This window comes from Meriones unguiculatus, chromosome 10 (genome assembly GCF_030254825.1).
Source record: "Meriones unguiculatus strain TT.TT164.6M chromosome 10, Bangor_MerUng_6.1, whole genome shotgun sequence".
Taxonomy (NCBI): domain Eukaryota; kingdom Metazoa; phylum Chordata; class Mammalia; order Rodentia; family Muridae; genus Meriones; species Meriones unguiculatus.
This window is the reverse complement of record NC_083358.1, coordinates 33062748-33165145: the sequence shown is the minus strand read 5'-3', so window position 1 is coordinate 33165145 and position 102398 is coordinate 33062748. Positions and strand designations below refer to the sequence as shown.

Genomic DNA, 102398 nt, shown 5'->3' with positions numbered 1-102398 from the left:
AGAGTGTAGATAGCATCTCAGTGTGTAGCCCAGGCTGGTCCCAAGCTTTCAACCCTCCTTCCTCAGCCTCCTGGATACTGGGATAGCAGTTGTGCACAGCCATCCCTGCACCACTGGCGAGTCTTAGTGAGCTATCCCATGGTCAAGGTGACCTTGTGCAAGAGTTTCCAGGGGCAGGTGTGCAGGCTAGATGACACTAGGAGACATTTCCCAGGAGGAAGTAGGCCCCGTGGGTTGGATTGTGTGGGTGGAAACGAAGAGATTGGGGCGGTGGAATGAGGAGGAGGTGAGGAAGAGTGACAGAGGAGCAGCCTCTGTCTGATGAGGTGTGGGGGCTGAAGGCCAGGAGTGAGTCAAGAGCAAAGCTTCAGCCTGAGGGGATGATGGTAGGGAGGTGAGAAGGATGCTGGTCCTGAGGCTGAGTGGATGCGGAAAGGATGATTCCCTGCCTTCCAGGAACGTATTCATTATTGGGGCAGGCTTCCCAGAGCTGGCAGACTGCAGGGCAAAGGGCTGAGGGAATTCACAGAGAGACAGGTGCGTGAGTGAGAAACAGGGGCCCAGTGGTCAGAGGCTTGGAGAAAGTGACATAAGTAGGGGCAGTGAGCTGCTTTTGGGTAAAAGCAAAGTCTACAACAGAAACCTGGGCATGCTCCTGCCACTTGCTGGCCCCATGCCCTGGGATAAGTTCATAAACTGCTCTGAAGAGTTCCGTTCTCTCATCCGAGAATACAAAGGATGCTATGGCTGTCCCGAGACAACCTGGAGCTGAGTGCCTACTGGCCCAGTGTGGGACACAGGGATGCTCCTGAGGAAGGAGCCCCAGGGAGCCCAGGGGAAGAGTCCCACCCAACATCCCAGAGGGATGGAGTATCAGGAAAGGAGTGGGCTCCCAGCAGTGACAGCAGGGTACAAGGAACACACTCACCTCAGCTGGCTCACCCACAGCGCCATGACAGTGTGGCCAGCATTGTGCCCAGCATTGTGCCCACTGCGCAGAGAGAAAGGTTGAGGGTCACTAAACTGACCTTGGCTATACCAACATGGACAGACGGAAGAGGGGCAGGACAGGAATTGCTGTGCCCGGGGCGTCTGCTGGGTGGCCGCACATCCTGGGTGGCATTGCCTTGCAGGATTCAGAGGCCCACATAGACGGACTCTCCCTCCGACCACACCGCCAAGGAGCAACCACCTCACAGAAGGGTGGAGAGGAAGTGCTAGTGGGAAGGGCGGACCACGCGAGGGCGAAGGCAGTGTGCCATCAGTGAACGAGGAAGTGAGAAGGCAGCGAGAAGGGTGTGGGTCAAGCAGGGTTTATGAAGCAGTCTCCAGGTGGAGAGGGCTCCTGGGGTCCCTACCGTGGGTGTCATGCCAGGATCCTCACAGGTAGTAACTGTTGCTATTATTATCAGTCATTTTTGGGGCCGGTGCTTATTTCCCCTCACCTGCTTCCGGCATGTTTCTCTGTCAGAAACTGAGTTGACGCTAAAGGTGCGGGTGAGAAAGGAGGCCCCTGTGGGTCGGAGGCAGGCTGCGTGACCCCAGCTACCACAGAAGCAATCCAAGAGTGTCAGCCATGACCACAACCCACAGGAAGCTGTGAACTAGATAAAGGGTCATGTCTGCACACTAACCCTGGCTATGTCCGGTCTCCTCACATGAAGGGCGTTTAGCTCAATTCTCTGCCTCGATCAAGACACAGGGACTCCAGAGAGGCCCGTGAGCAGCGGGACACACTGAAGCAGTAAGTTGGACTCCGTATGGTGGCGTACACCTAGAATCCCAATAGTTGGGAAGCTGAGGAAGGGGAACTGTGACTTCAAGGCCTCCTGGGCTGCATCTGTCTCAAAAGAATGACAACGACAACAAACAATAACAATAATAATTTGTTAAACTAGGCATGATGCAGCACCCTTCTAATCCCAGCACTCAGGAAGCTAAGGCTAGAGGTTTATGAGTTCAAGACAGCCTGCACCACACAGGAAAATAGATATTAAAGTAAAATGAACAAATAATCATTCTGAAATGAAGGAGCCGAGCATGAACACGCCTGTGGCTCAGAAACTGCTAAGTGGCCATGCATGTGTGCACGCATGTACCTATATGCCTTTCAATCCACCCGCACACCCACTCATCCGCACGGCCACCCATCCACTCATTGGCCATTCACCCATCCACCCACCCACACACCTCTTCCATTCCTTAGCGGATGCATTTTATTGAGCACCTGTTATGTTCTCTGGGTGTTATGGGGCCCTGGTTGGTTTGTTTGTTTGTTTGTTTGTTTGTTTGTTTGTGGATTCCACGGTCTTTTAGGTGTGACACAGCATACAGTGCAATGTGAAGGCAGGCATAATAGTGACCTCTGAACACACAATAGTTTGTCGGTGAAAGACCAGCTGTGATCAAGAAGACTAGAATGGCAGGAAGAGGGAGAGGTGGACACAGATGCTTTGAACGGGGGCGGGGGGGCAGCCCTGGGTGTTGGTAAAATGAAAGTCCAGCAGGGAGAGGTGGCAGCTGTAGGGAAGGCTGAGGCTGGGAAGTAGAGGGGAGGTGACTGTACTGAAGGTATTGGGGAGCAGGGACTAGCCTTCCTTCCATGATGTGGGAAAAAGTTGCTGGGTGTTAAAATTGAGGGCCCACTAGACAAAGCCCTGGGATGACATTTCTGAGCTACCCTTTCGCTCCTGCTGGATGACAAGTATCACAAACCATTGAAGGTGATGAAGCGCTTCCAGCCCAGCTACCTGCTCTGTGACCTAGGGCATCCTGCTTCTACCTCAAACCTTAGGATCCAAGTCTAGGAAGAGTCTAGGATAGAAACAGGGACATCTCATACCTTTCAGGATCAACGACCCAGAGTCCCACCGGTCCAGCTCCTTCTGGTCAAAGTAGAGAGGGGTTCCCATGCCTCTAGCAGCTAGGGTCTAGCTGGTTTTCCCCCAAGTACTCCCTTGAAGCAGGAGGTCAGAGGTGGGGGTAGGAGACTGAGCCAGAGTCTGGGCTAGGTCATGAGTCTGGCTGCCTTTAGTTGGAGGGGTCTGGCCCTGCCATGGCCAGAGATTCTAGAGCATTCCATTTGGAAGGTCCCCAGGGAATCCACTTCATTGCTGGGATAATGGACTAGGTAGGGTGTGTTTAATCCCTGGTGAGGAAAGCCCCTCACAAATGTCCCTTCAAGATGCTTCCCCATTAGCACTAGACTGTAGCCTGGCCCTATTTTCACCTCTTCCTCCTTGTCCCGCCTTCATCATCCAAGGAGTGTCAGGCTGGACAGTTCTGGCTTGGTGATTGGGTTGTTTCCCTCTGGGGTTCCGAGCTAGTCCCCCAGTGCATGTGCTCCCTTCTCTACCTCTGTCTATTCCATGTCCTGGGTATGAATGTCCCTTCCCGCTGCTCTGGGTAGGTAGGAATTCTACCTGCAGAGACCTGCAAATTGTCACCTCCTTTTACACAGCCTATCTCATCTGTAGCTCCCTCCCCACTTCCTAGGGGATCTCCCCAAAAGCAGAGGATGTGTGAGCTGCATGGACCTGAGGGCACACCTAGGCAACTGGCTCTGCTGCCCTGCCAGCCTCAAGTCAAGAGATAGCCCGTTCTGAGCCTCCTGTTCCTGCTTCCTGGCTGCTTCCCTAGAAGGACGGGGGATTTGGGTCTTTCTGGAGAAAAAAGATCTGAGTGTCCAGTCAAACAGAGCCCTTGAAACCCACACGGGGAGTTTCTGAATCAGTTCTCAGGCTGTCCCCGGCGACAGTTGTTCATTGCAGCACAATCACCCATTACTGTGCTCAAGCACGGAGCAGCATGTGCTGGCCTCTGCCACAAGAGGCTGGGCAGGAACCACTGGAAAGAGGGTCCCAGTGAGCAGGAGAAGGCGGGGGTGGGGCACAGTGAGGTTAAGAGACACCACGGAAGGAGCAGATCAGCAGACAGCTCCCTCCCACCTCTTCCTCAAGCACAGGGCTCCTGCCCGCAGGCTAGAGCCTCCTGCCTCCTGGTTCTCAGCCCATCCTTAACTGGGACACGGCTAGGCATAGACACTTGTCTCTGTGGCCATAGGGTCGTCCACCCTCCCCTGCCATCCTCTCTGAAGCACTGGAAGCCTGGCCCGGGGAGCAGGGGCCCAGCCTGACAAACTAAAGGCGGAGAGCCTACTCAGCTGTGGCTGTAGGAAGGGCAGAAAATCTGGCAGCTGTGGGACTCCAAGGAAAGCACAGAATTGGTAGGATGAGGCCCATCCAGGCAGACACCATCTTTGTGAGATCTACCATCTTAAGTAGGTTCCCGGGAACTGTCTGGACTTCCCTCTACAGGGGATGAAATTGAGGTCCAGACAGTGTTCGTAAGATGCCCTAGGTCACACAGTGAAGCAGTGGGGATCTTGCCCACAAGGAAGTTTTACCAAAGCAGGGGAAAGCCCAGGCTTCAGGACCTGCAGCAGCCAGCCTCCTGCAGGGGAGGAAGGATGCTTGGACTTTCTCCATCTCAAGAGTGTCCCAGGGGCTGATGGGCTTATCCACTGTTCTCAGGAGTCTGGTCTCAATAAAAAATGGCTGCCATTCTTACCATCACTCCCTCTCCCCATCCCACCCCTGCCAAAGACAGGGTTTCTCCACGTACTCCTCGCTGTCCTGGAACTCACTCTGTAGACCAGTCTGTCCTCCAACTCACAGAGATCTGACAGCCTCTGCCTCCCTAGCGCTGGGATCACAGGTATGTGCCACCATCACTGGGCCCTAACCATCACTTCTAGTGAAAATGTGGTGACAGTTCAAAGACAAACATAGGACCAGACCTGAGGGCATTGGATTGGGATGGGGGTGGATAGGGTGTTATTGCAAACTGCCTCTGGTCACTTGTGGGCAGTGAGAAGCCAGGTCCGGAACTCCAGTGTCAGAATGAGAGCCCAGGCACCTACAGGCCTCCACCCCCCTGACTGCCAGAACACTGCACACCCGGGGGGGTAGTTTGAGGATGGGGGCGGGGAGAGCTTTGACCAGGGAAGGCCTTTTAGTCTGGGAGACTGAGCATATTTTCAAATTTTCAGTGATGCTGTGATCTTGCGGCGGGGCAGAAAGCAAATGGAGAAATGGGAAGGGAAAGGGTCCCCTCATCCTGGGTCTATGTTTCTCACAGGCTAAGAGCCAAGAGTTCTAACACAAATCACTGGGTGGAGCTGGGATGTGGCTCAGTTGGTGGAGGGCCTGCTCGCACATACATGCAAAAATACCCCCACACATAAATGTAATAAATATATAAAATACATAAAAATTTAAAGAGTGAAACGAAACAAAACACCCAAACTGGGCATGCTGGCACATGCCTCATCCATGAGATGCCCTGGGTTACACAGCAAAGTAGTGACCTTGCCTTTTATTTTGTGATAATGTCTCACTAACATCCATGAACTCTGGTAGCTGAGGCTGGCCTCGAACTTGAGACCTCCCTGTCTTACCCTCCCCAGTAGCTGGGATGCCAGGCTTAACTAAGCCACTAGGCCTGTTCTTTTTTCTCAATAAACCCTGACTTTGGTTCCTAGTGACTAGTCCTGAGATTCTTTTCTGGGCACTGGTATGACAGTCTTGGGCTATGCTGAAAGTTCCACATAGGTTTTTGAGAAGTGTGCTTGGGGCCTGGAAATGCCAATCAGGCTTCCAGGGCAGCCTCTGCCATGCTGCAACTATGGAGGTGGGCATCCCTGCCTCTCACTCTATTTGTTCCACTCATAGTGGAGGTGAGGGGCCCCTTTGCTGGGAACTGGGCTTTCCAACCCACTAAAGCACATATGTAAATACACAGTGATTAAAGACCCCACTGGCCTTAGCCTCCCGGGGTCAGGGCCAGCCTGGGGACGGATGAGGACAATCTCTCAGCCTCATGTGAGCCTCTGGTTTCCTCAGGGTAGAGCTAGGTCTACAGAAAAGCCCTCTAGCCTGCTCAGCCTCATGCGGCTCTTCTGGACCACAGAGCCCTGACTGACACAGTCCCTGAGCTGTTTGGCCCTCCACTTTCCCTCCACAGGGCACCTGGTATGAAGGAAGTTCACCAGCACCAGGATAGGGCATGAAATGGGTTGAGCCTGAGGCCCTGGGTCCTGCTAATAGAGGAACCAAGAAATGTTTCCCCTTGAAAAGAGAAGTATGTCATTGTCATGGCCCCAGACACACAGACTCCCACCTATGTTCTGAGTGTCCTTTCTCTGGAAAGCCACAAACATTCCCAAGCAGGACTTCTCCTGAATTATCTCAAATTCTTTGAATTTCTCTGGTCTGGAAGGATTAAAGGAGGGGACAGGAGGCGTGGAATGGCCCTCCAAAGAGGTTAAATAGGTCACTTCAAAGCTGACCACCAAGACAAGCAGAGCACCCAGGAAGATCTTCACCTAGGCTTCTGGCACCATGATGTCACTTCAGATGCTGCTCCTTGCTGCCCTGCTTCTGGGGACTTCCCTGCAGCACGCCAGCGCTGGTAAGAGCTGGGCACAGACAGGGCAGGGCAGGGGTGGAGGAGCTGGGCACAGACAGGGCAGGGCAGGGGTGGAGCCCCTCAGCCACACACAGACCACAGCAGAAACACTAGCTGTGTGACTAGTGCCCTGTCTGTTCTTAGGGAGGTCACGAGGGCTGGCGGTAAGAGCTCTGGGGGAAGAATGATGGAGCTGGGATGGTGGGGGTGGTGTTGACGGTGTTGGACACCTGACCTGGACACCTGCCTGGTGACACCACGAGCAGCACATCTCATCCTGAGATGTTAGGACATAGTGGCCTGGACTGTGGGCTTCTGACGCAGGATGACCGGTTCTCAGAATTGCTGCCATTTGTTTCATTAATGGGCTTCACGTGTCCTCAGGGAACAGCATAAAGATGGAGAATTGGTTCCAAGAATGTATGAAAAGAGATTTTTATATTTAGTTTCGAAGGGGAGTTGAAATAAGGTCCCTAGATACAGACAGCTGCACATGCAGACACACACAGATGAACATGCAAACATGCAGGCACAAGGAGAGCACACACACACTCACACACACTCACAGACACCCTGCCTCCATGGTTACATACACACCAGGAACAAACAGAATTCAAAGAGAGGTACACGAAGCTATCACCCGTAGGTGCGCGCAGGCACACATGGGGGCGCTCCACGGGTCCTCGGGCATCTGTCCAGACCCTCAGGACACCTGCTTCCTATTGCTCTTCTAGCTCGAGCCACCAATGTAGGCCGAGAGTGCTGCCTGGAGTACTTCAAGGGGGCCATTCCCCTCCGGAGGCTGGTGGCATGGTACAGGACCTCAGCCGAGTGCCCCAGGGACGCCATCGTGTGAGTTTCTCCCCGCCCCCATCCCAAACCTATACCTGGGACCCAGAGTGGTAAGTGGGAGGGCCTTGGAGTACCCAGGCAGGCCGCCAGGAAAGAGGGAAGAACACAGCTTCTTCCCCTGGGCCAGCTCACAGATGACAGGGGTTCATCCTCGTCATTTATTTATTTATTGTCAAAGGGAGGCCCCAAGATGAATAGGACATTCCGGGTAGCAGAGCCAGTAGGCAGCAATGCAGTCCCCTCCCCCTCTGAGTCTGAGCTGAATAGAGGATAACACAGCCCAGGGCTCCTTGTGTCACTTCTGCTTGTCGGGCTGGAGCTGCCCTGAGGGACCAGGCATAAAGTCCTGCAGCCCGGCCCCAGGGAAACTAGGATGGAGTCAGGACCCCAGCAGGGAAGAGTCGCTAGTGACATGTGCGACTTCATCCACTTCTTGCCCAGGGACCTCAGCGTCCAGGTCAATGCAGGGGTGGCTGGCTGCGGAGCTCTGCAAGGCCTTGCTGTCCTCACACCCATTGCTTTCCCCTGTGTAGGTTTGTAACAGTCCAGGACAGGCTCATATGTTCAGACCCCAAAGACAAGCATGTGAAGAAGGCCATCAGGTACTTGAGGAACCTAAGGCAGTAGCCTGTCATCAACCTCTCAGCCTGGAGCATTTGAGGACTTCAGTATTGGTGCCCATGATCCCAACCTGTGTCTGGTGGAGGCCTGGAGAGCCCAAGAGAAGCTGCACAGTGGGAGTCCCTGTCCCCCCTTTTATGGACTCAAGCTACAGGTGCACGCACGCACACACAAACACAAACACTGATTAAAGCTCTTCTCCTTCAGTCTGGGTCAGTGTGTTCTGTCCCCACAGTGCAGAGCTCCTTCTGCTTTGGCCGATCACACTGGACAGCTGGTCCTGCTCTGCCCAGGTCCTGCTTGCCAGGGCTAACTGAGGCTGAGAGGGAGACATGGCCCCATACAAGTGACAGGTGGAACCTGGGAGACATGGGGGAAGGACAGGGCAGAGGTGGGCAAGGAGCACAGCAGGATCTTCACAAGTGCCCTTCCTCCCTCCGTACTTGGGGAAAGTGTCCGAAGGAGTCCCAAGGAGGGGCTGTCTTCTCTGCACCCCAAGTCTCCCAGTCACCCCAAGACCAGCCCCTATCATTGCCCCACATGAAGTCGAGGTCATCCTTCCTGCATCGGACTCCACCGCAAATATGTTCAGACCCTTCTGCATTTGTCCTTCTTCCTGTAGGCCCTGTCTCGCCTCCATTTCTGAGTCCCCTCACTGCAACCTGTCTGGCTCTGGGAAACTGTCAACCACCCCCTTCCCATGCTTCGGCTGCCTCTCCACAGGCAACTTAGCTAAGCTGGCTTTATGGAGACCCGGGTCCCTCTGGCTGTTCAGAAGAGCCGTCACCTAAGCCTCCCTGGCCTCCTTCTGCCCCCAGGCTCCAGCTGGTCCCTGAGCCACAATTCTTCCTCAGTCACCTCTGTACATGTGGAACAGTCCTCTGCTGCCAACCTCACGGGCCTTGGGCTCCTCCCAATAGGGGCTGCCTTGCCGCAGGCCTCTGGTGTTGCTGGTTCACCAAACCACGCCTGTGTGTGCTTGTAGACCTGGCTCTACCATTCCACTGGGGGCTCTCTGGGCACTCTGGGACCACCGTGAGCCACTGAAGGATCGGCACAAAATCTATGAGGCCCCTCTCTCCAAGCCTAGCTCAGAGCTGGAGCCACAGCTGAAGGCTGTGGGAGTTAGGGTCTTGGTATTGCAGGTCATCTTTGCCCACCCAGCATGCCTCTCTTTCCAGCTCAGGCTGCAGCACAGGCAAGGGTCTGCCTCTTCCCCGCACTCTGCCAGGCTGGAGGTAGTCTGAGCTGCAGTGTTGTTTTTCTGGGGAAGATTTTTATCCTGTTGCTGCCACCTTGTGGCCAGTTTTTGCCTTGCAGAACAAATGCCAAGTGTCCTGGTAGGGGTAGAAATAAGACCAACAGATTAACAAACAGAAGGCTGGTGGGCCTCAACTGGCACCTCTGTGAACCCAGGATTCCTTCTACCGAAGGAGGCTTCTCTTCCCTGAGGACCAGGGGCGTCACTCCAACAGCTGCTTAAGATTCTGAGTCCTGAGGCAGCTTTGGCTGAGTCTCTGTGAAGGAAAAAGCCTCCGATTGCAGGGCCTAGAGAAAGGATGAATAGTGGGGAGGGAGAGGGGAGCTCCTGTTAAAGGAGGAAAAGCAAGGGCTGGGGCCTGAAGGCCTGCACCCTGCATTCCGGAACCATGGCGCCCTCGGAGTGTGCTCAGCTGTCTTAGCTGTTGAAGTCTTCCAGAGATACCCTTTGGGTAAACTCAGAGAAGCAGAGACCTGTGAGAAGTGGGAGGTTTCCTGTGGGCCCTGGAGAGAGTAGAAGGGTTGTTTCAAGTCCATTGGGAGAGGAAAGTGTGGGGCCACAAGTGACAACAAATGGCAGGGTTCTGAGCCCGAGTGGTAGGGAGGAGGAGGGTGTAAGGTGAGTGTGCCAGCTCTTTCCTGGGGGTGCTTTGATGAACCGCGGCTTGAAGACTCATGCTTAATGAGAGAAGGATGGCATGGAAAGGTGGGTGGACAGCGAGGTGGGAAGCTAGGCAGAGCCTTTTGTCTTGAAGTGCCTCCCCGGCCCACTTCTGAAATAGTTTCTTTTAGGGGCTTGGTGCAAATACCATTACCAGGAGACCAACATGGTCTTCCTAGTTTTGTAGGAAACCTCCATCCCAACATACACAAGCCTAATCTTGGCCAAATGTCACCTGACACTTAGGGAGCTTAGATGTCTCCCAGTAAGTTTATAGTCTCTGATAACTTGGGTCAGCTAACTCAGTAAATACTTATATAATGGACATTTGCTAATATATCTTGTCAACAATGGCTGGACAAATTCCAAAAGGCACACCTATGGGGAAATAAATTTCCAGAGTATACCTAAAACACTGGGGCTTGAAGCATCCAAAATACACAAATTGAAATTGGGCAGTTCTCCAACTGCCCACAAGGGGCGCGCTAGCATTGATACTAGAGTTCCAAGACTGATGGGGCGCAGACTCTAGCCTCAGCTATTGAAGCTACGAAAGACCATTAACAGGGGTGTCTGTAGCTTGTCAGGTGATTCCCTGGGGGATCTTAAGTCAGGAAATTATGAAATACACTACCAGAGTTATCAGATGGCGGTGGGGGATTGCAAAAACTTGCAGGGCCACCAACACCAGAAGGAGCTTGGGTTGGACAAACTCTAAGACTACTGGGCAGGAAGTACCCAGGCTTCCATTTCCTTCACCCATAATTGTCTTTTTGACATTCACTTATCACAAGGCCACAAATGCCAACTGGTGTTTATCTATCTGTGATCCAACTTTTGTGACTTTTTAAAAATTATTATAAGCTGGGAGGTGGGGGTGCTCACCTTTAATCCCAGCATTTGGAAGGCAGAGGCAGGCGGATTTCTGTAAGTTTGAGGCAGCCTGGTCTACAGAGTGAGTTCTAGGACAGCCAGGGCTACACAGAGAAACCCTGTTTCTAAAAACAAATTATAAACTAGGCATGCTGGCTCCCAACACCTGTGAGGTAGAGGCAAGAGGACCAGGAGTTCAAGGTCAGCTTCTGTAACATAGTAAGTGTGAGGATAGCCTGGAGTGTATGAGAGCCTTTCTCCAAAACAAAACAGCCACTAGGCATTGCAGCATACCTCTAATTCCAGCTACTTGGTAGACAGAAGCAGGATTACTTGTACCCAAGAGCAGCCTGGAAACATTCTGAGAACCCCTGGGTCTTACTTTTTTACTGCTCTGATAAAAACACAATGACTAATGAAATGTGTAAGAGCTCACATCTTTTTGGTTTTTCAAGACAGGGTTTCTGTGTGTAGCCCTGGCCATCCTGGAACTTGCTCTGTAGATCAAGCTGGCTTTGAACTCAAAGATCCGCCTGCCTCTGCCTCTCAAGAGCTAGGATTCAAAGGCACCACCAGGCTCAAATTTTTCTGAAGACCTCCGTTGGGGTTCTTAACTTTTTTCCACCCAAAAAAACTTTCAGGACAAGTCAGTATGAAGCAGATTTGGTATCTGCTAAGAAGTGGCTTGGCGGTCAGCCCTTGGTGCTCTTCCTCGGGACCATAGTTTGATTCCCAACACCTACGTGGCCACTCACAGCTGTCTGTAACTCCAGTCCCAGGGGATAGGATGCCTTCTTCCGGCTTTCCAAAGGTGCCATCCATGCACATGGTACACAGACATATATGCAGATGAAACACCCATACAGATAAAATAAAATTTTAGAAGTATTGTAACATAGACTTAAGCATGGGCATTAAGGAGGAAAGGCACTTGGGGAATGGGCAGAAGGCATCTCAAGATGTGGTATGTGCACCTCCAGAGTGAGCAAGAGCCACGCAGACACTGCTCTGGAGACTTCTGAAGCCAAACCCTCAAGGGGTTTCTAGGGTTCTTCCCCTCCACTTCTCTCCCTCTCTTTCTAGATTGGCTCTTACTGTGTAGCCCTGGCTGGCCTAGAACTCAAGAGATCTACTTGCCTCTGCCTCTGGAGTGTTAAAGGCATGTGCCACCATGTTCATCGAGGAAAATTTTAAAATGAGACCATAGGGTGGTTTTTCCAGGGCAGTGGAAAGGACTACTGAGGAGATAGAGCCATAGACCCCAAGGATTAAAGAAATCCTTACTATCGTAGGTCACAAGGAAAGTAAGAAATGTTTTAACTACAAAACAACAACAACAACAAAAAAAAAACGAAACAAACCCCACAGTTGTGTTTGAGATTCTCAAAGAAGTTACTCCTTTGCCAGTTGTAAACCTGCTTGAGTTTAAAGGTCACACACACTCAGGCCTTCAGCACGACTCACAGCTACTTTAATGTCCTTATTTGCATTATCTCTATGTAGGCAGTTTTTGTGGTAAGTTTTGTAGCCCTGCTGAAATTCTGGACTCTCAGTTGGGCAAAGCCTTCAGCCAGACTCCGGCGAGGGGCTCCTTTTCCTTGCCACCTTCCCTCAGCCTGCTCTACCCCTCTCCTGCCTCCAGTCTGCCACAGCCTGCCTGGCTGTGGGCTCTCACACATTGGCTTCCCTTCCCTCACACTTCTCCACCAACAACCAACTTAGGTCTCCATGGATCTATTGAGGGTGGACTCAGTTAAGTCGCTGCTTTTCTGCCTCTCACGCAGAAACCCTGCTGTGGCCTTGAGGTCCCATTGCCATGATGTGGTCATTCCCCACCTGTATTGGTTGGTTGTTTTGTCAACTTGACACAAGCTGGAGTTATCTGAGAAAATGCCTACAGGGCGGCTTATAGGGCATTTTGACTAACGGCTGATGTGGGAAAGTCCAGCCTGATGTGTGCAGTGCTACCCTTGGGCAGAAGGTCCCAGGCTGCAGAAGGCTGAGCAAGCCATCAGTGTGAGGCTGTAAGCATTCTTCTATGGCCTGTTTCAGCTTCTGCCTTGGTTTCTCTCCATGGCAGACTATGGTTTGAGATAGGTAGGCCAAATAAATCCTCTTTCTTCCAGGCTGTTTTGTGCTTTTATCACAGCAACAGGAAGTTCCTTTTTTCAAAGCCCACACAGCGACTGCAGGGATAAAATACGCAGGCAAGTAAAGGAACCAGAACTTTGTCAAGAAGTGAGAGCTGCTGGCATGCTGAAGTTAGGAAGACTGCATGTCTGAGGGCAGCCCAGACTACACTAAGACTTCTATGGGCTCAGTCATGATGCATGTGCACACTTGCTTATCCGTCCACACTGAACCTCAGTGTGGTTTCTGGATGTCATGGTGTCTGCAGAACTCATTTATGCTGGATGGCGGGCTGCAGCCCATCAGGCAGGCCACTAGAAAGCAGCACAGCAAATGAAGCCAGAAGTCCGAGGGCCAAGAGGCAGCTTCCCTCCCTGGAGTAGAGAGCACCCTGCCCCCTCTCTACATATGTCACTGTGGCAAGACAGCAAAGAGAGGGTAAGGCTACAAGCACAAGAGACCTCTCCAGACTCAGTTACGTCACTCATTTTCAGTGTCCCGTTGGGGTTTGGGTGGTGGTGGGTTTTGAGGTAGGAGAATCTCCTATGCAGTCCAGGCTCACTCTGAACTCAGTCCTGCATCAGCCTCCTGCCTGCCAGGATTACACGGGTGAACACTTGGTCACGCCACTCCTTCAAGGTTAATGGTTGAGAATTGACAAGGTCTCCTCGACAATGCGTAGCACACTATGTGCAGGGTTCCAGGAAAAAAACCACTATTATTTTCATTACCTTAAAAAAAAAAAATCTGTAGGGGCTGGAGAAACAGCTCAGTGGTTAAGAGTACTGGCTGCTCTTACAGAGGACCTGGGTTCAATTCCCAGCACCCACATGGCAGCTCACAACTGTCTTCAGTTCTATGGGATCTGGTACCCTCACACAGACATATATGCAGTCTATACACATCAATACACATAAAAATAAGTAAATCTGAAAAAAATCGATAGATTGGCTTTTTGTTTGTTTAGAATCTCTCCATATATTCCTGGCTGGCCTAGAACTCCGAGATTCACCTGCCTCTGGCTTCCGAGTGCTGTTATTAAAGTCATTCACCACCATACCCAGCTTTTTTCCCTCTCCCTTTTTTGTATTTGACATTATTCTTTGAAGATTTTGTGTGTGTGTCAGTTTGTGTGTATGTCAAGAGGCCAGAAAGTGTCAGATTCCCTGGACTTGGATATACAGTTATGAGCCACTTGACTTGGGTGCTGGGAACTGAACTCAAGTCCTCAGGGAAAGCAGCAAGTTCTTAACTTCTGAGCCATTTCTCCAGACCTATATCTTAATTTCTGGATAATTCTTGAATTGCATTTCTAAGTAATTATTTTGGAATTTTGAGTTTTTCCTATTTTTCATTTCTTTCCATTTCATTTTGGGCTTTTATTGCTTACTTCTCCATAGCTCTTATTGGTTTCCTGAGCCTTTTTACATTTTTAGGTTGGAGAGATAGCTCAGCGTTAAGAGCACTAGCAGCTCTTCCAGAGACATGGTTTCCATTCCCAGCACCTACATGGCCACTAGCAACCATTTAAGTCTAGTTCCAGGAGATCTAGGCCCTCTTCTGGCCTCTAGGGATAGTGCATACACAAAGTATTACATAGATATTACATAGATGCTGGAAAAACACCCAAACACATAAACCTCAAAAAAATGTTTTTAATTGTAGGTAACTCCTAAGATGGTGTGAACATGTATGTTTGTGTGTATGTGTGTGTCACTACATGTGATGTTCCGATCTATGTAATTTGGGTATTTTTTACATATATATGTAAATATATATATATATATATATATATATATATATATATCTGCTATGCCATTCTGCATATGCAATATTCCTGAAGGTTCATGTCAGCAGGACTTTGTTCTGGCCTAGTGGCCTAGGGTATACAATTCCTTAGTTTCATAAACGAAGTATCCTAAATTACAAAATACATGTATGTATAAGGCACATAGATCAAAAAGACTGACACCTCCCACCCAGCTTAAAGAATCATCAGTGCCTGGGGCTGCAGCTCAGCAGCTATGTGTGCCAAGCATGTCTAAAGGAGGCCTGGGCTGAATTCCCACCTTGCCAGTGGATGTGGAGGCCCAGCCTCATGCCAGCTGTATACATCCCACAGATGTATTCATGTATTCACTCAGGAGGCTGAGGCACTAGGATGAGGTTAGCCTGAGCTACAAGGATAAATTCTAGGCCATCCTAGGCTACTGTATGAGACCTAGTCCCCAACCAACCAACCATTTTTCGATGCCCTCAAAATCTACTTCTCTATCTCATTTTCATCCCAGAACACACTCTGGTCCCAGGTATGTCACCAGTTTCCTGGAACTTCTTTGTCACATGTACTCAAGATATGTATGTTTGTGTGTCCTTTATTTTTCCTTTCACTCCATCTCTCTCCTGTGTACAGAGATACATATCCCTCTAGCAACTAGGTCTTCCATATCCACAGCTACAGCTCAGCCCTTCTGCTGTAAGCCCCATGATGTGGCCCCATAACTCACTCCTCCAATCTCTCAAATGGTTACCTGATTCTACCCTATGTTCTTGCTCTTTGAATATAGCTGCCTGGAACTTTTTAGAATTAGTTTCATCATGTAACCTAGCCTGATGCAGAACTTTTGCCCAGGCTAGCTTCAAACTTTCCATCTTCCAGCCTCAGTGTCCAGAGTGCTAGGATTATAGGTGTGTACTGCAATGCCTGGCTTGAGTGTTTGATTGTTTTCCACTGCTAGAGAATGATTTTCTCTAGCACAGAATGCACTTTAGAGTCATCTGGGAGAGCCTCACAAAGCACGGATGCCCTCGGTCCACTCCAGAAGCTTCTGATTTAACTGGTCTTTGTAAATAAAATCCAGGCACAGGTTGATTTTTATTTTTGCCCAGTGATTCTAATGTACAGCCAGTGTTGAACTGTTCAAACAACTCTTGCTGTGTTCCCACCTGCCCACACCTCCACCCTTATCTGGTAGTGTTTCTGCTTGGCCTTCCCAAACACTGGGTGAAGCAACACTGCCTCCTTCATCAAAGAACTATCAGCTTCAAGCAATGCTAGGCTTCCCTGAAGACTCCTCTCAACCAGGAGCATCTGCAATGCCCGAGAACCTCCATCTTCCCAGCCTGCCTCCCTCCCTCCCCTCACACTTCAGCTCTAAGCCCCCTTTTGCCCCTTACATGCCAGCTGCCACCAAAGCCAGGGAAAATGCGGCTTGTCTCTGCTGCCTATACCAACTGAGTGACTTCAGAACGAGGGGAGACTTGATGTCTCAATACAATTCTAAGCCAAAGTCCTTAGAGTGAAGACTCCAGGGTGCTGGAGGAATCATCAGTGGCTAAGAGAACATAGCTGCTTCTGCAGAACCTGGGTTTGATTCCCAGCACCCACATAGTGGCTCACAACTGTAACTACAACCCCAGGGGATCTGACACCCTCTTCTGGCCTCCATGGGCACTGCACAAACCTACTGTACAGACATACATGCAGACATACACATAAAATGGAAAAAAATTTTTTTTAAAGTCAGGTGACATGATGGCAGTATTTGGGAAGCTGTGAGCTCCAGGCTAGTTAGAACTACACAGTATGATTCAGGCTAGGGTACCCAGACTTTGTTTCAGACAGGGAAACACGAGGAAGAGGGGAGAGAGATGGAGGACAGACTGGCCTACATGTAACCCATTCTCAAAACAAAACAAGGGCCAGTGAGATGGCTCAGTGGGCAGGGTAATGGCTGCCAAGCCCAATTACTTGAGTTTGATCCCTGGGACCTACATGGTGAAAGAACCAGCCCTTGTAAGTTATCCTCTGACCCTAACATGAGCACCATGGCATACCTGCCTGTACACACATAAAACACACACACACACACAAAATCATTACATTTACAAAAAAAAAACCAAACCAAACCAAACCAAAAGGCTCCCCAATCCCACAGATGTATTCATGTAAACTTAGGATAAATTCAGTGACAGTCACACTGTTTTTTGATTCTATACTATATACTGTAACAGCTGAAACTTCCCTTTAGGCTGATGTCACAGAAGCAAGACGGCAGCCAGAGAACACCTGTGCCCCCACCACTCCAATTCCTCAACACCCAGCTGTAGCCAGACTGAGGTCTCCATGTGCTCTGGGCAAGGGTTCTCTCCACTATCCTAGGACCTGATGGCCTTCCCTCTGGCCCTTGTGGAAAGAGATAGAGAGACTGCCCCAGAGCCCTATTATTCATGCCAAGTGAATCATTGTCCTTTTTGCCAGTCATAGCTGGGAATCAACAAGACGTCTGGAGGATGTGTGGAATTTACTAAGCCAAGGAAGCTCTGGCTTAGGAGCTCCTAACCCAGAGGCCAAAATGTTTGTACCTCACCTTGGCAACTGCTGCAGAAGAAATCAACAATAGGTCCATAGCTGGGCCAGTTGGTCAGCGCTGAACCTAAACCCATCTGGGGCTGTTAGTTTTTGCTGCTGTGTGACAAATTACAGTCAGCCACCCACCCACTAATTACCTTGGCTTTTCAGTCAATTGCTCTGGCCTGAGAAAACCTTTTTTGGTTTTGGTACTGGGAACCAAAAACAAAGCCTTGTGCACAGGCTCTATCCACGGATCCCAGCCATTACCTCAGGCACAGACTGTGTTCATTTGAAACTCTTCCTCTTCCAAGCTATGACAGTGCTGGCTGAACCCAGCTCCTTGTAGTTGCAGGGCTGTAGCCCACTTTCTTGGTGCCATGCACTGGGGCATACTGTGTCCCTCTCAAAACCTTGCAATAACTTCTGCAAGGGTATCAAGACAAACCCTTTGTTTTCTAGTTCTTTTAAAGGATCAACAGAGTAAAGGATCACTCAGGATAGTCTCCCATGTGATTAACTTCAAGTCCTGCAGGGGCTGGGAGTCCATCTGCAAAAATCCTTTCATTTCATCACAGCTTCTTCACTCAGGCCCAGAAGAGAAACCTCAATGGCTTTCAGGTCTTGCTGTAATTGGAGGGGAGGGAATGAAAGGAATGGGTCACTGGGGTCAGTGGAAATTCTGCTTCTCACAGGAGCTTTTCATCACACCCATAACTAAACTTCAGCAGCACAGACCAGCAGAAGCAGAAGCAAGCTTCAAGGAGAGGTAACAGTGGATACTTTTATTTAAAACAGGAAAGATCAGGTGTGATGGATTACAGGTGTATGCACAGGCAGCAGGGAGACTGAACGGGTCTCCTGCTCTGACACCAGCCTGCACCGCACTCTCCTCAACCTGGACTCTCCTACAGATGGGGGCAGGTCCTAATCTATAAAGGCAGCTCTGGCCCCACTCCTGTGTGACATCAACTTCTTCAAAAACAAGTTTCATAGTTCAAGTTGAATGTGGAGAACTGACAGGTCCTCACCCCCGCAGTCCCTCCACTCCCCTGCCATAGACACAAATACAGACATATGAACACATGCATGCACACGCGCACACACACCCACAGAGACAATAAAAGAAACATAGAAACATGAAAGTTTAATACCTATTTAACAGAAATGACAACAGGACACAGATACACACTACAGCACAATGGAGCAAGGTGAGAAAGGCAGAGATGGATCACAGCAACTGGGGGAGTGACTTCTTTGGTGACCCTGAGGCCCTTTGACAGCTGACCCATGGCTCCAAGAATTGTAAACTGAGGAGAATCAGTTTACCATCACTGAGTGGAGCCTGGAGCTTATACAGCATGAGTATTCAAGGATGTCTAGACCCAAGGTAGAGAAGATCAGCACTGTAACACCAGGAGCAGAGTTCCTTAGGGTATACCCTCTTCTCCTAACACTGTTAAGAGGCAGATCCCCTCATACCTTGGTCTTCATAGCAGCACCACACCCCACTGCACAACAGCAGCTTCACTCTGCTACAAGCCTCTTCCTGCGAATGTTTTCAGAGTGATTGAACCCAGAGGTGGGAGGAGGCAGTGGCGGGAGCTGAGGGGCAGGAGTTGGCTGGAGAAGGAGGTGTGCATGCTTGGGCTTCCTCCTAGGCATCCTGGAGATTGCTAGTGCTCAGGAGCACCTGTTCTCCAGGTTTGAAGGCTGGCATCCCAAGGTAGGGGCAGTTGGCGCAGCGGAAGGCATCACCCAGGTAGCACTGTGGAGAGAACAACAATCACATAGACGGGCTAAAGCTCAAAGGAAAGGGCACCTCAGTATACCCACAGGTCTGTTTTATGAAAAGCCAGTCAGTAAGAGTTCCAGCCAGGAGAGGTGATACACTCCTGTCATCACCGTGCTTGGGAGGCTGTGGCAGGTTTACAGCCTGCCTGAGCTACATGGAGAGCCCTGTCAGCAGGAGACAGAGCCCATCAGAAAGGGGCTCAAGACAGCCTCTGTTACAGAACCACAGCAAGGTCAGTCAAATGGCTGAGTAAACTGCACTCCCACACCAAGACAGAAACCAACAGCTAAGAAAATAAAAGATGATAGCTACCCCTCATCTTGGGCATGAAAATGCTGATGCCCTCTCAGGACAACCTCTTCTCAGTACAGCTACATACATGGCCTCACAGTGGCCCACTGTAAGAATACTTGATGAGAAATTCCTTAAGTTCAGCTAGTCTGTGTCCAGTTTAGAGTACCAGGAGCTGGCTAGTGTTGACGGTGTGTGAGGTGAAGGCACGTACATTTCCACAGGCTGACTTGGGCTGAGCACTCTGTTCCTTTGACTTCTCTTTTTCCAGTTCTTCTGCAAGCCCGCAGGTGCTAGGGGGAAACCAATGGCTGATGAATGAGACTTGCCACCCCCCAGGAGCTTCCAATCCCTCACAGCATAACACACACTTAAGACCTCTCCATTCTTACCAAGTGTCAAGTTAAATGCTGTGGAAGAAGCAGGCTAGGGGTGAGGCTGCTGAGGAACACAGCAGAATGGAGAGGGACAGAGAGCCATGCTGCTGACTTCTGCAAGAAGCAGATGCAGTGCTGTCACATTTTCCAAATTCAAGCACAGAAGGAGCTGAAATGCAGCTCAGTGGGAGAGCACTGGCCTTGTATGTGTATCTCCAGCACCACAAACATACAAAAATAAAAATACAATAAAATAAAATCCAGAATAGAATCTGGATTTTTAACTTGAAATCCTCTCATTTGTAAATGTTGGGAAACTGAAATACCTAAAGACTGATGAGGACTTCACATGGTGGTACAGGCCTGAAACCCCAGCAAGCACTGGGAAGGCAGACAAAAAAGAACTCCAAGTATGGTGAGCCTAAACTATACTGTGACCCTATTTCAAAAAACAAAACAAATACAATTAAAAAAATAGCAATGCAAGGCTTCCACTTTAGAACGTAATGACAGAGGAACCTAAAATTTCACTTTCTCTCAAATCCACACCAATACTACAAAAACAACAGCAATACACTGTGGGAACAGAAAGAGAATCAGCTTAACAGATAAACTACCTGCCACCTCTTGACACCTGTGTGCCAAAGGCTGATAGCACACATAGGAAGATTTACTCTCAGCAACCCAACCCCAGCTGAAGACAGGGCTCCAGAATCTGGAACCTCCCCACCCCCAACATCTGCCTGAGTTCCCTTCAATATAAGGGAACAAATAAATCCAGCTAACTGCTCAGTTATATGACCAGCTTGTTTTTATTTTACAGTTTTTGAGACAGTCTTTTTATATAGTGCAAGCTGGTTTTGAACTTATAACCCTGCCTCACTCCTGCATGCTGGAACTCTCTATGTAGACCAGGCTAGCCTCCAACTCAGAGAGATCTGCCTGCTTCTGCTTCCAGAGTACTGGGATGCCCAGCCAGGATACTTCCATTTCTTAATATAGACTATAGTGTGTGGGTCTTTGCTATTCTTTAAGGTTTACCTCTTTAGTTTATTCTTCTATTTGCCTCACATCTCACAGGAAAACCATTTTCAAGAGAATAAGGCACAGAGAGATGACTTGACAACTGGAGAAGCATCCAAAAGAACACACCTGCTCACCCAGCACTTACCAGTTCTTACAGGCCTTCCTCTTTTTCCCTTCCCCACATGAAGGAGCCTTCAGGGAGGCTGGATCTGGCTTCTTCAAATCTTCTGGATCTAGCAGTTCATCTGAGTCAATGAGATCCTGGAGTGTGATCAAAAAATTAGCAACACAATCATGGTCCCTCTGAAGAAAAGCTGAGGTAATCACAGACTGTGAGTGCAAGCACATACAGTGTAAAGTACAAGCAACTTCACTGTGAACTAGGCCACGGGCCGAAGAGGCCAGTGGTCCATGGGAGACTGCACGAGGCCAAACTGGCTGGTACCATATAGAGAATATGTGTGTGTTCACAGGGAGTGTGGGAGCAGGTGCTATGAAGAGAAGTACTGCATTTATCCCATACATACTGCATTTATCCCATACATACTGCATTTATCCCATACATACTGCATTTATCCCATACATACTGCATTTATCCCATACATACTGCATTTATCCCATACATACTGCATTTATCCCATACATACTGCATTTATCCCATACATACTGCATTTATCCCATACATACTGCATTTATCCCATACATACTGCATTTATCCCATACATACTGCATTTATCCCATACATACTGCATTTATCCCATACATACTGCATTTATCCCATACATACTGCATTTATCCCATACATACTGCATTTATCCCATACATACTGCATTTATCCCATACATACTGCATTTATCCCATACATACTGCATTTATCCCATACATACTGCATTTATCCCATATATACTGTATTTATTCCCATAGTCGTGGGAATAAAATAAAATCACAGGAAGTAAAACACTGTCTATAAAATTCCAGAGGAAAAAAAAGCAAATAATTATACATATATATTTTTGTAAATGTGTAGACAGTCATGTCTATTAAGTTCAGAGAACATGAACAATATTTTGATGGCACAGTTTACTCATCACTCTCGCTGCAATAGTAAAGGTGTAAAAACAAAACAAATTCTTTCTGTTTTTTTCAAGACAAGGTTTTGTTGTGTAGCCCTAGCTATCTTGGAATTTGCTCTGTATGCTGCACTGATGTAGAGCTCAGATTCTGAGTTGCCTCCCAATAATTTTCTTAACGATAGGGCAGATCAAAGGTGCAAACACCAAGTTTAAGAATAGTGAGCATTCAATGACTTGCCTAGACAGAGGCCATAAAATAACTTCCACATTCTTTCCTAGTTTTTATGTCTACAAGAATCTTTACTATTTCACGTAAAGGAAAAACAAGAAAATCTACAGGAAAAAGAGATACTTTAAAAAGCACATGCTATTCTTGCAGAGGACACGGGTTTGGTTCCAAGAACCCACAACAGCAGCTAACAACTACCTGTAACTCAATTCCAGTTCCAGGGGATCCAGCACCCTCTTTTGGCCTGTGGGTGCCAGGCGTGCATATAGTGCACATGTATACAGACAGACAGACAGACAGACACTCATACATATGAAATTAAAACAAAAACAAAACAACCTTAAGGTCACTTTTTGCTATAGCTGCTCACACTTCATCCAAGACCTGGGGGGTAAGGGCAGTCAAGTGACTCTAGGGCCAACTCACCACGCTGTCATCCTCCATGTCATTGGCTGAGAGGGTCCAGAGCTTGGCAGCATCAGGATCCACAACAGGCTTCACTGAAGAAGAAAAAGAACTTTTTAAATAGTCAAAAGCAAACAAGCAAGAACCAGTACCTGTGAAGACTAGCAGAGAGCGACTGGACAGACTGAGTGGGGAGGGCAGGCTGGGCACTCAGCTCCGCTAGGAACTGAAGGCACAGCCTTCACGCAGTTATAGAAGTCTGCATTCATTACATACTTCTTTAAGGTAGGTCCTCCACCAGTGCTTCCAACATCTCACCTAACCACGCTAAGAACCTTGGGAGGAGAAGGCCACCCTAGTTTTATAGCTGTGGGTCTGTTTTATGAGGCTACAACCCTCTCTCCATGCTGCCTTTTCTCTTTACCTGAGCTCATATTCCTATAACATGGGTTGTAGCACTCCCCCTGCCAACTGTAGCTATCTAGAAAATCAAATGAGAGAAGTATCAACAACTTCCATAAATAGCTAAGATTTTGCCTTACTTAAGCCTATTACAGAAGAAAACAGACTCTAGTGCTGCTGGTGGCCAGGTAACAGTCAGTGATAGAACACTTTCCACCTAGGTGAGGACCAGAAAGAATCTATGAGCCTCAGGGCTGGGGCTTGAGAGGGGGAAATCCTCAGTGAGGCCTTTCGGGTAAGCACACCACCAGGACCACCACTGCCACAGCTGGATGCTCAGAACACCCACAAGATCAATTGCTCAGCTAAGCTGTCACAGAAGCATGAAATCAATGGTCCAAGTGGTTCCTGTGGCCAGGTTTGAGAACACAGGCCTGTGATTCCTGCCATTCAAGAGGGCAGAAGAGTGAGGAGCATGCACTGAGGTCAAAGTACTTCATAAAGATTAAGTCTAGACAGCCAAAGAGTGCAGTATGGGCATACCACAGACATCTGTTAAATTCAGCATTCCTCACAGCCTAGACACAACTGAGAAATGAGACAACAGTAATAGGCAGGATGAGGAATGAGCGAAATGTGCATGCACACAAACATGCACACAATTTTTGAGCAAAAGAAACACAGATTTTGTTTTTAAGCATTTAAACAGGATGAATCCTGTAGGGTGTTCCATCAAAATCAGACCAACAAAGTCCTGTGATTACAGCTCTGAGAAAAACATTGAAATAACAGCTACAGAGGATGGTAGTGAAGGAACAAACAGGAGCAAGGTACAAAGATGTATAAAAAAATGTCACAATGAAAACCATTTTTCTGTATGAATGTGTTGTGTATCAAACTGTTAATTTAAAAAGGCATATTAAAAATGGCTGCTGTAAGGGCTCATGACTGAGATGTAAAATGGATAAATAAATTTTTAAAAATGGCTGTTGTACATATAAAAATTAATTTTAAAAACTCTGAAATATATAAAACATGCACAAATCATGTTTTATGAGTTATAAAGATAGCAAGGAATCTTTACAAATAAGTCTGTGACTTTACAAGCATAAAGCTGTGGAGCCAGGCAGCAGTGGCATATGCTTTTAATCCCAGCACTCAGGAGGCAAAGGCAGGCAGATCTCTGAGTGAGTTGTAGGCCAGCCTGGTCTACAGAGTGAGTTCCAGGACAGCCAGGGATACACAAAGAACCCTGCCTCAAAATAAATAAATAAAAAAATAAAAAAATAGAGGGTCGAAAAGGAGAAGGAAGGGGAGAGAAGAGAAAGAAAGAAAGAAAAAGCCTGGAAACTGAACAAGAGTGCTGTCCACCATTGTCACCATTGTGAGGTCTCCGAGGATAAACCTACCCTCCTGAGAGACTTCATCAATCAAACAAGTGACTCAGGCCTCCAAATGAGGTGGTCTCAGTGCTCCCTAGCACAGAAGGGGCTGCTTTAGGAAATATCTGTTTGCTTCAGGTTTGGGTATTAATACGTCCAAGTTAAGAGCACAGAAAGCATCCTGCCCTTGGCAAATGACAGAAATGGAAGGACTGATCTAGAGTGTTTTGGTCAGGCCCACACACACAGAAGGAAGCCCCCTAGGGTTACCTGAAGATGACTTCTTGTTGGTGAGAAGCGTTAGCTGGCTAGAAGAGCCCACTTCAAAGTTTGGCTTCTTGCCAGTGACATGCAAGGAGAGCAGGCTGTCACTGTGGTAGCCCAGGTGCTCCTGGACAGACTGTACCTCCTCGGGGCTTAAGGATTCCCGCTGCAACTGCAATTGAAGATATCCCATGTATCAGTTCACTCTTCTCTATTCACTGTTTTGCCAAGCTAGCCATGTGGCCAGTTTGGGCAACATCCAACAGTGAGTCTCTGTCTCAAAAAAGAATTTAAGGCCCTGAATCACATAAAAAAATCAGAAACTAACAGTAACACCTATCACAGAACAACACCTCTTTCAAACGAAAGAAATACTAATGTTTTAAATTTTAATTTTTGGAGAATAGAGAACTATAAATGCCTCTGCTCAACTTGAACATCTCTACTTAACTGTCGTAAGTGCACATGCCCCATCCTTAGTCTTGACTCTACCAAAAGGTCTAAATGACAGTACTGCATCCAGGCCTGAGAGTTGTACAGACTGAGATGGACAGAAGCAGCAAAGCCCCACTATCCCTGCAGCACAGCCACCACTGTTAAACAGCTCTAGGAAGACAAGTCCGAGCTACCTAGAGTCTTCAGAAGGGATCTGCTCCCAAGGGCTCCTTTTTCAAGGTATCTAGAATCCATCTCTCAGGCAGCAAGTTTCAAGTTACTTCTTAGTTCTGTACAGTACCTATCACCTCACTTGCCCCTGCTATACTGACAAACACTGTAGGTTTGGTCATCCAAGGCTTACATACCTAACAAGGAAGGCTATCTACACACCTACCTCTTTTATTTCCACAAGGCCAGAAAGAGTCAGGGCTGAACACAGCTTAGAGGCCGTCTTCAATTTGTCATTGTTAACTGTTAAGGAAAACCCCTATTAATGGCTCCATATGTAGAAGTTGGGAAAAACTAGAAAAATTCTAACCTATTTGCATCATCAGGATCTCAAACAGGAAAAACTTACTTTGTTTAATGTACATATAATTTAGTAATAGCATTTTGACATGAAAAATCTTTTAATCATTCCAAGTATTCTTTCTTAGGCAAATACAAGTCATAATTCCATTATTATTTATCATTCTGCTTCTTGGAAACCCCTCCCAAAGAATGGTGGATGATGAATAAAGTTATAAACTGGTGCACACAGAAACTTAACCCAACGTTTAAATTTCCAGAAAGAAGCTGAAGAGACGGCTCAGTGGCTACAAGCACATACTGCCCTTGCAGAGGATGAACTCGGTTTCAGCACCCACACCGGCAGGCTCACAACTACTTTAACTCTAGCTCTGGCAGGGTGTGTAGGGGGGGAGTTGTTCCCAACTCCTGCACTCACTTTTATATACTCATGCATATAAACATGACACAGACACACACTCTTAAAAATAATAAAACCATAAAAACCAGTTTCCAGCAAGAAAGCTGGTGCCTGCCAAAGGCATCACAAGGTCACAGCTGCAGATACACAATACATCTTTATTCATCCCCAAATACTTTAATTTCTACTAATTTACTTTATTTGATGGAATATATTACACATCTTGATTGACTTTATAAAAAGATGCTAAAAATCCAGACTTAACAATTTTGACAGCTACACTACTGAGCCAAAAGGGTTTTAATTCTTGGAAATTGGTTTTAGCTTCTCACACATTACTCTTTACTCCCAGAATTGCACCATTACTTTAAAACTCTTTATTCTGGAATAACCACAGATTCACAAGAAGTTGCTGTGTGTTCTCCTTCTTGCTACAATGTCCTCTGTGTCAGAAACATAAGAAAGATGAAACTTTCAGATTCAGATTCAGTCATTTTAGGTGGTAATTTCTTTCTACTTATGACCAAAGATCACTTTTCGGCCCTGCTGCCTCAGAGTCTAACATCTTTCCCTGACAAGGCATTATACACAGATACTCATCTCCAAGCGTTGCTCAGGAGATGGCATGCACATGCAAGGCCGACGCTGTTAGATGTTCATCTTCTGAGTAGCGAGCGATATTCTCACCTACAGCTGTCTCCACTGGTTCTTTCAGAAAAAGACAACCGCCTGGCCGAAGTATGCGGGCCATCTCCGCCAGAACCTCAGCACTGTGCAGAGAGGTGCTCCCTGGGACTACACCCGACAGAATGACATCGAAGCTTGATTCCTTATGGGCAGCTGAAAAGAGTATTCGACAGTTGTCAAAGCTGGAGAGCAATCTCTCAGTTCTCCCACAGAGCTCCCACAGAGGACCCAGCCATCACCCAGGACAATGACCTTACACAGCAAACAGTAAGTCTACATAGCAAAAGGGTGCGGAGTCTCTATTCTGCTCTGTATCTTACTAATTCTTAACCTTCATAAGACCAGGGGAAGAACGGGAAAAGAAGCTTTTTACAACAAAAAACAGCCTCCAAAGAACAAGAGCTTGCAGAGATTACCAAATACATGCCCAGGTCAGCTATATTTCATCTGAAAAGCAAAAGAGACTACCCCACACAAAACTCAAGTGTCAGGAGCTAAAACAGCGCCAGCAAAACTCTTCTAGCCCTCTGAGAAGAAAAGGATACTTACACTGCAGCAGCTGGTTGATGTCTCCCATGAATACTTGGCCCTCGCTGCCAGTTAACCCTTGAAGTCTATCCACCAGTTTTTTCAGGGCCTCCTCAGGAGATGACTTGTCCCAGAACACTGCCACAAACTGGCCAGGGGAGATCCCAAACTCTGCCATTTCTGTAAGGCCGCTGGACCTAAATGCTACTGGCAAAAGAAATCAAGACAACAGTGCAATTTAATCCATGGATTATTACCAAGTATGATTAGAATCATAGCCTACTTCCAACAACCTCCCACTAAGGATATTACAAAAATTGGTGTAGACCCTAAGAGTCTGACTAATGAACCTAAAGCCTAAAGGCTTCACAATCCAACATTCCCTGACCGAACAAGTAGACAGACGGATAACAGATAGAGGATTAGAGTCAAGGAAGCAGGTTGGAGACAGAAAGATTATTTCATCTTTGAGATAATTCAGTTTGAGCAGACTATAAACAAATAGGGCATTCATCAGGCAGAAGTGAGTCAGCGAGGAAGGCTAAAACCTAATATAGCTAGCCTTTTTAAAAGATACTTAAAATTTGTACACCAAACACTTATTTTCATTACTTAAAAAATTTCAACTCCACAGAATCTGCAGTAACCAATAATGCCTTCAAAATTTAACAATGGCCAGACTCCTTACAGCACCTTATACATACACCAAATCAACTGACCCTCAAAAAAGCCTGATATTAGGTCATTCCCAATGTACTGGTAAAGAACTAGGCCAGCCAGCCCAGTATACAACCAATATTATGTGGTGTAAAACAGCTGGGATTAGAATCCAAACCTATGGTTTTTTGTTTTGTTTTGTTTTTGGAGACAGGGTTTCTCTATGTAGCCTTGGCTGTCCTGGAAATCGCTTTGTAGACTAGGCTGCCTGTCTCCCAAGTTCCGGGATTAAGTGTGTGTGACACCACTGCCTGGCTTTCAAAACTGTGTTTTAAGCATGAAAACTTCCCAACTGGGATCAACTTTCTCTTCCACTCAATATGCAGGCCTGTATACAAGATGCTCACTGTGAAGGTGGTCAAGGGATACCTCTGTTCAGCTCCTCCATCCTTAAACATTAATGCTACCAAGTTTCCAGCTTCAAGTAAGGGAAACAAAGAAGCGGTGGCAGGAGGCTCATACTGAACACTTCTGACTTCTGCAGAGATGTCCATCTCTGACACAGTGACACCACCAGGCTCCCAGGCTGAATTTAAGTCACATGCATTACACTTTGCTTCTATAAAAAGTCACTTCAGCAGCCAGCATGACGGATCAGCAGGTAAGGACACTTATTGCCAAGCTTGATGAGCTGAGTTTAATCTTCATGAATGCACATGGAGAGAACTGACTTCTACAGGTTTTCCTACGACCTCTACATGTGTAGGTATGGCACAGGTGGATACACACATACAAATAAAATGTAATTTTAAAAATTCATTTCATTTTTCAGTTACTTTTTTAGAAGAAGGGGTTAGGGTCTCATATAGCCCAGGCTGGCCTTGAACTTCTGATCCTCCTTCCTCTAATTCCCAAGTACTAGGATTACTATTTCTTTAGTGTCTAAAAACCATGACCTTTAACCAGTTACCCTTGATTACACAGTGCTTTGTCATTTCAGAACTAAGTTACTAATGGTTTTAATTTCTACAGCAAAATTGAACTCTGCAGTTGGCTAGATTGAAAATCTGGTTTCCAGTCCAAAGTGACTCTCTCCTTATTGCATTTTCTCTCAATCATACCTTTTTATTTAGTTTGTTGTTGTTGTTTTCATGTGAACAGCAGGTCTGGGCTACCCTGACTCAGCAGAAAGCCCAAGTAAAAGGATGACCCGTGGTCATCAGACAAACAGGATTTCTTGGTTGTTTAGTTTTGGATTTTAAATCCCTAAAAAGTAGAACACCAAGAATGAACACTTTTAAGCTTTTAATTGTCACATAATGTTGAGAAAGAATCCTTGTAAATCTTTAGGTTGGGTAACTTGGGATCAATCTCACATTTAAGACCTGCCGATGAAGGCAAGAGTACTTACTGCTGGGTAGTAAGTTATTAAAAAAGCAACCTGTAGATCTATCTACTATGGCAAGTCAGCTTTTCTGAGTCTCTTTTCCTGTCAATAAACAGGAATATTAAGTAACCTCATATTTTTAAGACTGATTAAGAAACTCTTAAGTAAGTTATGTAAAGCACTCAGCAGATGCCTGGACATAGGGCTCAATGAGATAATGTTCTGAAAAGACGGGGCCTCCACGTCTCTGCAGCCAGTTCTAACAGTCTTGGCTAAAGATGCTTGTAAGGAAGGTATGCAAAGCTTCTCTTTCATCTTTAGAACCTCACAGGAGAGCCTGGACTTTTTTCATCCCAGTACCAGTAGGACGGTGTCAATACATTACAGAATGTAAATAAAGCACTCTGCTTCCCATAAGAGGGACCTCATGAGTAGATCAACCTCAAACCTCCCCCTCCACCAAAACACACACCTATAAGCCTTCAATCAGCATTTCCTAAACAGACAATGTTCTTTTTAAGCTTTAGGAGCAGAGGTGTGACAATTCCCATTTGTTTTGTTGTTGTTACTGTGGCAATCTGTTTAAAACAAACAAACAAAAAAACTACCAAAAAAAAACAACAAAAAACCAGTGCCTAAACCTGTGGACTTAGGAGCTGTGACTCAGGGCTGTTTCACAACTATAAAGAGGTGAAGAAGTCAATATCACATAACTGACCTTGCTTGTTAGATGCTTCTGCAACTGACAACATCTACCAATGGCTTTTCAAAAATGTTACTAGCACACAGGCATTTGCCTTTAACACCAATACTCCCCCAAGACAAAGACAGGCAGATCCCTGGGAGTTTGAGGCCAGTCTGCTCTACAGATCAAGTTCCAAAGCTACATAGTGAGACCCCATTTCAAAGAAAAAAAAAAAAAAAAGTTACTAGCAGGCAGTAAGAGCACATGGAAGGTGGCTGAGGGGCTGGAGACGACAGTGGTTGCAGGTGTGGCTGATTAGGGATAGGGGTACAGTTCAGTGGCGTGTGCTTATCTAGCAAGTGCCAGTGGACTCATACCACAAAGCCAAACAAATACCAACAGCCAAGAATGGCGGAGCTTGCCTGTAACCCTAGCTCTCTTTTGAGATTGAAGAGGGTTCATGAGTTGTGAGGCTTGGGCTCCTCAGTGAAACTCTTCTCTCAAAAAACCATTAACAGGTTCCAGGGATGGCTCAGCGGGTAAAGCCCTTGTTTTGCAAGCACAAGGACTTGAGTGTGACCCCAGAACGCACACAGAAAACCTAGGTGTGGGGGCCATAAAGATGAGTCGGTGGGTAGGGGTGCTTGCTACACAAGCCTGACAACTGACTTTAACCTTCAGAACCCCAACTCCTCAAAGTTGTCAGCTGAGTTCCACTGTGCACATGCCGCCACCCCCCCTCCCCACAATAACACAAAATAGAATACATGTACTTTTTAAAAGCGCGTGTGGCTGGGTTTGTAATCCAGCACTGGGGAGATGGAGGAGGGCAGACTGGCCAGCCAGCCCGCCCAGCCTTAACTGGTGAGCTTCAGGCCAAAGAGAGGTCTTGTCACCAAGGAGGTGAAAACAGTTTGATGAAAAACAAAGTTTCTTCTGGCCTCCATATACGCGCATATGCACCAACACGAGTTCCCTCCATGACCATGAAAACAAAAACACTTCGTTTACTTCTTTCTAACAAACACCAAGTCTTCCCTGGTGGAGACACTAAGAAGCAAGCCTCTCCCAAACTGGCTTGTTAATGTTAGATCCCTGGACCACACCCTGGCACAGGGGCAACTCTCCAGGACAATGGCCTGGGTGGTTCGTTTTATGAACAAGCATCTTAGATAAGTCAGTCCTACGTGGGATAGAAGTACCAGGCTCAAACGGACAACCTGTGGCTCCAGGTTCTCCTCAGCTTTCGAGCTTTCCGCCAAGTGCCCTGAAGGAGACTCAAGGTCACCGCAGACGGCTAAGAGTAAACTGGCGATCCGGAGGCCAGCTCCGGGTTTCACGTGGAAAGAGGCGGCAGATGAGCCCCGGTGTCGGGCACGCCGCCGCACGCAGGGCCCCGGCCGCCGCGGCCCCTCACGCCGGCTTTCCCAGGCACGCCAAGGACGGCACAGGGAGCCGAAGCGAGAGGGCGGAAGACAAGGGCGGCCCCGAACAGGGCCGTTAAGCCCGGTCTGGTCCTCGAGCCGCACCGCACGCTCTCACCTTCCTCACAGCCGGAATACCCGCTCCGCAGACGCCGGCTTCTCGTCCCCGGTCTCTCGCGAGAAGAGGAGGCAACCAGTACAAGAAGGTAGACGCGGCCCTGGTGACGTCATGTCGCTGCCCAGCGCGTCGCCGCCGTCAGCGTGCGTGCCCACTTCCAAGATGGCGGCGGCGGCAGCAGTGTCTGGCGTCCTCGGCCGGGTGGGCTGGAGGCTCCTGCAGCTGCGGTGCCTGCCCGGTGAGGTGACAGCCGAGCCGAGGCGCGGGGGGAAAGCGGGGAAGGAGGCGCGGGACGGATCTGGGCTTGGCGTGGGGCGACAGAAGCCTTGGTGGGGAGTTAGCAAGGTGAAGGGCATCAGCGTGGAGCCGCTTGTGTCAGCTGGAAAAAGCCACTTAGTGGGTTTCCGTCTCCTAGACCAGAGCGGGGAGGGGCAAAAGCAGCGAGCAGGCCTATGACCCTGGTTCTCCAGAGGTAGTGGAGCTTCAGAGAGGGCTCGGTGTGCCCAAGGTCACAGAGCTCGCCTGTTGCAGGTGCGTTCTCAACTCCGTTGCCTTGGGCAGTGGGCCAGCCTTGCTGGAGGGACAGACAGAACCGCCACCGAGAGCGTCCGTTCTTTCCCCAGGGTCAGTCATTGCCACACCACGTCACTAAATTGGTGTCGTTCGTTATTGTTACCACGTGACCAGCATATTTATTTCCACATAAATAATAGACGTTTACTTTAAAAACTTTGTATACTGTCATTAAGTGGAAAAGCAAAAATCACTCTCCATAAATAGAATATTTCTACACTAATACATTAACTTAAATATGCAACTAAAATCTCTGTGATTTCACAGCCGTACTTTGGGGACCCGTCACTTCAAATTTTGTAGATATTTGCTCCATTTTCTCTGCATATACTAAAATGCTGATGTTAATATGCATGGTGTTCTGTGTTTCTTTCTACAATGTTGTTTCCAGTAATTTTGTCATTTTTTTTATCTAAAGTTTCAGACAAAATATGTTCAGTAAAAGTTATGCCCCATGTCCCAACAAATCCAATGTTGAGTATTTGCCCAGGAAACTGTCCACAAAAAGTTCACAAAAACTTTATAGTGGTTGGACTCTGAAAAGCCAAACATTCATCTTTTTCAGTACTATGCAAGCCCTCTATAACAGGTACCTCCAAAGCACCCCTCCTCTTTCTAAAAATTTTTGAGACAGACTCTCACTCTATATATCCCTGACTGACCTACTGACCTGGAATGTGCTATATATGACCCGACTGAGCTTGAACTCACAGATTTTTTTTTTTTTTGAGCTTGTGTAGTACTGTCTCAGCCTGAGTTATATAGGAAGCCTCTACCTCAAAATACTATGGGCTGATCTTTTAATTTTATGTGTGTGTGTGTGTTTAAAACAGTCCAAGTTTAACAAAGAGATTTTAATGTAGTCTTAAGCACAAGGGTTAAAAAGAGAGAGAGAGAGGCACTCACAAGAAAGTAAGGCAGACCCAGGTGCATGGCTTTTCAGGAGTGTCTTCTCAGAAACTAAAACATTCCCCAGTGTTGTAATAGACTCCTCAACGAGTTACCTACGGTGACCTTTTAAAAATATACTAATCGGGGAAGCTAGAGAGATGGCTGAGCAGTTAAGAGTACATGCTGTTCTTGTGGAAGACTCCAGTTGGATTTCCAGAACACATGTTGGGCTGTTCACAACTACTTGTAACTCCAGCTCCAGGGGATGCCTTCTTCATACCCACACACAGACTGACACCAATATACATAATTATGAACTAAGTCATGGACTGGACAGATGGCTCAGTGGTTAAGAGCACTGGCTCTTCCAGAGGACCCAGGTTCATTTTCTACCAGTCATATAGATACAGGGCCTTCACTTGTAGTACAAGCATACATATAGGCAGAACACCTATACACTAAATAAATAAATAATTAGAAACATAAACTAAGCAGGGCTTCAGAAATGACTGCTTATCAGTTAAATGCTCTTGCTGTTTTTGCAGGTGCCCTGGGTTCAGTTCCCAGCTTCCTCTTCTGACCTTTGGGAGTATCAAGCAGGCATGTAGTGCACATGAGTACATGAAGGCAAAACACTCAGACACATAAATAAATCTTGCCAGACAGTGGTGCTGCACACCATTAAAAAGCCTTTAATCCAAGCACTGTAGGAGTCAGAGGCAGGCAAATCTCTGAGTTCGAGGCCAGTCTGGTTTACAGAATGAGTTCCTGGACAGCCAAGGCTACACAGAGAAACCTTGTCATAAAAAACCAAATAAATAACTAATATATATAAAACCTTTAGATTATAAAGAAAAACAGATACAGGACAAGCAAAAACGAACCTAGGGTATAATTTTCAGAACAAGTATGGTCATTGACTGAAAGGGTTTCTGGGGTGGTAGTAGTGTCTGTCTACACAGGATTCATGTTACACAAGTGTATGTGCTTGCGTTGCTCACAGGATGATTTATTTAAGATTTGTATTTAAGACTTGTTTATTTCGTTGTATATAAAGAGTTCATAAAGGAACAATAAAAAGTGAACTCTAATGCCACATACACTAAAATGTTGGAGATGAGCAACACTGAGATCGCAATAAATAATCAGTAGATTAATGAAGAAGTGAAATATGTAGAAGCTAGAGTATTCACAATTCCTTCAGCCAGTCTACATATTTGCAAATTTTGATGAGAAAATGTTGGGAAGGAGGAAAGGAGTATGAAACACTACTGATCTTTCCTGAAGTAATGGGGCTGCAAAGGCTAGGGATATAGCTCAGAGGTTAGAGTGCTTGAGTGTGAGAACCAGAGTTAAAATGTAGGATGCTGTGGCACACACCTTTAATCCCAGCCACTCAGAGGCAGAGAAGCAGATTTCTGGGAGTTTGAGGCCAGCCTGATCTATATAGTGAATTCCAGGCCAGCCAGGACTACGTAGTGAGACCTTGATCAAAAAAAGAAGCCCAAAGATGGAGATTAAGGCTCTCTAGTGCAGGCTGGCCAGCAAGACTAACCATATGTTCTGGGTTTGATTGAGAGACCCCACCTGTGGAAGAACAGATGCTTTTAGGATGGTTCCCCAAATTCTCCACGTCCTTGTGCATGCTCACCCACCCACATACATGCAAACATACCTATGCACACCCATCCACACGAACGTGAAAAAGGAAAATAAATGCCATGTAAACACATTGTAGGCACTGTTTTTTATTATGCGTATAGGTATGGCATTCCACATTTGGGGGTTACTTTAACATTGTCATTGAACAAGTAGAGATCAATACTCTTAATTGGTGGGGTTTTAAAAAGCTGCATATTATGAGGCCAGCAATATGGTTCAGTGAGTAAAGGTGTTTGACACATAAACCTGGCTACCTGAGAACCGCCTCCACAAATGTGTCCTCTGAGCCATGATAGAAACACCAAGAGGACAGCCAGGTGTTTTCGTAACTGGATGATGTGTCTCAAGGTTTCTGTTTCACTCGAAGTGTCTATGGGGCACTCACCACCGGAATGAGGGGCTGCAGAGGCATCCCTGCTGTGTGCTTCCTCCTCACTCTCATCACTCTGGGTCTCAAAGGGTCATCATGGTGCGTGTCCCTGACAGCAGTCCTGTTTCTGTTTCAGTGGCCCGATGCCGATCGCCTCTGATGCCACATGCCTTCCACACTTCTGTGGCATTCAGGTTCTCAGAAGAGCAGAAGCAGCAGCCTCCCCACTCTTTTTCTCAGCAGCATTCTGAGACACAGGAGCCAGAGACGCCCGGCTCAGAGATTCCTCGTCCACCCCCCAGGTCAGTATTGGTGTCCAGATCTACCCATTGCTGGCTACTTCACATGCATCAGAATGTACCTTTTCCTTACTACCCTTCTTGCCTTCATACAGTTTTCTTCTTTTCCTTCTATTTCCTTCTCTTCTTTCCTCCCTCCCTTTTCCTCCTCTCCCATCTTTTCTTTCTGATAGGGTCTTGTTATTTATTGATTGTAGGGTTTTTTTTGGGGGGGTCTGGTTTTGAGACATGGTTTCTCTGTATAGCCCTGTATGTCCTAAATGCACTCTGTAGACCAAGCTGGCCTCAAACTCACAGAGATCCACCTGCCTGTGTCTCCCCAAGTACTGGGATTATAAGTGTATACCACTGTAGCTGGCTGTGATGTGTTTTTTGCTTTTTGTTTTTTGAGATAGGGTTTCTCTGTGTAGCCTTGACTGTCCTAAAACTCACTCTGCAGACCAGGCTGGCCTTGAAGTCAGAAATCTGCCTGCCTCTGCCTCTCAAGTGCTGGGATAAAGGTGTCACCACCACTGCCTGGCTTTGTATTTGCTCTTGTTGAGTGGGTGTGTTTATTATATACCCTTGAACTCTTGGAATCTTCCAGCTTCAGTTTCCAAAAGGCCTGGGATTACAGTGTGAGCTGCTTTGTGTAGCTACTTGCAGGCATTTCTAAAGCTAAAAACAGTACCTTTCCATTTTAGAAGATCTAAGCATTCTGGAAAACACTTGAAATCATAACAGAGATAACTTGGCTGACGTGAAAATGCCTTTTAGATATATCTATGTTGGGGGGGTTGTTTTGTTTTGTTTTTAAGCTGAGATCTCACTCTATCCTAGGCAGAATTTGAACTCGGCAATCCTTGTGACTCGGCCTTCCAAGTTGCTAGGATTATAGATGTATACTATAGCCAGCTCAAGAGTAGGTTCTTCATGTCTTTTCACAATTTGTATATTTTTAGTAGTGGTATAACATTCTAGTAATGAATGAGCCAAAATGTATTAACCTGTCTTATTGGTAACTATTTCTATTTCATTGTTTGATAGAGTTAAGCATATTGTGTCTGTCTCTTTAGGTATGAGAAATTTGAAGTCAGGCATGGCCTGTAATCCCAATTACTAAGGTGTCCTAGTTAGGGTTCCTATTGCTGTGATGAAACACCATGACCAAGACCGAGTTGGGGAGGAAAGGGTGTATTTGGCTCATGCTTCTACATTGTAGTCAATCACTGAAGGAAGTCAGGACAGGAACTCAAACAGGGCAGGAGCCTGGAGGCAGGAGCTGATGCAGAGGCCATGGAGGGGTGCTGCTTTCTGGCTTGCTCTCCATGGCTTGCTCAGCCTGTTTTCTTATAGAATCCAGGACCACCAGCCCAGGGATGGCACCACCCACAATGCACTGAGCCCTCCGCCAACAATCACTAATTAAGAAAATTCCCTACTGCTGGAACTTACTGAGGCATTTTTTCAATTGATGTTCCCCCCTCCCAGATAACTTTAGCCTGCATCAAGTTGACATAAAACTATTATTCAGCACATACACACGTAAGAAGGAGAATCACAGGTTCAAGGCCAGCCTGGGCAACAGTGCTGTTTAGAGCATAGAGGCAAAAGATAAACACATTTAAAGTTTCATTGCCTGTATGGGACAAACTTGGCTTGCACAAGGAAATAATAATTTACATTTTCATTTGATCTTTTTTTCTTGTTAATCCTGCCACTGGACATTGAACTTTTCTCAATGGAAACTGAGAGCATTCATCAGTTTTTCTACAGTTTTGTTTGTTTTGAGAAAGGTCTCATATGGAGCCCTGGCGGGAGTTGGCCTAGCACTTACAGAAACCTGCCTATCTCTTCCTCCCAAGTGATGGGTTATGTGCTTCCATGCCCAGCCCAGTCATTCTAGTTTTTAAAAATACTTTTTAAAAAATGTGTATGTGTCCATGTCCATCCATTCATGTGTTTGTTGTGGTACACATGGGTGCTGGATTCCCTAGAGCTTAAGTTACCAACATCTGTGAGCTGCCTGGTGTGGGTGCTGGGAATTGAGCTTAGATCCTCTGCTCTTAACTGCTGAGTATTCTCCAGCCCCAGTTGTTTTGTTTGTTTGTTTGTTTGTTTAAGATATCTTTCCATGTGTCTAAGACTGGTCTCTTAACTCCTGAACTTCCACTTGCCTCAGTGGTCCATATGCTGGGATTCCCACCATACACCCAGCTAAAACGCTTTACAATTCAACCAAAAAAAAATTATTTTTTTTAAGATTTATACCTGTGACTAGAATACATTATTCTCACTCTCTTGGAGTTAGAGCCTGGTGTAGACATAAGAAAAACCTTTAAACACCATGTGCTAACAGGAGTGTCCAACCTGTGACTGCAACGTGACAAATGTATTGAGCCATATCCAGCTCTCCCAGGGCACATGAAGCCCATGGACCTCAGGTTGCCTAAGGATGATAAGCAGGAACGCAGGCTGCTACAGGACTACTGTCTTCATATTGTAAGAACTCAAGTCCTCGGGGCTGGAGAGATGGCACAGAGGTTAAGAGCCTGTCTGCTCTTCCACAGGACCTGAGTTCAATTCCCCACAACCACATGGTGACTTATAACCACCTATAATGAGATCTGGTGCCCTCTTCTGGGGTGCAGGCACACATCTAGTCAGAACAGTGTATACATAGTAAATAAACAAATCTTTTAAAAATAACAAACAAACAAACAAACAAAAAAACAGAAAGCCAGGCTTTGATCCCAGCACTTAGGAGGCAGAGGCAGGCAGATCTCTGTGAGTTAGAGGCCAGCCTGGCCTACCAAGCGAATTCCAGGACAGCCATAGCTACACAGAGAAACCCTGCCTCAAAAAACAAACAAACAAAAGAACTCAAGTGTGGGAGGAAGGGAAGGATAATAGGATTTGAACCTTGTTGGTATTAAAACATCCACAGAGATACAGGAAGGAGGCCCCTCTTATTTAACATGTTCAGAGGAGACCCAGGACCTCTCCTTCTGGTTGGGCTCATTCTGCATGTCAGGCTGTAGACAGTGAGGTGTGATGTGTGCTGGGCTCTGTATCTCAGGTACACAGACCAGAGTGGAGAGGAGGAAGAGGACTATGAGAGTGAGGAGCAGCTGCAGCACCGCATCTTGACAGCAGCCTTAGAGTTTGTGCCTGCCCATGGCTGGACTGCAGAAGCCATTGCTGAAGGAGCCCAGGTAGGTAGAGGTGATGGGTGGGGCAGCAGACCCAAATGAACCCAGAGTCAGAACCACAAAGGGCCTCATGCTTCCTTCCAATCTAGGTCAGAACTTCACAGCTACAGGATTGTCTAGGTTTTCTTTTTCTTTTTTTCTCCATAGGATGGAGATGACTTTCTTCCTTCTTTCCTTCCTTCCTATTTATTTTATTTTATTTATAGACAGTACCTGTCTATTTAAGTTCTAGTGCTGGCTATCCTGGAACTTACTGTGTAAACCAGGCCGGCCTCGGACTCACAGAGAGATCCTTCTGCCTCTGCCTTCTAAGTGCTAGGACTAAAGGCATTTGTCTGCTTTAAGAAACACTGGGTTTTTGTTTGGTTGGTTGGTTGATTGGTTGCAGGTTTTTGTTTGTTTGTTTGTTTTTTGTTTGTTTGTTTGTTTGTTTGAGACAGGGTTTCTCTGTGTAGCCTTAGCTGTCCTGGACTCGCTGTGTAGTCCAGGCTGGCTCTCGCTATGTAGTCCAGGCTGGCCCCGAACTCAGATCTGTCTGCCTCTGCCTCCCTGAGTGCTGTGTCACCACACCTACTATTTAAGAAAAATTGTTTTTAATGCATTGATTTTTTTTTTTTTAATGCAGGGCTAGGCATTTGGCTGTGATACAGTGCCTTTGTAGCATGCATGAAACCCTGGGTTTAATCTCTAGCAGCACATAAAACCAAGTAACCCAGTCGGTCATGGCTCAGTACTCTTGAGTTCAAGGCCAGCCTGGTCTACAGAGTGATTTCTAGGAGAGCCAGGGCTAAAAAGAGAAACCCTATCCAAAATAATAATAATAATAATAATAATAATAATAATAATAATAATAAAACCCAGGTGTGGTGTTGCACATCTGTACTTCCAGCATTCAGAAGCTGAAGATAGATAGATCAGAGGTTGAAGGTCATCTGTGTGGTACAAAGTGAATTCAAAGCCAACCTGCACTACATCCTCCCTGACATAAAAAAAGCAAAAAAAGAAAGATGTTGCCTGTTTAGCTGTTTTATGTCACCAATTCTGAGAAGCATGCTGATTTTTTAAAATTATACTTACTTGTGTGTGTGTATATCTGTGTGTGTGCACATGTATGGAAGTTAGAGGAGGAGGGTCTCATTTTCTGTCTGTCCTGTGGGTCTCAAGGACTGAATTCAGGTGTTCCAGCTTGCCTTGGCGAACTTGGGGCTTTTCTCTCCTGAACCATCTTGATGGCCTCTGCTGGGTTTTTTGTTTTATTTTTCTTTAATTTGGAGATGGGATCTCATTTTGCACCCTGAGCTGTCCTGGACCTCACTATGTAGAACAAGGCTGCCCTCAAACTTGTCCTGCTGACTGTGTCAGGCATGTGGTACCATGCGCACCTTTCAATGCCTATTCTTTTAACACACACACAAAAAATTTATGAAACTGTTAGTATATTCTTTAAATATTTATTGAGCGATGATGTGTACCAGTCACTGTGCCAGGGACAGTGACAGTGAACACATGACCAAGTCCCTTCTCTTGTTGAGCCCAGTCTAGCAATATTTTTCTTTAAATTTAAGGATTTATTTATTTTTATTTTATGTGTGCATTTTTCCTGCATGTATGAGTATGCACCACGTGTGTGGCTGTGCCTGAGGAGGCCAGAAGAGGGTGTTGACTCTCTTGGAAGAGAGAGGTAGTTGTGAGCTGCCTCGTAGGTGCTAGGAACTGAACCCAGATTTTCTGTCAGAGAAGCAAGTGTTCTTAACTGCTGAGCACTCTCTCTAGGCCCCCAAGTCTAGCATCATTTATGTAAGTATTGCTGGGACTGAACTAGAGCCTCATGCATGTTAGCTAAGCACCCTTCGTCACTGAACAATGACCCAAAGTTTCTTTTTTACACTTATTTTTTAATTTAAAAAATTACTTTTGTTTCCAGTGTATGGGTGTTATGGGTGTGTGACTGCACACCACATGCATGTCTGGGACATGCTGTACCAGAGGCTGAAAGAAGTTGTCAGGTCCCCTGGAGTTAGAGATGGTTGTGAGCTGCCATGTGGGTCCTGGGAATCGAACCCTCTGTCCTCTGGAAGAGCAGCCAGTGCTCACTTTCTCTCTCTCTCTCTCTCTCTCTCTCTCTCTCTCTCTCTCTTTAATTTATTTAAACACTTTACAGACTAATCAGCCAGTGCTCTTTACCACTAAACCATCTCTTCAGTTCCTACCCTTTATTGTTGTTAATTCACCCAGACTGCCTCAAACTTACTCCAGCAAGTGTTTTGCTTATTGTGTATTGAGAATGGAAACTTAGTCTAAGTTTTTACCCATTAAATCTTGGGGCTAGCATACAAAGAAATGGGTTTCATTATGACATTCCAAACCTATGTATTTTTATACTCATATTCATGAGTCCCTACCCCTTCTTCTGTCTTCTCTCTTGTTGAGCTCCTTTCTTCTTCCACCCCAAATAATTTTCCAACTGCCTTCATGACATATATTTGATTACATTCCCTTGTTCCCCTTCCATTTTTAAACCTTTTCTTCTCTCATAGTCCCCTTTCTTTCATGTCATATGCATGCACACACACACTTAATCTAAATTCTGCCTGTGAAAGAAAATATTCAAGTATATTTTCTTCTGACTCTAGCTTATTTCACTTAACATAATGATACCCAGAGTCATCAGTTTTCCTGTGAATGCCTTTACTTCTTTACATGTAAATACAATTTTCTTGTGTATATTTACCACATTTTCTTTATCCATTCATCTGTTAATTGCCAGATCATGACTGGATTCCTGTCTTGACTATCAAGAGTAGAATTAGCAATAAACACAAATGTACAAATATCTTTGTAAATGATTTACGTACAAGGTGTGGTGTATCTAGATCACATGGTAGCTATTTCTCAGTTTTTTGAGAACCTTCATACTGATTTCCATAGTCCTATACTTAGCACCAATAGTCACTGAAGTCCCTACCTTCTGTATTGACAGGCACAGTGGCTCATGCCTGTAATCCCAGTACTTGAGAGGCAGGAATATCACTACAGGTTTGAGGCCAGTGAACCAAATTCTTCTTTTCTCGTGTCCTTGACATCATTTCTTGTCACTTGTTTTCTTAAAGGTAGCCATTCTGACTCACAAGTAATTTTTGTTTGTTTGTTTTAAGATAGTCTCATGTTGGTTAGACTGGCTTCAGGTTTGCTATATATCTAAGGTTGGCCTTGAACTCCAAACTATTGATCTTCCTGCTTCTGCCTTCTGAAACTTGGTTTGTGCCACCATGCCCAGCCCTCAGAGCAGTTTTGTTTTAAATAAAAATTATTATTATTATTATTATTATGAGTATGTGCAAGTATGTGTGTGCATCACTCAGAGGGTATTGGACTAATTCCCTGGAGCCAGAGTTAGAGGCGGTTGTGAGCCTCCCAGTGTGGGTGCTGGGAACTAAACTAGAGAAGAGAACGGCAACATCCCTAATTAACATTTTTTCAAATATTTACTGATTGTCTCTTGTGTGTTTGTGAGGATTTTGTATTGTTTTGTTTTAGTGTTTTTTAAACAGGGTCTCTCTGTGTAGCCTTGGCAGTCTCAGAACTCCTGTGGACCAACCAGGCTGATCTGAGATCTGCCTGCCTCTGCCTTCAGGAGCTGGGATTAAAGGCGTGTGCCACCGTGGTTCAGGGCATGAGTTATTTTTGTGTAATTTTTGGAAGTGGTCTATTTTGTTTTGGGTTGTTCCAGCTCTGTGTTTGTTGCCACAGCCTCACTCAGGCCTTGCTGAGGGGCTTCTGTGGAAGTGCTGCCCGTCTCCAGCTTCTTGTGCTTGGAAGCCTTGGCAAGGCACATATCTTGTTCCAGTTTCTGGCCTGTGAGAGCCTCAGGGCACAGAGTGTGGGGCATATCTTCTTGAGTCCAGGTCCAGGGGCTTACCCTTGTAGAATTTCTTGACATTTTCTTTCTCCTCTGCCTTGAGTGATGGAATTGAAGGTCTGTGCTACCACAGCCAGCTCATTCTGACTATAGTTAATGACTGTGAAAACATGGGTGATAGATCTGCAGACAACTTGGAGCTTGAAGAGCCAGGGCTTTGTGCCATTTAGCTTGTACAGCTCCACCTTCAGATGTTCTAGTCCTTTCATCAGTTCCTTCTTGCCAAGAAGGTCCCCATCCTTCATCTTAGCCTTGGCTGAATTTGGTGGTAGTGATTCTGCCTGCTCTGAGTGAAAGAGCTGGAATTCTTTAGAGACACCAAATGTTGATTATCTGTCTTGAGTAGTTAGCAGAGATTTCCTCCCAGACTGTTTCTTCACTCTGGTGATTGTTTCTTTTGCTATGTAAAGGCTTTTTGATTTGTTATAATCCTCTCTGTCAATTCTTTGATTGTTTCCTTTACTATTGGTTCCTTTCAGAAAGTCCTTGCCTGTGTCTAAATCTTAAAGTGCTTTGTCTGTGCCTTCCATACCCAGTAAACATTACTCAGTGTATGGGACAGATGAAACTGTGTAGTAGTGACCTGTGACCTTAGGCACATAAATAGCTCCAGAGGTTGGTCCACCAACTGACCTTAGCCGTAAGTTTGCTAAGCTGGAAAGCTGTTCTCATTGATTCTCTCCTCCCAGAAACTAAGGGTGGGGCTGTGTTTTTCCACATGCTTCACTCTCTGGACCTAGCATTTTGCCTTCTGTACTTTTAATTTGTTAACATCTGGCTCTCCTCTAAGCTGGTCAAGCATATATATGGGTCTAAACCTGAGGAGCTAGCAGGACTCCAGATGGCATTTTGAGTACTGTAGCATGTGTCTGGGTGTGAGTATATGGCAAGAGTATAAAGTGCAGAGAGAAAACCCCAGTATTATGTGGTGGTTCATACCTGTAATCCCAACACTGGGAATCTGAGGCAGGAGGATTGTAACAAGTTTGAGGGCAGCCTGGGCTACATATTGAGAGCCTATCAAGAGAAGGGCTGGGAAGGAGGACAGTAAGGGTAGGTCTGGGTTAGAATATATTGGTAGATGAGAAAAAACAAAAGATATCTTCCACAGCTAGCTATTGGTTATCAGAGCGATAGTTATAGGGTCCTGGATCAGAAGTCAGAGGAAGGGGGCTGTGGCATGGAGGAAGTAGAGAACCGTTAGACTGAAAATGCTATGCCAAGCAGGGGAAGCAGGATGGAAGTTGAGCATGGTTAAATATTTGTGGGAAGAGGAGGGAAACACAAGTGAGAATGAAAATAAGAAGGCAGGCAAACCAAAACCACGAGATTCCTAAGGCAAGAGTTGCAGGATCTGGAAAACAGGTAGAAGGACTAGCCTTAGTTTGGGGTTTTGTGTTTTGTTTGTTTGTTTTGAGACAGTGTCTCTTCTATGTAGCCCCTGCTGTCCTGGAACTTACTATGCAGACCAGACTGGCCTCAAACTCACCAGGTTTAGTTTCTAAACTTCTGAACATTAGGGAAATTCCCATGGAATGACTTTTGTTTTCTTTGTTGTGTGAATGTGATAGCCCAAGGAACCTAAGGTTAGGAAGAAATATGAGGAAGCAGAAATTTGAAGGGGAGGGAAGAAATCGATGAAACAAATGTGAGAGAAATTAATAGGATTTTTTGGGAAAATCAGATGAAACAGAATTCTCTGGTAACCAGCTTTCCTCACCTGCTTATCTTCTTTCATACTGAGTGCATGATACCTGTAGACTCTGCCAACCCAGTTTGTGGGTAAGAGCTGTAAGCCTCAGTTTCCTGCTTTGTAAAGTACAGCCAGGACATACCCACTGAATAGAGCTGGTATGCGGTGCAATGAGATGCTGTGTGGAATGTGCCTAGCAGCCTGGAGTAATGGTGCAGCTGCCATTCATGTCAGTGCTGAGGCACTCGCCTAATGGCCTTGTCCTACAGAGAGAGGCAGTTCTCCTGCCCAGCAGGAGGAAGTCATACTAATGTATTTTTGTCCCTTTCCAGCCATCTGTTCCTGTGGCCATCAAGCTTCTGCCTCCAGTAGATGCACAACAATCAATATGAATAAGGAAAGCAAAGGATGTCTCTGGGTTGTTTAGCTTCTCGATGGCTCTAATGAAAAAATTGTGTCTTAAACAACTGGCAGAAGCTTGGGATGTAGCTCATTAGTAGAATACTTGCAGCAGATCCTAGGTTTGACCCCACACTGCAACAGTAGTTGAATGAATGAAAGACACACACCTAGCGGGCTCATTTTACTGGAGCTCTAGGTGAAAGGAGTGTGTCAGGAAGGGAGTGTTCTCTCTGCAGCCCCTGCAGTGTTAGTTAAGGCCCCAGGTTTCAGTACTGGAACTCTGCTCTAACTGGCCTATGTTAGAAAGGGGTTTTTCGACCCATTTAATGAAGGACCATCTTGAAGGAGCCTGGTTCAGTGTCTTGGTCAGTGTTGCTAGAATGATTTCACTGTGAGGATCCTAGAATGGTCCTCTTCGAGATCCTTTGCAGCAGTCTTCCATGCTGGGCTGAAGTGGAGGTGCAGCCCAGCAGAAAGAGGACTGTCTTTTCCTAAGATGGTTAGTTTTTAATTGCCAACTTGCCACAACCTAGAGTCACCTAAGAACCCTTGATTGATAAATTCTCTAAATCAGATTGGCCTGTGGTCATGCCTCTGGGGTTGTCTTCATTGTTCACTGAGGTAAATGTAGGTAGCATTATTTCAAGTGATGAGCTCCTGACTGTGTAAGAACAGAGACAGCTGTCAGCACTGAGCAGAAGAAACAAGCAGCTAACATGGTGCACTTGTTTCTCTGTGCTCTTGACTGGATATTAAAGGACTAGCTGCTTGAGTTCTTGCGTTGGCTTCTCCAAAAGGATAGCATATGAAATCTAGTATCGGAAGCCGAACAGTGGTGACAATCACCTTTGATCCCAGCACTTGGGAGGCAGAGGAAGGCAAATCTCTGAGTTTGAGGCCAGCCTGCTCTACAGATCATGTTCCCGGATGGCCAGGGCTACACAGAGAAACCCTGTCTCTGTGCACCACCACCAGAGCCTTGTGTTGCTTTCTATAGGGGTATTGTCACAGAAACAGAAAAAAAGTAGAACCTTTCCATACTAAGCAAGATTCCTAAGGTTGATTTCTGAGTTCCTGAGTCAGCTGCTAACCCCAACATGTACACCTGGAGTCATGCTTTGCACAAACTAAGGAGCTCACTCGGTAGACCAATCACAGGAGTTCAGAGTGAAGGGTCAGGGGTCTCTACTGACAATCCAGCCCCTGTTAGGGAAGAGGTATTCATGATAAGCAGGCTTTTAACCCTGGTCTGCTTAGCCACCATGTTGCTGCTTTCTCTCCTGTAGTCCTTGGGTCTCTCCAGCGCAGCAGCCAGCATGTTTGGGAGCGATGGCAGTGAACTGATTCTGCACTTTGTGACCCAGTGCAATGCTCGCCTCAGTCACGTGTTGGAAGAGGAGCAGAAACGAGTGCAACTGGGCCAAGCCGAGTAAGTTTTATTATAGCTCAGGGTGTCAGCAAGGGCTCGGCCGCTTGCCCCATCAGCTGTCCCCTGGAAGCTGATGCAAGGAGTGCCAGGAGAGTAGTGCTGACAGCCTACAGCTTGGATGGGTCTGAACTCCAGCAGCCTGTTGACAGTTGTCCTCAGCAGCTGGGGGCACATTCCTCCTGGGATTGAGTAGGCACTGTGGCCCCTGCTTTTGAACTAGAGACACTGTTTTCTTTTCCCTCCTCTAGGAAGAGGAAGACAGACCAGTTCCTGAGGGATGCAGTGGAAACCAGACTGAGAATGCTGATCCCCTACATTGAGCACTGGCCCCGGGTACAGAGTCGATAGTAAAGCTGCAGAGCAACAGTAGTAATGCCTCGTCCTCAGCACTGTGGCCCTGGAGGACTTAGCCCACTGTTGAGACATTAGCTCATGAGTCTTCACCATGGGGCCTGGAAAGCCTGTCCCAAGTACTTGGCAGAGGGAGTGTCATAGGGGACAACTTAAGCCACCCGAGTCCAAACTCATGGGCCTGTGAGTAGCCCTGCATACGAGTTCATATTGTGGGTGGACTCAGTGCCCCGAGTGTGCTACCAGGTCTTTAAGGAGGAACAGTCAGAAGTTGGAATCAGCAATCTTTCCTCAGGGAATGCCCTGCTGCTTTTCAGCTCTCAAGGACTGTAATGTTGTTTGGCCAGCTGATGCACTTTGATCACCTTGTAGTGAATAAAGTCCAGGCAGTGCCTTACTGGGTTTCAGTTGACTGGGTCAGCACAGTGCTGCCTTCTGGGCTGCTTTCCAGCTGGTAAAGGGCCTCTCTGCCAGTCCCACAGCCAAGAGGATTATAGAATTGGTAAAGTGTCAAGAGCATGTTCAATCAGGCCTGGAGAAGCTGGTATTTTCTAAAGGAGGCTCTCAGATTAGTGCTGGTATCAACTAGTATCAACTAGGAGAATTTTGCCTATTGGGAATAGGAATCAACCAGAGCTAAGCAAGGCAGCAGAATTTATTGTGACAGAATGGGGTGCTCTTCTTATCCTTGCTCTAGGACTCTTAGGAATGACCCCTTCAGCTGTCAGTATTCCCAGTTTCAGCTGTTGGCCTAGAGAATCTGATTAGGGCATCTTAGGACAAAACTGTGTCTCTGGCTGCATCACTGCTAGTCAGGGTTTCTTGGTGCTATATCCACCCATGGTGGCTTTCAAAGAGCAGGAACTAGGCTGACTAATGTGACCCACCCCCACCCCCCAGCCACCTCATGTGAGCCCTGTGTGTGCTGCTCTTACCTGCATGTGGTACCTCCTCTGTCATTTGTTCTTCAGGCCCTCAGCATCCTCCTGCTCCCTCACAATATCCCGCCCAGCCTGAGCTTGCTCACCAGCATGGTGGATGACATGTGGCATTACGCTGGGGACCAGTCCACTGATGTGAGTGTTTTCAATAGGCCCATAGGTTGCTAGCAAAGACTTGGGTCAGACATTTCTTGAAGTTTGTGAAATTTCTTTGATCAAAAGTCTGGAAGGTCTGCAATGCCATTTCCCTCTCAGGAGGAAAGGTCCTTGATGAGCCAGAGTGCCGTCTGGGTCATTGTCATTCAGGGAGCAGCACTGGGCATGAGCCAGTGACTATCCTTCCCACCTGTAGAGGTGGCACCGTCCTTGGGGATTTAAGATGGTACTGCTTTAGCCATCTCCCCTCAGTCTCCTAAGACGGATTCTGCAGCAGAATTCCCCCATGTGTGCCTTTGCTGAAACTGACTCTGAGAGAAAAAACAGAAATACATGGAGACACCCATTGCTTTAAAAAGAAACTCCTCCCCATCTTGACCTGTTTTACTGGGAGATCAGTAAGCCCCTTTAAGCAGGCACCAGAGAGATTATGACTTGTTAATGCTACCATATTTCTGGTGGGGTATTTAAAAACAAAAAAACAAAATAACCTTCATAAAGGAAATTAAAATGTAATGGTACTTTGTGGCCTCTAGGATGGGAAGGTACGTAGATACATACTCCCACCATACTTATAACAAAGTGCTTTAATAAACTTACTCTGTGTGGGAATAGACCACCAACAGAGATGGTAGGAAAACAAAATTAGAAAGCAAAGAAATGAAAGGAATAAAACACCGAGTAGCTGAGCTGGTCCTCCAAAGAGCTATTACTAGGGCTGACAGAAATCACCAGGGACTCAGACTTTCAGCTTTGTCCAGTGTCCCTGATCCTGCCTCAGCCCTCCCCATGTGGTAGAGCATGCTAAGGTTTAGTCATGACTGTTGGATCGTAGAACCTCCCCAGGACTCAGAGGGCTGGGCGTTTCACCAGTCAAATCACTGTGGCTGCTGGTTAAACCTCCCACTTCCTGGTGTTTAATTCTGACCCTCTGACCCCAGCCTAAGAGATTGGAACAGGAGCTTATAGTTTTAATCTCACAGGCAGTTTGGATGTCCAGCCAGGTTCGGGGCAACAGTGGTTCCAGAGGGCCATATGTGTCAGTGAGAGAGGAGTGAGGAAGGAGCCTGAGAGTCTCTGAGCTTTTGAATGGGAAGAACCCAAGACTCCTTTAACCCACAGAGCAGTGATTCCCCACCTGTCGGGTGGGTCTCTCTGCAGTTTAATTGGTACACCCGCCGTGCAGTGCTAGCTGGCATCTACAACACAACAGAGCTGGTGATGATGCAGGATTCCTCCCCAGACTACGAAGATACTTGGCGTTTCCTGGAAAACCGGATTAATGATGCGATGAACATGGGCCACACAGCTAAGCAGGTAGTTGGGGACTGGCCATTTGGAAACCTTTTCAATAGTAGGCACACCTGTCTGTCTCAAACACGTGATCACCTGGCTATTCTCTTGCTTCCTGTTGTCCTTAACTGACTCTCCTAAAGGCCTTCCCAAGGAGGCTGGCTGTTTCTTCCTCATGCTAGCCCTTCCTTAAAAGTCTGCTCTGTCTGTCTGTGATTGTGTTGTCCCTAGGCTCTTTTCCAGTACATTAAACCACCTTGACTCCACTGTGAGACTCATAGGCTTCATGAATTGTCCTATCTGTTTCACCTTTGAGCTCACTCTTGGGGTTTAAGAGAATCTGACCCAGACTCCTCTTAGGTGAAGTCCACTGGAGAGGCACTGGTGCAAGGACTGATGGGTGCAGCGGTCACGGTGAGTACTGCCCAGTTGGTCACCGCCTGTCTCCCATGCCACTCTGGTCCTGTGCTATTTGTAACATGTCACCAACCCATATAGCTATGGAGCCTTAAACTGAAGCTGAATAAAACTGACCTTGGTTTATCCTCAGCATCTTATTCTCCAATGCTCCAACGCTCCTTTGTTGGCATCAAGAAACAATTCCCAGAGCTGAAGGAGGAGAGGCAGTGCATACCTGTATTCTATCACTCATTATGCTAATGCACTGTGCAGGAGGGTAAAAAGTTCCAGGCCAGCTCATCCATATGGCAAGCTCCTCCCTGCAAAAAGAAGACCACTTCTGCCTCTGGGCCTCCAGTATACTTGAATCTGTATCTTAGCTATAACCTACTGCCTTGAATACCCCAGGATTTCCCATTGTAGTCCTAAGAGGTAAAGCAAGCCTCACCATTCTCTCTGCTTCTATTCCTGTGTTAGCTTAAGAACCTGACAGGTCTAAACCAGCGCCGGTGAGAGAAAGGAAGAGCCTATGTGCCTGGAAGGAGCAGCTGTAGATATGAAGAGCTTTGACAAGATGCACCATCCATTTAACAGGATGTTAAAGAGAACACACTGAAGAACTTGGGAGTCACTGACAGCCATAGGCTGGAGATCACAGTACACTTGTTACTGTTTGACCTGGAATTGGGCCACTTCTACCAGGCCTGGCCTACTGATGATGTTCTGCATTGCAGCTGTATGATTGAAAATGAGACTTACATCCATGCTTTTAAACCACAGAAATTTGGTGTGACTCTGCATGGTCTCAGAGGCACCTTGATCAGGTCTTGACCTTAGAACTGCTCTCTGGACATTGGGCATGGTGACATATACCTATATTGTCAGCACTCAGGAGACTGCTACAGCAGGATTGAGAGTTCCTATGTAGAGAATTACAAAGCTGCTTGAGCTGCATAGTGTGATCCCATCAAATAAAATCCTCCGAGAAATATTCTTAGGGGCTCATAACCAAGATCTGAAGCCAACACACAGTGGCAGCTCCTCCCAGCACAGGGAAGACAGTGTGCTCACAAAGGTATTTGCCACTGGAGCTCCTCAGAAAGCTGCCTCCCACAGACAGCTGCCTTCTGAACAGCCATGCTAAGCCTGACCAGAAGTGTGATCCCAGGCCTGGCCTCACAGACACCAGCATGCATTGCAGGGTCACTAGTGTATTTGGAATCTGTAAAAATAATAAATATGTTTGAGACAATTTCCCGTTGTACAGTTTCCATGTAGACAATGTCAAGTATCTACGATCCCAGCAGACAGTAGTATATGGAAGAGATCTGAGGTCTGGCCTTGGCACTGCTCAAACCTACAGGACCACTCTGCTCTGCATCTCTGGGCACTAGTCTCTGGCTACTTGAGGGCGGTCCTCCAGCCTCTACACTGGCTGGGCTTCCCTTGTGCCCATGGATAGCACTGTTTTTCTCCTGTCTAAATCAGCTGATGGGCAAAGTTGAGTTTCAGATCTTGTCTTGTGGGCTTTTTGTAGAACTCTTTCTGTACCTCTCTGATTTTTTTCTTTATGCCTCTTGACATCCCATAAAGTTACTGCCATATAATTACATTTCATCTCTTTTCTGTCCTTTAGAACATCCCTCTCTTACTCTGCAGGCTAGTGTGGTTCATAATTCATGGCATGTGCAGTGGAGCAGGGCCCCCTCTGTCAATGCCTTCCTCTATCAGGAAGAAATGTTCTTGTTATAACTCCTTGTTATAGCATCTCTTTATTCTCTGGTAACTTCTGCCCTCTAAGTGTAGTTCCTTCAGGGTTCTGTTAAAGGGCCTCTCTTCTCTGTGTGAGCAGCTGCCACTTTTTTGAGGCCCATTTAAACTCTGCAGTTGCAACTACACGGCTCTGTGGAAGTGGAGAGCATTGTACCTTTACTTCAGAAGTACATCATATAATCGAGAGTGGAAAGGAGAGCGTGTATCATGGAGTACATAGGGGCGTTGTTGAAGTAGACTGTGGGGACTTTTGAGGCAGCTCAGTAGGTAAGAATACTTGTAGTCAGGTCTGGCAAATTCAATCCCTGGGACCCACATGGTGGAAGGAGAGAATTGAGTCCCACGTTGTCCATTGCCTTCCACTCACATGATGTGTTGTTACCATCACATACATATACACATATATAATAAAAATACATGTGTTTTGTTTTTCATGTGTGTGCATAATACAGCACTCTTGCTAAACCTTAGCTCAGGGCTGGGTCTTTCTTTGATTCCTTCTTTATGCATTATCTTTTTTTTTTTTAGATTTTTATTTATTATGTGCATAATGTGTGTTTGCATGTACACCTAGCACGCCAGAAGAGGGCACTAGATTTCATTTTGGATGTTTGTGAACACATGGTTGCTGGGAATTGAACTCATGACCTCTGGAAGAGCAGGCAGTGCTCTTAACCTCTGAGCCATCTCTCCAGCCCTCTTTATACATTATCTAAAGGGCCCGAGAACTTCTAGGGGATTCTCTCTCCTCCTTCCAACTCAAAGGAGCATTGTGATTACAGGCTTTTGCATTAACATGTCCTGCTTTACAGTGTGTTCTGAGGATTTGAACTAGGATACTCACTCTTGTACATCAATCATTTTACATACTGAGTCACCTTCCAGCCATTTTGTTTATGTATAGGCTTGTTCTTTTAAAAAGGCCTCATTGTATTCCTATGTATTTTAAAAAGTATATATATATATATATATGTGTGTGTGTGTGTGTGTGTGTGTGTGTGTGTGTTTAACCAAGTGTCCACCAATCTTTGCCTAATAAGTTATTTTTAGCAAGCTTGAATGACCCTGTACATGTATTTTTGTGCTGTGTGTCTTGGGGATTTCAGTAGCATTGGACCTGATGCATTTTGGCGCCAGTGTGCTTAGAAAACGCAGATCCGGAGTTCCGACCTCCGGTCAGCAGGTGGCGCTGCGCGCACGTCTAACCGGAAGCGCCGGGTACGCCGCCGACAAACTGCTGGTGGCAGCGTAGGCGTGCTGAGGGTCTGACACAGGAGGCTGGTTGCTGGTCGCGATGCCGTACGCCAACCAGCCAACCGTGCGGATCACGGAACTCACCGAGGAGAACGTCAAGTTCATTATCGAGAACACGGACCTGGCGTAAGGCGGCGAGGGGAAGGGCGGGCGGCCGGGCCCTCGGGCCCCTGCTCCCGGGGCTGTGGCTTCGGGGCCGCTCACACCGCCTGCCTTTCCTCCTGTAGGGTAGCCAATTCCATTCGGAGGGTCTTCATCGCCGAGGTGCCCATAATAGGTACGCGACCCTCCCTCGGGGGCCCTGCTGCCGGCCCTCCGCTCCGGGCAGCGGGCTGAGAACACTGAGGTGCTGCGCCCTGGGCCGGGGCCGCTCAGACCCGCCTTGGTGCTTGGTTTACGGCACTGTCCGTCTACCCAAAAACCACAGAAATAAGACTAAACATCATTAAACTTCCGAGCGCTTTAGCTTCCTCGTCCGTAAAGGAATCGTTAGCAGGTGATATCAGCATCAGCAATTCCCGAAGTCGTGTAGATTAGGCGCCTTTGCTACCATTAAATCAGTGTTTGGTGCTGGTGGGGGTCTTTTGAAAGTGTATGTTAATTTTACAGAATAATGGGCTTCGTTATGACATTTTCATACACACACTCACGCATGGTTTGATTTGGATTATATTCATTCCCCATCTCTTCCTTTCCTTCCCCTCGCACAGGTCTCTCCGGTCCTTCCAGATAGTACCCTATACTTGTCCTTTCTCTTTAAAACATTGTATTTATTTACATATATGTGCTTATCTCGGGGCTCAAGGGTACCATAGTGTATGTAGTGTATGTGTGGAGGTCAGAGTACAGCTTGTGGGAGGGATTCTCTTCTTCCACCATATGGGTCCCAGGGATTGAATTTGAGTATTAAGGCTTGACAACAAATAAGTACCTTTACCCTACTGAACCATCTTGAAGGTCCTGACCTCTCCCTTAAAAAAAATTAGATTCCGCATGAAAGAGTATATTTGTTATTAGGACTTACTTCTACAAACGAAAAACTTTTGCTCTTTATAGTTGAACTGTGTGTGTGTGTGTGTGAGAGAGAGAGAGAGAGAGGGGCTGAGAGAGAGAGAGACTGAGACGACCACATTTTCTTTATCCATTCTGGGAGGTGTCTTAAGTGAAACTCTTATTTCTTCTGCATGTATAAATCATAGAAATTTTCAGGTGCAAATATGACAGGTGTCTAAGGGGAGTCTGAACCATTTTTGTTTTGTGTTGGTTTTGTTTTTTGAGAGAGGAAGGAGCTCAAAAGGAGGGGGTGGAACCGTCTGTAGACACACACACACGGTTGTTTTTAGAGACTGGGGCTTTTCACCTGTGGGGCAGGCTTTGGGAGGATTAGACTGTTGGGAAGTAGAGCAATGGCACTGGAGAGTGAGGCCTGGAAGCACACAGTCAGGAAAGCTTGGATGTGGTCCTTGCTTGGGTTGAGGAGGTACTGCAGGCAGAGCCAGTTGGGCCTATCTTTGTCTAATCTTCTGACTTCTTTCCCCTGTGTCCATGCCCGTTATTTGAGAATTGGGCTCCAGCACCATTTGATTTCTGAATTTCATTGTACATGCGGGTGTTTGCTGATGAATGGCGAGGTACATATTTTCAAGTGAAACCTCTATAAGCATACAGTCCTGTACTCCCAGGAATGAACTGGGAGGGATTGGGTTTTATTTTCGGTGTACTTTCTCTGTTGAAAACATCCAGTGAACGTCCGTTGATGGGAGTAACACTGGCATTCTAAACGGGTTATCCGGTTATATCAGAAACTCTTGATTTTTAAAAATTATTTTTAACTGCATCTCTGTGTGTGGGTTTTTGCAGATGAATGTAGGTGCTGGAGGAAGCCAGAGGTCTCAGATCCCCCTGGAACTGGAATTAAGGGCAGCTGTGAGCCGCCTGACATGGGTGCCAGGAACCTCTTAACCTCTGAACCATCCCTCCAATCCGTATTTTCCCCCAACTTCTAAGTGCCCAAATACCTTTTGTTCTTGGGTTTGGTATTGACACAGGAAACAGATTTAAAGTGCTCTTTAGGGAAATATTCAACTCCCTAAATACCCCAGAGTGTTTTTGTTGGTGTTTTGTGGCACCACCAAGCCCTATATCCATTTCACTGGGTCAGCAAAGTGTTGGGTATGGTGTGTGTGGTTTATTAAAACTAGATGCCTGAACTTGAACTGTCACTTTGGAGTCAGAACCTCTGGCAGCCTGGCCTGGGCTCCTTCAACTTTGTAAGCACTGACTGGTTCATTCTTTCTTTCTTTCGTTTTTTGACATAGGGTTTCTCTGTGTAGCTTTGGCTGTCCTGGAACTCACTTTGTAGACCAGGCTGGCTTCGAACTCACAGAGATCCACCTGCCTCTGTCTCCCGAGTGCTGGGCACTCAGTGATTGAAACAGTGCTTTAGGTCTGTACAGGAATCTGGTGGCTAGACCTCACTCCTGCTGTTTTGCCTTTTCCAGCCATCGACTGGGTTCAGATTGATGCTAATTCCTCGGTCCTTCACGATGAATTCATTGCCCACAGGCTTGGTGAGTGCTGCTGTTGAGGTGGAAGGGATCAAAGTGGCATGCTCCCTGTCCCCAGCCCGCATGACCTACTTGACGTTCCTGTTCTTGGCTGTTCTGCAGAGCATTTCCCTGTGTCTTACAGGTTTAATCCCCCTCACGAGTGATGACATTGTGGACAAGCTGCAGTACTCTCGGGTATGTGTGTTGGTGGGTAGACTGGGGGCACCGGAAGATGGGAGTGGGGCTGGGGGCTGGTTCTCCCAAGAATCTTTCTGGATGGCTCCTTCCAGCTGACTGTAGCATAGTCATTGTGGAGATGATGTCCTAATACTGTGGCCCTCGGTTCTGATGGGGCTTCAGGTTGATTCTGCTCTCAGCACATCCAGGCAGCGAATCCGTGAGCCTCATAAGAGGGGACACACAGCCAGGTGTGGTGGCACACACCTGTAATCCCAGCACCAGGGAGGCAGAGGCAGGTGGATCTCCATGAGTTCTAGGCCAGCCTGGTATAAAAAGCACGTTCTAGGACAGCCAGGACTACACAGAGAAACTGTCTCAAAAAACCCCAAAATGCTTTTTTTCTTTTCAAGATTTTTTTTCACTTTTATTTATGTACTTACGTAAATGTCTGCTTCTTTGTATGTACAGGTGGGATGGAATGCTGGAAAAAGTCAAAAGAGAGCATCAGAGTCCCTAGAGCTAGAGTTGCAGGCAATTGTGATGTAGATTCTGGAAACTGAACTCGGGTCCTCTGCTAGAGCAGCAGGTACTCTTAGCAGCTGAACTACCACCACCGCCTCCACCCTACTGATTCTTTTTGTTTTTGTTTATTTTTAAAGAAAGTATCACTGTGTAGCTCTGGCTAGCCTTAAACTGAAATCCACCTCCTTTTCCTCCCGAGTGCTGCAGTTAAAGGCGTGCGTCACTCACTATGCCTGGCTAAGAAACGTTAATAAGACAGCCATTTATTTTTTTCTCTGTACTTACCAGGTGTTAATATTTTACTGCATTTGGTTTATTTTTCATAAGCTGCTGTTTTCCCCCAACCTTTTAGAAAATAAGTTACAAACCTCCTGACCCTTCTCTTGTAAATACTTGAGCACCCGCCTGTGTGCCTGTACCCCCCCCTTAGGAGGCCACCTGATGAGCTACACCCTGTCCCAACACACAAACACCCACAAAGAATGGCAAATGTTGAAAATTAGGAAAGCTGGAGGATGGGCGTGTGCCAGGTGGCAGTCCTTCCTCCCTGTTTCTGTGTACGGGTGAAATTTTCCAGAAAAGGTTCTGAAGTAAAGATTGGGTAGATGCCGCAGCACATGTCTGCAATACTACCATGTGGGAAGTAGTAACAGGAAGAGCAGTAGTTGAGATAAGTAGTTAAGTTCATCTTCAGCTGCCTCGTGACCCGCCCCAAGTAATCTAGAACTTGAAAGGCATTTGTATCTGTTGTTCTTTGCTTGTTGTATTCGCAGTAATTCCCAAGCTGGTCTGCGTTGGCAGAACTACAGCCTTGCTCCCTTGAGGCAGGCCTTTCTGGGCACTGCTATGTCAGCAGTGTGCCCTCTAGTGGTAGCCTGCAGCAATGGCCGCGGGAAGGAAGTGTAGTTGCCAGCCAGGATACAAGCTGCTGTGAAGATGGTCACAGCCCAGAAGAGCCCAGGAATGTGGTCATCTTCTTGTCACAAGAAGAAACTAAAAGGAGCTGGTCAGTAGAAGCAGGGGGTCTGGTCTACTCGTACCTTCTGCCCTTTCTGCCTCAGGACTGCACCTGTGAAGAGTTCTGCCCCGAATGTTCTGTGGAGTTCACTCTTGACGTGAGGTGCAACGAAGACCAGACGCGCCATGTCACCTCTCGAGATCTCATCTCCAACAGCCCCCGGGTTATTCCGGTTAGTGCCCTGGCTCGCTCTTCTCTGCCTGGCTCCAAGTGGGACAGATGGGAGTGGATCTTTGTGTTCACCTGCCCCGTGGCCATCTGTAACTGCCACCTAGAAGTGCTGGCCCTGACTTCAACAGAGCCGTGTGCCACTGTCAGAAGACCCTTTCAAAGGCCATTGGCTGTTTGGACAACACTGCCACCTCCTTCTCAGGCCTCCCCTTCCCTGGCTTGACATAGTATAGGCTGGATTTACTGGGAGGCAGTTGCCAGAGGTGACTGACAGGTGAGAGGCTAATGCTTGTTTGGGCTTCCTACAGGTGACTTCCCGGAACCGTGATAACGACCCCAATGACTATGTGGAGCAGGATGGTAAGGGGGCGGGGCAAACATGCTGGTGGTTAGAGGCTGTGGAGATCAGGTGTACCTACCCCCTTGAGCTGCCTTGTCACTCATCTTTAGACCGTTTTGTCCAGGTGTGGGTTGTGCCTTCATTCAGTAGTTTAGGTCAGAGGTTGAGCACTGGCCTCTTGGTTCCTGGCTCACTCTCACCTCTCCCTGCAGACATCCTTATTGTCAAGCTAAGGAAGGGCCAGGAGCTGAGACTTCGAGCCTATGCCAAGAAGGGCTTTGGCAAGGAACATGCCAAGTGGAACCCTACTGCAGGGGTAGCTTTTGAATATGATCCGGACAACGCACTTAGGCACACGGTGTATCCCAAGCCCGAGGAATGGTATGTTGAGTGGGGGAAAAGGGCACTAGCCATGGCTGTGGGGTGGATAGTAGCTCTGAGAGCCTGGCTAAGAGCAGAAGTAGTCACTTGTGCTTCACCCTCGCTTGCCCTCAGGCCAAAGAGTGAGTACTCTGAGCTGGATGAGGATGAGTCACAGGCTCCCTATGACCCCAACGGCAAGCCAGAGAGGTAAGGCCCAGGCCCTCTCAGGACTGTAACTGTAAGAATATAGGTATGGGAGGCTGTTAGGCAAGCTCACGGCACCGTACCCCATCTCCCACCATGTGACAGGAGAGCTAACTGCCAAACATGTGCATATCCTGAGTTGGTCTTCACCCCTTTCTGGTCACCATGATGAAAGAGGCGTTCTTGTTGCCCCGTGCTGTTTCTGGCCTGCCTGTTTAGCGTCAAGCCACAGCAGAAATAATCATAGCCCTACCCTGAAAAACTGTAGCCAGCATCATGTTTGTTTTTTGTTTGTTTGTTTTTTCCTGTCTCCAGTGCAAAAATGCATATACAGTGGTTTTGGGTTTTTCACAACAACACCCTTTTAAAGTACTATGGCCTCCTTAAAGAACTGCAGAGTGGGTCTGACCCCTGTGTAAAAGGTTTTAGGGAAATTGTGGTCAGCTCTGTCCCAAGACCAGTGCCTTGTGGGAATGAAGTCAAGTCTCACAGGAGAGAAGGGAAGTCTAGCCAAAGCCCGAGCCATGCCTCATGAGCGCTCTCACCCATCTCTTGTCTCTCAGGTTTTACTACAATGTGGAGTCCTGTGGCTCACTGCGCCCTGAAACCATTGTCCTCTCAGCCCTCTCTGGGTTGAAGAAGAAGCTGAGTGACTTACAGACTCAGCTCAGCCACGAGATCCAGAGTGACGTGCTCACCATAAACTAGCCGCAGCTCACCTGCTGCAGAAGACTAGGTTCAGGGTGGCTGGGTTTCAGGTCTGTGAGTGCCTCTGGTTTCTGGGCTCCGGACTGCAGCTGCTCACGCTGCCTCCCAGAAGGTCATCAGAGAGATTGCCAGGGGCTCCACTGGTATTAGACAGGCTTTTACTAGGCGGTTAGCATCGCTGGCCCAACCTTGTTGATCATTGATTTACCTCAGAACCCCAGACACCCCTTCCATCCTGTTTCCTAGCTCAGTAGTAGGGTCCCCTCTTGCTTCCTAGTCGAGAGTCACCGAGTCAGACATCTGGTCACTCCAGCTTTTTAAATCTTTTCTACCCAAGGAAAGGAGTTTTCACAGTCTTACCTTAGGCTTCTGGTAGGGCCGAGTGCTAGAACCTTTGTTGAAGCAGCCTGTAACTTCTCAGGTCCTCTACCCAGGGTCAGGGCCAACTGTCACCCTGGGACTAGTGTTAGGCTCTGGTTACCCTCCCTGTCCACAGGTGAACTTGGTGTTTTATAGTCTGCCATGACCTTTTTTGTGGGGGCAGAGCGCCACAGGCCCCTCCCACATTTCATTTCTCTTTAGTGACATTCAGACCCAGCCTTTAGCATGTATCCAGATAGGAGCAGGCCTGCACATAGTGGTTTTTGGGCAGCGTGGAGGAAAACACACCAGCACAGCAGGAAAGGATATTTATTGATCAACAGTACTTGTCTTTTTAAAAGTTTTTATTTTTGGCAATAAAGAGCACAGCATAATCTCCTTCATGCGTCATCGTGCGGCTAACTGAGCCAGCTCTGCCTCCCTCCTGGCAGTTTTGGGCCCATTTCTTCTACAGGCTAGCTGACCTCTAGACAGTCATTTCCTGGGTCGGAGTCAGAGCTGGGCTGGCTGTGCCACCTCTCTGGCTCTAGGGGCCCTCTGGGAGGCTGGCTCCCTTATCATCATCCTGCCACAAATGTGAACAGTGGTTATTTACAAGGTCTGTTCCCACAAATCAGAACCCTAAAGTATTAAAAAACAGAAACACGCAACAAAAGGTTTGATGTGAATAGAAAGATAGCCCTTCTGCACGGTAGTCAATAAATATCAGCACTAGAAAATCAATTGCTTTAATTGCGCTTCAGCAGGGAACCTCAGCACCTTGTGGGGAGATGGAAAGCTCTTGCTTTTGGAATCTGGCCTGAGGTGGCTGGCCCAGGGCAAGGGACTATACCCCTGGTCAGTAAAAGGGAGCAGAAAGGTGCTCCCCACAGCAGTCCTGCCGCAGGCTTCGGGCTGGCTCCAGCCATCCTCTGCTGCTGAGGTAATGGGCACCACATCCGAAGACATCTTCAGCCTCTTGAGCAGGAAGGAGCCAGTGCAGAAAGTGCATTTTAAAACCAGGTGGCACCTCTGCTTAAAACTCCCAAGTGCAGGGCTACCACGTGGTACAAGAAGTTTAGGTCCTTCCTGTGTCACTGTAGGCCCAGAGGACGTACATTACCTGCTATCTTGGCCCTTAGGCTACTGAGGAAGAGCCAGCAGACAGCAGTCTGATTGTCCCCCTCCTCTGACCCTGGCAGCTCAAGCAGTCTTGGCAGCAGGAGAGTTTTATCACTGAGGACAAGAACTGCTGCTCTCATACTCAAAAACAGTCTTGACCATGCCTGGTCATGGAATTAAAAACTGGTATGTGTTGGTGGAGAGGGATAGAGGGAAGCCTCATTTATACAGGATATGTCATAAGCCATATATATTAAAACCATTAACAGTATATAGTCCCACGGTGGCTCTAGCCCCTCATGCTCAGGTGGTGGGGCCAGCCATGTGCTGAGGTCCAGCCTCACCCTTGAGGGCAAGGAGGGACAGCTTGCTCTCCTCTGGCTCTTGGCCCTCAGCTCCTTGAGGCTGTCCATGGCTGCTGCAGCTAGCCTTCCAACAGGTGGCCCAGCAGTCATCAGTTTTCACCAGTCCAGCTGTCACTGGGAAGGGGTCTTGGTCTCACTACTGTCCTCCTGCCTGGGCTTTGGCTTAAGCAGGATGAATCTGTTCAGGAGGTCTGTTTCTGAGCTGGCCTGGGCTGCCCCATACCCTTCACCTGTGGGCAGAGATGCAAGCTCAGAATTTGATGCCGAGACCGAAGGCCCTTGTCCAGAAGGCCTTCCCAGGGATGGGACCCAGGAGTGACTCACCGTAGCTGGAAGCTTCGGCAATGTTCTGAGAACCTGTGATGTGGTGCCAGTACGCGCTCCGGGGCAGCATGGCAGTGGGCGTGCAGGGGTAGGAGTAGTGCTCGGTGCCCTTGTTCAGCAGCTGTGGCACAGAGAAAGGGTCCCCTCTGTTAGTTCTGGGGACACCACTGCCAGCACAAGGCCCTGCGTAACGCACCTGTCAGCACGCTGGTGGAGGCTTAGCTGGCATGTCTGTCCCACTTCCCAGTGCCCTGGAACAACACCCACTGCCTTACCCTCACGTTCTTCTCCATTTCCAGCAGGACCCGCTTGTGCTGCTCGGCGATGGCCAGGGTGGCACTGTGAACCCGCTGGTAAATCTGCTCCCCCTCCTGGGTCTGAAAGGTGTAGAGTCCTTCCCCAGCGTCACACATCCTAAGGACACAGGTGGCAAGGTGTCAGGAGTTCTGCTGTGTGTGTGTGTGTGTGTGTGTGTGTGTGTGTGTGTGTGTAAATTCCAAATGCCAGCTGAGTTCCACCATGTGTCTGTGTCTGTGTCTGTCTGTGTTCCAATACCAGCTGTGCTTGTACCAAGGCCTTTGGAAACAGGATAGTCTTGGTCTGGGGGCTTGGCCATAGTGTACATGGGCTGAGTGGTTACCGCATACCCAGTGGCAGTTTGAAAGCTTCACACAAATTACCCGACTCTGCTTTTCCACCTCCCTCTGGCTTACACACTGAACAATTTCCTCACACATTTTAGAGGAGGAAACTAACGTATCCAGGAAGAGTAGCTCAGCTAGGGTTACACAGAGGGTGCAGAGCTGAAGACTAAGCAAGCTGGTAGAGTCCCAGCCAAGTGCCTTCCCTAGCCATACCATCATTCTGTCGGGCTAGGTGCTTCCTTATTCCCCTGTAAGAAACTGGTACTGAGGCCACAGTCGAAAGCTACACAGTTGAAAGCTGCCGGCAGTGGCTGAGCCAGAGAGCCGGGCTTTGGTATCCAGCTTCACCAGCCCTGCCTGCCCTAAGCTAATTATTTGAGGCCTTGAGTTCCTCATCTGTAAAACTGAAGCATTATATCCCCCCTGGGTTGCCATGCTAGTGAATGAATGTGCCTGATGCCATGCAGAGAGCAGGCTCCATAAATGGCCATGGAGAGACAGGGCGGGAGGAAAGAAGGCACTACCTGCCCGCCTCAAAGGTGAAGCGTGTGGCATCTCGGCCATAACGGCGCAAGGAGCAGAGGGGCCACGAGACGAGCTTCACGCGGGGGTTGTGTATGTCCCAGAGGTAGATGTTCTCGTGGGTGATCTGCAGCTTGCACTCGCCATACACGTCCAGGTTGGGGCAGGGCAACAGGAAGACATTGAAGCGATCTGCAGCAGCAGAGGGTGACAGCTGGGCTAACTGCGGCCCCACCTTCCCTGTCCCCACCTCGAGACCCAGTGCTAGCCTCACCTGTCTGCTCACATTGTACTCCTGGGGCCAGGAGGTCAGGCTCTCCCAGACTGATGTCATTGAGCCTTGACCCCAGACATTCCACTGACAGTGTCTTGTACCACTCCTCTGCCTCCAGCTCTAGAGAAAAATAGCACTTCATAGTTCCACCAGCTCAGAGTCCACAGACAGCCCACCCAGTCTGCCCCAGCTTGAGTCACTCACTGCACCTTACAGGGACGGCAAAGGCTCCCTGCCCGCCCACCTCCACCTGGGGACCCACCCCTTCAGGGCACACCTCTCCCACCCTTCCCACTAGGGGTGGCCTGCTCTGTTATCCCCGGCCTGGACCATACTGTTACCAGGCCAAGGAGCCTGCAGCCCAGGGGGGCCTCACCTGAGTCACAGGTGAAAGTACGAGCCGAATCATCGGTGAATATGATGGCCACCGCCTGCCTCTTGGTCTCCTTGGGGAGCCGTGTGACACACTTGACGTTGCTGATCTCAGTCACCTGGGGGACAACCGAAGAGACTCAGCCAGGCTGGGGCACTTCACCCTACCTCCCATAGCTGTGCTCCCCCAGGAGGGTACTCTCAGACCTCAGGACTTCGAGAGTCATCTTTGCTCACAGGTGGGGGGAGCTAGGGCCCAGGCCCCTAACCTTGGGGCAGCCTCGAAGGCACACTGACTTCTCATCAGGGTACTTCTCCAGCCGCTGGGGGCCCTTGCTGGAAGATTTCCGAAACACCAGCCAGCACCTCCGGTAAATCTGCGGATCAAGAAGCTGATAGTCAGGCTATTGTTGGACCATGACCCCTAACAATGCTGCCCTGAAGTTACCCCAGAATTGAGAGAGCAGCACCACACCCTTCCCTGGGCCCTAGTGTAGAGCAAAACTGGGGATGGTAGCTAAGATAGCAGCCACCGGAGGGACAGCCCTCCCCAAATGGCCAAGGTTGATGTTCACGATCAGCTCTGTAGAGCCATTCTAGGATCCTCCATGTGCAGAACATGGCTCTGTGTAATGGAGGGAGCATTTGTGGAGCACTTCCTAGCCATACGTTGGGTGCTGGGACTATTCCATGTCAGGGTCAATCCTGAGGCCAGTTCCACTACTGCTTCCATTTCAGAGACAAGTGAGCTATGAAGAAGGCAAGTAGGAAAGACCTAACAAATAGTGGGGCTGGAGTTAAGACAGGATTGACAGAGACATACCCATTACCGTAGGACAGAACCCTCCGGCCAACACATGGGGTCTCCCAGGGACAAGAAGTGGCCCCTTGCACTCAGTGAGCCTGTGCATCACCGCGGCCCTGTTCTTGGGCCCAGGCAAAGCTCTAATGTGAAGGGCATCACTCTTCCCCGCAGGGATTTCCCTCATCGCTTAACCAACAGTGTACCACGGGTTTTTCATGAGGATCGGAGGCCCAGGAGGGTAAGGGGACAGAGCTAAGAACCAGCTGCGCCCTACAGTGCAGTATCTTCCCTTTGTGGTATCTTGACCATTCCAGCCACTAATGCGCTATGCTCCATGCCACCGAGATTCTTCAGAGACAGACAGACACCATGAAAGGCTGTCACAGCACCCCCATAAATTGCCATATGACCTCTCGCAGAGCTTCTCCCTCCTGCAGGCCCCCTTTAGCTAGGCTGTGATGGATTTACCAACTCCTGCCAGCAAGCTTCAAGTCTGTCAAGCCTATTTCCCAGGCAGCTCTGTGCTGCTGTCATTGCATTGCAAACAGGAGGGTCCTGAAGGGTGCCTGGGCTGAGCAGAGGAAGGGAGGAGACCACTAGTCACTGGCCAGCCCAGCTACCTTTTCTGCCTGTGCCAAAGGCGCACCAGGCCTTAGGCAGGCAGATCACAGAGCAAAACGGACCTAGATAGTCCTTGTCTCTGCAAGTCCCTAGAACTGGGTCACGTAAAGCTCCCGTCTGGGACCCTGGGAAATGTGTCTGCCCCTGCACCTCTGTGGCTAGTGGGCCACAGTCCCAAGGGCTCTCAGCCAGCTTAACTACTTTCTCTGCCTATGCCAAAGGTGCACCAGGCCTTTGGCAGGCAAATCAGAGCAAAGTGGACTTAGACAGTTCTTGTCCCTAGGGCTGGGCCACTTTTAGCTTGTCTGAGACCCTGTGAAACATGTCTGCTCTTGCACCCCTGTCCCTGGCTCAGCCCTGATCTAAGCCTTTTTAAAGCAGAGACCATGTATTCCATCGTCTCACACCCCTTACTTATATCAGCTAGCGATTACTGATGGTGATGCTGACCAAGTGAATGTGAAGGACAGGCAGGTGGACAGCCGGATGAATGGATAAATGAATGGGTGAGAGCTGCCCGAGCGCCCCACCCCGGGTCCTCAGCAGGCAGCAACATGGGAGGCCTGGGGACCTGAGCACCCGGGTTGCCTGGTTACTGGATACACACTCACACAACCCCAGGGAGCCATGCACTTAAGAGCTCTCTTCACTTGTCACAGGTCTTTGATCAGCACTCTGCCAGGCTCTACTCTGCTGAGGGAGGGAGGGAGGCCCTGACAGGTAGGAAGAGAGCTACATCTCTTTTCCATTCCTTTCAGCATACCCCTAACCCTGATCTCTGGGGACTGCAGTCCTGGGGCAACTGCAAAGCCCATCCTCTCACATGATGGCAGGGTAAGCTCAGGTCTGAAGAGAGTAGAATTCCCTGGATAGAGCAGACACTGGTCTGGGCCACTGGCCACACCCTACCTGGCAGTTCTTCCCCCCTGGTCTGTCCACCTCTCCACTTGGGGTCCGGGAATCCTCCTGGAAGAGGTCTGACACTGATGCCACATGACTACCCTGTAGCCAGTGCTTTCCTGGTAAGCCCTGCCCTGGACAGAGCCTTGTCTCTACTGGCCTCTGGGGACTTGCTGGAACTAAGCGTGAGAATAAGGAATGGTGGTAGGAATGAGGCCCCCATTCCCTGGGCCTCTTTGCCTGGCCTTTGCCTTGCTCTTTGTTCTGTCTTGCAAAGAGCAGGGTCTCTGCCAGGCTTGGGCCAGTGAGACTCCAAACATGCCCAGCAGCCCTGCCTCAATCCAGATAGCCCAGCTGATGGCAGTGGGACTGCTGGCCCTTGCCTGGACACAAGGCAGCTCCAGAAGCGCCCCAGAAGGCCAGGAGGAACAAGAACTACCCACCTCCAAGGTGGCCCTGAAGAAGACAAGTGTCCCTGGGCATCTCATCTGCAGGCCAGCCCAGGGACAGAGCCTTAAACCTAACCCGTCAAGATAGGAGTCTTCAGTAAAAGAGACTTGGGTCACCTGTCACCAGGGCTTTCTTTCCTGCTGGGAAAAGCCCCTCATTGGAGGTAGGGGAACATAGCTTCAGAGGGATCCTGCCTCGGAGGGATTTTCCTCAGCTGGAAACCTCTGTGGGGTGGTGAGAAGGGGTATATGCCCCTCCAAGCCCCAGCTCAGGGCTGCCACCACCAACTCTGAGGAAAGCAGCGTGTCCCAGAGCAACAGCAACGGCCATTCCACCTATACAGCTGGGAAGTGTCAGCCTCTCCAGCCTCTGCCCCTGATGCCCCTGCCCCTACCTCCCAACAAGCCACTCTTCCTTCCAAAACAATTCTTCACCATCCCAAACAACCGCCTAAAATATGAGTGCAGGCTCAGAACATACTGAGAAGCGGGCGTATGTTTGGGGGGGTCACCTTAAAGAAAAGAGAACAAGAGAGGTAGGGAGCAAGGCAAGGAAGGCAGGAAAAGGGGGTTGGGGAGCAAGGGGAGGAGGCCCAGGAGCCAAAGCTGCTCTCTCTGACAGCTTTGCTCCCCAGTCATTCCCGCTACCCTGCTACCCCGCGTTGGCTGCTGCCTCCACTGCTGCCAGCGGCCACAACTTCAACAATAGCAGGGATGCCTCTGCCAGCCTGTCAGCTACCACTACTGGTCCAGTGGCTGGGATGCCAGCCAGCCCAGCTGGGGCAAGAGATGCAGTAGACAGAGGCTTGGCCAGCCACATGCCAGCCAGCCAGTGTTGAAAAAAACCTCAGACCACAATCGCACAGTACCCAGTGCTGGCGGGCAGCATGCCCCCACACACCATGCCTCCAGACCCGTCCTCAGTACTGTTTATTGACAAGGGCCCCCGCCACGGGTGGCTCACCCCGAGCTTCCTGCTCTTCATCTTCACATAGCCTTGCTTGATGATGTCGTTGAAATTGGTCGCCATGGTTGCCCCACTGTCTTTGGGGTGCCGGCTGGGCTGAGTCCGGGGAGGGGTACCCAGGTGGTGAGCCCAGGTGGCTTGGTCTCCCCGGATCACCTGTTTGAGATACTCCTCACCTCCCCCGCCTCAGCATTGTTCTAGCAGCTCCTTCGCCCAGCTCCTGCTGGAAACCCAAATGACAGGGAGATTAGAGCCAGTGACATCTTTCTCTCCCCCTGGCTGTCTCGTTCTTTTTTTCCTTCCTCTTCCCACACTCCTCCCTCCCTCTGCTCGCCCGCCCTTCCTCCTTCCCTTCCTCCCCACCCCAGGACGGCAGAACCATTCAGGAAAAGCGAGGTGGAGGCAGAGCAGGAAAATGGTCCAGCCCAGTCCCCTCCCTCAAGGCTGGGGCTGGCAGTTAACCCCTTCGTGGGATGGCTGGCTCCCGTTCTGCTTGCTATCGAAGTGAAGGCAAAAGAGAGGAAGGGAGGGAGGTAGCAGGCTCTAGTAGCCTGGCCCCTCAGCTTGGTAGCACTTGGCTATCGTTTTACAACTTTGGGGCAGATTTAGAACAGCTTGCCAAAGCACCCCCGCTCCTGGGTACTGGGGTCCCAGAGGAGAACTTCCAGGAAATGGTGAGGGGTCAGGAGATGGCTCAGGGTCCTCTACAGAACCTACAGAAGCCAGCACTTCCAGGTTAAAGACAATGCACTCTGTTGGTCTCACAGACCCCCAGGCTCTCTGCCTGCCACACTACACCTTGTTCTCTCCAGCCCTGGTCAAGCCATTCAGATCCTGTTCCTGACCCCTGGACTCTTAGGCAGCTCTTCTGGGTACTGGGGTTTCCTGGGCAGAGTCCAGGGGGTGGGGCTCTGGGTAAGTCTGAGGAATGTGTGGGACTGTGTGGTGGCCTCTGAGGAAGTAGACACTTACCCTGGCCTTGGATCTGGGAGGAGGCCAGCGTGAGGGTGGGGACAGGGTCCCAACAGACTACTTGGTCTAGCCAAGCCAAGCAGTGTTATGTCCTGAGCATGGGCAGGCATTAATTATAAGAAAAATGATCCAGGACATGGGACGTAGCCTAAGCAGTTCAGAAAAAAATGGGAGTAGCAGGGGAAGAATTGGGTTCACATAACACAGACCCAGGCAGTCTTGGCCGTGACTCAATCTAACATATGTTGGAAAAGAAAGCTGCCCAGAGAGAGTAAGCCACCAAGCTTAGGTCACACAGCAAGCCCAGGACACAACCAAAGACGAATGAAAAGCTCTCCGAGTGGACCATTGTCCAGCCCCCTTTGGCTTCCCGCCACCACCTAAGTGTTCTCTGCCATGAAGGCTCGTAGTTAGGGTTGTGACCCCCATATGACTCCCCACATCTCCAGGGTCACTGGATGATGCAGCAGCATTTCTGGGGTCAGTTGGGCATCTGTGATGCCAGGATGGGGCCCTAAGGCAAGCGTGCATTTCAATCTGCCAGCAACTTGGCATTAATTAATCTCCTGGAGGCCTGTCTATTGAGTCCCTAACAAGGAACAGATGGGGTGCCCCATTGGGTACATGCAAACAAGAGGTGGGGCAGAGGGGTTCCCTCTCTTTTCTGCTTAATCCCCTTAGCTATCCCAGCTCCCAGGTCCAGGCTGCTCCCACAGGGAGTGGTCTGCCTCTTCCAGGTCTAATCCTCCACAGCCCTGTCGCACCTGGGCTCTGGCAGCCAGAGAGGGGTCAGTTTTCCCAGCTCTGTCTCCACCACCTGCTTCTGGGGTTGTTTTGTCCCCAGAACAAGTCCTGAAATTCCCTCCTAAGATGACTAGCAAGGTAGCCAATGGCAGTCAGTCCCTAGCACTGAAGGATGGAGTCTACCTACAAGAAGCCACCAGGCCCTGAGTTCACATAAGGTGGCCCAGACAGCAGGGAGTATGAGTCTAGTAGGCTGTGTGTAGTCCCTTAGTTTTCACATTAGTTTTTTTTTCTCCCTCTCTCTAAAGGATGTAATGATAAATGTCTGTAATCCCAACACTAGGGAAGTAGAAGCATGAGGCTTGCCACAAGTTCCAGGCCAGTCTTTCTACTTTAAAGGAGGAAGTGAAGCCAAAAGATAGCTCCATGCCCCGGACCCTCCTGCCCAGTCCATGCTGTAAGCCCACTACAAACCAGCCTCCAGAGGCCCAATGCAGGCCACTTCTTGCTGGCTCCATCAGCCATCTCCCCTGTACAACCTATGGGCCAATGGCCACCAAGGTTTCAGAACTTCCTGCTGTGTCTGTCCAAAGAATACCCAACCCTAGAACCACTGAAAAGCGACATTTTGGGGGAACCTAAGACCTGGCAGCCTTCGCTGGCCTCTGGTCTCATTCAGTTCCCAGTTAGGTTGTAGGTTCAAATACCGGCCCAGGGCCCAAAATGAAAAGGGGCTGGAAAGGAGCACCAAGAGAGGGATCCATGAATTTGACAGACCCATGCCCACCCCCTCCCCCAGCCAAGACCGCAATTCCCAACCTGCCTTAAGAAGGTCCTTCAAAGGTTCATTAGGCAAGAACTAAGGGCAATGAAAACACCCCTGCCCATCCATGACCACCACTAACCTCTCACAGGCCTGCAGAGGGACAGATCCCTCCAAATGTGAGAGGACCTGAGGTGTGGTACCCTTACCTTTGGGCATGAAGCCCTTGAGTACTGTATGCTAGATGGGCTAAGCTGAGTTTCCAGTAGCCATTCTCATGGTTCTTGGGGATAAGCTCCCTTACACACACACCTCTCCTCTAGTCCTAGAGGGACAGTAGCTGCCCTGGGCCAGGCCACCACAAACAACCAGGCTGGACAAAGCACTGCTGCCTGAGGCTTCCTGGGGCCCTCCCTACCCACCTGCCCCATGGGCAACAATGAGTGCTCCCTCCCAGAATCCTGCCTGGAGGCTTTGGCTCTAGAACAAACACCACTGGCTGAGCCTGAGTCCTGCCTGCCTAGCCAGGCTGCCCCACCCCTGACAGACCAGATCTTATCAAGGCTGCAAATCAGCCCCACCTGGACACCATTTCTCCGGCATCTGTCTGTTTTCACCTCATAGCAGAGATCTGATTGCAGGTGAGTTGTCTCCTGCATAGAGGACTCTCCCCATTTTCTACCCAAGCTGCCCTCCCACCAGGGGCCAGCAGGGTGCGCTTCCATAGACTCCCATGCCCCAGAAGGTACTGTCCAGGGAGAGCCCCAAAGACCAAATACTAATCCGGACAGAGGACCATCAGGGGGGAGGACATTTGAACACTCATGGTCCCCAGCAACGCGGTCCAATGCCAGACACAATGCTGTCTGCTCCTCCCAGGTACTCTGCCACCACTCAATATATAAATGCCTTCTTGAGAAAGCTCACCGCACTTGCTTTTTCCTGCCTCTAACACAATTCCCTCCCTTCTCAAGTATATTCCACTGCCTCGTCCAGATCTCAGCTAAAAGTCTGCCTCCTCCCAAAGGCCCTCCTGACACCCCGGCCTTGCTAATTAGCTGTCTTGCAACATCCAGTCTGTCACACATCACTATGAGATTTTCTTTTCCTGTTCCTTCATCTGTCAGTTGGTCCTGTAGAGACACCCACAATGACAGCTCCCAAGCCCCTTCTATGTAGCTATAGCTCCATCCTAGTGACCAGGACACTGAGAGAAGACAGAGTAGGAGCCCCGTCTAAGGAGGGACACTAATTTTATCTAGGATTGTCTCCATTCTTTCCCCTCACCACCAGTATCTAGCTCTGCTTCCTGAGTGTGTGAGTAGCGGCAGGCTCCTACTTCCCTGCCAACTGGCAGGACCAGCAAAGTCCAAAAGACCAGGAGAAACAGCCCAGTTCACGATCCACAGTTTCGTTCAAAGCTGCCTCAGGGGACTTATGCTGCTGCTGACACTGTGTCTGAGCCTGGCTAGGGGCCCCACCTTGGCTGGGGTTGTTGGATGAGGTCACACCCAGCCTGTTGCCCTGCCCAGGAGTACCCAGGCACAGAGACAAGCAGAGCAAGGGGGACACAGCTCCCGGGACTCACCTGGGATGCCTACACGGCAGTCACATTTCTCTGAAAAGGGCCAGCAAAGACTGCAAAGACTGTTCCCCTGTGGCCTGCTGGAATGTGCTGGAGCTGACACCCGGCCCCTGGCTGCCCTGTCTTATCAAAGCCCTCCACCCAACCCTTCATCCAAGTGCCTGGCAACAGTTATGCTCCCACGGCTCCATGCAAGCAAGCTGCACAGAAGCCCTGTCTGAGAAAGGCTCCGCTCCCATCCGTCCTTTTGCAGTGACAGAAATCAGTTAGTTGTTTCCGAGGGAAGAAAGGTGTACAAGACTCCCAGGGCCGGAGGAGAAAGGTTTCAGGGCAGAAGGCTGCTGGCCCGGAGGACTGCAGTGACTAGCAAAGCCACTTGCAGGCCGTGTAGGCAGTAGGGAGAAAGTGTCTCTTGGAATTTGGGGAGCAGGAAGGCGAGGAAAGCTGCTTCCGGGGAGAGGCTCAGGGAGCCGGGGATCTGGGTTTCTCTGATGGGATACGTGGAGGGTGCAGGTGAGGTACGGTCTCCCCTGAGCTTCCCAGAGATGGGAGCTGGGTGGGGACGGCTCAGTAAGTTTCAGGATCCCTCTGGTTTCGAGGGGCGCGTCTGGGTCCTCCTCCCTTAAAATAGGTCGCTCCCATGGCTGGGAGAGCCCGCAGGTTCCGGAGGTGACCGAGGGCGCCCCAGGATGAGAGTCGCAGGAGTCTCACGGCTCGGTGAGGCCTAGGGACCCCTTCCCCGCTTCGCACTCCTCTATTTACCTGGGCGCCGAGGCCCGGGCCGGACACGGGACACGGGGCGGGCTCATGCCCGCGTCTCGGCGCGGCCCGGCAGGGAAGGTGGGGTGGCGGCGCGCGGAATCGGCTGTCGACTGGAGTGAGGCGCAGCCGCCAGCTCCGGATCCAGCGGAGAGCTCGGAGGTAGCTGCTTCTGCTGCTCCACGACGCCACGCCCCTTGAGGCCCCGCCCCGAGCCGCCCTGGCGCCACGCCACGCCCCATCGACACGCCCCCGCCCATCCCTGGCGTCTGTGCCACGCCCCGACGGGAGACCCGCCCTGTCGCGGAGTCCCGCCAACGCCGTATTACTCCAAACTGCAGGACAGAAGTTTCCCCGCCGGCTGCCTAGCCCTCTACTCACTGCTAGCACCCAACTCAGTGGCACCAGCTCCTCCCTGTGCTCCCAAACCCAAACCCACGTTGCCTCGCATCTGCTGAAGGCTGAACCCCGCATCAACTCCCAGTCTTTGAACCTCACCTCCCAACTTCAAGAGTCAATACTCTTCTACCTTCTTGTCTAGTGACTCCCTTTGCTACCGCCCAGGCTTGCCCAGGATCTGCTCACTCACCTGCTTTCCCCTCTTTATTTTTTGCTTACATCACACTTTAATTTTTACTTTATTTAATTAAATTTTTTGAGACTAGGTTGTGTGTGTGTGTGTGTGTGTGTGTGTGTGTGCTTCCAGATAACTAATTCTTCATCTTGTATTTTGAGACAGAGAGTTCTACAATTTAAGTGACATTGGTTGGCCATAGGCTTTAGGATCTGTCTGTCTCAGCCCCACATACTGGGATTACAAAACATACACCCATCTGTACCTGGCTTTGACACGGATGCTGGGAACTCACACTGACCCGTCTCCCCAGCCCAGGGTCTTTGTAGCCCAGGCTGTTCTTGAACTTGCTGCAATCCTTCTGCCTCTGAATGCTGGGTGGATTTAAAAGCATGGTCTTGAAACCAGAACTTTGGGTGTTATCATAAGTCCCATGCCCCGCTCCAGACATGTGAAATCAGAATTTATGGCAGAAATCTGTTCAACATTTCTCCAGGTGTTTCTGTCAAGTACTGACATGGGAAGACCCCTACTTTAGGCCATAAATACAAAGCAAAGCAAGAGGCTGTAACTGAAGGCCTGAAATCCTGGGAAATGACAATGCACAAGTCTAACCTGTGAAATATTAGCCTGGTGCTCGAAGGAGCTAGCTCCCAGCACCCACACACAGGCTAACCCCCGCCTCTGAAGCACCGGAGATTCAGCCCTGTCCAGTGAGGCAAAGGGTTTATTTATTTTTTTGTCCCCTTAAAATGTTGCAGGATTGTCACTGACGTGTGTGTTACCTGGAAGCTATTGGGGCTACAGGACAAGGAGGTGGCTTTTGTCTACCTCACTGCTAAGCTGAACCTCCTGACCTTTTCATGACCTCATGACCTCCCCATGCATCTTCCAAACTTGACCCCCTGCTTTACTTCAAACAGCAGCTCATAAAGTCCTCAGAGCCTGAGTCATCACTGGGAACTGCTTTCATCCCCAGACCCTGTTGGAGAAGTTGAATGGCCACAAAGAGAAAATGAGTTTCTTTAAGAAAGAGGCTTCTTGGGAGGAGGGCCTCCCCTATCAGTGGACTTAGAGAGGGCAGGGAGGAGATGAGGGAGGAAGGGTGGGATTGGGAGGGAATGAGGGAGGGGGCTATAGCTGGGAGACAAAGTAAATAAACTATAACTAATATAAAAAATAAAAATTTAATTAAAAAAAGAAAGAAAGAAAGTGGCTTCTTAGCCTGGCCTGGTGGCACATGGCTAGAATCTCAACTGAGGCAGGAGGCTGGTGAGTTGAAGGCCAGTCTTACTTAGATCCTGTGGGAGGGGGGGGTGTTGAGGGTATAGCTCACTAGTCCAACCCCTGAGCTGCAAAATTAATCATAAGAATATAATGAAATTTAAGAAGCAACTTCTCTAAGTGGGATCCCTAAAATTCATTCTCTCACTCTTAAATTTTTTACTGAATATCTATCCTCTACCCAACTGTGCTACCTAATTGCCTTTTCTTCCTTCCTTCCTTCCTTCCTTCCTTCCTTCCTTCCTTCCTTCCTTTCTTTCTTTCTTCTTTTTTTCAATCAGGATTTCTCTAGCTGTTCTGGAACTGATTGTGTAGACCAGGCTGGCTTTGAACTCACAGACATCTGCCTTCTTTTATCTCCCAAGTGCCACCACCCAGATTTTAGTCTAATTTTTGAATTTACACTCATATGGCTGTTTGTAGGCCCACATGCGGATGGATGGTTTAGTACGGAGACAGTCTGAGCCCCTGTACCTTCTACCTTTCAAAGCCACAGTACAGGATATTGGCAACCATAGGGAGAGTTTCTATCTCTGCAAAGGTGTCCCCCTACCTGCTTCCCTTCTCTAGTCATACTCACTTCCCTCCCCTCCTGTATAACCCCTGGCAGACACCTCCATGTTTCCCATTTCTGCACTTGGTAGAAAGCTTCGTGGTTAGAATCATAAAAAGTATAGTCCTTGGCAATTTTTCACTCACTAACTTTTTTTTAACGGTGACTTAAGCCCAGGGCCTCTCACATGGCAGGCAAGTGTTCTACCACTGAGCAATGTCCCAGCCCTATTTTTACTTTTCATTTCAAGATAGGCTCTCAGTAAGTTACCAAGACTGGCCTTGAACTTACTATGTACAGCCCAGATTAACCTTAAATTTGTAGTTTTCCCCTCAGCCTCCAGAGTAGCTTAGATTTATCAGTTAGGGGCCCAAAAATCCCACCCTGCTCAGTTAGTAATGCTTGGCAGTTCATCCAAGTCATAGCATGAATCAATAGTTTGTTCCTTTGGTGGTTGTATAGTTCCTGGTGTTCTGGGCATACCACCATCTGTTTGTTCATGCACCCATTTGAGGATATCTGGGTTGCTTCTAGGTTCTCTCAATCTTGTGTAGAGGTTTCTGAGTAAACTCATGTCATCATTCCCTCTAGGGTAAATGCTACAGACATAATGCTGAGCTGTGTAGTTGCAGGTTGTCACTATGTCTTTATTTGTTTGTTTGTTTGTTTATGGCTTTCCAAGATGGTTTTTCTGTGTACCCCTGGCTGTCCCAGAACTCACTTTTCTAGACCAGGCTGGTCTTAGACTCAGAGATCTGCCTGCCTCTTCCTCCCAAGAGTCTGCCACGGCCCATGTCACTACTCTTTGTTGTTGTTGTTCTGTTTTCCAAGACAGGGTTTCTTTGTGTAGCCTTGGCTGTCCTGGAACTCGCTCTGTGGACCAGGCTGGCCTTGATCTCACAGGGATCCACCTGGCTCTACCTCCCAAGTGCTGGGATTAAAGGCCTGTGTCACCGCTGCCCGGCCCATGTCGCCACTTACTGGTTGCCAATATAATGGCTATATTCTTTAATTTTCCCCACAGCAATGAAGGGATGATTTTTCCCATGCTCTCTAGCATTTGATGTCATCACTACTTTTCAGTTTGGGGAACTTTTTGACAAATGAAAAGTTATATCTCATTGTGGTTTTAATTTGTAGCTCCCTAAAGGCTGTGGTACTGAATGCATTTTCATGTGATAATTGCTGTTTGTATTCTTTCTTTGGTGAAATATTTCTAGCTGTTTTTTTCCAAGTTCTAGTTTGATTATTTACTTTTTGTTGTTGTTTTTTGAGAGTTCTTAGCATTTTGTAAGTTTTGGACCTCTTTTGAATATGTGGTTTGCAAATATTTTCTTGGTGTCTGTAGTTTCTCTTAATGTATACTTAATATATTCTCTTCCTTACTTTTCTGGGTTTTTTTTTTTTTAAGGATTTTTTATTTTTTTATGTGTGTGTGTGTGTGTGTAAATGAATGGCACATGTGTGTGGGAGCCTACAGAGGCCAGAAGAGGGGGTTGGATCCTTTGAAGTTGGAGTTGCAGGTGGTTGTGAGTCACGTGTTGAGGGTGGGAACCAAATTCAGGTCCTCCGGAGGAGCAACCCTCTTAACCACTGGGGGTACCTCAGCCTCCTCCTTCTTTTCGTTCCTTCCTTCCTTGCTTCCTTCCTTCCTCCCTCTTTCCTTCCCTCCTTCCCTCCTTCCAAAAGGACCAAACCCAGGGAGCGCTGTACCATTGAGCCACCTCCCCAGCTCACCAGATACTCTTATAAAACAAAACCTTTTATATTTTATAAGGGGCACATTAATGATTTTTCCTTTAGACGCCAGTCAATAAACTGCATTTTCTTCTATGTTTTGTTTCACAGATTTCATAATTTTAGGTTTTACATTTAGATCTCTGATCCTAAGGACAGCATGGCAGCACCTGCCCATGATTTCAGCATGTATGTGGCTAAAGGAGATGGGTTACTATGACTTACACGCCAGCCTAGACTAGACAGGAAGTCCCAGGCCAGCTAGTACTACACAGACTCTCAAAAAACAAAACAAAAAAGTAAATAAATAACTGATGATCCTTTGGTGGAGGTTTGGGTGGGGTGAGGGAAAGCTGTGGGTTTGGTTTAGGTTTTTTGAGACAAAGTTCTGTGTACTCTCAAACTTATTATAAAGTTGAGGTTGGCTTTGAACACTTGATCCCTCTAACCACCACCCCTACCAAGTGCTAGGATTATAGTCACTCACCACTATACTAGCTGGTGTTGAATGTCAGCTTGACACAAGCTAGAGTCATCAGAGAGGAAGGAGCCTCGGTTGAGGAAATGCTTCTATGAGATCCAGCATTTTTCAATTGGTGGTCAATGAAGGATGGCCCAGCCCATGGTGGGCGGTGCCATTCCTGGGCGGGTGGTCCTGGGCTGAGCAAGAAATCGGGCTGAGCAAGCCACAGGCCTCTGCATCAGCTCCTGCCCCAGGAGCCTGCCCTGCTTGAGTTCCTGTCTTGACTTCCTTCAGTGATGAGCAGCAATGTGGAAGTGTGAGCCAGCCAAATAAAGCCTTTCCTCCCAGCTTTTGTTTTGGGTCGGGGTGTTTTCACCACAGCAATGGAAACCCTAACCAAGACAGACACCATGCCTGGCTGTGTGTTTTGCTTGTGAATATCGGCTTGCTGGGAAGGTTCTCTTTCTTGCACTTAATTGTTTTTATAACTTTCTCAACAAAACAAAGACCACTTAGGACTATTTCCAAATTTCCTGTTCTGATACATTAATATATATCTCCATTTGTCTGCTAGAAGCACACTGTTTTGGTGGTTCAGTTGGCAAAGTGTCTGTTGTGCAGACATGAGGACCTGAGTTCATATCCCCGGCATGTGTAAACTGAAGATAGATGACTCCCTAGAGTTCACTGGCCACTGAGTCTGGCCTCTCAGTGAACCCTGGGTTCAGTAAGAAAGAGATCCCATCTTAAAAGAGAAGGTGGGATAAGTGAGCTCCCACACTGTGGAGTACCTGCTCACAAGCAGAAGCACACACACAAAACTGACTCCTCCAGCTCTCTGCCTCCTCTGGAAATCAGGTAGAATTCTCTCCCCTTCACTCATCTCTGCAGCTGTGGCAACTGGTCTATGTCCTCTGCCTCTTCATATAAGTTAGAATCCTCTTGTGGACCTGGACAGACAATCTTTTCTGGGATTCCTTTTTGCATTAAGACTGTCTATGGTCTGAAGACAGCTAACTCTACGATGTGTCCACTCTTCCAACTCAAAACACAGTAAGTTTTTCTGGTTTTGTTATGCCTTCTTTGATTTTCCCATCAAATGAGAGATAAGGGGGTCTCATTTAGGCAAGCCTAGTCTCAAACCCGATACATGGCCAAGGCTGGCCTTGAACTCCTGATCCTTCTACTTCCACTTCCCAAATGCTGTGACTATAGGCATGTGCAACTATTCTCAGTTTTCTAATTTTCTTTTGATAGTATGTATTTTTTTTCACTCGATTGTTTTACAGTACTTATTTTGTGTATATGCATGCCACAGCATGTGTGTGTGTGTGTGTGTGTGTGTGTGTGTGTGTGTGTGTGTGTCTATGTCTATGCATGTCTGTGTATCTGTATGCAGGTCAGAGAACAATTTTTAGGAGCTTGTTCTCTCCTTCCACCCTCCAGGGCTCATCCTCAGGCTTGACAGCAAACATCTCTACCTGCTGAGCCACCTTGTTAACTCCATCTTTCAATTTGACACTACCTACATAGTTATGTTTGAGGGGATGGGGAGGTGCCTCAGTGGTTAAGAGCTCTTGGGCCAGGAGTTCAGTTCCTAGGATCCACATAGAGTCTTATAGCTATGACTCCAGTTCCAGGAGACCCAACGCCCTCTTCTGGCTTCTGAAGGGTACTTCATACACACGGTGTACAACACACATGTAGGTTAAACATCCATACACATGAAACAAAAATAAATTAGTCTTTAAAAACAACCATATTGTAAATGAGTCTTTTGGTGATACATATAGTTTCATCATATTTTTAGTCTGAATATGGCAGTATCTTTTTTTTTTTTTTTTCTGAGACAGGGTTTCTCTGTGTGTCATTGGCTGTCCCAGAACTAGCTCTGTAGACCAGGCTGACCTTGAACTTTCAGAGATTTGCCTGCCTCTGCCTCCCAAGTATTGGATTAAAGGCACATGCCACCACCTGGACTGTCTCTATCTTTTAATTGGCACATTTAAATAATTTGTAATTAATGTAATGATTGTATATAATTAATGTAATTATTGATTTGTGAGGGCCTTAGTAAATTGTTTTTAATAAACTGTTGTATTTTTTGTTGGTTTTTTTTTTGTCTATGATTTTCATTTCTGTACTTCCTTTTATTGCCTTCCTGTGGGTTACTAAAACTTTTTTCTATTTGATTTACCTATTATTTCCTTCTTGTTTTTAATGCTGAGAATCTAACCCAGAGCCTTGTGGAGTCTAGGAAGGTACTCTGTGTTAGAATTATAGCCCTATTCTTAATTTTATGTGTGTGGTGTGTATCTGTGTGTATGTGTATACATGTGTGTTTCTGCATGCTTATGGAAGCCTGAGGTCTATGTTTAATGTCTTCCTTAGTCACTCTCTACCTTTTGTGTTAAGACAGGACTCCCCTTCCCACCTGGCTGTCTTCAAGATTTTCTTCCTTGGCTTTCAGTCATTTAATTCTGGTGAGTGTTAGATTTTGCACTGTCCTATGTGGCCTCTTGAATCTGGAGGTCTATAATTCCAAGGTTTGCAGTCAATTGTCCTGTTTTTGCATTTTTCCAGTTCTTATTGTTTTCCTCTTTCAAGGGACTCTGATGACACAGACGATGGATCTTTGCTATCCTAGAGATCTCTGAAACTGTCTTCACTTTTATTTTATTTTTTAAATTTTATTTATTTTATGTATATGAGTGTTTTGTTTTCATGAATACCAGAAGAGGGAATCAGATTCCATTAAAGATGGTTGTGAGCCACCATGTGGTTGCTGGGAATTGAACTCAGGACCTCTGGAAGAGTTGCCAGTGCTCTTAACTGCTGAGCCATCTCTCCAGCCTTATTTTACTTTATTTTATGGCAAGTCCTACTGTCCTGTAGTCCACCTCAGAGAGTTTTCTCTTTCAGTCCTGGTTGCTGCTGCTGAGCCACCCACAGAGCTGTCGATTGCAGCTACTGTGTCTTTTCAGTTCTAAAATTTCCATTTGGATCACTTTGTTTTTTCCGTTCCCTTAAAAGATTTTTTTTTTTAATGTATATGGGTGTTTTGCCTGCATATATGTCTATGTACTACATGTGTGCCTGATGCTTGCAGAGGCCAAAAGAGGGCATCTGATACCCTGGAGGCTGGAGCTACAGTTGTGAGCCACCATGTGGGTGCTGGGAACTGAACCCATGTCCTCTGGAAGAGCAGCCAGTGCCCATAACCACTGAGTCATACTTCCAGCTCTCTCCTGCTCCTTGCTGAGACTTTCTACTTTTGCATTTGTTTCCAGCACCTCTGTAGTTGCTCACTGGAGCATTTTATGATGATTACTTCGGCTCCCTTACTACAAAATTCAGGCAATTCTACCATTTTGGTATTGGAAATTATTGATTGCATTTTAAATATCTCAGTTTGGGGTCTTTGATTCTCTATATAGATGCTTTGGGGGAGCCTGAATTTTTTTTTTTAAGATGAGATTCCAGGTCTCACCGAAGCTTTTGGAGTCAGCTGACATTCCCTGCTGTGCTCCAGCAGGGCAGAAATGATCCTGGTGGAGTGGAAGGTGGAAGCAGGGTAAAAAGTCCTTCACTCGCCTCTGCGGACACTCTAGACTCTTGTTGCCCGACATGGCAGGGCAGTGTGGCATAGTTCCACTGACACCACTGTGGGAAATGCCTTCTGATCCCTGGGTGACGTTAAAGTCTCCATCAGCCACTGTGCTTCCTCTGATGACCACCCAGAGCAGGAGGAATCAGGGCAGCTCATAACTGCCAGGTTGGAAGGCTCCACACACCAGGATCCCCCTGTTTCTGCAGCAGGAAGACCTCATTAATAGCTGGTAAAAGTTGGGGTGCCTCCCAATAGCCTAGCAAATATGGAAAAATATAGGGTCTCCACTCTAATAAGGGTGGAACTTCAACTACAGATTTTTCTGTGCTTTGGGGCTAGAGTAAGGTGGTCTTAAGTACAGCATTTCGTCTAGGGAGGAAGGCTCCTTCCTGTACTTAGATTAGAGACAGGCTTTATGTGTTTGCTCTCTGCTGTTGCTCTTATCTGTGCCCACAGCACCAAGGGGCTGTTGGTATCTTCAGCTCCACGTACTATATAGAAGACAGAACAAAAAGCAGGGAATTCCCTGCTGTGCTGTTCCCAAGCCCGAGAGTCTCCTAGCTCTGCCTTTTAGTGTCTTCTTGCGTTCGTTCACATATCACTTCTGGTGTTATTAGTTGCACTTAGTGGAAGGCATAATGGAAACACTGGCCTGTTCCACCTTCCCAGAAACAGCTCACTCAGGAGAGGGAGAAAAAGGGAGGGAGAGGGAGAGGGAGAGGGAGAAAGCTAACGAAAACTCCATTCCTGATGTGCCCTTGAATCAAGCAATTAGTGTCTATTAAATCATGGCTGTAATGGCGCTAGACTGAGTGTACGTGAGTGCGTGCGCACGTGCAGCAGTCGTAGTCATTGCTGTGTAACTGACATGTAATAAACTCCACATATTTCAAATGTCTGGAATTCTGACATAGGAACACACTCATGAAACCGTCAACACAGTGAACGTCTTACCTTCCTCAGGTCCCTATGCCAGCACTCCCCTGGCCTCGCCAAGCCCCAAGTACCCCAAGTTAGTTTGTGATATTGAAAAACCAGAGTGGCGGTGCGTGATCTTAATCCCAGCACTCAGGAGGTAGAGGCAGAAAAGTCAGGAGGTAGAGGCCAGCCTCACCTATGTGGCAAGGTCAGGGTCAATCTTGGCTTCTGGTGAATTCAACAACACAGGTGACTATTTCTAAACAATCATGCCACCGTGAACAGGAAAGAAGCTAGAAAAGAAGAAGAAGAAGAAGAAGAAGAAGAAGAAGAAGAAGAAGAAGAAGAAGAAGAAGAAGAAGCAGAGAAGGGAAGCTTCTTCTGGCTGCGGGGGCACCAACAATGGACAACCAGAAAGATGTCCCCAAAGCAGCAACCAATGCTTTATCTTTGTGGAAAGTTTCACACCAAAAATGAAATAAAATCTAGGGATCCAATCAGAGGCAAAGAAAGCAGATACAGACTAATGAGCAAGGAAAGAACTAAAAGATGGGTGGGTTCTGATGCTCAATGAAATAGGGGGGGACTTAGGAGTGTCTTCATTTATACACTTGACCCATTGATGTTTCTCTTTACTGTATAGCTTCTGACATAGCTTACTGAATGGCTACAACTGTATACCTATGATTTCATTTTAGAAATGCGATGGTATTTTAATACTTTGTATAAAAGAATTTTCGGTTCAACATATGGCTTTTAATTTATTGTTCTTGTCATCTCACACACAAAGAAGATTAAAATTGTTCCCCCCCCCAAAAAAGAAAACAAAAAAAAACCCATAAACTGAATAATTCCGTACACATGCGCACACACAGGCACACACAAACATAATGCATGTATACATATGTGTAACAGTATAACCTATATGGTATATACATGTCCATAGCATGTCTCTGTATGGAGCCGTTTCATTCCTACACCATCTAAAATTAAGTATTCACAAACAGCTATTCTGGATAATCTTCCCAGAGGGCAGGTGAGGAGGCTCAGCAGGAAAAGGCACTTGTCAAGGCTGAGGAGTTGAGTTCTCACCCCAGGACCCACGTAGTAGAAGGAGAAAATGATCCTGCAAATTGTTCTCTGATAAACACATAGATAAATAATTGTAAAAATTAAAAAAGAAATCTTGTCCAGACATGGTAGTGCACACCTTTAAGTGCGTACTAGCACTTGGGAAGCAGAGGCAGGTTCATGTCTGTGAATCCAGGCCAGCCAAGGCTACATAGTGAGACCCTGTCTCAAAGGGGAAAAAAAAATCTCCCCAAGGCCTACTGTCAGAATTTGAGCTCTGAAACTGTACACCCTAAATGGTCTTTCAACTCTTAGGGATGGGAGAGGGTCAGAGGATGAATAAGGAAAGACTTCAAAGGAGACTAGAGGGTGTGTCCCAGCCTCAGCCTGATACTCCTCTGCTTACAAGGCTATTGGCAAGTCTTTTCCTGTCCCAGAGCCCTAGGCGCTCTTGTTTACAAATGAAACCAGGGCTGGCTCGTAATCCAGGGATGCGCTTACCAACAGCCCCAGCTCTGACTGAGGAGGGGAGGATGGTGCCTGCTCACAGATAGGGTAGTCAGCGTTAGTTTCAGTCCAGTGTCAGTGCTGGGCTGAGGCAGCTAGCAGTGTGCCGAGCTAAAGGACTGGGTCCTGGGAAGCTCATGGAGCTCCTCAGCCCCCAGTGCTCCTTTATGGGGTTCTGCCAGCCACACAGACTGACCAACTGACTTTGGCTGGAAGAGACCCTAGAGCCTAGAGTTAGAAAACAGTGCCTAGGGGGCCTGAGGCGATGAACACAGTGTATCCACTTTGTGCCTTTATTTCCCTGTGGGTTCACGGACAGCGAGCTCTTGTGGTCCGATGAGAAGCCAGGAGAACCCAAGAAGAGAAGGCTTGTGCTGGAGCCCATGGGCTGAGTCAAGCCACGGCTCCACCCTTGGGAGGCTGCTCTGCACCTCTGTCTGCCGTCTGTGAAGCAGAGGGTTGGTGACTCCAACGATGCTGCCGAGGCCCACAACAGCAGTAATGATAAAGATGGAGTATTTCCCCCATTAGAATGTGGGAGAAAGGCCTTGGGTGGGACCTGGCAGCCGAGAAGGACTCCCCTAGTGAGGGACTCACCCACATACTTATTATTTTTACTTATGTGTGAGTGAATGCCATGTGCCCACAGAAGATGGCATCAGATCTCTTGGAGATAGAGTTCCAGGCACTGTGTACTGTCTGGTATGGACGTTGGGCACTGAACTTGGGAACTGAACTTCTAAAACAGCAAGGCTCTTAACCTCTGGGCCATCTCTTCAGCTTGTGTTACTTGATAAATATTCTTTAAAGATTTACTTTACTTCTTAATGACGCGCGCATGCGTGTGTGTGTGTGTGTGTGTGTGTGTGTGAGAGAGAGAGAGAGAGAGAGAGAGAGAGAGAGAGAGAGTAGGAATTGGATCCCCTGGAGCTGGAGTAATGGGTGTTGTGAGACGCCACGAGGGTGTGGGGCGCTGAAGTCTAGTCCTCTGGAAGGGAAGTAAACAGCTCTTACCCAGGCAATGGGGGCACATGCCTTTAATCCCAGCACTCATGAGGCAGAGGCAGGCAGATCTCTATGAGTTTGAGACCAGCCTGGTCTACAGAGTGAGTTCCAGGAAAGAGAAAAAGAAAAGAGAAGAAAGCTCTTGATCTTTGGTCCATTTCCCCATTCCCTTTGTTTTTAGTTTTGTTTTGTTTGAAACAGAGTCTCATTATGTAACCCTAATGGGATTTAGACCAGGCTGGCTTTGAACTTGTGTCAGTCACTTGCCTTTGCTGAGTGCTGGGATTACAGGTATGTACCACCAGGTCCCGCTGAAATGCACACTTTCCCCCTAACGTATACAATTATCCTCCTGCTTTCTGTCATGAACTGTTTGGAGATGGGGTGGGGATTGTGCCCAGGGAGAGATATTCCATACCAGATTCTGACCAGCTCCGTGTGCAGTAGGCAGTCCACACGCATGGTCAGAGCCAGGCATTGAGCTGGGAGAGGGTGGGAAGAGGCATCAGCCCTGGGAACTTGGGAGTGTCCTTGAGGACAGGAGGAGGCATCCAGGGCCAATCCAGCCTGCCTTAGAATGGACACCACTGGGTGCTCAGAAGGGAGCTCTTGCCCTGCTGTGGCAGTGCTGATGTCAACAACGGCTGTTAAAGGAGTGTGTGGTGCCGGTGTGAGCTGAGGGCAGTCACTTTATCATTTGCAATTCTCTCTGGGCTTTTGTGAGATCTCCTTCTGCCCACCCCCCAGGAGCTGGAAGCCTTTTTCTGAAGCTGACCCTGCAGCTCCCTGACCTCACTCACATTCGTACCTCGAGTCAGCTACTGCAGAACCTTCGCACACCTCACGGCACCAGGTATTCCCCAAGCTCCAGACACTCTGGCCTGCACAGTTTTGCCAGATTCAAGCAGCTCCCATTATTTGCTCAGCTTCTTCCTAACTTCTGTTGCTTCCTCTTCCCTCTACCATCCTCCTCTTTTTCCCCCTTCTCTCCTCCCTTTTCCCCCACTCCTCCCCCTTCCTTTCTTCCCTCCTCTTCTTTCAGAACTCTGGCAAGCATTCTGCCTTGGAGAGGGATCCCCAGAGTCTTTGTTTTGCTATCCAAAACCAATGTTTCTCTCTATATCCTTTCCCCTTCCTCTTTTATCTTTTCCTTTTTCTCTTCCTCCTCTTCCACTTAAAAATATTTATCTTGTTGTTTGTTGTTGAGACAGGATATCTCTGTGTAACCTTGGCCGTCTTGGAACTCACTCTGTAGCCTGAACAGCTCTTGAACTTGCAAAAATCCTCCCAAGTAACTGGAAGATAGACATGAGTCACCAAGCCCAGTTTATTAATTCCTTCTCCTCCTCCTTTTATTTTTACTTTTTGTTTTGTTGAGACAGGGTTTCACTCTGTGTAGCTCTGGCTGTCCTGGGACTCTGTAGATCAGGCTGGCCTAGAATTCGGAAATCAGTTAATCAGCCTGGATTAAAGGTGTGCACCACCACCACTGTCTTGCTCTTCTTCTCTTTAAACATTTAAAATTTTATTGATACATTTGCATGTGTGTCTCTGTGTGTGTGTACCCATGTGTCACAGCATAAGTGTGGAGGTCAGAAGACAACTTGTAGGATTCAGTTCTCTCTTTCCTCCATGTGGGTTCTGGGGTCTTCAGGCTTGGTGACAAGCCCCTTTATCCACTGAGCCATGAGCTGGCCCCACACTCAGTTCATTCTACTTGCATTTTGTGTTGTTAAAGGATTTTTTAAAAAAAGATTTATTTGTTTATTATGTATACAATGGTCTATCTGCATGTATAGAGAGTTACTTTAAGATAGGATGAGGCCAGGCATAGTGGTACAGTCCTTTAATCCCAGCCTTCCCTCCCCTTTCCTTGCATGCAAGAACAGCCCATCAGATCTGTTTAGAGATGGTTGTGAGCCATTATGTGGTTGCTGGGAATTGAACCTTTGGAAGAGCAGCAAGTGATCTTAACCTCTGAGCCATCTCTCTAGCCCCTTGTCAAAGGATTTTATTTATTTTAGTTTTATGTGTTTGGGTGTTTTGCCTGCATATACGTAAGTGTATTATGTGTGCACAGTATTTGAGAAGGCCAGAAGGGAGCATAGACCTCTGGGAACTGGAGTCTCAGAGTATCCAGATGGTACCTGCAACCATGTATAACTTCAATTTCAGAGGATCTGACCCCTCTTCTGCCCTCCATCAGCCCCAGACATGCCTGAGGTGTATATACATACACGTGTTTATACATATATACACACATACATACATCACACATACATACATGTATGCATGCATGCAAAATACTCATACATAAAAAAAAGACTACAGCAAGAGCTAGAAAATTGTGAAATTTATGGTCCATCTTCCCAAGACTTTCTCCTTGGAAACAGTCAGGAGATGGTGGGAAGAGGAAGCTAAAAAACCAGGTGTGACGGTGAAGGCCTGTAACCCCTGCTAACAGGGAGGCTGATACAGGAGAATTATGAACTTGAGGCCAGTCTAAGCTACATAAAGAACTGAAGGCAAGCTTGTACAACTTATCCCAGACCATGTCTGTCTGTCTCTCTCTCTTTCCTTCCTTCCTTCTTTAAAAAACTCACTATATACGCTCATCTTGAACTCACAGAGATCTGACTGCCTCTGTCTTCTGAAGGCTGGGATTAAAGGTGCAGACCACTATGCCTGGCCACGTCCTATCTTAAAGTAACTCTCTGTTTTTGAAGGGCTGGGGCTTATAGCACAGTGAGAGCACTTGCCAAAAAACAGGGTCCTGGATTCAAGCTCCAGTACTGCAAGGGGAAAAAGAAGAGAGCAGTAAATATCTTTTCTGTACCCTGACCTAGTGCTGGGTGGGCCATTCAGCAGCCTGAGATGAGCGTTGTGGTTCCCAAAGCAAGGTGAGTTCACCACGGAAGCATGGCCCTGGCTTCCGGGGCCTCCCAGCCTCCATCCAGAAGAGGCAGCACTGGTCCCATTTCACATAGAGAAACTGAGGCCCAAGAGAAGAAGAATCTACCCAAAGGGAGATGGCTCAGTCAGTAAAATGCTTAGTGTCCAAGCATGAGGACTGGTGTGTGATCCCTAGAACCCACATTAAAACAAAACAAAACAAAACAAAACAAAAAAACGGCTGGGTGTGGGGGCACAGGCTTGTAATCTTGGTGCTTGAGAGGCAAAGACAGGACAGCTCCCTCAGCCAGCCAACCTAGACTGCTTACTGAGCTCCTGGCACACCTGAGTTTGACTTCTGGGCTATACATATGCTCTCACACATTTACACCCCCATGCATGAACACACACACACACACACACACACACACACACACACACACACACACATGAATATGCCCAAGATAATGATACAGTTGCTCAGAATGTGAATTGGTGACCATGGAGACTGTTTCTTGGAGCCTCAACATAATCTAGAAGTATAGGGGTCCTTGCCCATGTCACTCCCATACACTGGGGCCTCCTGCAAGGCCCTTACTGGCAGTGTTACACCCAAGAGATAAAGCTGGGAGCCATGGGGAATATCCAGCTCTCAGCCACCCACCACAGCCACCAGCACGATGAGTTCCTTTAAGTGAAGCTGGTGAGCATGGAGAGTGGTCAGTGAGTGTCTTTGAGATCCCAGGCTCCTCTGCACAGGAACGCTGTGCACTGCACATTCCTTTCCTTGGCCAGTTAAGAGGAATCCTCTTGTGTTTCCCACCCCCAATGACAGTGACACAAGCCAGTCTCCCCAGGAAACTTTACATCAAAGGAGACGGGGGATCCAGCAGGGGTGGAGAGGAAAGACGTGGGCCCCTAGCTGCTCTGCTTCCTTCCTCCAGGGATGCTGGTGAGGGGCCGTTTCCTATTTCTGATAGGCCAGGGGAGCACTCCTCAGAAAGGAGGCTCAAAACAACAGCACATCCCTCCTCCAGCCCAGAGCGCTTGTGCTCCCAAGGTCACTGTCTCATGTGTGAACAGAACAGTAGGTCAGACAAGCTGTTCCCCTGGGGCAAACATCCCCATCAGCAGCAAGAGAGGCTCCTTGTCCTCCTGGACTCACTGATTCAGTCAATGAACACTTGAATACCCATTGTAGGCTAAGTGCTGGCACTAGGGCCACTGTGGTCCACAAGCACAGACCATGTTCTTTGTTCTTTCAGAGCCCATAGTGTAGTACAGGAAACAAGCCTTGATCTCAGCACCTACTAGTTGCAGGTATGACTGGAAGAAGGGCAGAGAAGAAGAACAAAGGACTGTGGTGTTGACAGAGATCTAGGGAGGCTGGACTTAGAGTGGAAGAGTCTGTCAATGGCAAAGGAAAGCAGTTGGTGACCCACTTGAAAAAAAGTGCTCTGTCTCGAAAGCTCGGCAGGTGCAAACGCCCCGTGACAGATGCAAGCATGGCCTTCCCCAGAGCATGGGAGGAAGCCAGAGCAAAGCATGGAGCTCAGTGAGCCTGGCCACACAGGGTCTCAAAGGACATCTGAAGAGTGAGACTGTGAATCAAGGTGCTCCACAGAGAAGAGGGAAAGACTCCATTAGCATCTGTATTCCTAAGACTCACCTGTGAACAGAACACACATCATTTTACCTCCATTTGTCCAACCATTGGCCAAGGGACATGTGAACCAACAGAGCAGGGGGAGTACAAATAAGCACTCAGTAGCTTTGGATCATGGTCATCTTGTGTTAGGGCTTTTTTTTTTCTTTTAACCATTCAGGAATGCACATTAAAGGTACAAGGGCTTTGGCCTTAGGCCTCGGGAAGGTTTCCCTCATTGGTGATGCCCATCCTTATATGGCAACAATGCAGCAGGAACAAGGACCATTTGCTTTTGGGTGGATGGCCGCAGGACATGTGTGAGCACATGCAATCTCAGCAAATGTGGGTGCAAATATTCAGCCTCACAAGCACTCATTGTAGTATTGTTTACAAAAGCAAAAAGACGACAACGCGGTGGCGAAACGGCTGTCAGTGTCCTCTGGGGCACTCGGACACTCACAAAGCCTTCTTTTGAAGGAGGAGGAAAGGGAGGAAGGCCAGAGAGACAAGTCAGACTTGAGAAAGCATACTACTGAGAGAGGAGGAGGAAGGGAGGGAAGAGAGAGAGATCGAGACAAGAGACAAAGAGACAGAGAGAGGGGGGAAGGGAGAGAGAGGGAGAGAAACAGGCCTAGAGGGAGAGGGAGGATTCAACACTCAGTGGGGTCTTGATCCCATTGCTTTTCTAACCTGTTTTTTAATCTCCTAGCCCCCGGGAGCTCATCTCCATGGTCAGGGACACTGGTCTTCCTGAAGAGTCTGCGATCTTCCTGCGGTGCCTGCCCAACACCGTTACCTCACTTCCTGTCTTACTCTCCAGCCTGCAGCCATTTTCTGAAACACGGCCATGGGTCATGGGTCACTCAGTGAAGAATGAGCCAAGGTTGATTCAGCCTGGCCGGGTCCAGCCCTGGACCACTGCTGCCAGGTCAGGGTGATGGAGCAAATGTGTGGTGGTGGTGGGAGTGGTAGACAAAGCCAAAGTGGGGCTAGAGACCTGGAGGATGAGCGTGTGCAGAACAAGGCTGAGAAGTACAGAGAGAGAGACTGATTGGTTGACTGCTTCTTTAGAGACCCTCTGCAGAGCCAGCAGAAGGATGCTGGGATCAACCCAAAGCCGTTTCGCACATTGATGCTTACCAGGCTCTAGGTTCAGTTCCTCAGAGCCACCCTCGGAACTAGAGCAGTGTTACCCACTGGACATGTGAGAAACCCAGGTCCAGGGGGGATGTTCTGCCTCTCACTAACTTGCTCTCTTCTTTCACCTCTTAGCCCACTAGCCAGGGATGGCAGGGGACGGGAGCAGGAGCCTAGAGTGGGTGAGGCCCTGGCCGTCAGGGTGGCTGGGTAAGATCAGGGTCCCCATTCAACCCATTTCATGGGACCTTCTGCTTCTCCCGCCTTCAGAAAGCTTGGCTAGGTGTGGGAGGGCATGTTAGAGCACTGTCCTGGACACACAAGGGCCTTCCCACCTTCTTTGAGGGAGTCAGCTCCAGCCGGCTAGCATCCATGGCCATGGCCCCCAGCTGTGCACCCCGGCGCCTCGGCTGCTGTTTCTGAATCACTGTGTGGAAGCCTTTCCACTCTACCAGGGTGTGCTCATCCATAAAAAAAAAAATTAATGGTCCCTGCGAATAAAGAGGTACAACAGCAGAGGAAGGCTTTTTAGACAATCAATTAAAAGCCTAGGAGAGAGATTATCTCATTGAAATATCAATTTTTAATAGCCCTGCATCTTTGAGTTTCCTCTAAAAAAACTTTGCCCAGGCCATTAGCCTGCTTGCTCCTGACTTTGACTCCTGCTGCCTTGACGGAGTGGGCACTCCTTATAGCTGGGCCCGAGCAGAACACAAGTGCTGGCTCACTTGTTCACTCGCTCGCTCACTCGCTTGCTCGCTCACCCGCTCATCCTGTGCAGTAAAATTATATGCTGGTGTAACCTGGTGAGCCAAGGGAAGGAATGGCAGGTGAGTGAGGGACCAGAAGGTCTGCACGAGCCAGGTAACCATGTCAACAGTCACAGAAAACAATGTGGAAAGTAAGCTGGAAATACAATTATCAAGGAACAGAGCAGCAGGAGGGGCCATGGAAGAAAGGACTCCCTGGCTGGAGGAGCCAGGGAAACACCTGTCACCTTCTCGTCCTTCGTCCTTCGGAAGTGGCACTTGAAATGAGACTAGAAGCATATGAGGAAGGAAAGAAGGCAGAAAGAGGCTCTGAGGCCGGAAGGGGTTGGAGTGCCACAGGCGACAGAAACGGGTGGCAGGGAACAGGAAACCTGGAAAGAAACATCATGGCTCTGCAGCCCTAAGACGGGGTGTGTGGTCCATCCAAATGCCCCATGTGCTTCTGGGACCGTGTGTGTGCACATCTGCTCTGCAGAGCAGTAGCCCCAGTTCAAGTTGTGCCCCTGAGTGGATAAGGTACCTCAGGAGGCCGCTAAAGGCCTTGACCTGGGTTTCTCACCCACAAGGTGGAAGAACTACTTTGACTGTCCCCCTGGGCAGTCAGGGGTGTGGCCCCCACCCAGCATCTTCTCCTCCTTCTCCCTTCTGCCCATCTTCTGTTGGCAGCCTCTTCCGTTTACCCCTCAGGGACTTTGGGATCAGATAAGCTCTATGTGATGAAGGGTTCCCACCAGCCAAGTTCCCAAGGAGAGAGCTACACCCTCAAGCTCCAGTGCCCCAGCCTGCAAAAGGAGCCCAGGAACAGTCAAAGCTGACTGCTCTCTGCGGTCACTCCACTCCATCCCCTCATGGAACTAACCACCAGACACCCAAGTAACCATCAGGTTGGGAGTCTGAGACTGCTCTGAGTAGGAGAGCGTGGGAGGGGCTGGCTGGGGTGGTCTGTCTTTGCCCCTGGACAAACCTCAATATGGACACATGAAAGTCTGCTTTCTGGACAACTGGCTTTCCACCCAAACAGGACAAAGGTTGAGAAGTGACACACTGCTGGCGGCTTGGCACGTGTGTCTTCTCATTTCCCATAGGCTATCCGCAAGGTGCATATGTGGAAACCGAGGCTCAGTGACATGGTGTTTTTCCCGCTTAGTTAGAAGGGTAGGCAATCTTCACCTGCTTGGTTGCTCCCTTCCCAGTTTTATTCCTTTATTCTCCTCTTCTCTCCTGCCCCGTGTGTGTGTGTGTGTGTGTGTGTGTGTACATGAAAGCTGTCATCCTCAGTCACTCTCCATCTTATTTTTGGAGACAGGGTCTCTCACTGAATGAGGAGTTCACTGGTTTAACTAGACTGGCTGGCCAGCAGGCCACTATCGGATCTTCTGCCACGCTGGGCTGGGAACATAAATAAATGCCGTTATACCTGTTTTGTGTGTGTGCGTGTGTATGTGTTTGTGTGTGTGTGTGGCTGTTTGCTCGTTTGTTTGTTTAAATACAGGGTCTGATTATCTGGCTCAGGCTCCTCTTAAAGTTTTAGCACAAGCTCTTGGCCTTAGCTCTGGAGCATAGCAACTACCCACGTGAACCCCCACACTTAACTCACACTCTGTCCCTGCCCTGGATGGTTTTACCTCAACTTGACACATGCTAGAGTCGTCAGAGAGGAAGGAGCCTCAGTTGAGGAAATGCCTCCATGAGATCAGGCTGTAAGGCATTTTCTAAGTTAGTGATTGGTGGGGGAGGGCCCAGCCCACGGTGGGTGGTGTCATCCCTGGGCCGGTGGTCCTGGGTTCTATAAGAAAGCAGGCTGAGCAAGCCATGGTGAGCAAGCCAGTAAGCACCACTCCTCCATGGCTTCTGCATCAACTCCTGCCTCCAGGACCTGCCCTGTTTGAGTTCCTGTCCTGACTTCCTTTGGTGATGGGCAGTGATATGGAAGTGTAAGCCAAATAAACAGTTGTTTTGGTCGTGGTGCTTCGTCACAGCAACAGTAACCCTAACAAAGACAGCCCCTTCCTTTTTTGCAGTGCTGGGGTAGAACCCAGAGCCTTGCACAAGCCAAGCAAGTGCTCTACCATTGAGCCCCGTCCTCTGGAATTACTTGAATGTAGGAGCAGGAGTCAGGGAGCGGGAGCTGTTGGAAGGATCTGTGATTCCCAGGACAGAGCCACAGGGTCAGGGATAACCTCTCCAGACCTCAGCTGTACCTAAATGACAGGATGGAGCGAGGCTGGAGATAAGAAAGGGCTCTGCAGAGGATCCAAAGCCTGGTGATGGCTGTGGTGGCACCCTTAGTTCAGACCCCCTCCCCTCCTATCCTTGCCTCCCTTCACCAACAAGCTAACCAGCAACTAGTCAGCATCCATGGAACCCTAGTCTTGACCTTGTCACGACTGGCTGTCCCCTCCCCTCTGTGGTCTCAGTTTCCCTATTTTGGCTGTCTCCCAGGCAGTTGTGAAAACTAACATTCAGCAGCACAGATAGGAAGGAGCATGATTCCAAAGCCTTCAGCTCCTCTGCCGGGGTTGATCAGCTGCCCTTCCTCAGAGGTTGAAGTCCAGTCCAGCTAGGGACAGATAGGTAGCTCTAAAGCCCTCATGGTGCAGTCTGGAATCCAATATCCAGGCTGACCTGCTTGAGGGGTGCTCTGGCCACAAGGCAAGTTCAGAGATGGTGTTTGGGAAGTGAGCAGGGAAGAGGGAGAGAGGGACCCCCAGAAGGTCTGTCTAGACTGCGGCTGAGTGCCAGGATGCTAGGAACACTAGGAGGATGTCCTCAAGGCTAGAGGGGGTCCCCAGGTGTGTGTGAATGGAAGCTTGTGCAGTGGGGGACAGCCGTGGCTATTTCTTGGGCTATTTCTTGGGCGGGGAGGAAAACCTGTATGTGGGAGCCAGAGGCCTCTATTCACGCCTCTCCAGGCTCCTCCTTTCAGAGATTATCAAGGGCAGTAGCAGTGGGCTGTGGACTGCAAGAGGGCTGGAAGGCCTTTCCAAGGAGCCTCTGCTCCTTTGAGAGGCACCTGCCTGGGGCCAGGGAGGCAGCTGGCACCTCACAACCTGTAATTAGTGGGTAGAGTCAGCAGTCTTCTGCTGCTGATGGCAATGGGGGCAGTGGGCTGAGCTGCAGCTGGCTCCCGGGTGCTTCCTCTGTCTCCAGTCCCCACCCGATGCCCCAAAAGGTCTGGCTGGGATAGCTTTCAGCCTCCTAGGTGGGCAAGGCTCTAGGGTCTGGGGTGGCTGTGCAGAGCAGTGGAGGAAGGCAGAAAAAGCATGGACAGTGGTCTCACAGGAGGTGGGCTTGGCCAGTCCGTAGGTGAGCTTCCCTTTGTACTGAGAAACTAAAGTGGATTAGAAGACACATAGTTGGTGGGAAAGTGGGCGGGCCATACGTTATGCAAATCTGGGGGGTTCCAGGGAGGTTCCAGGGAGAGTGGCTTTCCTGGAGAGACAGCCTGATAAAGTCTGCTTGGATAAAGAACAAGGGCAGACTCTGGGGGTCCCCAGTCCTCCGTCACAATGTAGGGGGAGGAGCCAGACTTGGGACGCAAACCCAGCCTGTCTGAGAACTCCAGCGCCTGGGATGAGAGGCAATGAGAAGCTGCTGCACTGGATTCCCTGGAATGCCTGCTCTCTTCAGAACCTATCCCCCACCCCAAGCCCCAAGGACAAGTAGCTGGAGTGGGCCAGGCTCTGGCTTCAGCTCTCTATCACCCAGTTCTCCATCCTTCCTCCACTCGTCTGTAATACCAATCCCCCCTACCTTTTTTCAAGGTAAGTTCTCACAATGTAGCTCTGGCTATCCTGGAATTCACTATGTAGACCAGGCTTGCCTTGAACTCATAGAGGTCTGCCTGCCTCTGCCTCCCTAGTGTTAGGATTAAAGGCTTACGACACTACACCCAGTTTATCTGACCTTTCTCTCCCATTGACCCAGGACACTGCTGGGGGCAGTTAGTGGGATGGGGGTGGGGGTCGGGTAGTAGACAAACAACCATTCACACTAAGAGAGAAATGGGTAAGCTGAGGCTGTGGAGGGCTGTTGCGGGAAGGGAATTGTGGGTGCTAGTGGGGATCCAGCTTGGAAAGGCTGGATATGCAAGAAGTGGGTAAGGCCATAGGCTCCTTACCCTGGAAGGGTAGCATGGGCAGGCTCTGCACTCAGACTCCCTACAGGGATGGGACCACGACTACTCAGCTGTGTGGTTGTGGGACCAGTTATTTGCTCCCTCTGAGCCCCTGGATTCCGGCATAAATGGGACCGTGATAACGGTAACTTGCCTCACTGGCTGGTGGGAAAGACTGGTGAGAGCTGCTTGTGAAACTTGGCACTCACCCTTCCAGCGACCCAGGCCTGTAGACTAGTAGCACGGCTGTACCCCACACTGCCTGCCTTTTGGCTTCCCCTTCCACTATTCAAAAGGGATCCTGCCCTCAGGCGCCTCCCTAGGTGGGCACAAGATAAGGCTGCAGGGGCTGCTGGGGACTGGGGTACAGTGTGCCTCTTTTCTCCTGAGAGCAGCTGTGGCCACGTGGGAGCAGGGGCTGTGTGGTCAAAGGTGCTGACAGCTCAGGAGAGGGAAACCCACATTTGGACGGGCAGACTTCCCATGACTAATATTAGCAGCGCATTAAAGATTTTCCTTAAGGCACCATGTGAGCCAAAGCTAATGCTTCTGCCGGCCGTGACCCCTGGATGACTTTCACTGAAAGTAGCAGTGACCCATGAAGGGCTGTGAGCAGGGCCCAACCCCCACATTCTACACTCCCTACATCCCCCCAGCCTTGCTCCTGAGGCTTCCCTTTCCCAGGCCAGAGCCTCTGACCACAGCAACTCTCTAAGCGGCCTGGTAGGGAGATAGTGGTGGTGAGGAGGCCTCTACTCTACGCTATCTCTCTGGAGGTGCCAGGGAGTCTGGGGGAGCCAGGGCTCTGCTCTGTGTCTGGGAATGGCAGCTGTCAGTGAGGGCCTGGCTTATAGCTCCTGGGGGTCAAAGGGCAGCACTCTCAAGTCTTTCCTCAGGCCCATTTCCTGTTTGAGAGAGGAAGAAGAAAGATCCCTGGCAGGAGATGGTCCTTTCCTGCTGGGATGACTCCTGGGGACAGCATACGACACTGACAGACTGATGGACAAGGGGGCTGCCTTTTTCTCCCTTCTTCCTTCACCTGGGTGCCCACGAGGGGCCTGGAGCCTCTGACAACCCACCGACACCAGCTCTGGCTCCCAATTGGGGCCCCTCAGCAGCTTCATCCCTTCCTTAGTCCCTGGGACTCATGGCACCTCTGGATCCCAGCAGTGTGGCCTCCAGGGACCTTCCTGACCAGATCGCACAGAGATAAAGTCTTTACTGCAGCTCTCTACTCGAACCAGGAGCCTTTTATGAGCTCAGTTTAATTTCTCTTTGTGCTAGGCTGAGCCTCTTGTACACCCCCGAGTAAAGGAAGTTCACCAACTGCCTATTGGAACAAACCTCACATCTACGGAGCCTGACAAGAGGGCAAGATCCATGAATTTCCCTGTTTCTCTGTTTAACCCTGGCTGTCTTGGAACTCACTCCTTAGACTAGGGTGGCCTGGAATTCAAGAGATCTGCTTCCTCTGCCTCCCAAGTGCTGGGATTAAAGGCATGCACTGGCTGACTTAAGGAAATTTAAGTGTTTGCTGCTGTGACTCCAATACCCATTTCCTTCTAAGTCTATGTAAATCTTCTAATGAAGTTTGGAAATTAGATATAAAAAATAAAATTACTATCTGGGTGTGGTGGTGCATGCCTGCAATCCCAGTACTTGGAGACTGAGGGAGGAGGACTGCGTTCAAGGCCTATCTGTCTGTGATGCAGTTTCAGGCTAGCCAGAAGTGCCTACGACCCTACCTCAAATAAACAACCAAAAATGAGGGTTTCCTGTTTCGTGTGAATAAATTTCCATCCATCACCTAATCCTACAGCAATCAGCTCTTTCTTCATCCTGTGGGCAAATCCTCCTGCCTAGGGTACATCTCCAGGAATTGTGATGTAGTTTTTTTAGTTACAAAATGTATTACTATTATTGTTGGTGTGTGCACCTGTGGAGGTCAGAGGACTTCATGGAATTCATTCTCTCCTTCCACCTTTATGCCAGTTCTGAGGATCGAACCCAGGCCGTCAGGCTTGCGTGGCATGTGCTTTGCCCAATGAGCCCCAGAACACTGACTTCCAGGTCAAAAGCCAGAGGCTCAGAGAAGGGGAGGGATGTCCCTGAGGTCGCACAGTCAGTAAAGGACAGAGCAGAGATTTGAGGGTCTCCTCTCATCCAGACCAGATGGACTCCATACTTTCTTTCCTGACAGGCTGGACACCAGGTCCCACAGCCACACTGCTACCCAACCGTTCACTCACCAACCCTGAACTCGAGTTCAATGTTAGGTGCATGCTAATGCCGCCACCGCGCCTCCTCCCAGAGTCTCCCGAACCTTCAGGACTCGGCCCTGAGAGCTTGAACTCCATTTATTACAAAAGTCTGTCTTCATGGCATCTTATTATGAACAGCCCCTGCCGGGCCACCAAGCCTCCCTCAACATACTCCATCCCTGCATGGAGCCCTATGCAGGTGGGCGTCTTGAGAGCTGCTGTCCTGTGTTTATAAAATGGAATGGGTCCAGGCAACCCTGGACATATATACAATATACATATCCAACAGGCTCCCTCTCCCTGGGGTGCCGGTAGGTGAAATTGCTGTCTTCCTGGGAGGGAAGGACGTGGTCCGCAGCAGGGGGATGGAACCCAAGGGGGTGCAGAGAGCAAGGACAGCCGCCCGGTTTGAGTGGATGCTCGGCTGGGCACCTGTGGCTTCGGGTCAGTCCTGTTCCGCCCCTCGATGCTCTAGGCCACCTGGATTTGCAGGTCCTCGTCCTCATCTAGGTCGCTGGCTCCATCTCCGGCTTCCTCAGTGCTAAAGCGGGTACTACGAATCTTCCCAAAAAGGGGTGCATTTTGCTGCTGCCTTCGGAGCCTGAGGGGTGGGGCGACAGGTCAGAGCTGGAGTCATAGTGCATCTGTGGGGGCTGCAATGTACTCTGAGGTGCCTGTTCTCAAATGGGGGAAATGCTGTGGTCACCCCAATTTATATAAAAGGAAACGGAAGCATAAGGAAGTTAAGTGACTTGCCCAAAGTCACTTAGGAGACAGCGGGGTTGGGCTCTGAGCTGCAGGGCCAGCGCTGCTGTAGATGACGGACTTAGAGAAGTGACTGAGACAGGCCTGGTGCCTCATAGGGAAGCCAAGTGACCAAGTGTGGGGCACACTATGTTCCTGGCTTCCGCTCGGCCCTAGTTCCTCACAGTCCAATTTCCAAAGCCAAAGTGTGCCCCTACTAGGAGGAGGGAGCCCAGTGCCCCCAACAAGGCAGTCACTCCATGCATCTTACTGGAAGGCATGAATTATTAACGAGGCAGGGAGGGGCGAGAGTGCGGCTCCATTACTGCGCGTGATTTAGTGCGCTGTCCCGGAACATTAAAGCAAGAAAAGTTACAAACTAAAGCGAGGCAGCAATCCTGGGTGGCCCTGCCCGCCCCCGGCAGAGGTGCTGGCGAGGCTGAGCAGAGCCAGCCTGCCCATTTTGGGAGTTTATGGCTCCCCAGGAATGTGGCTGAGACTTCTGGAAAGCCCCAGGCTGAGCGAGCAGCCCGTGGATGGGGGTAAGGTACAGGGTTGGACAGTGAGGAGCTGGGTATGTAACAAACCTGACTCAGAGCCATGCCTGGACCCTGTACGGATTTCAGGCGTCATTCCAGGCTATGGGGAAACCAAGACCCACGTCGATTATGCCACACAACTGTGAGGCCTGGCTCCAAAGCCGGTCCTACCCACAAGCACTCAGCACACAACAGCACTAAGTAGATGCTCAATAAACCCATTGCTGATGAATGACCAGGAGATCCCACCAGGCCACCCACTGTTGGGTGGTCATCGAAGGACTTTCTCTTGTCTTCCAGTCCTCAGGGAAAAGATCACCCCCCTTCTTTGCCTCACAGCAGGCTCTTGACATAGTATCTAGCCCACATCTTAGTCCCTTCCCAGAGGAGGCAATGAAAGTGGCCAAAACAGCGCAAATGGTGGCTCAGCCTTTGTTAGTCCAGTGCTTCCCAAACAATTCCTAGCTCGGGCTAGCCTCCAAATCCCGTATGTACCTGGGAGTGACCTTGAATTTCTGATCTGCCACTAACTCTTGAGTGCTGGGATTACAGGCGTGCAACCCAAAAAATGCTCATTTCATGTGGTGCTGGGGATCAAATCCAGGTCTTGGACTATTTGCAGCAAGCTACTGAGCTACATTGCCAGTTAGGTGCAATGACATCACAGTATCTGTTGGTTCACGTGCTCTTTTAAAGATGCAATATCCTCTCTTCACTTCACAGTGATTGACCTCCATTTTACAGACAGGGGAGCTGACCAGGGGGATTCAGTGTCCTAAGGTCACCCAGCCTCTCCCCTACCCAAAAAGTCTGGCTGTAGGCTCCAGGTCCCTCCACCCGCAGGTAAGATTGCAGGAATGGGTGTGGCCACACTGGTCACATGCTTTGGGGGCTGCCCAGCTTCACTCTGGGGGGCTCTGACAGACACGCTCTGATATGCCCGGCTGGTCTTGGAAGCGTAAAGTGTATGGAGGAGGCAGGATATAGAGTTAGGACAGTGGGGTGGGGACAGGAGAGGTGGCAGTGCGCCAGGTGGGTGGCTCTAAGCCCCTCTCCGCTTCTTTAGCGGCTGAGGGTTCCTGCCATAGCTGAGGGGCTTGGCCTGTCGCTCTCCGCCACTCTCTACCCTTCAACCTTTCAGACTGCTGCTGTCCCTAGGGCCACCCAGCCCCAAGACCCCAGGGGTTAGTACTGCTTCTTGACAAGGACTCCCAGCGTCACTGGCCTGTCCAGAGCCTGGCCTCCCTGGCAAGTTGGCCCAGAGCCCAGCCTCCTTGGCAGCCCTCCACGTGCTCACACCACCAGCAGCCCGCCCACCCGAAGGAGACAATTCCAGAGCCCACAGCTGGGCCGTCTTCCTGCAGCCACTCCCCAGCAGCTTCCTGGCCCTGGCCCTTCCAAACAGGAAGGGCCAGGATTCTGGCCCCAGGAGCTCTTCCTTCTCGGTCTTCCCCTCTGGCTCTCTCAAGGGTTGCGGCCCCTGCCTTGTGCACTCGGGACCCTCCCGAGGCAGGGCGCCCCGCCTACCTGGACTGCAGGTGCTCCAACTGAACCTGTAGGTTCTCACTCTGCTCTGTCTGCTCATCCAGGGACCGCTGCAGCTTCCGCACCTGGTTGTGGGCCTCATCCAGCTGGGCGAGCAGGACAGACAGCACGAGGTTCAGCTTGGCCAGAGGCTGCCTGGCTCGGCCACTTCCCTTGTTCTAGAACTTGTGTCCGACCCAGCTCTTGTTCCTGAGGCCTTGCCCTAGGACCACTTCTATCCAATTCTCCCTCCCTGCGGGACATCAGTCTCCAAATCTACCCAGCATGCATCACTCTAACCAGCACCCATACCCACCTGCTGCTCATCAGATGCTCTTCCTCTCCTGTCAATAGACCCACCCAGCTATCGATCTGTTTATACACCCACACCCATCAGCCACCTGCTCCCCTGGCTCATTCATGCATTCCGCTCTCCATCCATCTGTCTACCCAGTCTTCTTGGTGGGGGAACCCTCCTGCCTTCTACCTACCTACTGACACCTCCATTCATCCACTCGCACATTCACCTCATCCACTCTGCTCCCTCTCCAGCTGCCCTCACTAGCTCACTGTCTCGGGCGCCTGGCCCCGGCATAAAGTATGCAGCACAGCACAGGTGGGCACATGGCCCACTCCTGTTGGGCCTGGGGGTACTTGCCTCATCCTCGGCCTGGGCCAGCTCCTTCTTGAGCTCTTCCACCCGCAGCCGCAGCTTCTTCACCTCTGTCTCGTGCTGCTCCACACGCCGATTGGCGTGCGCCAGCTCTGCCACCTTTTCCTGGAACTGTTTCTTGAGCTTGCCGTGCACGTGCTTCAGATCTGCCAGCTCCTGCAGGGGTGGGGAGGCTTGGGTCACATGCTCACCCAGAGGGGCTCATGGGGGCAGTCAGCCAGGAGAGCCTGGCGTCTCCTCTGCAGACATGTCCCGCTCGTCTGACGGTTAAGGCTTGGTGAGGGCTGGCAAGGCTACCTAGTGAGGTGAGAAGGCTGGGTGCGCGACCCAGTGTGGCTCCGCTTGGGTGGATAACGTAATGAGCCCGGAAGGTTGTCCAGCGGGCTGTGGCACTTCAGGTCAGGACTTGGGGGAAGAAGCAACAAGGACTACAGTCTTGGTGACGAGCGTGTTAAACTCCCGGGTCTGGGGATGAGCTAGGCTGGAGAATATGTGGCACAGGAGGGCAGAGGTCAAAGTGGGTCGGCCAGGAAAGGAGTTGATCACCTGAGTCGTTATCTGTCATCCCCTGCACCTTTGGGAACCACAGCGGCCTCCCCGCCCTCTGTCCTATCACTGCCCTCCGCCTGGTAGCTGCCCACCCCACCTGTGCCTGCTGCTCTCACAGCACAGCCCGAGGTTCCTGCCTCTTAACACCTGGGCACCCCTGTGGTAACTACCCGGTCAGAGTCCTCACTTCTGTGATTCCCCAGTTCTCACTCTACCCTCTGGAAAGTTTACCTTCAGTTACCTTCTGCCTTTCCTGCAGACCTCAGCCCAAAGTCGCTGCCCCCCCCCCCAAAAAAAAAAGCCTTTACAGGGCCAGGCCTAACCATATGTGACGGAGACAGCACCTTGTCCCGTTAAGCCACCGTTCGTGGACTAGGTAGACACGCCTGTCTGGTCCCTGCTGTCACAATCAAACAGTAGGTGCTCAATACATGTCGCTACTAAAATCACCAACTGCTTTATCCTGTAGTAGCTCTTTGGTAAATGCAACCACAGGCTGAGTATCTTTTCCTGGAAGTGCCTAGGTTCAAAAGTGTCTTGGTTTTCAGTAAAAAAAAAAAAAAAAATTCTCAGGTAGCTCAGGGTGGTTTTGAATTTCTTTCTGCAGCCAAGGGATGGCTCTGGACTTCTGATCCTCCTGCCTCTCTCCACCTCTCAGGTGCGGGAACCACGGGTGTGGGATGTCACACTACTTTCTGTGGCTGAGGATGGGCTTTGCGTATGATTGGCAGGCATGCTACCAAACCTTATCTTCGGCCTACAATACAGAATTTTTGGACTTTGGGGGTATACACACACACACACTCTCTCTCTCTCTCTCTCTCTCTCTCTCTCACACACACACACACACACACACACACACACACCATGAGGTCTCTTGGGAACAGGACCTGGGTCCAAACAGAATCCATTAGTTTCGTGTATACATCATCAGAGGCCTGAGGGCAAATTTATTGCCCTCACATTTTGACTGGGACCCACCATACCAAGTTGTGAAATTTTCTGCTCCTTAAAGGCATCATGTTGATGCTCAAATTGGGGGTTTGGGAGCCTTTTGGATGTCTGGTTTGGGGCTCGAAGAGGCTCAGTCTGTATCTTAGTTGTCCACATGCAGGACGGACAGTAGTGTGCTGGCTAGCTGGATGGGGGTCCTGGGCATCAGTCCCTGTCCCCACCTTGTTCTTCTCGAAGAGGGCAGCCTGGCTGGCCCTCAGGTCACAGTCCAGGGCACTGGCGTTCTGCCGCCGCCTGCGGGCCAGGGCCTCCTCCAGGTCTCCAACCTGCGCACGAAGCTTCTTGTTCTCCCGTTCCAGGCCCAGCTTCTCCGTCTCCAGCCGCTCTCTGCGGCCCCACTCGGCTGCATTCTCTGCCTGGAGCCTTTCCATCTGCAACAGCGAGGGATGCAGTGAGACTCCTGGGGGACAGGGGTGTGGAGACAAGCTAGATGCACCCCCTCTCCTGAAGCCAAAAATGGCACCAGGAAGCAGATCCAGCTGCAGCAGCTATAATTATGCTGGGCTTTTTTTTAAATTTTTTTTTTCACGGTGTGCAGGATGTGGGGGCGCTTCTGGGTTTTGTGTGGGAAGGGGGGTGCCTCCTGCAGGCTAGGCCCCTGGGGTGGGTTCCTATCTTTTTCCCACTGACTGCTCCATTGAATCCCTGAGACCCAGGCATTGCCCTCCCTCCTGATGGCCACTCACCTCACCCCTCAGCTCAGCCATCTTGCGATCCATGCTAGAGCGTGCACCCAGTTCATCTTCCAGGTCTTCAGACATGCGGCCCAATTCATCCTGGTGCGTCTCCTTTAGGATGCTGAGCTGCAAGGACATCACCCAGCCTGGTCATGAGGACCATCGGGATATATCCCAGAGGCAGCGCTGAAGATGAGCACCAGCCAGGGTGAGGGAGCACCAGGGACTCAGGGTGAATCTGATCACTCTGGGCTTCGGATGTCTGCTACCTCCTTCACAATCCTCCCTCCACCCACACCACACCCCCTCTGAGGGTTTCTTGGTGCCCTGAGATAGAACGCAACTCCTACATTATCAGAAAGTCCTACAGCATCATGCTCCCACTTGCCCACAAGACTGCTGCAGTCTTGAAGGCAGAGAGCGCTCAACCCTGGTAGCGCTCAGCAAGAGTGTGCATGTACGGGCATAAGAACCACTTGTGGGAACTTCTCCCAAGCTGCTGCTCCACACAAGTGCACAGCAAACCTCTAGGACAATACCTCGGAAGGAAGCCAGGCACAAGAGGATTTTCTGCTCAACTGCACATTGGCGCTCCATTAGTGTCCTTCCAGCAACTCTACTTGGCAGTCTGAATAATGTGGGACCAGGTTTCTGGGCCCCAAAAGAAGAAGGGAGATTCAAGGGGTCTGGGGTTCTTTTGTGAGCTTGAAGAGATTCCCAGGGAAAAGCCAGGTCTGGCAACTTTCCTACGCAAATCTCTGAGCTTTGACCTCTCTGATCCCAGAGGCTCCAGCAAGGCTTTCCCAGGGTGGCTGCGCCCCCTGGTGGCCATATCCAATCTGCACAGGAGGTAGAAGGGGCAGCCAGCCTGCTTTGAGCGCCTTCTGCAAGGTTCCTCCTCTCAACCTCAGTTGCCTCACAGCTAAGATGGGAACGTGAAGATGCAGCTCCTTTGACCACGATGAGGCTTCAGTTTCACTTGGCACACATTAAATGTCACATTTGATGCCTCCATTCTGGTCACATAATCTCAGAAATTTAGCCCCTAAATCACACCTCTGACAGGATTCTCCAGCCACACTAGCCATGCCCAGCACTCCAGGTGTCTGCCTACTCCAGAACTGCTGCTGTGAGCACACAGATCCCCCCCCCCCCTACCTTCTCAAGAACAGCTTCATCTAACACCCTTTAGGGCTCTATTCAAACAGCATCTTGTAGGGAGTGGAAGAGGGATGTTGAGGCAGGGTCTCACTCTGTATCCAAGTTGGCCTTAAACTGAAGGTAATCCTCCTGTCTCAGCCTCCTAAGTGCTGTGATTACAGGTGTGACCCACCACGACCAGCTCATAGGTCATCTTACAGAGGCCCTCCTTGGCCTCCTGCCCCATTTCCTTCATGCTGTTTTGATGTCTTTGTAACTCATAGATCTTACCTGCTGGGCTGCTATCATCTCCCTGCCTGCCCTACTTGTCCCCAAGGCTGGAACTCTCCCGCATGCAACCACCACCACCAGGAAGTTCCACCTCCCCCCCACCCCTGCTGTTACTGCCACCTCCTCCTCACCTGCTTGAGCATCTCCTGCTTGGTCTTGCTCAGCTCCTCGTATTTGATCTTCCACTGG

General features: G+C 48.9%; 6 protein-coding genes and 1 pseudogene across 17 annotated transcripts in view; 4 read left to right on the top strand and 3 right to left on the bottom strand.

Moving 5' to 3' along the window:
* Positions 1-6165: 6165 nt before the first annotated feature.
* Ccl17 (C-C motif chemokine ligand 17) lies at positions 6166-8129 on the top strand. Its single transcript, XM_021654966.2, has 3 exons — positions 6166-6471; positions 7203-7320; positions 7854-8129. Exons 1-3 carry the CDS (start codon positions 6402-6404, stop codon positions 7945-7947), a joined length of 282 nt encoding a protein of 93 aa, XP_021510641.1. The 5' UTR covers positions 6166-6401; the 3' UTR covers positions 7948-8129.
* Positions 8130-17974: 9845 nt separating this feature from the next.
* On the bottom strand, positions 17975-31447 carry Ciapin1 (cytokine induced apoptosis inhibitor 1). 8 transcript variants are annotated; one of them, XM_021654973.2, is made up of 10 exons: positions 31313-31406; positions 28820-28964; positions 27063-27248; positions 26514-26666; positions 25293-25369; positions 24467-24632; positions 22434-22507; positions 20851-20966; positions 19517-19595; positions 18345-18984 (listed from the first exon to the last, which is right to left on the bottom strand). In XM_021654973.2, exons 3-10 carry the CDS (start codon positions 27217-27219, stop codon positions 18874-18876), a joined length of 933 nt encoding a protein of 310 aa, XP_021510648.1. In that variant the 5' UTR covers positions 27220-27248; positions 28820-28964; positions 31313-31406; the 3' UTR covers positions 18345-18873. The 8 variants fall into 8 exon arrangements, with proteins under 8 accessions (XP_060248161.1, XP_021510648.1, XP_060248158.1 ...); XM_060392175.1 differs by having other exon boundaries at positions 27063-27245; XM_060392176.1 differs by lacking the exon at positions 31313-31406 and adding an exon at positions 30991-31288.
* Coq9 (coenzyme Q9) lies at positions 31424-50133 on the top strand. Of its 2 annotated transcripts, none has more exons than XM_021654969.2 (9): positions 31424-31550; positions 34945-35110; positions 38166-38301; positions 45599-45741; positions 45990-46074; positions 47064-47168; positions 48351-48506; positions 48843-48896; positions 49359-50133. In XM_021654969.2, the coding sequence occupies exons 1-9, from the start codon at positions 31424-31426 to the stop codon at positions 49392-49394; spliced, it is 1008 nt and encodes a 335-aa protein (XP_021510644.2). In that variant the 3' UTR covers positions 49395-50133. The 2 variants fall into 2 exon arrangements, with proteins under 2 accessions (XP_021510644.2, XP_060248156.1); XM_060392173.1 differs by having other exon boundaries at positions 48312-48506.
* Positions 50134-51869: 1736 nt separating this feature from the next.
* Polr2c (RNA polymerase II subunit C) lies at positions 51870-58722 on the top strand. Of its 2 annotated transcripts, none has more exons than XM_060392179.1 (9): positions 51870-52034; positions 52136-52185; positions 54410-54478; positions 54600-54652; positions 56221-56349; positions 56657-56708; positions 56901-57069; positions 57184-57258; positions 57361-57723. In XM_060392179.1, the coding sequence occupies exons 1-9, from the start codon at positions 51949-51951 to the stop codon at positions 57422-57424; spliced, it is 747 nt and encodes a 248-aa protein (XP_060248162.1). In that variant the 5' UTR covers positions 51870-51948; the 3' UTR covers positions 57425-57723. The 2 variants fall into 2 exon arrangements, with proteins under 2 accessions (XP_060248162.1, XP_021510661.1); XM_021654986.2 differs by lacking the exon at positions 57361-57723 and adding an exon at positions 57819-58722 and having other exon boundaries at positions 51871-52034.
* Dok4 (docking protein 4) lies at positions 58507-66027 on the bottom strand. The gene is made up of 8 exons (XM_021654985.2): positions 65686-66027; positions 62216-62323; positions 61951-62065; positions 61575-61694; positions 61303-61492; positions 60410-60548; positions 60135-60255; positions 58507-60040 (listed from the first exon to the last, which is right to left on the bottom strand). The coding sequence occupies exons 1-8, from the start codon at positions 65749-65751 to the stop codon at positions 59922-59924; spliced, it is 978 nt and encodes a 325-aa protein (XP_021510660.1). The 5' UTR covers positions 65752-66027; the 3' UTR covers positions 58507-59921.
* Positions 66028-80052: 14025 nt separating this feature from the next.
* LOC110559519 (DNA-directed RNA polymerases I, II, and III subunit RPABC4-like) lies at positions 80053-80224 on the top strand (annotated as a pseudogene).
* Positions 80225-95139: 14915 nt separating this feature from the next.
* Positions 95140-102398, bottom strand: part of Ccdc102a (coiled-coil domain containing 102A) — a 15131-nt gene continuing 7872 nt past the window's right edge. For all 3 annotated transcript variants that reach the window (XM_021654967.2, XM_060392172.1, XM_021654968.2), the window contains exons 4-9: positions 102341-102398; positions 100788-100904; positions 100263-100472; positions 98524-98694; positions 97869-97972; positions 95140-95659 (exon numbers count right to left, since the gene is read on the bottom strand). The exon at positions 102341-102398 is cut by the window's right edge and continues 51 nt beyond it. In XM_021654967.2, coding sequence (XP_021510642.1) covers positions 95530-95659; positions 97869-97972; positions 98524-98694; positions 100263-100472; positions 100788-100904; positions 102341-102398 — 790 coding nt within the window. In that variant the 3' untranslated portion in view covers positions 95140-95529. The remainder of the gene's footprint in view (positions 95660-97868; positions 97973-98523; positions 98695-100262; positions 100473-100787; positions 100905-102340) is intronic.

Excerpts from the sequence above, each read along its gene's own strand:
- Dok4 (XM_021654985.2), bottom strand. The coding sequence starts at position 65,751 with ATGGCGACCAATTTCAACGACATCATCAAGCAAGGCTATGTGAAGATG. Across the intron at positions 61,695-61,950 it reads TACTTTCACCTGTGACTCAG|AGCTGGAGGCAGAGGAGTGG; the intron begins GTGAGGCCCCCC and ends ATTTTTCTCTAG. Across the intron at positions 60,256-60,409 it reads AAATGGAGAAGAACGTGAGG|CTGCTGAACAAGGGCACCGA; the intron begins GTAAGGCAGTGG and ends TCTGTGCCACAG.
- Coq9 (XM_060392173.1), top strand. The coding sequence starts at position 31,424 with ATGTCGCTGCCCAGCGCGTCGCCGCCGTCAGCGTGCGTGCCCACTTCC. Across the intron at positions 45,742-45,989 it reads GTGCAACTGGGCCAAGCCGA|GAAGAGGAAGACAGACCAGT; the intron begins GTAAGTTTTATT and ends TCCCTCCTCTAG. Across the intron at positions 48,507-48,842 it reads TGGGCCACACAGCTAAGCAG|GTGAAGTCCACTGGAGAGGC; the intron begins GTAGTTGGGGAC and ends GACTCCTCTTAG.
- Ccl17 (XM_021654966.2), top strand. The coding sequence starts at position 6,402 with ATGATGTCACTTCAGATGCTGCTCCTTGCTGCCCTGCTTCTGGGGACT. Across the intron at positions 6,472-7,202 it reads CCTGCAGCACGCCAGCGCTG|CTCGAGCCACCAATGTAGGC; the intron begins GTAAGAGCTGGG and ends TTGCTCTTCTAG. Across the intron at positions 7,321-7,853 it reads TGCCCCAGGGACGCCATCGT|GTTTGTAACAGTCCAGGACA; the intron begins GTGAGTTTCTCC and ends TCCCCTGTGTAG.
- Ciapin1 (XM_021654972.2), bottom strand. The coding sequence starts at position 27,219 with ATGGCAGAGTTTGGGATCTCCCCTGGCCAGTTTGTGGCAGTGTTCTGG. Across the intron at positions 26,667-27,062 it reads CATCAACCAGCTGCTGCAGT|CTGCCCATAAGGAATCAAGC; the intron begins GTAAGTATCCTT and ends TACTCTTTTCAG. Across the intron at positions 24,633-25,292 it reads GCCTTGTGGAAATAAAAGAG|TTGCAGCGGGAATCCTTAAG; the intron begins GTAGGTGTGTAG and ends CTTCAATTGCAG.
- Polr2c (XM_021654986.2), top strand. The coding sequence starts at position 51,949 with ATGCCGTACGCCAACCAGCCAACCGTGCGGATCACGGAACTCACCGAG. Across the intron at positions 56,350-56,656 it reads ACAGCCCCCGGGTTATTCCG|GTGACTTCCCGGAACCGTGA; the intron begins GTTAGTGCCCTG and ends GGCTTCCTACAG. Across the intron at positions 57,070-57,183 it reads TATCCCAAGCCCGAGGAATG|GCCAAAGAGTGAGTACTCTG; the intron begins GTATGTTGAGTG and ends GCTTGCCCTCAG.